The sequence below is a fragment of the Amblyomma maculatum genome, chromosome 4 (genome assembly GCF_055883805.1).
Source record: "Amblyomma maculatum isolate TAMU_Amacu chromosome 4, ASM5588380v1, whole genome shotgun sequence".
NCBI classification, from domain to species: Eukaryota; Metazoa; Arthropoda; class Arachnida; order Ixodida; family Ixodidae; genus Amblyomma; species Amblyomma maculatum.
Window position 1 is genome coordinate 83,238,579 of NC_139347.1, and position 138,033 is coordinate 83,376,611.

Genomic DNA, 138,033 nt, shown 5'->3' on the forward strand with positions numbered 1-138,033 from the left:
ACATAACAAAAGCTTTACCAAGTATTGCTGCGCATGCAATTTATGTGTGAATTCCGTATATGAATATCCCCGCATACTTTTGTTCTTTTCCTGTTATGTTTTTCAATGCAATTTATGTTGTTGATGTTTTTTTAAGTATCGTGATCGAGTGATGACTGCACATTTTATGCAAAATGACCCCTGTTGACTTGTTGAGCTCTGTATGAATTGAACGTGGCCTCGCCTACCCACTTTCAATTCGTACCTCGTCAGGTTGCTTTGGCCTTTAGTTTCTATCGCCACTGGAAATGACCCACAAGACAGTTATTTTGAATGGAATTGAATCAAGCTACTTGTCGGGCGCTATGTATACAGTAGCATACACGGTGGACCCGCACCTCCTTCCATTGGCGTGCGGCTCCTAGCAACGGCCTCCTTTATTACTTCAAGTAGATTGCACAAGAAACATGCACAATTGAACACTCTGGCGTAAATTATTCGAGACAGAGAAGAAACAAGAAATTTAAAGAGAAAGTACGTTGCGCCTTTTGCAGCCATATGCAACGAGGTGACAGCACAGACCGCGGAAATAGTTGACCCCCCTCCCAGGGCCTACACACAGCGACACTATACGGACAGCCGACAACACGTCCAGAGGTTGACAGAAGTCTACGAGTATGTATAGTTCGTACGGACGCATCAGTCCTTCAAAGTGGGGAAGGACAACAACTACGAGCCACATACATGCAGAGCTATCCACATATCAGAAGTGCGTAACGGACTACCCGGACTCACTTGTAATGGAGCTGTATGCCATCCGCGATGCTATGGAGGCTCTAAATGCCATACCGTCTATAAGCGAAACTCACGTTTACACCGACTCTCTAGCGGCTATTAAACGACAAAAAAACACTAAGAATTACTCGAGACCCACGCTCTGAATAAAAAAAAAACAATAAAACGCATTTAGGTTCCTTGAATACAAGAAGGCGCTAAGAACATTGATCATAAAAAAAAAAAAAAACAGACACCCTTACACACCGAGCCCCAAACACGAGGACCTCGCCAACAAGCCTCCCATTAGATTCCCACTCCGCTTTGCCAATCTCGTCATCTGCTGTAAGGTAAAGTGCACATGCTCTGATTCCCCCTGGCACTCAACCCCTTCCTCATAACCTAACGAGAATGGAGGAGGTGTCCCTTACAAGGATTAGTGTGGGGCGGCCCGGCCCATTGCCTAGTAGGTGATGTGTCGATGGAGCTCTCAAGAAGACGAAGTGCCGAGCCCATGCCCTAAGTGTCCAAGTCCGGACACCGAGGTGGACTTTCGCCACCTTTTATGAACATGTCCAGGAATGCAGTCATAAAGAAGATGACTACAAGAAGTTGGACTGCCGCCTACAAGGGAGCAAGACCTGCACTTGTAACCAACGGACAACATTGCATGGGAGCCGGAGCCTGCACCGGCTTCTTGAAGACTATGATCTACACTACTTACTTTAAGTGAAAGACAGCCCCATTCTATACCACGTGGCAAATCTTCGAATTAAAAAAAAGGGATTCAGGGCTCTTCATATTGACGCATGTCATAGAGTACGACGGAGACTGTCACTTGCAATAGGGGAAGACGACGAAGAAGGGAAGCTGTGCTCCGGCTCGTGCTCACCTCACTAGTCGCTGTACATCATCGGTTCCAGAATACCTTCTCAGTAACGTTTTGTTACAATATCATATCTTAGATGTGTTTTCTACTCAAACGAGACGGTTATTGTTAATCTTTCCCAGAGCATTATGTTCGGCATAGCCGGTAGAGTTAAGATTTTACATAGTAATTAATAAGTACCGATTTTGTCATATCTTCATTTAGAGTTCTTGCGTTATATGCTGGGTGAAGAGAATAAAAGATTGTATGATTTAGAATGCTGCCGTTGAACCGGATATACTGAAATCGAGAGGGATCGTGAAATAGCTATATAAAAATGCCCCAAGGTAACCTTATCTTATCTGTAACCTAAAAGAAAGAAAGAAAGAAAGAAAGAAGAAAGAAAGAAAGAAAGAAAGAAAGAAAGAAAGAAAGAAAGAAAGAAAGAAAGAAAGAAAGAAAGAAAGAAAGAAAGAAAGAAAGAAAGAAAGAAAGAAAGAAAGAAAGAAAGAAAGAAAGAAAGAAAGAAAGAAAGAAAGAAAGAAAGAACCCATTCCAGTAGCAGTTTTGAACTATTCGTTGCCTATGAATTTAAATGTGATAATTGCTCTTTAAAACTATGGTGCCATTAAATTCCGCAACGCCGTCGGTGCGAAGCGAGCCGTGTGCTGTCTCATGGCTAAGTCTAGTCAGTTAGGTTGGCTTCACTGCATGACAGCAATGCGGCATCTGGAAAAGCTGTACAAGAGAAAGAACCATCTCAAGAACACGCCACGCGCACATCTTAACATAGTTTCACAGCGCAGCCCTTCCAGCAGCTGCCCAAGACCACGCAGCTTGCCGGCTCCGCGCGCTAAGCAATCGAAGAGCTCTGCGAGGAGAGCGCCTTGGGCGCGGCGCGCAGTTCGATAAATCGAACGACTGGCGAATTGCGAGTTCGATATACTTCTCAGATTTCCTATACTTGTACACAGGAATTTCAAAGGGGCAATCATGTGTTCGATATAACAACAATTCTAAATACTCTGATTAAATATATCCACGCTCGACTGTATTTCATTTGTCAGAATCTGTTACAATATTGCAACGATCGTGGTGCTTTTTTGCATAATAGCCTACGCGGAAAAAAAGATTACGGTAGGCTTTTTATGCTAAAAAATATGCTTTTTTGCATTTTAGTCAGTGTGCACTGCATAGACAGAGATATAAGCTTTTACTGAGTACAGGAATGAAATGTTAGCCCTAGTTGGGCAGTCAGGAAGCCGTGAACCTGATCCATTTCCCTAGTACGGTCGACGATACTACGCTGGTCATCCAGGCTGGGGCCTGACAGCTGGGTCTCTCACCGTTCTTTTATTAGGTGTCTGATGGTTATGGTACCATGTGGTTCATTGCATCACCACACCATATGTTGCAGGATGTTTAGCACGCTACAGAATGTGAATTAATATTTGCAGATGGTGGGCTATATACTATGTAGTAAGGTGCCGTGGACGTGACTATTGGTTTGTAGTTTTCGGAGGGTGACTGCTTCTTCTCAGGTTAGTTTCGGGTGAAGTGGGAAATATTTCCTTCTGTCAAGGCTAGGAGGATGTCAGTATACTTTTTGAGCACATTCTGGGTTCTTCGAAATCTCTCATGGAAGTGGTGCCCGGTCAGCATATCCTCGGGCTGAAGCGTCGGCAGCCTCGTTTCTTTCCAGTTGGGTGTGTCCCAGAGTTCGTATGATGTAAGCGCCCAGGAGGTGGCGTGCTGTGGGGCGACGAAGAATTTCAGGTATACGCTGGAAATTCTTCCCTTTTGGTAATTCCGTTCCGCCGCGGTGGTGTAGTGGTTACGGCACTCGACTACTGTGCCCATGGATGAGGAATCAAATCCCGGTCTCGGCGGCTGCTTTTCGGTGCTGTGCTGTGATGTGCTGTATGCTGTGCTGTATGCTGTGCTGTGTGCTGGGCGATGTCAGTGCACGTTAAAGAATCTCAGGTGGTCAAAGTTTCCGGAGCCCTCCACTACGGTACCTCTCATAGCCTGGGTCGCTTCGGTACGTTAAACCCCATACACCAAACCAAACCTTTTGGTAATTCCTGCATGTATATTGCGAATCACTATGGATTACGCTATGTTCATTGCACGTCGAGAGGGCTAATGCAATTACAGCCTATTTACTGCGTCAGTGTCATTTGTTAGAATAGTCGCAGAGATCTTATTTGTAAATATTAAATTCATTGCGCTAACGGAGTAGGCTTGCCTTCCCTGAAATCTTTCTACATCAGTGTATCGTTTCCGGATTTGTTCCGTGCACTTTGCTAATGGCCCGAACGCTTACCTGGCACTGGTTTCGTGGTATGTGGGATGCATATGTCGTGGGATTGGGGCTACGGTTGTCCTTATGTGGGATGCCCTGTTTGGTACATTCTGGTTCTACGCCTTGTCTGTATCCTAGTTTCATGAGAATTACCCGTCCTGTTTCAGTTTTAAACGTTCCGATTGGTTACTTTGTGGGCCTCGGCAAGCTTTTGTCACGTGTTGTAAAGGCCAAGATGGAGGAGGCGGTGTTTAGAGGCGTGTTCGGCTATGCCAATTACAATTTTGATGGCTTTGCGGAATGAGAGCGTTGAGCTTTTCTAATTCTGCTTTCTTTAGATCCAAATACGTCGTTTGTTATGTGGCTAGTAATATGAGAGAACCTGGGTGATGCATGCGGTATCTTTTCTTACATACCTTGTCTTCTTTTGGTCATGTAGCGCACCAGGTGTCTGATTTGAGTAACAGTAGCCTGAAGGTTGGGGAGAGTGTTTTTTTTTTTTTTTTTCATGAGAACTGTGCAGCGTGAAATTAAAGTGAAAAGGTGCCAGCTGGCACTGCAGAGAATTATTTCGATTCTGTTGTGCCAGAGCCCGCGTTCCGCTGGCACCTTGTATGCGTGTCGAAGCCAGCGCCATGCACGCCTGACACTGCGCGAAGGAAGCCCTGTCTGTCGTGTTAGCCCAGGCAGGGGGGGCGCCGTTGCACCCGCGCCGGAACGCTGCCAGAGAAAGCAGTCCAGTGGCGCTAGTGTATCTGTGGCGCAAGTGTGGCGCTTCCTGCCACATTTAGCCCAAGTGACTGCTCCCATGCGTGTTCTTTTGCACAAGGATAGGGACTGGGTCTGGGACAGCAATCAGGAAAAAGCGTTCCAAGAACTCAAAGAGCTCATTTGTTCAGCGCAATGCATGGCTTTGTACGACGCTTCGCTACAAACCACTCTTTCAGCTGACGCATCGTCTTTCGGTCTGGGAGCAGTTTTGTTTCAAAAGCAAAAAGACGGGCAACGTAGACCAGTTGCATTCGCTTCTCGTTCGCTCACCAAAACCGAGCAACGGTACTCCCAGATCGAAAAGGAGGCGCTGGCGTTGACGTGGGCAGCGGAAAGGTTTGATGAGTATATACGTGGTCTGGAAGTTGTCAGAAGTGGCCGTCTACGACAGGATGTCAGATGGTCAAGAATCTTCCCACTGAGCCAGGCACCTTACATCCACGATGTCGAAGACGCCTTCAATGCGGCTGCATGGACTGCAGCAACCGCCACCGCTGGACTTTGACCGCACGTCAGAGTGGCCGGCGTGGATCGAACATTTCGACGACTTCCGATATGCAACGGGACTCAACGAATGCTCCGGGGAGGCTCAGGTACGAACGCTGTTGTACACAATGGGGAGGCAAGCTCGTGACATATTCAAGACGTTTTCACTATCTGACGAAGACGCCAAGAACTATGAAACCGTAAAGAAAAAGTTCGACGGGCACTTCGTAAAAGAGAGGAACATCGTGTACGAAAGCGCCTGTTTTCACAGACGCGTACAAATGCCAGGAGAGTCGGTAGACCAGTTCGTCACTGCGCTACACGGCTTGGCGGAACGTTGCGACTACGGTGAACTAAAAGAACGAATGATCCGAGACAGACTGGTTGTCGGGCTCCGCGACGCAAAGCTCTCGGAAGCTTTGCAAATGGATTCTCAGCTCACGCTGGCTTCGGCGCTGTCGAAGGCTCGCTTAAAGGAAAGCGTCCAACAGCAGCAAAGTACTCTACGAGGACAACACAGCCATCAGTCATCGGAAATTCGTGACCAGGACCCCAATGTGGACGCGGTGGTTCAACAGAGGCACAAGGGACGTCTGCATGGGCAACGAACGCCGGAGGTGCGGCAGCATGGGCAACGAACGCCGGAGGTGCGGTGTCCTTTCTGCAGTGGCGACGCCCACCCCAGGACAATGTGCCCAGCCAGAGCTGCCACGTGTCTCCACTGTGGCAAGAAGGGACATTTCGCAAAGGCCTGCTTGAAGAAAGCAACGGCTTCCGCTCAACGAAAGGTACGCGTCTCAGCGGTCAACCAGGAAACTGGAGAGACTTTCGTGGGATCAATAGATGCATGCAGAAAAGCGCGATTTGCTCAGGTGCGCATTAATTCTGTGCCCATATTTGCAAAGGTTGACTCAGATGCTGAAGTGTCAGTATTACCAGCAACGTTTCCGGGATTACCGTCCCGACTGGTAAAAACCGATGAAATCTTGCTAGGTGCAGGAGGCAGTAACCTTAACGTACTAGGCAAATTCGTAGCAGAGATCGCATGGAAAGAGAAAATTGTGTATCAAACATGCTACGTTGTCAGTCCGTTACGCGACGTCCTTCTAGGATTACCTGCACTTGAGGTCTTAGGTATCGTGAAATTTGCAGACGCGGTCGACTCGGGAAACCTGCAGTACGAGACGCGTTTTCCAGAAATGTTCCGCGGTCTAGGTACGATGCCAGGGCAGTACACCATCAGGCTACAAGCTGGCGCTATCCCGCATGCCATAAGCGCTCCACGCAGATTACCAATTCCCCTGAGGGAGTCCCTGAAGCGCGAAATAGATAAAATGGAGCGTTTAGGCATAATCAGGAAAGTGGATGGGCCCACCGAATGGTGCGCCGGAATAGTTCCGGTAGTGAAACCCTCAGGCGACCTGAGAGTTTGCGTAGACCTCACTAAATTGAACAAATGCGTAGTTCGAGAGCGATTTACGTTACCAACTGTGGATCAAGCTCTAGGGTCACTGTCGGGAGCGAAATGGTTTTCAAAGCTCGATGCCAACTCAGGCTTCCACCAGGTGCGACTTAGTAAAGACTCGGAAGAGCTAACCACGTTCTTAACACCCTTCGGTAGATACTGTTTCACGCGACTACCCTTTGGAATTACCTCCGCTCCGGAATACTTCCAAAAGAGAATGTCTGAGATACTAGGTGGCCTGCCGGGGGTCGTTAATTTCATGGACGATGTCCTAGTGTTTGGCGAAAGCAAAGCTCAACACGATGAGCGTTTAAGTAACGTGATCACACGCCTAGCAAGGGCAAATGTGACATTAAACAAAGAGAAATGCTTATTCGGGGTTAGGCAAGTGCGTTTTTTGGGTCACATTTTGAATGAGGAAGGTATTCATCCTGATCCAGCGAAGTTCAGTGCTATAAAAGATTTGAGAGCACCCAGAAACGTTACTGAGCTTAGAAGCATTTTGGGCATGGCGAATCATTTGGGCCGCTTCCTGCCACATTTAGCCCAAGTGACTGCTCCCATGCGTGTTCTTTTGCACAAGGATAGGGACTGGGTCTGGGACAGCAATCAGGAAAAAGCGTTCCAAGAACTCAAAGAGCTCATTTGTTCAGCGCAATGCATGGCTTTGTACGACGCTTCGCTACAAACCACTCTTTCAGCTGACGCATCGTCTTTCGGTCTGGGAGCAGTTTTGTTTCAAAAGCAAAAAGACGGGCAACGTAGACCAGTTGCATTCGCTTCTCGTTCGCTCACCAAAACCGAGCAACGGTACTCCCAGATCGAAAAGGAGGCGCTGGCGTTGACGTGGGCCGCGGAAAGGTTTGATGAGTATATACGTGGTCTGGAAGTTGTTTTTGAAACTGACCACAAGCCCTTGGTGTCGCTGTTGGGTCACATGGCAATCGACGCTATGCCCCCAAGAATTCAACGTTTTCGTCTGCGCCTGATGCGATACAGTTTTTCTGTATTATATGTACCAGGCAAATCGCTAACCACTGCTGATACTCTTTCACGTTCGCCGTTAGTTCGTACGAAAGTGGAAAGCTGTTTACCTGTCTCAGAGGTAACCGCTTACTCGAAAGCTTGTTTACTGAGTTTAGAAACAGGCGACGATTTCTTGAAAAGAGTAAAAGAAGGTCAAGCAAAAGACGAAGTGTGTCGAAGCTTGCGCACATTGTGCAAAAAAGGGTGGCCCAGGAAACAAAATGTTCCCTGTTATCTTCTGCCATACTGGCAGGAACGTGCATGCATTACTTTGGTGAACGGGTTTCTGCTCAAAGGTATGAGGCTTATCATTCCTCAGACCCTTCGCAAGGAAGCGCTAAGCAAACTGCATGACGGTCACCAAGGCATCTCGCAATGCCGCAGTGTGGCTAAAGGTTCTGTCTGGTGGCCGGGACTTAGCACTGAGATAGCGTCATTCGTGAAACAGTGCAGCGTTTGCGCGATGCATGCGCCAGAACAGATCGAACCGATGATTGCATCGCCAACGCTCTCTTTTCCTTGGGAGAGAGTAGGGGTCGATCTGTTTCAAATTCAGGGACGGCAATATCTTGTCGTAGTAGACTATCTTTCGCGATACCCAGAGATTGCCATTCTTCCGTCAACAAAGTCTGCTACCGTGATAAGCCGAATGAAAAGCATTTTTGCGAGACATGGCATTCCCGAGTGTGTGGTGACCGACAATGGTCCCCAATTTGTCAGTGCCGAGTTCGAGAAATTTGCAAAACTGTATGGCTTCCGTCATGTCACCTCGAGTCCGAGGCACCCCCAGGGAAACGGGGAAGTCGAACGTATGGTAAAGACGGTTAAGAATCTCATTCTAAAATCGGACGACCCTTACTTAGCCTTGCTGGCTTATAGGGCCACGCCTGGTGTTTTGAACGTCAGCCCAGCGGAGATACTGATGGGTAGAAGGCTTAGGACGAGAGTCCCAATGCTGCCTTCGCACCGCAATCCGGGACAATGCTGTATGCAAGAAGCGGCAGCCAAGGACCGTAAAGTCAGAAAGGAGCAAAGCCGCCACTTCGACCGACGTCACCGGTCTAAAAATCTCCCAAAGCTGGAAGCAGGTGATGTGGTGTGGGTGACTGATCTCCGTACCAAAGGTACAGTGCTCGGAGCAGCACCACAGCCGCGTTCATACCGTGTTCAAACGGAAAACGGGGTTGAAGTCCGTCGAAACAGGAGAATGCTTAACCGTCTCCCAAAAGACCGGGTAGATAGCGGGAACTACGAATTTCCGGATAGTCAGGAACAGCCCAGCAGGGCCGGATTGGTAACTGGAGTAGACAACCAATTTGACGAAGCTCCGGAAGCTTTGGTGCCTCTAACTCAGACGGAGACTGACGGTGGCAATTCTCAAGCTAGAATTGTAACTACAACCAGATTTGGAAGAGTTGTTCGCAAACCCATAAGGCTGGGCGTGGACGACTGATGCTGGAGTGACTGTGTTCTGTCGTGTTTTCTTGGGTGTGTTCCAATGTTATTTTGAAGTGTATGCATGTAAAGTTAATAGTGCTTGAAAAGGGGGATGTGCTGTTATCATCTGTTTTGGTTTGGCTTGGCTTGGCTGGCAGCTGCGACTGCGATAGTGGCGCTAGTGTATCTGTGGCGCAAGTGTGGCGCAAGTGTATAAAAGCGGAGTGCGAGAATAAACGGGGGTTCATTTCGTCGCTTGGGAGCTCGGTGTCTGGACTGCTTTCTCTGGCAGCGTTCCGGCGCGGGTGCAACGGCGCCCCCCCTGCCTGGGCTAACACGACACTGTCCAGCAAGAGCTTCTGGACAAATCGCGGCTAGCAAAATGGCTCATCCGGCTCGCCGATCCATAGCCCTTTTCCGGCTGCGAATTTCGGACACTGTTGAGCCCTGCTGTTCATTCGTCCAATTTAAATGGTGACCAGCGGTGCTTCCTGATTGGAGGGTTCGAAATGCTTAATACTGCTACGGATCCCGAAACTACAAGGACAGAGCCGCGCCGAAAAGGACAACAAACGGAGATAGCCCACGTAGGCAGACGTCTTCTTCCCTGGTCATCACCGCACTCCTTAGCGCGAACCCGTTATGCTTTTGGCCCCCGAACCGACTTTGTAACACCTTTGTATATATCGCATATAAATGTTTCCTTCACTCACCGTCGCACTGACCGCTTCATAGTTCAATTCTGTGCAGCAGTGGCGCGAGATGAGACGTCCAAGGACCACATGCACAATGATTCCTAACTTTTCTAGAAACTCGCTCACCGGCTCACTCATTCCCTCACTTACTCGTTGCCAGGGCCCAGCACAATGTAGAAGTTCAGTTTCTAGGTTTGTTTCTTTTATTTGTCCAGAACACATGGCTTGGACGTTGCCTCCGCTGGTCGATGTTCCTGATAACGCAGTGAGTCTAGCACCGTTCGATGGCAGAAAGAAAGATATGTGTCCTCCCTAAAGCGAACATTGCTCTTTATCGTCTCTAGATCTCCCAGGGAAAGTGTCTGCGGTCGGGTCGATACGTGAATTCGTATGCTATACCCTGGTGGCGTTCTTTCCGCCGCTCGTTTTAAACACTGCAAATAGACCTCCGAACACTTTCAATGCTATAGAGAGCGGAACTCGTGACACTGAAGGGAAATATCTCCCCCGCTAGATTGGCTTCCCACATGCTGCTTATTGACGCGCTGCACTCTTCACGAAAAGCCACGAACTGAACAGTGCGTGCCGTAGCACGTCATCAATAAGCAACGTGTACAGACTAGCTCCAGTTCTCGCTCTCTTTGCTTCCCACAGGCTAGCAGGTGCGGTAAAACACGCGTAATCCCAGAACACGCTTGTTCGTGTGCCTCAAAATTGCGGCTCTGGCTTTCATTGAATCGAAACATAACCGGCATATGTCCCCTTCATTACATTCAAGCCATCACTTTGGTCTGTTTTTCTAGGGCTCTCGTCGCTGTTCGCTTGTTTACGTTTCCCGTAGGGGCTGTATCTGGCGTCGTCAGATTCTAATGCACGAGGTATGAGTTAGCATATAGTTTTCATCATATTGCAGCCGCTATCCTAATATCTCTTCAAGTAGAGTACACAGTGCACTTTGAACAAACAGAAATGGTCCACTGAAGAGGCCATGAAGTCTAACTTTTGTTCATATATCGAAGTATGTCTTTACTATTTGCTAAGACAGTAGCGGCAGTAGTACAGGACGGATGAAGCCTGAATGCTAAAACATGACAATAGATATGAGTAGAAAAAAGACGTACTTATAGTACGCGAGGCACAAACATGGCAATGTGATTACTCAATCTTACTCGGCGGGGCAGCGAACATAAGCGCGCCCGCACAGCCACCGTAAGGTTAGCTACTAATCCATGGATGCGTGCACGCACATCTAGAGAGCGCTCATGTCAAGGGAAGGGTAGGGAAGGGCAGGGAAGGGGGATGGCAAAAGCGGTGTGCACCCCGACGACTACGCCGCCCACGGCAAGCCCGCTGTGCGTAGGCGGCCCGCATCTTCTTCTCCGTTCCTGGACACTTTGGCAATGCGCTCATCTTTTGATAGCATACGTCGTGTTTCGCATAGATTAGTCGTGAATAAATGCTCCCGTTAGCCTTCTGTGGCGCAAATTCACTCACTGAATTCACTGCTCATTTTCACACGTGGTCAGTTAGTTTAGGGCATGCGGCGAATGAGCCGCATATTTATGTAAGCGCGCTTTTAAAGCAACAAAGACGGAGTGAAAGCTGTCGCGGAGGACGCCGAGCCACGCTGCAAGTGGATCACTGCTTGCTTACCCTTTGGATAAGGTTGATAATACATTACATTGCTTACCCGCGTCTCTTTTTAAAATGCCTACCGCATCATTTTTAATGCAAAAATACCAACGAAATACAAAAAGAAGGACACATTTAGGACAGTCACTAACGCTGACTTGATTTAAGGCGAAAGCCTTTAATGGCTCATACTGTCGTGGACAAGCTGTGTCCCGCTTTTGCGGCAGCTGTCGCGTGGCGTTCCTGGCGCGCGTTCAAGTGTGGATTGCAGATGGCAGGAACGCTAGACAAGATGAGACATCTGGAGGAAAGGCACAGTATCTGTCACACTTTCTCCGACAAGTGTGCGCTTGGATGGTACGCCATCGCTCCTGTCGCGTGGCGTTCCTGGCGCGCGTTCAAGTGTGGGATTGCAGATGGTAAGAACGCTAGACAAGATGAGACTTCTGGAGGAAAGGCACAGTATCTGTCACACTTTCTCCGACAAGTGTGCGCTTGGATGGTACGCCATCGCTCCTGTCGCGTGGCGTTCCTGGCGCGCGTTCAAGTGTGGGATTGCAGATGGTAAGAACGCTAGACAAGATGAGACACCTGGAGGAAAGGCACGGTATCTGTCACACTTTCTCCGACAAGTGTGCGCTTGGATGGTACGCCATCGCTCCTGTCGCGTGGCGTTCCTGGTGCGCGTTCAAGTGTGGGATTGCAGATGGTAAGAACGCTAGACAAGATGAGACATCTGGAGGAAAGGCACAGTATCTGTCACACTTTCTCCGACAAGTGTGCGCTTGGATGGTACGCCATCGCTCCTGGCGCGTGGCGTTCCTGGCGCGCGTTCAAGTGTGGGATTGCAGATGGTAAGAACGCTAGACAAGATGAGACATCTGGAGGAAAGGCACAGTATCTGTCACACTTTCTCCGACAAGTGTGCACTTGGATGGTTCGCCATCGCTCCTGTCGCGTGGCGTTCCTGGCGCGCGTTCAAGTGTGGGATTGCAGATGGTAAGAATGCTAGACAAGATGAGACATCTGGAGGAAAGGCACAGTATCTGTCACACTTCCTCCGACAAGCGTGCGCTTGGATGGTACGCCATCGCTCCTGGCGCGTGGCGTTCCTGGCGCGCGTTCAAGTGTGGGATTGCAGATGGTAAGAACGCTAGACAAGATGAGACATCTGGAGGAAAGGCACAGTATTTGTCACAGTTTCTCCGACAAGTGTGCGCTTGGATGGTGCGCCATCGCTCCTGTCGCGTGGCGTTCCTGGCGCGCGTTCAAGTGTGGGATTGCAGATGGTAAGAACGCTAGACAAGATGAGACATCTGGAGGAAAGGCACAGTATCTGTCACACATTCTCCGACAAGTGTGCGCTTGGATGGTACGCCATTGCTCCTGTCGCGTGGCGTTCCTGGCGCGCGTTCAAGTGTGGGATTGCAGATGGTAAGAACGCTAGACAAGATGAGACATCTGGAGGAAAGGCACAGTATCTGTCACACTTTCTCCGACAAGTGTGCGCTTGGATGGTACGCCATCGCTCCTGTCGCGTGGCGTTCCTGGTGCGCATTCAAGTGTGGGATTGCAGATGGTAAGAACGCTAGACAAGATGAGACATCTGGAGGAAAGGCACAGTATCTGTCACACTTTCTCCGACAAGTGCGCGCTTGGATGGTACGCCATCGCTCCTGTCGCGTGGCGTTCCTGGCGCGCGTTCAAGTGTGGGATTGCAGATGGTAAGAACGCTAGACAAGATGAGACATCTGGAGGAAAGGCACAGTATCTGTCACACTTTCTCCGACAAGTGTGCGCTTGGATGGTACGCCATCGCTCCTGTCGCGTGGCGTTCCTGGTGCGCATTCAAGTGTGGGATTGCAGATGGTAAGAACGCTAGACAAGATGAGACATCTGGAGGAAGGGCACAGTGTCTGTCACACTTTCTCCGATATGTGTGCGCTTGGATGGTACGCCATCGCTCCTGTCGCGTAGCGTTCCTGGCGCGCGTTCAAGTGTGGGATTGCAGATGGTAAGAACGCTGGACAAAATGAGACTTCTCAGGCTACCGCCTTTCACTACTTTAGTCGCTAAGGTCCCTCGTAATTTTTTTGTGTTGACTCCTTCTCAATATGAATCACCAAGTAGCTCGGTAGCTTGCTCTCCTGAAATCATCTGTTAGTTGCAGCTAAATGCAATTTGTCCTTTGAAAATTATTGAAGAATTCGGACCTCGTAGATTATCAATGAATTCATCATTTGAAATTATCGATTCCATTTCCTACAAAATTGTAGACATGATAATAATCTTCCATCCTCTCCGAGCTGTTTAATTTACTCACATTTTGTTTTGTTTTGTTTGGTTTGGTTTGTTTGGTTTAACGTCCCAAAGCAACTCAGGCTATGAGTGGAGGACTCCGTAAATTTCGACCACTTGGGGTTCTTTAACGTGCACTGACATTGCACAGCAGACGGGAGCCTTGCTTTTCGCCTCCATCGAAAAGCTGCCACCGTGAGCTTGCGAACGTTCTGCAGCCTGACTTCATGGTACGCAAATGCCTGGGCCGAAGCTTTGGAGCCGCACTGTAAGCAGCCATCACAAAATGTCATGCTGCTTCGAGTTTTTTATGCTCTATATTCAGCGCCACAAGCTTCGTTTCATCTCTTACTGCTTGATGTTGTTGCTGCACTCTGTTCCCTATGGTTGTGCTTGAGATGAAGCAGAGCGGGCAGCATTGGACCGAACTTTCTCGGCTGATCATTAGGCATGCAGTTAAAACTCAATTTATTGAAGCTGAGGGAAACCACTAATTGCTTCGTTAAATTGAGAACTTCGTTAAATTGAGCGAGGTCTTCCTCGGTCACTTCATTCGATAAACTCGATTATATGGTGTTGTAGCCTCCATAAATCCACCGCAGAATCATTTTGGCAAAACATAATTGTTCCGAAAATCAAATTGCGGCCCGCGGTAACAAGCGACACCACTAGCAAACTATAAATTTATCTCCCCACAAAGAAGTAGACGAGTGTTGGTTGCGTACGCTTTTAAGCAATGAACGTACGGATTCATCTTAAGTTGAAGTGTGTCCAGCCCGTATTTCGTCCCCTCGGGTGTTCCAGCAAACTGATGCAGTAGACAAGACATCCACCACTTCACAGGTCATCTGGTTATTTCAATTCAAGATTATAAATCACTTTGTATGGCGCAGTTTGGTAAAAGCGGGACCAAGGTGCTCCGCCATGCTACCGTTGGCTCGCAATCAATGATTTTTTGGGCACTCTCTACAAGACAGACCAATAATGAACACTTTTCACCTTCAATTTTCAAAAAAAAAAAAAAAAAAAAAAGTTCGGTAAATCAGGACAGATCATGAAATTGGTTTTAGTCAAAGCATTGGACCATATGGGCGTGTGAGGGGGAATCGGGATCTCTTCGTTACATTGTGTTTCGTTAAATCGAGTTCTGACTGTGGCCAAGAAAGCGAAGCAACTTTACATACTCCATAAATGTGACTATCAAAAAAGAAGCTGGTCAACTGGGCCAATTTTTTGCGATCATTATTTCTCGTATGATCACATCGGCTGCTCTAAACGCTCTCGGGGCTGCACTTAATTATTTTATTCCCAGACTCCAATATGCAGGCGAGCCTGGCAGCGTCTTCTAGTTTGATGCCTTTTCGCGCGCGGGCCATGAGCGCATCTGCGTGGGCCTAGAAGATGCCACAGCTTCACACCTAAGTATTATCGCACTGTTTGCCCCGTCTTTATTCACACACAAATCTTCCTCTAAAAACACGTAAAATGGTCAATGAGCAGGCTTCACCACATGCGCAGGATGCTACAGGAAAAAAAAAATAGGAACCATTAGATCGATGAAACAGTTTACAAGAAATGCCGCATAGTTAACCAACGTCGTAAACAATTTTTCTTTTATCACCGATCACGACATGCGTATGGTTAAAATAATAAGTGTCGACGATGAACTCCGTTTGGAAGCGCAGGAGATTAATTTCCATGCAAGCTGCCGAGAGCGCTTAATGTGTTTCGCCCTCTTGCGAAATTACTACGGAGCTTGGCGGTGATCTGGGAAGTAGCGAGGCTGAAAGAGTTGATGGTGTCTCAACCCCTCTTCCTTTTCTCCGAAATAACACTTACAGTAAAGCACCTATTAATAGCTGCCCCTTATTGGTGTTCCAGAGCGCCAAGTGGAGGAATTAAGTTAGAAAGGAAAATCAAAGCCTCGATAGCGGCCAGTAAAGCAGATGCGTCTGACGTATACTGTATTCATTTTCTTAGCGGTTTTAAAAACAGGCGTTCGCACTGAAAGAAATTAGTTATCCGCACAATCGTATGCACTCAAAAGGAAGGAGGATGCCGCGAGACCTGTTGCGAATGAAGAGGTACATGCGCGTGCTTATAAAAAAAAATAGAGCAAGCTATATATATATGCATGTGCGTAGCAGCACTGCGAAAGGCAGAGGCACCCCGGTCCAATCAGGATCACGCGTACTACAATAGGCAATTGTGCTTCTACGCGCCTCTCGCCCCCCAAATTGGCGGCGGTGACAGTGGAAGCACAATACTCTATTATAGTGCGCTGGGGCGAGAGGCACTTAGGAGCACAATTGCAAGGGCTCCTCTGCCTTTCGCAGTGCTGCAGATGTCTTGTGAGACGAAGTATACTTGTAGTCTAGCGGATGTTCCTTGCGCATCTTCATTGTTTGTGTCTGTTTGTAAAAAGCTAAGAAAATGATTCCAGCAAGCCGTTACGAAGTAGCCCAACTTGAACATTTAACGTTTGATGTATGTAGCCTGTCGCTCCACGACACTATTGAATTTTAGTCGCGCCGGTCAAACTTCGCTAGAACTTTATTTATAGTGGCGAGGTGGGCTTATTTCTCAAGCGGTTCTGGTTGCGCCGGCCCACGCAGGATGTGTGTGAGTTATTTGTAGAAGCACCATTCCAGCGGCTCTTAACCTATTCATTCCGCAGCCAAAAGATAAACTCTGGCGAACTTCGCCTTTCTTTACACGGGAAGCTTTGTGGCGATCTTGTCATGCATTGTCCCGCAGTTCATCGCGTTGTTGATGGAGGAAAACGTCGATCTCATTCCCCCTTTGGAGGGGAAGGAATTGAGCTAGGGAACTGAGGCAGCAAAGGAGAGAGGGAGAGGCGGAGAAATTATCATCGAACAGTAGTATGTTTAAAGGCCTGGATGCCTGTGGCGAGCCTTTCCTTAAAAGCATTTTCTTTTCATACCATTGTTTATTTCCTCAGAGCATAAAGAAATTTGTAAAAAGGGGTATTAAATGAACGGAAACACATTGGCCGACCTAATAAAGTCCAAGAAGGAAAGCTTATGTAGCCCATGCGTCCAAGCAATATAAGATGACGGACTGTTCGGCAAGAAACCCACTGCTGTCAGTGTGATGGCCCTTTTCGGGGTGGAGAGCAGGAATCACATACCAAATAGGGCCAGTAATACATTTAATCAGAACTGGATGCCCCCGCTCACCTGACTGTCTTAAGGCTGTGTCTGGACGCCACTATGGTGATCCGGTGCTTGAGGTGGGAGATGATGGTCATAGCTGCAGACAGCGCTGATGATGACGGTTTACACAGCGAACTCAGTATACGCGCCGCCACGACTTTCAGGCAGTCGTCCCTTGGGAAACGAGGCTGGGTCGAGCTGCTCTAGCGCGTCTCTCGTCCCTCTCGAGTATCTGCCCCGCCGTCCTTCTGCGGCTTTCACACCGGGTGCAGGGCTCAGAGGGTACAGCTGGGCAGTGAGAGGGAGGAATGGCCGGGGGGCGAAATGAATAATTGTGCAAAGACTCGAAAAGGCATGCATTGGTGCCGCTTAGACATTAACTGGCCAGTGTGATCATCTCGTAGAAGGAATTATTCTGTTGTGAGGAGGGCTTGAAAACATATGCCCTAGTTTATGCCAGATGCTCCACGCCAGTTTTGTGTCTTGTTCATTTATGTGCTGCGCCTTTCTCGCTCCTCGGCCCAGAGAGAGAGAGTAAACTTTAATGGTTTTACGGAATAAAGTGGGTGGTTTCCTCAGTCCAGGATACCATTGGCCTGGGCTGTCTCCCGGGCCCTGGGCCCTGCGCTGCTCAGAGAGACCCGTGTGGGCCAGCTCTGCCTCCCACTCCGCTTGGCTGAGCACTCGAGCTTTATATTTCTCTAATTGCTCTTTGCAGTTCCATATCATGTGGAGGATGTCCAAGACTTCACCGCATGCAGTGCATGTGTTATTTTTGAATTTTTCGGGCCAGATTTTGTGGCACATTGCTATAGGTTTGGGAATGTCCTAGCCTGTGTGTTCCTCCAGGTTACTGCCTCCTGTCTGCTGAGGTCTTTGTGCGGTTCTGCATATTGTTTTCTTTCTAATTTGAAGTACTGTATTAGTTCCGCGTATGTGAGAGGGGTTGAAGGCTCTGGGGCAGCTGACGCAGGTGCTCGGAAAGTATGCCCTCAGGCTATCCTGTCGGCAGCCTCGGTGCCGTCGATTCCATTGTGTGCCGGTATCCACATGATTGTGTACTTCATGTTGCCCATCTTTTTTCCTGCTCCATTATTCGGTGTGCCTGTTTGCATACGCGCCCCAGGAGAAAGGCACGACAGGCCTTTTGGGAATCGCTCAGTATTATGTGTTTTCTACCTTTGCTGCTGGCGTGTTTAGCTGCAAGGGCGATTGCAACTTCCTCTGCATCTTCTATGTAGTTATTGATATTGATCGATGAGCTGGTCACCTCTCTTCCGGTATGGTCAACTGTGGTGGCTACCGCCACTTTTCTCCCCGGATATGGACTGGCGTCTACATAGAGTATGTCGTTATTCTTTCTGACGACGTTGTTTCGTATGTGGCGACTTCTCGCTTTTCGCCTCTCGCTGTTGCGTAGGAGGTCCATGTTTTGGGGAATTGGAAGGACCTGGTATTCAGCTCGGCATTCGGAAGTGAGTGTTTCTCTTAGGGGGTTAGTTTTCTCGTCGATGGGTCGTCCCATGATGTTCAGTAGGCGTCTACCAGTCCGACTTTGTTCTAGTCTGCGTTCTTGGCAGACTAGGATTGCTTCTTTGTGTTCTTCGTAGGTGGCCGAGATGTCCATTGCCATAACAGCCTCACTGGATGCATGACTTGGTAATCCGAGTGCTAGTTTATAAGATTTCCGAAACTGCGCATCAATTTTCTGTGATTCCGTTCTGGTGACGTTGTGGTACGGGAGGCTATAAGTCCAGCGGGGGACTATCATCGCCAGTCACACATCCACCTCACAATTTCCAAACGCCGAAAGGCACAAAATGCCTGTTGCTCAATGGAATGGCAAGTCTGATTACTACGCGCTTACTAGAAAAAAAAAAATAATGAGAAGGTGGGCACCTTTAGCAAGACCAGGTGCTTTAAAAAGGGAATTAGGAGTGAATGTATACAAGAGTGCTCACGCATTGCATAATGCGGTTGTTACCTTTTTTTTTTTCTATGAAAGCGGCAAAATCATTGTTAAAATGAGAAACGCAACCTCCCATGCTCCAAAAGACCGTTTTGCGCTTAATAATTTTCTGTTGGTATGGCATCAATGCGCGTTGGTAACGTAGCCGTGCAAGTTGACTTCTCATACTTTTCCTACTGAGCAATATCCTGTCTTAATTAAGCCGCTTGCTCACTGAATTTCCTCGCAACTTAGACATGCTAGTATTTGAGATTTTTTTTTTTTTCAGAAACATGTGCTTTTGATGTGATATTTTGCTCAATTATATGTCGTGGGGCACGACCGCTGCATCCAAGTAGTGTCAAAATGAAAAACAAATGCCACTACATTTGCACTGCGGTTGGGTGCAGAGCGAGCTTGACTACAAAGCAAACCATAAGGTTCGGTGCTTAAAACGCTGGTGTCTGTGTGTGTGCGCGGGGAGGGGGGGGGGGGGGGGGGGGGGGAGAAAGAGAGGTGCCGTGATGCATCCGCACCGAATACTGATCGATCCGATTCGAATGTGTGCTGAAATCTAGCTTCTACTTTGTATTACGCAAGCGATTCTGCTCAAGAAGCTGTAAGAGCGGCCAGGCCCTATTGCGCACTTTGTACTCGGGGGCAGCGGTAATTATTGTTGCGGCTATTATTTCTCGCTCGGCCACATTGATGCGCCGAGTATAGAAGCAGCGCCTAAAATGTAGGCCTGCCTACTGAGCCGTTAGTGAAGATAGCATCTTCGCCTCGAAATGGCGACCGGTCGCGCAGCGCGGTTCCGCTGCAGATCGAAACTGACGCACCTGGTAGCGGGCGCCTAGCACAGCCTTGGTGCAGCTGTCGCGATGATGACGTCCGAACCCTGGCCAAAATTATCCCGCGCAATAAGCAAGTCGCGGTGAATGTGGAGCTCCGAGGTGCCCTCTAGGCGTGCCTGCTCAATAACATGTCGCAGGACGACGTAAGCTTTACTCAAATGAATTTCGACTTAGGGCTGTCACCGCTTGGTAACGAGGCCTTCCTCTACGTGTGTATGCAAAAAAAAAAAAAAAAAAAAAAAAAAACTGCAAACAAGCCTAAATTCAATACATGCTGAGCGGGTCAACACTGCTCGAATTTTGTATTGTATCGTCGCAGAAAACTATGCTTATGATGGTATACTTCGGAAGCGTTCTAAGGAGTACATCTGTAACACACTGTCGAAAACGACCGGCTATTTGCGCTTTGTTGCTGACTGTGTGTTTTGACTGATGTTTCAGGTACGACATTCAAATGGAGATATAACGATAGTACGCGTGTATATCCGGGACTACTGTGATGCGGCATTGGCCTAGCTGTTACAGGAGGAAAATCTTGCAGTTAGGTCACATGTTTTTGCTTTTCTCCTCATCATTGAATGTGGACGCACCAAAATCGGCAAGCCTTTCGCCAAAGGAAAAGAAGTGTTGGCACAACGGGCTGACGGGGAAAGCATCTTTAGTTCCGCCCGTGGCAGAACACATGCTGCAGGAAAGGCCCTAACAATATAATTATTTACGAATGAACAGGACGATACATAAGACGCAGTAATTTCAGGCGCTTCACACGAGTCGAAAAAAGAAATATAATATTTCTTCTCAAGCTTTATAACGCAACCGATGGCTTGCTGACGCTGAAACATGAGCGCTTCAAATGCACCCCTTGCTTTATATTGTATATTTTTTCTAAGAACGCGCGCGCTTTTAAGGCGAACTCTTGCAATATGTAGGCTGGATTGCAGCTTATAGTTTCTATAGCAACCTGGCGTGCCAGATTTATTTTCAGCTATGTGCGGTAGCTTCTTCACAAGTCCCTGTGTTTCGTTGTGTTTCCCTTCCTAAGATATGCGTCAACTTCTCCGAGTCTGGGTTAACCCATTTAATTCCGTTGAAATTTGACTCCGATGAGAAGGGGCAGAATATGTTCAAAACCTTTAGCGCAGCGGAGACTTATTAGCGTAGATGCACACCAGTTTACCGTACGCGTCCTGCGTACGCATTGTATGGCATGGGTGGAGGAGGAGCCGTGTTTGCTTGAATGCGACAACTGGCACATCGCATCGTGCCCTCTTTCTAGCGCTCCTCATTCATTTAATCGGGGATAATGCGCTCATCGCATTAATGCTCCAGACAGGTGTGAATTGATAGAGCAAGTCGGCTTTCGTCGCCCATGTAAATTCAATAACACGGCATTAGGAAGGCCATTAGCGCGGGTCAGGTGTATAATTGCCGAGAACCGAAACAGGAAACCACCGCTTGAGCGTATTTTATATTTGTGCCCGCTCGAGAGCTCCTAGCATGCCTTCGCCTGGCGTAATTGTTGGGCTCACTGCCGAACTCGCCCCTAATCCGGTTTCTTGCAGTCACTTTTTGCGGTAAACTAACCTAACATGGCAGCTACCCTGCTGGTGCTGTGTGGAAGCGACCGTACAAATGAAGGTTTGCGTTCTCGCCTGGCCACACCGAGAAAAAAAAACACAAAAAAAAATTAGGTATTTTTAATTGCGGGAACTCTGTCTACACTATTCGCTATTCGAGCGCTTTTGTGAGCTGTGCGTCGTATTTTCTGTTGAAATTAGATAAAACGCCAACTTCCGCCTTATTTATTTATTTATTTATTTATTTATTTATTTATTTATTTATTTATTTATTTATTTATTTATTTATTTATTTATTTATTTATTTATTTATTTATTTATTTATTTATTTATTTATTTATTTATTTATTTATTTATTTATTTATTTATTTATTTATTTATTTATTTATTTAATTCACCGCAGAGAGTAGGAGTCAGGGCCGGCCAACTTGCGGAGTTCGTTTCAGGCAAGCACGCGGTGACATGCCGCTCTATCGTCGGCGGAGTAATACGCGGAGTCATCTTGTGAACATAGTTCTTTTGCATCGAGGTTGTTGTTCCGGTGGCACGCTCCCTGAACCGCTAGTGTATAGCGGTTTGATCAAAACGTCATTTGCATCACATCCAAAATCGTCATTAGTGGATATTTGAGTGCATTCACATATTAGACTATCTTCATGTCCACTGCACACAAAGAGAAGTTTATTGACTTCCAAACTGATAGAGCACGATACATTGACAATGTGAACCACAATATACATACACTTATATGTAAAGGATACCGAATAATGTGCCAATACAATACAGATGTTGTAAGTCACTTTACATTAACAGTCTTATCTTCGTATCAGAGTCTGCTTATCCTTTATACAATTTCAATAAATTGGTACAAAAAAGGGATATACAATAATAATGGGAGAACCACTCAAATCTCTCCATCCCAATGCACTAGAAGGGGAAAGGGAAAAAAAAAGGGGGGGGGGGATGTACATGCATACATGTTATGATCCAACGGGCGTTACATGTGGTCATCAATACAACAATGTCGGCATCGTTAGCCCATTTGGTCTCACAACAAAGAACCGTGTGTGCCAACGCTGCAGAAACCGCGCCTCCCCGTCTAGTTCGAGCCGCTCTGACAGGTATTCCCAGAGCAGGAGGCGCAGGCTCTGCAGCGCCGGGTACATGGCTCGTACTGGCTGCCTGCGTGCTTCCGCCAGGCAGCGGCGCTTCCACAAGACAAAAAGGGTACATGCCACAACTAGCCGCGCGAATGCACCCCGCGGTTGGTTTCTCCGCACCGAAAACATACGGTGTACTAGGTGCCACATAACCTTTGACACCCGACACTCAAAAGCGAAATGATCGCCAATCTCCGGTGCTCCGCACTGCGGGCACTGATTGTTGGGGACAACCCCCCATCGATAGAGGCGATCCCGGGTCGGGAGTACGCCCCACCGCTGTCGCCACTCGAAGTCTTTAACTTGGTCTGGCATTGTGCTTGCGGCCCATGTTCTCCATCTCCTAGAATCGGTTCGCTCCGCCTCTTCTGCGCTGAGGCGAGCACACGCCATGAGGGCGCTTATCTCGGTTGGCGGCACTTCCTCTATGTTTACCTCTGGCAGCTCTACATTAAGCGTTTCCTGGAACCTGGCGGCCGCTTGGTAGAAAGGGTGCGGCGTTTCTGCTCGCGGCCCCAAATGTCTTTGAGGGGTGAAGGCCCTCCTCGCAGTGCTTAGCCAGTACAAGAGCAGGGGCCGTCCTGGGTAATCTGCTTGGTCCAAAAGGCCGACGACAAGCTTGGTCAGCATAGTCCGCGCAACCGTTTGGACGCACGGTACACCGAGGCCTCCTCTACTACGGGGAAGTTGCACAAGATGTCGCGCCACTAGGGCTGTCTGTCCTCCCCAGAGGAAAGTGCCTACAAGGGAGGAGAGTCTCCCTGCCGTGCGCCTTGGCATCACTGCCACTCTTGCCACGTAGAACGCAAAGGCAAGCGCGCTGTTCTTAATTACCGCAATTTTGGCGGCCGTTGACAAGTCAAACCGCGCAGCGTTTGCGAAAACCCTGTTGGCTTTGTCGATACTCAGGGTCCAAGTAGCTGGGGATACTCCTCCTTCTTGAAAGAGTACTCCCAGTACCCTAACAGCTTCTACCAAGGGGATCGGTTCTGGTAGTGCCTCTTGGAAGCTGCCAAAGCGGAGAGCGTGACTTTTTCCTACATTCAGTTTTGCTCCCGAGAGCGATGCATATTCTCTAAAGACTGTCATGAACCTCTGCAGGCTTTGTCCATCACGCACAAACAGGGAGATATCATCGGCGTACGCCATTATCTTCACCTCGTCTTGTCCTATCCCCGGAAAGCCGCGGATGCGACGCTCGCTGACGACGCGCCGCAGCAGTGGGTCCAGTGACAGGACAAACAGTGCTGGAGACAATGGGCAACCCTGCCGCACTCCTCGGGTTACCGCAAAATTGGGGAGCAACTCCCCGTTCAATAACATGTCACACGACACATCTTCATACAGAAGCTTTATGATCCCTATGACTTCTTCTGGGATCCCATAGGACCTTAAAACTTGATATAAATATGGGTGTTCGACCCTGTCGAAGGCCTTAGCCTGATCCAGTGAAACAAACACTCCGCTCACTCTTTTCTCCTGTGCATATGCGAAAACGTCCCGGGTGAACGTGAGCGCTGCAAATACGGAGCGTCCCGGTACCGCCGACGATTGATAGGGGCAGATTAAATCTGCCAAAAAGGGCCGGAGGCGCTTGGCAAGCAGAGAAGTAACCAACTTGTAATCACTATTTAATAACGTTATTGGTCGCCATGCCTCTGGAGATGACGGCGATGCTCCTTCTTTGGGGATCAAAATTATGCGTCCTGCTGAGAAGGATGCAGGTTTCCGTCCATCCCTGATGACCATGTTGACCAAGGTAGTTATCAGGCCGCCAAGAACATCAAAGAATTGCCAGTAGAAGGCCGCCATAATGCCGTCCGGACCGGGCGCGGATGAGTGTGTCATGTCTCTTAAGGCTTCCAACACTTCTGTGCGTGACGCTGGGGCACTAAGTGCCGCACCCTCGGCTTCGGGCAGAGCTGGTAAGTCGTCACAGAAGGAGGCAATATCTGTCTCTCCATCAGCTTCGTTTCGGGAGGCCGACGTAAATCGCGCGGCAAAGTGTTCTCGAAAGACTTGCGCGATCACAGCCGGATCCTCCAAAATTGTGCCCTCGCCCATGTCCACACTCTCCACCCGTTCTGTCCGGCCATCGTGCCTGCGCGTGCTTCGACTGTGCATCAAATCCGCCGTGCACTCGGCTGTGGGCGGCGCATCCCTGCTTTGTGTATCCTGGTACCCATCTTGCAGGATGCGGTGATATCTTATCCTCAAGATATCCAGGTATTCTCGCATGGCGAACGATAACTCGTCGGCCCTTTGAATTATCTTCATCCTTCTTAGTACATCGTTCAGCGCAGCGGTACGCCGTGCACTTTTCTTCTTTCCTGCCCGGACGAGAATTGCCCGCCATTCGGTCTTGAGGTTGTCCCACCCCTCGGGTGACAGCTGGTTAATGTCAGCAATAGAGTTCGACACCTCCGCCCGAATGTCGCTGACACTCTTGCCATCCAGCATTAACGATGCGTCCATACGCCACAGATTCGGGCGCGTCGGGCGGCCTGCTGAACATTTCAATGTGGCCATGACAGGTACATGATCACTAAACTTTGCCATATCTTGCGGGAGATTTAGCACCTCGCAGGAGACCAGGAGGGGCATCAAACAGGGAGGGACGTAGACTCTATCTATACGGCTAGAGCTACGTGTGCTCGTGCGAGTGGCCATAAATTCATCTCCATGTAGCACCACCCACGCATCCGAGAGGTGGACCTGGCGCACGAGTTTCCGTAGCTCTTTTGCGTGGTAGCAGGATGAGCCCTGCCCTGGTCCTCTAAGGTCTCGCTCCGAATCTAGGACACAGTTAAAATCTCCCAACAAAACATGAGGGGTGGAATCCAGAAAGAAGGGCGCAATGGATTTGAAGAAGTCATTGGTGAGTGCCCTTGTAACTGGAGCATACACGTTCACGAAACGAGTCTTCCGCCCTTCTAAGAACAAATCCACCGCAATAACCCGCCCGTCAGGACCGTATGTGCAATGCGCTCCATTGCGAAACGCGGGAGATATGAAAATAACCCCTACACCACAGCACCGTGAGTCTGTTAGCGAAAAAAAAGCATCAACATGAAAGCGAGAACGAAAAGATAGTACATCGGATGGAGTGCGTAAATTGCACTCTTGCAAAAATAAGACATCAATTTGGTGTAGTCGCGCAAAATGAATAATTTCGCGCTGCTTGTCAGGGTTGCGAAACCCTCTAACGTTAAAGGTAACAAACTTAAAAGAAGCCATGACAAATAAATGGAATGAACTCAAATAACACAGCAAACTGAGAAACTATAGAACAAACAAACGATGCAGACAGACTCACAGCACGGTGCAGCACGGTGCACGGTCCCTTGATGGCGCCTTGGAATGGACGCCGGGACCACTGAAGGTCAAAGGGAAGGGATGTGGACCGTTACGGCCCTGTCGCTCTTCTGCTGGCGCCATGGTGCTTAGTTCTCTGGCGGCCTGGTGTCCATTTCATCTGCCTCGTTGCCGTCCACCTTCTTGGGCTTTTTCTTCGGCGCCGAACCGCACGGGCCCGATCCGCTGTCCGAAGAAAGAGTCCGCTTTACCAGGTCCTCGTCTGCACAGGACGTCTTCCGCATTGGCCGCAGCGAAGAGTCCCCACTATTTGGTCGCTGGGGCATTGCGGCTGCCAATGAACCAGGAACAGGCCATTCTTCACTCCTGGCTCTCCCTGGTTCCACCTGCAATTTAATAGGTGTATGCAGCGGAGAATCTTCTGTTAAGGACTCGGACAATTCCCTGGAGGTCTTAGATGGTGTCCGTTGTGCAGCGGTAAGATCCTGCTCAAACAAAGCCTCTTCCAAGGATGGAAGCTCCGGTAAGTGGGACCCTTCCTCGTCATCAGAATCCAGGTTGGCGGCGGCTCCTTGCTCATCCGCAGCAATGGTGATCGTCGAGGATCTATCGTCGTCAGGTTCGAAGTCTCGGGACTCGTGGCCACCGTCCGATGGTTCCTGCAGAGACACAGCAGCACCGCTTGGCCCTTCACGGTGAGCGGCAGCAGCCGCTGCTACAGCCGTAGCATAGGTACGTGGCAGGACACAATCCGATGTGGCATGTGCCCCACTACAGCGCTTGCAACCAGTATTACAAGTCTCTGTGCTGTGTCCGTATGCTGAGCAGCGTCCGCACTTGGTTGCTTGGCAGGCAGCACCCATGTGGCCTTCCCCTCCGCACCGCGAGCATACCCTCTTCATGCCGCGGTATTCGAGCATAACTCGATAGCCCGCGACAGAGAGAAAATTCGGTGGGGCTCGTACCATGTCCAGTTTAACGAGGCGGCACCCATTTCGTACATGGCTTTTCCCTTTGAAGCCGGGCTCCGTGATGGCTCGCACCTTTCCATACGGTGTCAATGCTGTAGTCAGGGCATCGTCGCTGACACATGGCGGCAGCCTAAAAACAGTAACAAAAACCACTGGAGCAGCAAGCTGCACCAGCGGCACATGATGACTGCCGACGAGCACAGTGCCCGCGGCAACAACTTTGGTGGCTTGTGCCATTGAAGAAACAGCAGCCAGGAACTTGGTTCCGCCGAGGTGCTGCAAGTACTGCAGCCCCCCGACACCGACGACACCCTCGAGGGCATCAATGATGTCGTCTGCCGGAGCGGGCTCCGGCAACTGGAAGGTGAAGCACTGGGCCTTTGAGGGCCGAGTGCTCGGAGGTGGATGGTCCATCACTGCAGGACCAGGGCGCCAGGCAGGAAACCCGGCCGAGGACTGCAGGCCGCGGGCAGCAGGACCTCAGGAGGGGGGGGTTCCGCCAGGTGGAGGGGCCCAGGACACCAGGCAGCAGGCCAGGCACCAGGGCACGACGCTGAGCAGCAGGACCCCGCCGAACCAGGAGGCAGCACACCAGGCCACCAGCCGCAGGAGCCCCGGACGCCAGGCAGCAGGCCAGGCACCAGGGCAGCAGGACCACTGATACCACGGGAACGGAGGGGGTTGGCACCCTAGCCGGGCAGCACGACCCCTCCAACCATGTTCAGAACACCGAAAGTAAAAGTGAGTGAACCGCTTAGATGGAGTCTTTCTCAGCTGTCGCAACGCTTCTGTCAGTATTTTACGTGAGCTTATTTTACGACTACGTTTTGCAAAACGCTCGTTAGTGCACCAATAAGAACAGACTGCACATGAATATAACCGGGATACCGCATGTGCATATGGTAAAGTGCTAACTCAACTAATATCATGTTCTCACGCTTTCGTATTGCCCTTTAACAGACAACTGCGCTGTACCTAAAAGCCCTGGGGATATTCTGTATCTCCTTTCCAAAATTCGTAACTTGAAAGAAGCTGGCGGTGCTGTAGAAACACTCGATTTTTATCATTTCCATCTCTTTCATGAAGCGCGGAAGCTAATGGATGCCTTTCGTGTTTGGTTATCAGGCGGAAATAATGCTTACAGGTCTCTGATGTCCGTAACACTTCTAACGGAAGTTGCCTTGCCTCAGCAATTACCAGAGCGCTGGAAGTTGCCCGAGGAACTCCCAAACAAACATGGATACCCCTAGCTAGCTATCTTTGCAGGTGTTCCTCTGAGGTTCGTGACAAACCGTGAAGAATCAGCGAGGAATACGCATGTCTTATATTGATTGATTGATTTATTGATTTATAGGAAGGGAAAGGCGCGGTAACTGTCTCACTTGTTTTCTGTGGACACCTCAACCGCGCCGTAAGGGAAGGAATGAATGTGGGAGTGAAAATGAAAAGAGAGGAAGAGGAGCCGTAGTGGAAGGCTACGGAGTAATTTCGACCACCTGGGGATCTTTAACGTGCGCTGACATCCGCGAGTACAACCAGTACTCCCCAGATGGGGCTGGGACAGGTGGGTCACCACCGCTTGCGGCGGGGGCCAGCCTGCCACAGAAGTTTTGTCTGTTGTAGGCCGTCATTGCACCAGCCATCGTTTCGGTGGTGGACGACGGCTGTTGTTGCGGCGCGCGTCTTTCTCTCCCTCTTCCTTTTCTTTCTTCTCTATTTTGTCTTCTGTCTGCACGAGGCAGCGGAGGTGGCTCAGCTGCAGAGCCAGTAGCAGGCCCATGCATTTTCTTTTCCTTCTTCCTACAGCCACAACAACGACGTCGCACAGCACACGGACGCCTCTTCGTTTGGCCTCCATCGAAACGCAGCCGCCGAGGTCGGGTTCGAACCCGGGTACTCCGGCACAGTAGTCGGGCGTCCTACCACTGCACCACCCCGGCGAGGGCCATGTTTTTATATATGTGAATGCCAGAGGTGGGCAACCTCATGAGGTCGACCTCAACCTCAAAATGACCTCGACCTCACGGAGTGAGGTGAGGTTGAGGTGAGGTCGGTGACAGCTCGAAATTGTTTGAGTGAGGTCACGAAATTGGACCTCAACCTCACGCGTGAGTTTGAGGTTGAGTGAGGTCGTCATTGTGTGAGGTCGAAATTGTGAGGTCCAGGCTTTTTGCTGTTGCCGCGGCTTTCTTCGGAGAGCGCCCCTTTTGACGCGGAGCTCGAGCGTACTGCCGCGGTGTGCCCGCCGACTCTCGGTGTTTGGTTACCCCCCAATCGGACGACCGGATGCGGCAGCCCCTGCCCAGCTTTCGGCATTCCACCGTAATGTCCGCAGCCCGAGACCGCTTCCCTCTGGTCTACTTGGAAGGAGATATTTTTTTTTTTACTTCACGAACTCCTCATGCCCCCCGCCAGCCACCCCCGTTTCCTCTGGCTTGTTTGTGCCGATGCTTGCGGCAGGCTCCAACACCCAGGAGCGCGCAAAGCACATAACTCACGTTGACCTGCGGTGCTTTTGTCGGAGGCCGCAAAGAAAGCAGCAAACTAAAAAGCGAAGCAAATTGTCTTTGCGCAGACGGCGCGGAGCAGAACTGTGTCTTGTGCATGCCCGTTTCCAGGCGCTATAACGGCTGCTGCCTTACATTCGATAAAGGACCCTGCTGTACATTACACGGAAACTTAACAGAAAATGGTGCAGCGAAATTGTTAGGGGACGTGATACTGACAGATAAAGAAAAAAAAAACATGAACCAGAAAAACCGGCACATACCATCTGGGCATTTTATCGAAGTCCTCCCTTTCGAATTGTACGTCATCGTTCTATATTTCGGTCCTGTAAATTTATATTCTTGTATTTTCCAGAACAACCTCTCTTGGTCTTGTGCTGCTTGTTTCTTATACAGATTCACAGGTGGCCCCGAACAACTGCAATGGGATGAAATGGACGGCACATCTTATAAGACTCAACTGGTATACAGGAAAACGCATGCGCATGTTAACCATTTGCCGAGATAGAACAGACAAAAAAATATATGGGGCTTGTATGCAGTCAAGCGCAATGAAAAAAAAAAATGATTTCGCTCCGCTAAGGCCCTTTATTTCTCTCTCAAATTCTATTGAAATCAAGCAATGCAGGAGGAAGGAGGAGAGTAAGGGATTCTTAACTTCATAATATCAGGTTTTTCTTGAAATCTCTTATTCAGGCGCAGAAAAAATAAAGAGAACAGCGTTCTCCTACATGTTTTTATGAGCTAGAAAGTATTGAGATGGTTTCCGGCTGGACATTTTGGTGTCTAGACGGACGAATTGGTGTGGCGAACGGAACGTGTCTGTTTTGTGCTCCCCTCTGCTCGAGACGGACAAATCAATCGGATGAAAATTTTTGTGGCCAGATGTCGGAATAATTTTTTCAGATAGTTGTTTTTTTCTTTAAAAATCAATTTTAATGTACGTGATGTGAAGCCAATTACATGCTAGCACTGAGGAATGCCGTATTAAGTCGATGTCTCAAACCTTCTATAAGCTCTGGGAAGCGCAGTTCTCTTCTGTTTTTAGTGTGCGATATTTGTTATTACTTTCGTCAACATGGTATTTATTTATATATATTTTCTTGTATGTCAATTAAGTTCGTACACTGCCGAAAAGAGAACAGGCTTCTTCCCTCACATTAGGCTCTTTTTCAGAGGCCCATAGCCCAACCCTCCTTTCCACTTACCCGCGCGGTCATTTAGTTTTTTTTCTTTTTCTTTTGCAAGTATTGGAAAGCGCGATCTAGTCTCTGAAAGCGGAGCTGGCACACATACGCCATTGCCGTTTGGTGTGTATTGGTGACAGTTGGGCATTCACCGCATGAGCAAAACCAGATGCCTACAGACCATGCATGGCAAAATTACTTTTGAAAAGGAATTAAATTACATTACTAATTACTTTGCTGAAAATCTAAGAAAAGTAATTAAATTACATTACTCATTACAGCTCCTAAAAAGTAATGAAATTACATTATGATTACTCTTACTGAGAAATTAAATTACTTTTAAATTACTTTCTAGTTTCCATCCATGCAAAAACTAATCAAAGCTAATAAACAAAACAAAAGCTTGTTCTTCGGACGCGAAGGACACACATTCTTTCGTCTTCCCGCCAAATTCTGTCCCAGAGAGCTATTCCTTCGCTCTCTCCTACAGCACGGGCCATTACAAAAAAAAAAAAAAAAACCACGTGGTCGAACAGCCGTGAAATGACCGGCGAACCCAGCGTCTTGCTGGCACGGAGCTGTCTCCGCCATTTGAAGGGCCCGAAGAAGCTAGGTTATTTATTGCTTCCGCAGTCCCAAGAATCGACGTCGGCACATATGTGGTCACTGCTCAGTAATGCTCAAGCCACGGTGCCTCACGTCATGGACCCTTCCGCCTATCTCCCCCAGCCCCAATCCTCCCTCGCACGGTGGTGTTGAGTGTAACCAGGCACCACTGTGCACTAGCCGATGCAGCATAGAGTGCCGCTGCGCCGCGCTCGCAACTAGTTTTCCGCTCCAGCCTTTTTGCACCATTTCTCCCTTCGGCATTCCCTTGACGCCTTGTATCCTGCTACTTGGAGAATGGTTGCCCCTGCTACACACGAGGTCTCAGACGCACTGTTATGCTTAATCTGTCCCCCTTTGCCGATCCGTTACGCTGGCTTCGCTTGCCGCACGTCGTTCTTGCTTTCGCGGCACTCTACTTCGTTGTCTATTGAAGGAGTAGTGGCGCACTTTAGTAAAAGTAATTTCGAAAGGAATTAATTATGCGAAATTATGCGAAATTACTGCCAAAACGTAATTCATTACATTACTAAATTACCAACCCGAGAAAGGAATTCATTACATTACAAATTACCGAGAAAAGTAATTCAATTACAGTAATTTCATTACTGTAATTCAATTACTGCCATGTCTGCTACAGACGGACGGCGAAGGGAGGAGCGCGTGCTTAGCGGGGGGCGCGGTCCCTCAGGGCTGCTTGCTCGCCTCCTTTCTGTTGTTCTTGCCTTTATTTTACGTTTATGTGCTGTAACTATACGACAGTAACGGGGAAACGGTTTCTCTAGATTCACCTACGGTGCATGCGGCGAAGCAGCTTCGGAGACACCGCCGTGCAATTTATTAGTTCATTCTTCAGAGGAAAACAAGTGAATACCACAAAGAAGCTCGTCTCAGAATTGTTGGCGAAATGGCATCCAGTATTCGGTTCGGACGTACAAGTATTTATATCGTGTGTGTGTGTGTGTGTGTGTGTGTGTGTGTGTGTGTGTGTGTGTGTGTGTGTGTGTGTGTGTGTGTGTGTGTGTGTGTGTGTGTGTGTGTGTGTGTGTGTGTGTGTGTGTGTGTGTGTGTGTGTGTGTGTGTGTGTGTGTGCGCGTGTGCGTGTGTGCGTGCGTGTGCGCGCGCGCGCGTGTGTGTGTGTGTGTGTGTGTGTGTGTGTGTGTGTGTGTGTGTGTGTGTGTGTGTGTGTGTGTGTGTGTGTGCGTGTGCGTGTGCGTGTGCGTGTGCGTGTGCGTGTGCGTGTGCGTGTGCGTGTGCGTGTGCGTGTGTGTGTGTGTGTGTGTGTGTGTGTGCGTGTGCTGTGTGTGTGTGTGTGTGTGTGTGTGTGTGTGTGTGTGTGTGTGTGTGTGTGTGTGTGTGTGTGTGTGTGTGTGTGTGTGTGTGTGTGTGTGTGTGTGTGTGTGTGTGTGTGTGTGTGTGTGTGTGTGTGTGTGTGTGTGTGTGTGTGTGTGTGTGTGTGTGTGTGTGTGTGTTTAGGCGGGTGGGAGTAGGACATTTTGCTCCGGCGAAATTTGACGGGCGAGCCGATGTTCGCGACAGCAAAGGGGTTCACGTTTACCCTTTTTCCTAGCAGTTCCGACCCTTGTAATTTTTTAATGTAAGCGTGGTGTTCGAAGAAGCAATTTCGCCAATTCTTGCAATACGCCACGGGATCACAGAATTATAAACTAACGCCCAGGATTGGCCGGTTGGGACCTCATAAGATAAACAGCATTCCTCTTCGAAATTTTCTGAAGGTTTATGCGGCGTTGGCCGAGTTTTATGATTAATTGGTGTTTTGCTGTCTTTTCCTCTTTTGTTTGTTTTGTTGGGGATTTAGTCTTCACAAGTCGTTTCATGAGTGGCTTTTACGGAAAATTTGTGCCCCTTTAATATGACATCCGTTAATATGGAGGACCCGAATTATGGACAGTTTTTCTAGGGGCGAAGATTTTTCAATGTATTTATGTCTCGTTAATACAGAAACTCGCTCTCTGAACAATGGAGATGGGATGAATGCACACAGCCTATTCGGCCCATGTATTTGTGTCTCGTTAATGTGGACATCGTTTGAAAAAAGCAGAAGAGTCCGAACGCAAGTTAAAGAAGGGTGCGCAAGCCGGGAACCTATGCGACAGCCGATACGGTCGGATGCCTGAACGAGTCCTGTGGAGTTGGAAAGAACCAAAGCGGGCGTGTCGTCGTTTTAGGAGGGAAGGGGGAGGGGGGCGGGGGGGGGGGGGGGGGCGCAAGAGCGGGAAGGAAGGGAGGAGGAGAAGAAAAGGAGGGTGGATGACAGGGATCGTACACAGCAAACCGAGGGTCAGCTAACTAAGAAAGACCCCTAAAGGAGGGAACCGGGAGATTTCTGGGTGCAGCGGCAGAGCCGCAACTAGAGGCCGCAGTCGGGAAAACAGCAACATGTGGTCGCAGAACAGAAGAGAGGCCGGTAAAAGCGTAAGAAAGAAATGATAAGAAGAAAGACAAGCGCCAAAATTGAGGGTGGGAACTGAAGTTTTTCTATCCCAGAACACAAAGTGTGTTCCATGAAGCCGTTAACGCTTTTCGGTCAGTGTTAAGACACTCACGAAGTAGAGCGACAAAAGAAACGCGACGACCACGCAACCAGGACCGGGCGTCCCGTCCTGGACGCCCTTCCTTCTCATGCTCCTGGTTTTCGTCACTGTTGCGCTGCCGAACTACCAAACTTTGCACACTAGGCGGTCCGCATGTCGGCTTCGCTTTGAGTCAACGATGCGTCCTTGACAAGGTCTGAGCTCTTCGTAGTCGGCTAGTCGTCGTTCTAAACTATACTTCAGCTTGCAGTGTTTGTTTCATAGGAACACATACAAACGGCACAGGAAAGGGCTGTTTGATAGCCCTCTGTATAGTAGCCTGCCAACTTGACTCCCTCGCTTCCTTACAAAAACAGTACAAGGCAAGAAAGAGAATCAGAAGAACGGAAAGTCAGGGAGGTTAACTAGGGAAAAATAGTGCGAAGAAGCAGGAGCCTGTAACTCTCAACTTTAGTCTGACTTTTGGCATGGTGGGAGTTAAACGCAAAAGAATGGAGCTGAACTTAGGCGCGAAGCGGGAAATCTGTGAATACAAGCGGCAAAAGCAATCTCAATCAATCCAAGCCGTGAAAGACTGGACCCAAGTTCAACTAGGCCTCAGCCTCGTCAGGTCGACGGTATGCCATCTATATATACTACCGGACTCCGATAAATGGCTCAACGTCGGCATCACAGCGTAAGCCACAGTCCGACAGCGCCCAGCACAGTTCGAAGAAATGGAGTCAGCCTTGTTAATGTGGTTCGGGAATGTGCTCGCGAATGGTGCTGTCGTGAGCGACGAAATGCTTCAAGAGAAGGCTCGCTGCCTCGGCAACATTATGGGTGCTTCTTCTCCTTCGTCTTGATAGGTTTTACCTGTGATGACTTACGGAATTTTTGTTCAGTAAAACAGGGAGATGTTTACTGAGAAATATTATTCTACGCTCTGTCTAGGCGTTACTGACTTCAGCTACGCAAGAGGATGGCTGACAAGGTTTAAGAACAGACATGACGTTTCGCGTCGACGGATTTTTGGAGAAGAGGGTAGCATCGACATCTCGGCGGTGTTTATATACCCAAATTAATTAAAACAGCAGCCAATAATTATAAATTTTTTCTCAATTATATACTTTTCGTTTTTATTCATGACTCGTTATTATAGATGACTCGCTTTATGGACAGTTTTGGTCGGAAACCAAAGTGTTCATACTAACGAGGCACGACTGTATTCCTATTTTTTCTTAATTTAATGTATTCTGTCGCAAAACAATGTACAGTGTATTAAAAAAAAGCTCGGCAATCATCAATTTTTTTTTCGAATTAAGAAAAAGAGCAAGGATGAAAGCTTGGGCCCGTTGGTGTCGGTTTTCTTGCCTCATAGCGCTAAACAGACAGGGAAACAGCCAGACATACGGGATGGGCGATAAAAAAAGTGCCCGTCCCGTGTGTCTCGCTGTGTCCTTGTCTGTTTAGCGCTATGTGGCAAGAAAAGAAAAAGAGCATATCGTCATTGTTGTCGTCGTCACTAGGGTCAACAGCATTTGTCTTTTCAGTTTATAGTAAGAACTGGCTTGTTTTATTTCTAATACGAATCTTATTCACGTGGGTCAGATGGGATAAACTCTTTGTATTGCATTATGGGCCTATGCGTAGTAACGTGGTACCCATGTAGGCCTTAGATTGAAACCGACCACAAAAGGGTAGGCGAGGAGGGGGAAAGGATTGCCACTTTAGTGCAGAGTTGGACATGTAGTGTCCAGAGTTTCTCTGCTTTTATCCAGGATATTAATTGTAGTATAAATTTAGGAGTAAAATACAGCCTTCAAACGACAAAATTCTGGCTAGCCTATATATACCCCAGGATTACCGAGAAATGTATATTTGCTTTAAGTTACGGTTTAATTTAATGATTATTTTTTTTTTTAGGTCGAGCGCCTGACCTTAACCTCAAATTTTGAGTTTGAGGTGAGGTTGAGTGAGGTCGCCAATGGTCACCTGAAAAGTGAGGTGAGGTCGTCTGGGGGACCTCAACCTCAATTGATGAGGTTGAGGTTGAGTGAGGTCGCCAAATATTTTTTGAGTTTGAGGTGAGGTCGAGGTTTTTGAGGTCAAATGCCCACCTCTGGTGAATGCATTGTGAACTGTGAACAGAGATGATGAATAACTGCCCCATACGTAACTGCAAGCCTGCGAAGCACGTTCACAACAGAGTTCACTTGCTCGTCGATAGATTTTACATGGGGAGCCCAAGAGGACCTGTCAAGACTTACACTCAGAAAACGGTACTGCTTCACAGACGTGAATGAGTGGCCGTTTGGACAGAGTTGAGAAATCTTGAGATTCTTACAAGTGAAAGGCAAAACGGCTCCTTTTGCGTGAGAGAGATTATCATCCCTCTCCTTTTTAAAAAGCAGTGAATGCCATCTATGCCTACTTGCAATGTAGATTAAACACAGCTGAAAAGAAAAGGACTTAGCACGCTTCCGTGTGACACTTTCTGTATGAGGTTATGTTCTGTGCTTCTTCCTTCACTCGTCGGCATGAATATTTTCCTGCCATCTAAAATGTTGGAAATCCAACGTAGCGATCTTCCACTCACACCAGGTCTAGTAAACTCGACAAGAATAGAGTTGCACAAGTGTTAATTATTAAAAGATGAATACAAAAATAGTACGATAGCCAAGAAAACGTGGTGTTCGTTCAGAAAGAATAGCTGATGACCTAAAATTTATGCTTTCAATCTCAGGAATTTTCAAGTTCTGTGTGACTAACAATATCAAACGAACGCTTTATGCCCAAAGATACTGGAATAGTAATACTGGCTTTGCTACATTCATGCTCTAAACATGTTACGAGTAGAGTGGAGAGTTGGGCCTTGGTACAAATTGCGTCTTTTCGCTGGTTTTAATCCTTACCAACATGTTACTAAAGTTCATGATTGCATTAAATGTAAACTAGGCTCAGCCAGGTAGCACCGAAACATTACAGCGATGTTACAGTTTTCTTTCAGTCTAACGTTATTAGGGCGAATTAAAGCCTTTAACAGCTCATACTGTCGGCCACGATTCTGCCACACATTTCTGTTACACTATAGCTAATGTGACGTCACATCCGGTTAGACGAAAATTTCGAAATTTTAATCAGCAGGAGTCTGGTCAATAAAACTGATGACGTAATCGATGTAACTCAATAATTTAGTACTTATGATACCAGAGCATTGATTGGAAATTAATTGGAAACCCATCCGCACCGGGAATCGAACCTCCATCCCTCGGATCTCCAGCCGAGAGCTTTAATCAACTGCGCCATGCCCGGGATTTTTTTTCTTCAGCATGGCGTTTATTACATGCCTTTAAATTCAGCAAAGAGCTATATACATTATTTACAAAGTAATCAGCCTGTAGGCGAAAAGTTCAATTGAAACATACAACACAACATTACACAACTAGAATACGACTTAGCACAACTTCACTAAAACGGTGGCAAGGAAAGACAACACATCAACAATGGCAGCCAGTTCGAATGATAGTCACTATCTTCGTAAGTGTCTCCAAGTTGGTGCACCATCTGGCCGAAATGAGTAGCAGGGGATACGAGAGGCTCAGCATTCCGATCCAACATACGCGTTTTCCACAGGCTGTGCAGTCCAAGGAGGAAAATCATGTCTAAGGGTTCGTGGTCATGTTCGGTGGTTATTAAGTAACGCACACTGCGGGAATTCAAAACAAAGTCTTTCTTCGGTATTCTTTGCAGAACGTCCCAAAATAATATTGCATCTTTGCGGGCAATAAAACAGTGCTCGATTGTTTCAGGTGTCTCATATAGCCGACAATTAACAGAAGAAACGAAAATATTTTTTTTTTTGTGAAGCCACACTTTAAGAGAAAAACTTCGGCATAAAGTTTAAAGAAAGACGTTTTAGTAGAAGGCGAGATCGGCATTTTGCGCACCCTTTTTAACACATAATGTCCCATACAATTAGAATACAGTTAATGATATAACGGAGGCGAGAACAACATCGATATCAATTCTTTGCATAAATTTTTTCGTGAAACAGAGAATAAGTACTCATAAAAAAGCGAATTGCCAGAAAACGCACTGAGTCGTAAACTTCTTTCATAAAACCAAATAATAAGGGCCGATCGGTAAAATTGGAGGAGACCACTAAGTTTGGAAGAAGGTTCACAAGGTTAGTTTGCAGGGATGCTCTGGTAATTGGATGGGAGCTATTACGGAAAAAGAAGAAACGAGCAACTAACTGTCTGACATAGAGATGTGTCAAAACTAGTCCTCGAGCAGAAACAGGCCTGAATAGATTATCGCGCCGCGTAGGCTCAAAACTGGAGGACCATATGAACGTCGCAAACGTTCGAAGAAAACTTTGGATGTAATTCCTCGCGCAATGGAGTACCTGTAAAACTTAATAGATTTTTGTAGCCAGAAACATGTTATAGGCCTGTGCTCGGCCTAAAATTGATAGGCGGTGCGGAACAAAAGTCTGAGCATAGCTTTGAAGTGCCGGAACCCGCTCTTTCTAGTAGCGCCCACTAAACTTGAATGCATGAAGGGGAACTCCAAGGTATTTAGGAGGAACGCGAGACCGTTCAATTCCAGCATAATAAATCGGCATTGCTCCCCATGAACCGAACCACAGACCCGAACTTTTAGACCTATTCATTTGAGCGCCAGATACAATACCAAACTGCTCAATGCTGGTTATTATTTTGTCAATGCTGGGTTTGTCAGTGCAGAAAAACGCCAAATCATCGGCGTACGCAAGCACTTTCACTTCGTTACTAAAGGCAACATAACCACGGATACTGTTGTTTCGCAGTACTCTCAAACAAAGTGGTTCTAGGTAGAGGGCAAAGAGTAGCGGTGACATAGGACAGCCTTGCTTCACGGATGGTCGAATCGGCACAAGCTATGAGAGGTGACCATTAACAATCAAGTGAGTGTAACAGTTGTCGTGACAAAGTTGCACCCATTTAAGTACAGTTGATCCAACATTTGCACGCTCGAGAAGAGAAAACAGAAACGAATGCCGGACACGATCAAATTCCTTCGCAAGTTCAATCTGGAGTAGAGCAAGCTGCTCATAAGAGCCAGAGTAAGATTCGAGAATTGTACGTGAAATATGTATGTTATTTTGTATGGAGCGTCCCCTCAAGCCACACGTCTAATGAGGGCCAATAAGAACCGTCATCGCATATTGTAAACGATTTGATAGTACTTTTGCAAACATTTTGTAGTTCGCATTTGCCAACGTGATTGGCCTGTAGCCATCCACGGAGACCAATTTGCTTTATCCATACTCTTTGGAATTAAGATTGTGTGATTCCTAGTAAAGGACTGAGGAAGGACCCCCACATCAAAACTTAAAGCGAAAATCTGCAGCAAGACAGGGCTCAACAAAGGTTTAAAAGTTTTGTAAAACTCGCATGATATGCCATCAGGGCCAGGTGTTTTAGAGAGGGATAATTGGTCAATTGCCTGTTCTATTTCTTGCAACGTTAAAGGACCATTGATAAGAGCGCAGTCATCATCTGATAAAGGCGTTATAAAAGTTGTGAAGTTAGCTAGTAGGTCCTAATTAGAAGTACCAGAAGCGTCACTGAACAGTGTCGTGTAATAGATCACAAACACAGAGATGATCTCGCGCGTTTTCGTTACTAGGGTGCCATTGGACATCATTCCCGGTATCAACTTGGCAGTAGCATAACGGTGCTCGTCAAGTAGAGCTTGTCGCGTAGGGGTTTCACAGTGCAAAGCACGATTTGTACGAGGTCGAACTCGGGCACACCTGTATCTTTCAACGTCCTGTTTTTGTAGGTCACACTTTACCCTAACACTTTCGTCTAAATATACTCCAGATGCCTCACATTCTAATTCATAGAGGTTATACAAACTCATATGCAATGTCCGCTCTTGAAATGTTCTGTAAAATGACCTAACAGACCAAATTTCAATAGCTATCGCTCACACCTCCTGTTTAAACAGCTCCTAAGCAGCAAATATTGTCATGGCACCTGTCAAACACACTTGCAGTTGTGCGCGTATCGGAAAGGCAAACTCCTGGTCATTTACAAGCGAAGAATTTATCTTTTAAAGCTCCCATTGCGGCCTAAATTTTGAACAGAAACGCACATCACAACTCTTCTTGTATACCGTGAGAATGATAGTAGCGATTACAATGACGCTGGAAATAGTGATGATGATAATAACAGTAGCAATGGTAATGACGAGGCATTCAGTTGATAATGGTAACGAGAGCAAACGTGATGCACCGCGTCTTGGAGCAACGCTCCGGCTTTCGCATTTCTCCAGTGTAGAATCTACAGTGCTCTCGGAATTTTTCATGTTGTTAATGTCCTTTCATGCAACGTTTTGCGAACGTTACATATAAACGTTACAGTATAAATAACCGTGGTATAAATCTAATAATTATTCAACATAAACATAAGATTATTGAAAGTAATAAATCAACCCTGCATGCGCTTGTAGGCCCACCATTCGTGATGGTACACAACTTGAATTATTTTCAAAGACGCACAGTACAGCACAACTCCTACTCACCTCACCTCTGTACAAATAGCGCAGAATCAAGCCTCTATATCCATCATCGAAGGGTGTCCCACGAGTGACAGCGGCGAAGGGATGATAAGCGAAGCTTCACAACAGAATAATAGGTCTATGCGTGCACTCCATGACGGGCATCACTTTAAATATTTAGATGTAAAGAAGTGTTGATAAAAAAAAAAGAACTTGTTTTATAGAACAAAAGGTTTTAGAGGAATTGTACTCAGCGTGTGAATAGTATTTACAGTGTTGTTTGATTGCTATGGTTTCAAAGATTACTCTAAAGTGTAGAAGATTATATTAAAGCAACATATCTTCGTAACAATATAATAATGTTTAGCATACAGCATAAACATTCAGACGTCAACATTAGTATAATGTTCCTTTTGAATGTTTAACTAACATTATTTTTCTGTGGCGAAACGTTAAGCAGCATCGAAGATACTCGAATAACCTTTTTTATAAAATTATTCTAATGCTCGGTGCTACCTAATATGACACAAAACGTGCACGTTTGTGCAGAGAAAATCCCCCAAAAAACCTTTCTTACCGTCATCTATGCGCAAAAAGGCATTCCTCAGGTTAAGCTCCTCACATAGCTTTTTGGTCCGTGACCTGACTTTCGTTAGCGAAACACGTTTCATTTGCTTGAACCCGAATTGGGTTGCTTCGGACACCTTTAAACGAAGTAAATCACGTCCAAATTCGTGTTCATGTCCAAGATTCTGGTGTGCGGTCATGTTTGCTCTCGGACTACGCATCAGGAGACGTAACTTGCAAGGGTGGAAGTGCGCTAGTTTGATTTCCAGTATCAGGAGACGCTCCAAACTATTGTTTGTGGTTACAACCCGTGCGAGGTGTAGGCTTACCGCAACCGCACTCACAAGAAGAGTTCCTTGTTCTTTCTGGCAGTGCTCTTCTGCCCTGGTGGTGGGATGCAGTTGTTAATGTCTAATTTAAACACCAGCTCAGCAAAGTAGCTGTAATGAAATATGGGTATGAAAAATTATTCCCGTTTTTTTTTTTTTTTTTCGTCTCAGACGTCGTAAAAGCCTGGTCAGGCAAGTGCGGACGAGTGGCGAATAGATATAAAATAAAGAGAAGCAGCAGTTACTAACTAAGAGTTGTGGTATGCGTTGTGGCTCTTCCTCTCCTGAACAATAAACAAAATCAGTTTTTCGTGTTTTGCTATACCAAACAAAATAGAGGCGTCGAAATTATTGATCCTGTAACTCGATTTGACGGTTATTATTTTATATAGGCAACCAGAAAAGCTTTAACGGCGGACTACTTTCTGTCACAGACGAATTGCGTGTGGCGGTTACTGCAGACTTAAGTTATGCCTAAGTTATGCCACTCGCCTGTGATAACATGAAGTAAATGTTCCCTGGTTACATTTCTTTCGCTTCTTTCAGCTTACCTTAAATGAGTAATGAGGGTTCCCTGTTTCTAACGAGAGTCCTTAAGGTGGCGGCCTTGAAATAAATTTTGTCAGTGTGCACACCTAAATCCGAATCTTATTGTGGAGTTCTTAGCATTGGTGTGAAGACACTTGCGTCCCAGTCGCTGTTTTCCTAACATCGATCAAAGTCAACTTTTTTTTAAACATGCAAGAACTAATCAGCTATTTTTGTCATTCATCTGTATAGTCATTTTAGTCTTTTTCATTTCCATATTGTTTTCCTTTGCGTGCGTGTGCGTGTGTGTGTGCGTGCGTGCGTGCGTGTGTGTGTGTGTGTGTGTGTGTGTGTGTGTGTGTGTGTGTGTGTGTGTGTGTGTGTGTGTGTGTGTGTGTGTGTGTGTGTGTGTGTGTGTGTGTGTGTGTGTGTGTGTGTGTGTGTGTGTGTGTGTGTGTGTGTGTGTGTGTGTGTGTGTGTGTGTGTGTGTGTGTGTGTGTGTGTGTGTGTGTGTGTGTGTGTGTGTGTGTGTGTGTGTGTGTGTGTGTGTGTGTGTGTGTGTGTGTGTGTGTGTGTGTGTGTGTGTGTGTGTGTGTGTGTGTGTGTGTGTGTGTGCGCGCGCGCGCCCTGCTTAACAGTCCCAGTCATTGACTAGTACCATGAACAGCTTATCTGTATGCTACTGGATGTTAATTAGAACTCGTTCCCACCGGCGCTTTACCAAGTCGCTTATACATCTTTAATGTTCTCGCAAAACATCCCAGCAAACGGGCTACCGATTCGCATAAAGAAGCTGACAACAAACATTTTCTATGGGTGGTAACATGTGCAACCCCTGCCATTTGATAAAAGCTTAGCAGAGTGACGTAGGGGAAAAAAAAGACACGTGAAGGCTCGTCAGAATACGATGAAATATGTTCCCTGGGGCAACCTGAGCAATGTAGAGACTCTACATGTTGCGCCACCGCTCGGCTTTAAAGCAACCTAGGAACACTACAGCAACCGCTCACTGAGCGCCATCTACTAACGTTACCTGAAAAACGTTTTCGTCGTGCGCGCTATTCAAAAAACGGAGCGACCTCCAATATTATTTTATGTTCTTACACTTCATCTCAAGGAGTTTTTGCGGCCGCTTTTGTTATTCTTTCTTAGCGCTTCATTAGCTGTCGCTTGAACATATCCTGGTGATATATCACCTTCTTTACAACGCTTATATTTAGATATTTTCGCTTTTCATGGGCATTGATTGTCATTACTAGAGACGGGATGTAGGCAAACATCGATTTTTTTTTTTTTTCATATCTTAGACACACCATTTTTTATAATATTAGCCCAAATGCCGTTCTTTGCAGTTAGCGTCAACGCATGCCTGTTTCAGACGAGCACAAGGATGCCTATTTTGTCTTAAGCGGAACTGCAAATGTAATGCTATTTTGCTTTCGCACTCCGCTTGCTTTCGAACGCATCTTAGTTTTGAGTCAAACTCTCTTGCGCCAACATTATGTAACTTCTTCAGTTGGCTGTTGTGAGCACTGTACTAACACCAGCTGTGCAGACATATGACATCCAAACACGTCAATCAAACACTGTGAAACATTTTCCCTGAATCCGTTTCCTGCCATTCCACCGCACAAACTTGCAGCGTTTCTCTCACGAAACGGTGTTGGGCTGGATTGCGCCGGCTTTAGGAAAGTAGATGGAATGGGTTGCATGGCTCAAGTTGCCTCCTCTCAGGACACCCTCCAAGGATATGCCTCACGTGCCCTTGAACCAACTTCACGTTTTTCTTGACCACTCAAAAGAAAAAAAAAAAAGAATCTTTAATGTCTACCAACTTCGCACATATCCAAATAACCCAGAAGTGAATTGCTGATCTTCCTCGCAGGCAAGATGCTACGGAATTTTCTGAAAAGTTGCAATCGCTCTTGGGCTAGTCCTCAAACATATCTCAGAGAAACCGGCCAGCGAATATTCTTGAATACTGAAGAGTGTAAAGCGAACGAACCTTTCGAGGTACAAGCATACTCCTGGAACATTCGTTAATTTCGAGCGTTTCTTTTCAAGCTTGTTCTGAGCGACAAGAGACTTACAGTCGACCCCATCAATCAGGAGACAGTGACTGTGCGCTACTTTCACGTGGAGTTTTAAATAGCCTGTGTTTATCGTGGGCCCTCCGTCGACGTACGGAGGCATTTTGCATATCTAGCTTAATTTTTCCTGGCATATACAACCTCAAGCAGTACTGTAGTGCTAGTTTTTCGCTCCCGGAATTTCTGATTTGTGGACACTTCTGAGCGGCAAAGACGATGAAAAAAATAGTACGACTTCAGACGTCAGCTCCAAAGCATTGTCTACATAAGTGCTACATATTTATTACTGCTGAAGCATCGTGTACGAGTTAAATAGTTAATTACTGTATTGATGCATATGTTTCAAGCTCGTATGCTTGGTTATTACTTTCGAATTAACGATAATTATAATTATTTCTAAATAAACTGCCTCCTATTCTTACATTCATTATTTGCTTGTAGTTTTGTGACGTGACGGGAGGAAGATTTTCTGGCGCTCAACAAAGAGCTGTTCGTCTCTTGTTAAGTACCTCAATAATCTGCAGCTTTATATGCGTCAAAGGTGTTTATAAAAGGCGCTAATGCCATTTTCACTAAAGAAATTTTCGTGACATAATTCGAGCGCTTCATTTTCTCCGTTGAGACACGTGAATTTTTTTTTATGTCATTTTTTGCGGAATAACCTTAAAAAGAAAAGGATGCCCCATATGTTTAAGTCTTCTTTACGGTCCCGAACAATACTTTTTATTTTGAGGCAGATACTGTGCGCATACATTCAGCTCTAAAGCTTCGCAAGCCCCCAAAAGTTGTATTTCACTTTTCATCTTCAAGTTCAGTGGCTCGAAAACTCTAGCTTTCCGAGCTCAGTTTTAAAATCGGAAGTCGAGTCCTTGTTCAAGAAGCTTCGAAAGACTGACAAAAATAACTACCCGTCCGATAAGCTGGCTAGTCAGAAAAGGTATGTAGTTATACCACACCTACATAAGAGTTCTCATATTTAGAGAAAAAAGGTTCCAGGAAAATTCTGTGTTGGGGCGGTCATGTCTCTACACCTGTAAGCTTTTTTTAAAATCAAAATCCCCAAAATCACAGTGGTTTGGGCTAGTTGATTGCTGTCCATGGTGAAAAAAAAATTCGCAGCTCCATGGTGAAAAAAAATTCGCAGCTCAAAAGGGACGTAGACACAGGCGTAAAGAACAAACGAAGCAGGACAGGTGCTTCACTTCCAATTGAATTTTATTTGAAGACGCTTGACGCATTATCTCTCGCAAAAGCTTGCCTTTTGCATGGCCAAGAAACTGGGCTTTCCCAAGCATGAGTTTGCATCTGCACTTCTGGCAGCAAACGGCAGCTAAAGGCAAGATGCCCACTTATTCCGTCTTTAACTAGTTTGGGGTGTTTCAGAGGTCTTTAACTAAACCGTAACTCGTTTGGCCCGATGGCTAGTTTCCCTGCAGACAGCATTTCAGCTGTTTGCGATGGCCTGCTACAGACAAAGAGATGCAAGAAAGAAGGGAGTCAAGAGAAGAAAGAAAAGCACTCAAGCAATTCATTATCTCCACAAGGTTTCCCACAAACTTAAGAAAAAAGGCAGTCGTTACAAGGTTAACGTAGTTTTTCCTGCTTTATGCAAGTTATCAAAAGTTTGTCCTATAATGACAAGGAAGAAGAAGGCGATGTGTAAAATTATTCATGTAACCAAACTCACTAGCTGCGTTACCAAAGTCATCTACACCGTTCATTTAACAGTGTACATCGGCCAGACTGGTCACTTTTGCAATGAAAGAGCTCTAAAACACTCCAAACTTGTTAAGGACGGAACAAGGGGTATCTTGCCCTCCACTGCCGGAAATACAAATGCAAACCCATGATTGGGAAAACATACTGGCCATGGCAGAAGACAAGCCTTAGCGCGAAATAATAGACGCTTTTCACATCAAAAAGCCTGGTGACAATTGCGTCGGGACGTCGTCATTATCTTTGCTTGAGAATGAAATGGCCTTTCTGGACAATTGCGATTAGACCTCGCGCATGAGATTGATTTGTTTGTAAGCGTTAAGCCTTTTCAATTAAAACTCAGTTGCAAGTGTAGCATCTGTCCTGTCTTCTTCGTTCCTTACGCTACGTCTACATCTCTTTTGTGCTGCGAATTTTATCCCCGTAGAATCCGAAATCTGCAATTTGTGATACGAATCATTCCGAAAAGAATGTTTCATGCACAGCTGGCGTCGTTATTAAGGTCTCACTCAGTTGTGATCAGTGTTATATTGCATGGCCACACTGGTAGATAGATGCCTAAATGTCAACTTTCGTGAGCATGCGCGTTCTTTTAGTGGGCCTGGAAGGTCACACCTGTGCTTTCACAGGCGCACTTGCGAGAATTACAATCTTAACATCAGTCACGCAGATATTATAGGACGAAGGGAGATTGTAGAGATCGTCGAGGCAGTCGCAGTGTTGCGGTTGCAGCCGGATGGATATGCCAGTGCGCCTTCGGCGTTATTTAAAAAAAAAAAATAATAGTAACCTTTGTTTACTTCTGCGTGGCTCTATAGTCGGGTACAACGCAGATGTGCAGTAACCGCCACACAAAATTCATCCGTAACAGAAAATAGTTCGCCCCACTGTGGTGGTGCAGGGGTTAAGGCGCTCAACTGCTGTACTCAAGGATACTCAATCGAATCCCGGCCGTGGCGCCCGCTATATAAATAAATATACATTTTTCGGAGGCGAAAAGCAAGGCGCCCACGTGCTGTGCGATGTCAGTGCACGTTAAAGAACCCCAGGTGGTCGAAACTTCCGGAGCCCTCCACTATGGCACCTTTCGTAGCCTAAGTCACTTTGTGGACTCTAGATCCCAACAACAAAACCTAACCAACCTGAAAATAGGCCAATGTTTAAGATTTTTTTTTTTGTTACCTAAATGAAAGGTTAACCGTTATACCAAACTATAAACTCGAGACTTCCCATACATCTGGCTTCTCCGTTGCAGTCAAATATCAAAAACTGGGTTTGTTCAGTGTTCAGCGGTACAAAAAGAAATATATCCGCAGCTGCTAGCTGCGAGCCATAGTGGGCGGCATGTGTACGGCTCGCAGCTAGCAGCTGCGGATATATTTCTTTTTTCTTTAAGTTGTGTCCTGCAATACGCTATTCCAGTCTGCCTTTTATACTATCGCAATCCCAAGCGTTACCTCTATTCTCTTTTACTGTGGCAGTTGCGTGCTATGTTCACCTATTGGGAAATACCTACTGCTGATAAGCATTTCTCAATAACTCCGACTATAAATGCACATTCCGCTGAAGGCTTGAAACGATTTTCCTGGCCGCTCATGTGGAAGAAACGAAAGCTGGGAATCGTAAAAGTCAATTCTTGCGAAATTAAAGTGTGGAAACATGGATACATGTTTATGTAGGAAACATGAAAAAATAGAATGTCCATGGTGTTGACCACTGAGGCATAACAGTTAACAAAAGGCCCGTGCGTCATTACACACGATTAAGATGACGTGTCCCTTCACTATCCGGTTTGGCGAGGTCGACTGTCGATATATATACCAGTCGAAACTGACGACGCGCATAGTAATACGTAAGCCATTCTATTAATATTCAACAGTGGCAATCAGAAAGTAAAAAGGCTACATATTGCGCTAGAAGAACGAAAGTAGATGGAGAAAATAGAGAAAGCTCCAGCTGGGATGTTACTAATTGTTTTAAGGCTTGTCTACTATCATGTGTCCTTTAGCGGCCTTTTACAACTATCAGCCTCAATGCACCTTAAGAGGACGGTCATATAACTAACTCCTGGTTGGCTAACGACTTGTACTCACTTGCAGAGGACAAATAGCAGCATTTTTGCACGCGACAGTACCTGTTCACCCGCTGACACAGGTAGCGAATGGCAAATAGCAGCATTTTTGCACGCGACAGTACCTGTTCACCCGCTGACACAGGTAGCGAATCGATGGGTTCCATTGTCACGCTGATATTTCTCTTCCTTATTTCTTCTTTCTTTCTTGCCTCCTTGCTGTTGATAGGTAGCACTGTTGACACCTCAGCCATCGATGCACCCTGCCTCTTTGACGTCAGCGGTAGCGACTCGAAGGGTAAATGGGAAAGCTAATAAATACGGCTCCTGGTTTTCTTCTTACGAGTTGCGCTGTTTAAAACGCTGCGATGCACAAAGGTATCAGATCGTGTCTGTAAATGGCACAAAACAAGGAATAGCATGCCACCACGAATATGCGCGGTTTCATCTTAAGTAATTAGTAATGTCTGCTGATGACATCCGAGTGCTCTCCCCTTTATTATCTAGTGGTCTGGCGTCGCCCGAAGGCAAAGCACCGACATTGGCCATTCTCTGAAATAACGACTGGCAACCTTTTGGTCCCCCCCCCCCCCAGTTGCTGGCGTTGCACGCAGTAAGTCTAGCCTCAGTCTGTCCGCACGCAATTATCCGGCAGTTATGCACAAATTGGCGGGGGTTATCTCTGGTAAACCGATAATTGTGAGAAAGCACGGGAAGCTGCAGTTTCGGCTGTACCTGTGGCGCCAGCTGGGAGCCGCCGCGTCAAATGGCGGAGGTTTAACCGTGGCCTTCGAGATCAGATCCTCTGCAACGGCGCTCTTGATCTCAAAGTCCACTAGTTGAACCTTATTTGTGGCCCCATCTGGGTGCCGCCCCATCAAATGGCGGATTTTTGCCCTATTTAAACATGGTTATAACAGCCAAAAACACGCGCCGCGGTGGCTTAATCTCGACTTAACCACTTAGCACTCTGGTTTCAATCCGCTCCTATGTTTTTTCTTGCAGTAAAACTACCAAAGGTCACGGTCAGTCATAGGCTCCATCCCTCTGAGTCTCCCTAACGGCTCCTCCTCGGGGAGACTCCCGCGTTGGAGCCGCTATTCCGGGTTGTTTGAATTACCCGCGCTATGCCACGCGGCTATGACCTCCTGAAACAGCTTATTCAATCAGAGCGACGGCACAAATGAGATCGGAGAAGATTTTTGGTCAATATTTGTGAGGACACGAGTGGTACCGCACTAATAAAGATCACTCTGCGAAAAGGGACCATTTGATTTCAGTCCCACTTCAGTTTTATTCTCGAAACACTTGCGAAACATTTAATTTCAAGCTCACTTACTGCATGAAACGCCAAGTAAGAACTCGTTATGCATATCTGTGCTCATATTTCAAACATTTTCTTCATTAAATTTTACTTACCATATACGCTGCAGTATCTAAGGAAGGTAAAGTTGTAGGCGAGTTGGTGAGATATGACGACTAAAAACCGGAACCGACACGTCCGCCTGCGGAGGCAGGCAACGTGTCCCGTTTCTGTCGCGCTTTTAGTCGTTATTATGCGGTAATTATAGCTGCTTGCTTGTGATCCACCTACTGGCAAATCATAAGCAAGCCACCAACATGTCATAGGCGTCCCACTGCAAAGGCCTGATGCTGTTTGTTCGATACAGACCAACCCTCAGCCAGATACACTGTCCCTAATAATGAACAGTGCAGGAAAGGCTAGCTTGAAAATCAAGTTGAAGCTAAAACAAAATGAAGATAATTGTTCACAATGAAAGAGCCAGCGTGTCTACAGTTTGTGGGCCTGCTAATGTTCGCGTTTTAAAACATTGCGATAACGTATATACTCTATATTTCGAAGCTGGAAAATGTGGCGTAACGCTGTAAGTCCGCATTCCGCAACGCATGACTCTCTACTGAAAGTCTGCGGACGTCCGAAAGGAATGGATTAGTAATTACCAGTCATGAAGTAATTTACCAGTTACGAACTTTAATGAGGGTACTAGGAAGGATTTCATTAGTACTGAACAAGAATAATAAGCATTTGCTTTCCGCTAGTAATACGGCTAATACAGCGTCCAGTCTGTCGAACTTGTGCATTTTAAAAAGTCGCTATACTTCGCATTGGAACACCGAACAAACAAACTGTGCTGCCTGTAGTCTTTCCGTTTCTTCGTGTAGGAATTCTTTTAAAACCTTCGCTAGCTAATAAATTATTTTCAGCGCTTTTTTATCTTTCTCTTCCAAGAACTTGGCCGGCGTGTGTGACGTGTGGATAGCGAATACCTTCCTTGCTGACTTTTGTTTTCATACCCGTTTCTATTATTGCGGTTGCATTAGACTCCTCGTTACACCAAAACTACGCTGTCGGCAAAGACTTTTTGTTTTATTGATTGAGACTTTTCATGACACCATACGGCCACGTAACGACAATGTGCCAATCGTAGAACGTCATCCAGATGTCAGATTTAAAATTGAACCCATTGGTGCATTCAAAACATTTTGGCTCTATCTTCCTTCTCGCCATCCCAAAACCCCGCTGCCGTCAGGGTCAAAATCTATTCATTTGTCGAGGAAATGATGACATCATAATGATGCTCAAGTTATCATGAAGGACCAGTCGCGGAGAACCATTGGCAGGACAAGTCTTAAAATGTAGGGGACACTTTTAAACTCCCCCTTGAACATGTGATGCGATGGCAGCCTGCAGCCATCTAGAGCGCTTCCGCGCTGAGGTGGACGAGCACACGACAGACACGTTAACTCCGCCTGTGCCTAAGCCATGCCTAAGAAACTGACGAAAACTCGCACAGGAAATAAAACTGGAAACTGGAATGACATCGCATTCTTTCCTAAGAATTTTTAAATGACCTGAATATATTTCTGAGTTTCCGAGCTGTTACGTCCACCTTTTTATTTTTTAAATCTGCGTAAGTTCAACCAGCAAAGCTGCAACGTCGTTTTGGGGGCAGTCTGTTTGTCCATAACCAAATTCGCCTGCACGCTCTTCTCCGAACATTCACATTGCACTCATTAAGCTTGGTGAGAAAACTTAACAAATCTAAACCATAACAACTTTATTGCTGTCAGTGTTAACGAAAATAATGACATCTGCAAGAACCAATTGTTCATCAACAAAAGGTCCTGAGAATTCCGGCGATGCATGCGTGGCGCATCGAACTCGCTTCGAGTGAAGACTTGCGAACTACTGGTGGTATCTTCTCGGCCTGAAGTAAGACCACGACCAACATGTGACGGTGGGTCTGATGTTCTGTACATCGCGAACTGCTGTCGGTCCCCGCTCTCCAGCAGGTCACGTGATGCTAGCGGCTGGGTGGGGAACGAAGGAGAGAGAGAGAGAGAGCGGGTCACACCTAGCAGTCGCACTCAGCTTGTTGCATCCGGTACCTTCGATGACGCGCAGGACGTAATCAGCATGGCAAGGATTCGCTGGGTCGTCAGTTCACGTGAAGGAAGGCTTGCCTTGTTTCGAACTATTGAGCTTGAAGTGATGAATCTCATTCGTTGTCAGCGCACGTTTTCGAGTGCTGGACGGCGGTGGTTATCTCAAGCACGGCACAAGAAAAAAAAAGTTCTCACAGGCTTAATAGGGCCAAATTTTAGAAGGCTCCTTACCTCGATGAAAACTCCTTAAGAGCGGCGAGCACTTCTTCGGCCAATTTTAAATACGCTCTAATAAGCAGCGCTTGGGGGGGCGTATAAAGAATTTATCGGAGGAGGACGCGTCGTTCTTAAGGCATGCTCACTGAGGCACGAAGCCTTCTAAAATTTGGCCCTTATTGTTTGATGCGGTGACTAAGTGTACACTCTGGCATGGGCGTATGTGTTCTTCACATGTTTTCCAACTGCCGGCCATAAACAGCCGCACCACCTGTGTGAGGCGTGCTAGGCTCTCTCACTAGTGACTTCCTTGTCTCTGGCCGTCCCATCGGGTGCGATGGTGCAATGAGTTGAAGCCTGGTGTTCGTCACTACCGCAGTGCTTGTCACACTGCTGCGCTGAGCACATAGGGCAGCCTACGAGTGCGGAACTTTCTTCAACCCGTTCACCGGTGCTGCGCTGATGCCGGCCGTTTTGGATTTCCCCTGCAAAGCGAGGATATGGTGTGAGTTTGACACCTTACACGAAATGGCACTCGCTACAGTTACGAGCCGTATGTCTCTCTTTTAGTGTTACTGTCTTGGTGATTTTGTTTCTTTAGTACTGAAAAGCACACACACACAAACATTGATAACTATCTTGGTCGTGTTAGGATAGAGAGCACGACATTTATGGGTCGAAATCGATTTAGAATATTCGATTTTAGTTTTTTTGAGCTCAGTTTTGTTATTAAACTGCAACAATATTTTAAACGGCTCACATTCTAACTGTGCACTCATTTGGCCATATCTGGCCAGTAGAACTCAAATAATACGGTATGATTAAATAAATAAATAAGTTTACTCGAGTCTCTTAAGAACACTGCAGGCTGGATGGTTTGAGCGTGAATGTCGTTGACGGAGCTGGTTCGTCTGATTTGCCAGTTACATAGGCTGAATGTTTTCTTTTGAACAGCGAAGTAAACGTACTTCAAGAAAAGTATTTACGGCACAGCTGTATGCAAGATTGTTTACAAAAGACCTTCGTGCGGACGTCGAGAAGACATGGCGCCTCAAGCCACGGGTCGCAGGATCGAACGCCCGTGGGAAAGCTTCCAGTTCGAGCAGCGGTCCAGGAAGGCACCACTTCGCCGTCCGTCCATGCGTTGCCTAGCTCGCGACGCTTTCTTATCGATCGAGCTTATCCGCATTAGAATCACAGTTTAATCCACCCACCCTTGCTTTTCGTCGTACCTCTTCGAAAAAGTTTTCCGTTCATTGCCTCCTGAAAACCAGAACATCAAAAAGAGCTTATTGCATCGTCCGCTCCAGCCATCGCAACGTAACCTATCCCGTACAAACCCATATTACTGCCTTTCAGGTGTCTCTTTTCTTGCGCGCAACTCGAGACTGGAATGGTCAGTCCGCCCAAGTTGCCGCAGTCGTCGATTCTCAAGGCATCATATGAACTTCGAAAAACGTTAAATTCTGATTACTGCTTTTGTATATTTCACCTAGGCCAGCACTAAGAATGTAATGATTAATTCCAGTACCTTGAAACAGGACTAACAAAATAAGTTATCAGAATGGTGAGCATCACGTGCTCAGATATTAGTGAATACTGTTCGACGTTTTGCACAGTTGCCGTTTTCGTAAGACACCCATGGCTAACTGATGAATGAATGTTCAATTTGATGTTCCCTCCCCAAACGTCTCTATCCATATAGCTGGCAAAACAACGCAGAAGCAGAAAAGATGGGGTAAACAATATTTTTTTAACATTTTCGGAGGAAATGGTGGAAATCAGCAAGAGCATCCAACACTTGCATGTTGGTAAACTGTGAACGTGAAGCTTGTAGGAGCCGCAGCACCGATACTGCCGGAGGCGCTTTAATCAACGTAGCGGGGCTTCAGTGACGTAACCCTCACCTGCATGTAGTAGATGAACACCATGATGGCGCAGATACAGGAACCGATGCCGCCAACTATGAGGCCCGAAGCTATCGTCGCGTTGCCGACCTTCTGCGGGAACTCGACCTTCTGCTTGAACTCTTCTGCCATGGACGGAGCCAGCTCCGCCCTCTGCGAAGGCACCGAAAGAAAGGGGTTAAACTATTTCCTTCCTTTCCTTAATTTCCGTATTATGCAAAATGGGCAAAGCCCTACATCCAAGCGTTGCATTTGTACTGCCGCGTCGTCTGAAGGGACAGCGTAAAAACAAAAAAAAAAAAAAAAGGGGGGGGGGGGGGGGGGGGGGTGTGCATCTAGTGCGCAGCTGCCGGTACGTTTCAGAAATTAGGAAGATACTGATCTGCAATATTTTGCCTACACGGCACTTTCTTGCGTTCACCTATGCTTTAAGTTATAACAGACGCTTAGGCGAATACTTTGTGCCTAAAAATAGAGAAAAATGAACCCACTGCAACACATTGTTTGTCCCTAAAGGTATTTTCTTTTGATTTCGAGCCCTGTGCAGTTGGAAATTTTGGAAAGCGTTCGCTCAAGCACCTGCAATATTAATTTCAAACGAGGGGAAAAAAATGATACAAAAGAGCTGTGCATCTAAGCGATCACCAGACTTACTTCTTCAATCCAGACGACTGGAAATACCGTGTCTTGCACGTTCTTCAGTATCCTATGAATGCACAAGTCGGAAATTTATTAGTCCAGTCAAAGTTTCAACAAAAAAAAAAAACAACAACATAAGATCAGTGTGTAAACAATGTTTCGACTACGCTTTCGCAGAATTTCATCCGCTAATTGTCACCTCTTGATGACTTTTAACTGCAGTTAAAAGCCATCTATCATAGTTACTTATCCAAAATATCCACCAAATAAAAACCAAGGAACACAGATAACCCTTACTGAAATACAGGAGAACAAAAAATTGCTGAGGTGCAATACAGTCTGCTTACATTGCGAGTTCCATACCTAGTTCCGTAATGAATTCGGCGTTTCGTTGTTCAGTCAAAGTCGAAGGAAATCAAACTTTTAGCGTCAAGGAACTAAATTATGGGTGTGGCCCACCCAAATTTGGAAGCCGCCAGTGCGTTGGCCATACTTAAATTAGGCTAGAAACCAATTTTGGTCAAGTTAGGACGAAGTCAGATTTTCAGGGGTCCAGGGAGGCCGAATTTCGGATTTTACCCGCCTAAGTTCGGATGTCACCACTTAGCGGGCCATACTCGAATTAAGTTACGCACAGATTTTGGTGAAATTCTGACGAGGTCGAATGTCGGGGATCCATGGGGCCAAATTTCGAGAGTCGCCCATCCCAATTTGAAGGTGCCACTGGATTGGTCATACTCGAATTAGTTTCGTCATCAATTTTGGTCACAGTCTGATGAGGAGGAAATTTGGGGTCCAGGGAGCCAATTTTCTGGCTGACCGATTTCAATCTAGATGTCACCTGAGTTGACCATACTAAAATTAGATTCGACATTAATTCTGACCAAATTCTGACACGGTGAAAGTTTGGGGTTGCAGAGGGTGCAGAGTGCCAAATTTTAGGGGTGAACCATCCCAGTTTGGAAATGCACCACTGAATTGGTCATGCTCGAATTAGGTTAGACATCGAAATTGGTCAAATTCTGACGAGGTCTAATTTTGGTGTTCCGGGGGGCCGAACTTCAGGGGTGGCCCACCCAAATTTGGAGGTCGCCATCAAGTTGACCATACTCTAATTAGAGTGAGTGGCCCACCCAAATTTTGAGGTCACCATTAAGTTTATTATACTTTAATTAGATTGGAAACCAAATTTGGCAGTGTTATATCAGTTACCCATGTAATAGATTATTGACAGTTCGTGCAGACACGATCTGATGACATGTCCGGTCCACGCACTCTTCCGATAGACTCTGCTCCCGTCACTCATTAGCCAAGAAGGGATTTCGCTTTAATATGTCTAGAACAATATGAATTGTGGAGGAAACATCGCGAAAGATAACACATCACACCAACAAAAACCAGAGAGTAAAAGACACGGCTGGAACGAAAACTGAAAAGTATAATTGGTAGCAAAAATAAGGTTATGTGGTGACACGTGCACTAGGTAAGTTCAAGAAACTTCAGTAGTACTTGCGAGCGGGCTAGTTGGCTATACGACTCCGACGACCTCTGGCGCTGCATCGTTATACACAAACACAACACACACACAAGAGAATTAAACCAAGACGTTCACACCGATGATGCGCTCGCTACCAACTGCCTGTTATTTGTGATACGACGAAGACGAATGCATCACAAAAAAACGTAGGGTTGCAATAAGAAGAAGAAGTAAACAAAAGATCCAGAAAAAAAAATGCGAATTCAGAAGTAAAAAAATAAATGAAAATAAAACGAAAATAATGACAAATTGCCTAACTTCTAGTCACATTGTCCGAACGAAGCAGTATCACCTCCTTGCTGTTGACCGCTACCGACGGAACACTCACGCATTCCCCTTCTTCCCCAGAAATCATCTTAAATGCTTTCTTAATCTTTTCTGAATCTTTTGTTTACTTCTTCTTATTGTAACACTACGTTTTTTGTGATGCATTCTTCTTTTCCTGAATCTTTTGTGTACTTCTTCTTATTGTAACCCTACGTGTTTTGTGATGCATTCTTCTTCGTCATATCACAAATAACAGGCAGTTGGTAGCCAGCGCATCATCGGTCTGAGCGTCTTGGTTTAATTATATTGTGTGTGTGTTGTGTTTGTATATAACCATGCAGTGCCAGAGGTAGTCGGAGTCAAGAAACATGGTTCGGTTCGATACTGTGCCAACGTCTGATTGTAAGGCAAACTGATGGAGGGTAGCAATTAGGCTGAACTATGAACTGTGTAAATAGCTATGCAATGAACTATGTAATGTAAGGCGTTCCTTTCGGTTACTGTGCTTGATAAGGTAAAAAAAAAAAACTGTTCCACGCTGGACGGGAGGAATCGAACTACTTGGCTCTGCATTCCCTTACTGAGTATAAGCAGGAATGTGGCATAAATCATAAGCATCAGGGGCTTATGACCGCAGACCACAGAAATCAATCTGGGACTTTGTCTAGAATGTCTTTTTATGCTCAATGACATTTCAGCGCGAATAAAAACGCGAAAGATGCATCTACTTTTAAACTAAAGTCGTACATCAGACGATACAAGCGAGACAAGCCACACCATCAGACAAGCTGACACAGCACGCAGCAAGGTCCGATGCACGGAGGAAAGAAAAAGCTAGGAAAGAGCGTGGTGGTGGCAGTAAGCATTTATTAACCATGTTGTACAAGGAGGTTTTTGGCTCCTGACGCCACATGCGCAGCTCCCGCAGGCCAACCTCCTCTGACGCCTCTGCTTTCTCTCTCTCTTGGAGCCCTTGTGGCTATTGAATAGCGGTGTTTTTAGCGACGGTGGATGCTCCAGCAGAGAGTGATCTGCCGAAAATCGGCGTCTGTTCTAACATTAGTTCCTTAGTGTGCAAATGCTACTTTATGATCAGTGTTAGAGGCACCTGAAGAAAACTGCAGGTAAGCTACGTATTTGAGCTAACGTTAATTGCATGCCTGGGAAACTGGCTGTGATGCATTTTCAGTTCTGCATTTGCTAAATTAAACAAACGATTTTCACTTAAAACAATATATGCGCAGGATGCTCGACGGAACGAAAGCACCTGGCAGTGTTATTCTTCCGCGCAGTCCTCGCATCCCGGCACGCAGCATTTATGGCGCAGTTGGAAGGTGACAGATTGGTGACAGATAGCTCGCGACAGGTCGCTCAATACCAAGGAGATCGCGCAGCAACATCAGCCCCCCTCGAAACAAAAAAATTCCGGCTACGCCAGTGACATGCCTGACACCCTGCGGCATGCTTGTGCCGCTGGAAGAAGATTCGAAGCGCATTGAATAGTAAAATACTCATCACCAGTGATAAAGACGATGGTTAGGGCGATTTTATGCCAGTTTAATGAGCACCGTAGAGACAGCTATACCATTAAGCTACTTCGTGTCTTTATTTACCTCCTACAACAAAGATCTCAAGCATCCGGCGCCGAATGCTGCTTTCAAAGTTATGGTATGCGACTCACCGGCCCTCAAATATCAGTGCTCGAAAGCGCGTGCCAGCTGCATTAGTCAGCTTAACCATTAGACATGCAATACAACTAATATCAAACAAAGATTTATGGTTGCTAGATGGTACTTGGACGTTTACTGCCTTCAAGACCGAACAAAGAGTGAGGCGCCGGACATCGTCCCGCCGCGGTGGCGCAGTAGTTAGGGCACTCGACTGCTGTGCCCAAGGATGTGGGATCGAATCCCGGCCGCGGCGAACACCTTTCGATGGAAGCGAAAAGCAAGGCGCCTGTGTATTGTGCGATGTCAGCGCACATTCATTAATATCCTGGACAATTCTTCCAACGCTCTGGCACCAAATTGAAAGTAAACAAGCTTGCTCTGGATTCAAGGGTGACAGACTATATCACCTTGACGCCACCATCGAATGATCTTCACACGAAACCTAGAACTCGATGTTGCTTGTTGCCAAATCTCAAGTGAGCAGCATGCTTAGAACTGAAGGTTAGTTCCAGCAATTCAAATATAAAACCTTATCTTCGCGGTGTCTATTTTTAAAACGCATTCCACAATGAATATGAATATTATGACACCCCCATCTTCTTTCTGTTCTTTTCCGATTCCTGGCTCGCGGCAGAAAAAGATTTCTCAGCGTGACCCACAAATCAATACATCAATTTCAGACCCCTGCGCTAGCTTTGCTCCAAAAAATATAAAAAAGGCTATAAGACTATTTCTAAGAGCCACCATTATCAGCATAAATCAAACAATGTTCACTTGAGGGCAAAGGCCTCCTCCAGTGATAACCAGGTTGCGCAGAACTGCGCCAGGCGGGAGGCTAAGGCATCGAGGCACCCTACCAGGCAGCGCTATGCTCTCACAGAAAATCTAATCTCATCTCCCACCTGCCTTTCAGCCGCTCCCGATTTAACAAAAGAAAAGCGTATATCTTTTCTGTCTCTCTAAATTTATTTCGTTGCCATCAAATGTCAATCTTGATTTGTTTGCCGTATGTAATATTGGGCTCACGTTCATTCTTTCCTGTTCATATCCTACAGGATATCATTAACTCGAGTTTGTTCTCTAGTTTGCGATGATATTTTCCCCTTGTCAAAGCCACATCTGTCGTCTTCGTAAGTGTGCACAACTCTGGGCCAGCTAAGAGTGAAAACATTTTAATCACGCAGTCCCGCATGCGGAGCACAGTGACACATTTGAAATCATTCGCTTGTCGATCCCCGTCGAGCAGTGTTGCGGGTCACCGATCCCGGCCATTTCCGGCACGGGCGGATGCGTTTTAGAGGTCGCGTGCGGTGACGCCCCCGCAAGCACGTTTCGGTTGCGGCGACGTTTTAAGCTTTTTTTTATCCTCTCCGCAATGCAATAAGCTCTGCGACCTCCCGGCAGTCCCGGACGCTGAATCCCCAGCATCCTGCTTGTACTCTCGCGCATGTATACATGTGCGAATGCGCGACCCGTAAAACAGTTCTAAATGTACCGCAGGGCTCTTAAGGCATACACTGCAGGTGTCACTTACGCCAGTCGGTCGTTCCTTCTGAGATCCACGTTGATTTGAAGCCTTTTGGACGCTCGCATCACGAGTCCCGTCAACTGTGAAACAAAAACATGTAACACCGATTTCATTTCAGAGCAAAATAGGTGGCAGAAGCACACTGTTAGTGGAATCATCCTGTGCCAGCTGTCAGCTTATGACGCGATACTCTAGCACTGCACACAGTCCACGTGGAAGCCCGCGGGATGCGTCAGATGGTTGAAGACATCCGCTTGATTCTCTGGATATTAAGAGCTATAAATTACCGACTTAAGCAATGCCCCCCTTGGGGGCCTTTAAGGGTTAATAAATGATGAATGAAGATTGCATCCCTGCTGGGTATATTGATGGCTGCTGCGTATATTACGATAGTATTCATTATTTTGAAGACTTTTTTCACGCTTTAAACACTGGCCATCCACCTGCTTCGTAAGCCCTGTCCTTGCAGTGTAATCAACCTGGTACACGCGCCATGAAAAAAAAAAATCAAAGGATACGATGCGATCCACAATTTTTTGCCTCTTTGGTGTTGAAGAAAAACAGAAATCGTTCACAGAAACATGTGCTGAGTACTCGCGGTACGTCACACGTTTAAACGACGTTCTTTAATTTTTATTTTTTGCTTACAGTGAAAGGCTGCAGACTGAGAGGAAAACAGCGCGCTGCTAAACGTGGCTCTGCAATAAAGCACTGTAGGAACCATAATTTACCGCGGCAGCCATCCGGCAAGGTGGACGATATTTATTTATCTCCAAAGCGTTGGCGGCCGTCTTAATTCATTTTTTCTACCCTGTCCTTTCAGCGCTAAAAGAGCTCACAGTTAGGTGAACCGTGAAAGCGATTCTCATACTGCGCCTTGCCGTCAGAACGTGCACCGCACGAAAGCGCAGTGCGCCGTCTCTACGAAGAACCACTCGGAAAGGGACAGAGAAGCTCTGGTAACTCGAGGACCCGCCCACAAAAAAGTGCGCCTGATATACAAGACAAGAAGTTCGCAAACACATTTTTGTGTGCTTTTTTGCGGTGTGTGAATGTTTGCAGAAATGTGTTTCCCCCTCTAGGCACCACGTCCCAGACGCGGCCACACCTGCTCTTCGGAAAAGACCTGCAACAACCCTTCGCGAGGCATCTTTGACAGCTACGTGCGTGAAATACAAAACGCATACGCCTGGCAAAACTGTACACAAAAGGGTGCTGTCGGTCTGCATGCCAGGCCAGAAACAGCACTCGCCTCACTGAGTTCGCCACTTTCACTTCTTGTTTTTGTTATTTCTTTATAGCTTCAGGCCTTCAGTACTACCAATAAACTCATCGGACATCCGTGCTCGTGAAGGACGGAGCTCGCGACTTGGGTTGTAACCTAAGCACGTTTAAAAGCCTGCGGCTCTGTATACAAGCTGAAAAGCGTAAAAAGATGGCGCCCACGGTAAAATATGGCGAGTGTCAGCAGGGAAGCTCTAAAGATATGATGGCTGGGAGCTTCTGCATACCTTTACTAACTCTGAAAGCTGCTTCGTCTCACAAGATGTTTGCAGCACTGCGAAAGGTAGAGGCCCGCTCCAACCAGGATCACGTGCACTTCAATAAGCAGTTGTGCTCCTACGCGCCTCTCGCCCCCGAAACTTTGGCGGGGGTGACAGTAAGAGCACAATTCTCTATTATAGTGCGCAGGGGCGAGAGGCACTTAGGAGCACAATTGCAAGGGCTCCTCTGCATTTCGCAGTGCTGCAGATATCTTGTGAGACAAAACGGTGTCAAGCTGGTGACGTTCAAGCTCCTGTGGCGTTTCTCACCAGTCTTCACGTAATAAATCACAGAAAACGGCGGTAACAAGGCGGGTAGTCTCGCTATTGTGGCATGACTCCATCATGGCCAGCATGCGTTTAAATGGGCGAGGTCTCCTTGCGGAAAAGCAATCGCTGGGCCGCTGATATTTCTCAGTGAGAATGGCGTCGATAATGCCTTCGCGCGTCGCATTCTGCTATCGTCATCCGCACAGGGGCACAGCTGCGCCTACACGGCAATAGCTGCGTGCTCCTCGGGAACACTTGCGTATGCACAGCTAGCTCCCCGGGGAAGCGGTTCCCATTGGCTGAACACGGATTGCGCAATGCTAAAACTGTATTCGAAAAGTTATCCAGTGGGTAGAATCCTTACTCCGTGGTAGAATGGACCATTTGCGGAAAAGCTCCTGCGCATGCGCGACAAAGGAGCAACTAGCGCCCTCTGTAGGCGATTTGGTTTTGGTTGGAAAACATGACACGCCAGCGCTGCCTGGCCGTGCATTCTTGCGCTGTTGAGCGGTGGATGATTTGAGTTTCTTGTCTCTTGTGTGTTCTTGTGTGTGCCCGTGGCTCGGGAAAACTTCTGCATTTAAAAAAAAAATCGGACACGTGAAAAAAAAGGCCGTCTGGATATTTCATGACTGGTCCCCGAGCGCGCGTCGTCTGCTAACGAAGTAGTGTGCTCGATGTCCTCTAACGCTGCTGCTTTGCGGAGGCGCTTTTGTTCTCCTCCGTTTTCTTTTTTTTTTTTCATTTTTTTTTGTCGGTGCCATAATCTATTCTTATGAGTTTTGTTTCCTTCTAAAGCCGCACCATTTACGGAAAAGGGGCCATCTCTGCCTTGAGACAAGGTAGTGTAGAGCTTCCCTTTGACACGTAAATTGCTGGAGTGAGTTCTATACCTTCACCAAGAACTATCGACTTGCAGAGTACGCCCGTGCAAGAAGAAGCATCCTAGTGCCCTCACAGAAACACTCAACAGCAGCCGTGCTACATGCTGGCAAGTTTCGCTGAGCCTTCAATAAGGAGTAGAGAAACGCAGCATTGTTCACTATTGCATGCTGTCTAAAGACAGTCATTTGACTGGAACGCCTTCTATCTAAGCTAAGCATGCGCCATGCAACAGCGACACTTGTGCGTATACATAACGAAGACCACGACGACATACAAGGCGCTAAAGACGAAGCCGTTGATGGGGTCGGTTGGGCCCACCCGGCCCTTTCCGAAGTAGCTGGGCGTTCTTGCTGTATTTGGCGCTTGCTGCCAAATCAACACATATCGGTTTTATAAGAGTTCTTTCATCGACAGAATCGGTGGGAAATGAATTTTATATACTTGTATGAACATCCACCGTAAATCCAACAATACAATAGCAAGGTGCGCTATACCTGAACAGCAGGAGCACGGCAGAGTGCAGTCTACGCAGGAAGCGGTCTGTCAGTAAGCGAAGCACTCGCGTATGAGCGCGAGCGTGGCTGAGATAATACGAGTCGTTTAACAATCAGTAAAGCCTGGACTACATCAGAAGCTGCAGGGACGAAGTCAGCAGGAACTCTTGCCCTACATCAGAAAACCCATACAAACATTTGCGCGTGTTACAAAATAGTGCATCCCATGTCACTGTAACACTCGTCTGCGCATTAGCGCTCATGCAATACACGTTCATTTTGTGTACCAGCATTCTGCACAAGTGAGATACACAGGTTTCTAACCAAAATATCTCACACCGCAACGCAATCGCAGTGAGTTCAAACGGTGTGGCCCGAATCAATAGCGAACCATGGCATTGTCGCATAAACACTGCGGTCTTCATGGATGCTGCTCACTCTCATCAAAACTTATTAGTGGTACGAAGATTCAAGTTCCTGACATGGCCTTCCTCCTTTAAGCATCGGCCGGGATGCGCCTGCAGGCGAACAGTTGAGGACGGAAACTGCACGTATTGCTCATACGTGGCCATTATTCTGGCTACAACCCGAAAAGTCGGCGCTCTACATTGTTCTCCTTCTATGTCATCCTCTTTCTTCAGCATATGCACGTTTTCAGCAAAAGAGCAACACTAAAACAACGATTGAAACGCACGTAAAGCGCCGAACGCTGCCTTGCGCATGCCAGTTCGAGAAGCCCTTTCCAACCAAAAGTGCCGGCGAAGCTTTCCATTTTGGACGACAGGTGGCACTCGCTTTTCCGCAAATGGTCGATTATGTAATCGCGCCTCTGCCGGGCCGACGCGGCGGCGGCACGAAGCGCGCGCCGCATGTATAGGAAGCGCGCCGTGACGCCGTTCACGAGGCAGAGAAGCTACGATGCAAAACCGAAGCTGCGGGATTTGAATTTTTTTTAATTAGTTCACAGGAAGGGAAAGGCGCAGTATCTATCACACTTGCTATGTGGACACCTGAACCGCGCCGTAAGGGAAGGGATGAAGGTGAGAGAGAAAGTGGAAAGAGAGAAATGGGAGCCGTAGTGGAGGGCTACGGAGTAATTTCTACCACCTAGGGATCTTTAACGTGCGCTGACATCGCACAGCACACGGACGCCACTTCGTTTCGCCTCCATCGAAACGCAGCCGCCATGGTAGGGTTCGAACCCGGGAACTCCGGACAGTAGTCGGGCGTTTTACCACTGCACCACCCCGGCGGAGCTGAATTTTTACCACGAACGGTAAAAAGCAGTTGTCATAAATGCCCCTTTAAGTTGGCTTTCCTGCGTAGGAAGCACGCAACGTCACACAAGGCCTACAATTTTATTTTTGATAGGGAAACGATCAAACCGAACCCCGGAACTGGCGTCTACTGATAACTGTTCGCGATAGCATTCCGTTAACCTACTTCGGCCGAGCAAGGACGTGAAAGCCCATATTGCAATGGTGGCTTTCACAAACGGCTACGGTGCATAACACGCGGTGTCCAGAGTGAATCCCTGTGTGGTGCAGGCCTGTATATAAAACAAAGGGAGAAAAAAACAGCTCGGAGACATCTTGACTTTCCCCGCGTTCGGCCAAAATGGTTGAGCTGGGCGGAGAAGAAAGATCACGACCAAAAGCGATAAACAAAAGAAAAGCACCAAAGGAAAACAGTTATAAAAGTTAAGTGCGTAATAGACGAAAAAAAAGGAAAGGGAGAAAATTGCAAGTACAACAGTACACAGTTATGAGCGCGAAAAGAGAGCATCCTGAATGAAGGAGTAACCGAGAATTCCGGGCATATTATGGACGCTGTAACGTTTAATGCAATATGGTGATTAGAAGTGGAACCACGAGTCTATGACGTCATGGACTGAAATGACGACATAGTTTCGAAATCCCAAAATCCAAGATGGCGGTCCTCGGAGCGTCGTCATAGCCAAGATGGTGGCCTTTACACTGGGTTTTGTTTCCTTACTCTCCCCCCCCCTTCCCTCCCCCCTCCCCTTACATATTCCATGATTCGGCGATAAAACCGTCCCGTTACGTATTTCCTTCCCATCACGTTTGAGCGCGAAATGAGTTTGTGCAATGCTCCGTGCTCTTCCTCACCGGGTGGATGTCGAGGAAGGTCTCGTGCATCTCCTTGTTCGGTCGCAGGCCGTGCACGGCGCGCACGAAGTCCTTGTCTCCCTGGTAGAAGTGCGGCGAGGAGAGCACGATGGGCGCCCCCTTGCGGCAGGCGGCCACGTGCGTGATGCCGCTCTTGGGGCAAACAGGCGAGGTGAGGCAGAAGCAGCGGTTCTCCTCGCGCAGGTCCGCAGACTCGAACAGCGTGGACGGGATAGTGAAGCGCCACGCGCGGATCCCGTGCACCTCGGTGTCCTTCTCGTAGCGAAAGTGCATGGACCTGCGTCGTCATGGTTTTGGGTCGGTTACGGTCGTTATCATATTTATCGCTCAAATGTACTGGAAGGGCTAAGATGAAATAGGCGAAACAGCGATTAAGCAAGAAGTTACGGTCAAGTGCCACACAAACCAAAGAGAGCAGCTTTAACCAATAAAACTCTGCTCTTACACGGCCGGTGCGACACACCATACATTTTATCTCTTCACTCTTCGTTATCTCAAATCATTCAAGAACTCGTACACTCGCGGCACGCTGTTTTCAATGAACATGTGTTGAAAAGGAATGTTCTGTCGTGAACTACACGAAATAAGAGAGAAACATAAACGAGGAACATAGAGGGCGACACAGTAAACTTGTGTGTCCTGCGTTCTAGTTTTCGTCTATGGTCCCATTCACGCTGTTCGCACAAAAATACAGCTCTTCACAATAAGATATACCGTACTCGCTTATTTGCTTTCTCCTTTGCATCTCTTCCCTGTCTGTGCATACCTGTGTGTAAACATGTGAGTGGAAAAGCAGATGTTTGGTTTGGTTTGTGGGCTTTAACGTCCCAAAGCGACTCAAGCTATGGGAGACACCGTAGTGGAAGACTCCGAAAATTTCGGCCACCTGGAGTTCTGTAACGTGCACTGACGTCGTACAGCACACGGACGCCTTGCTTTTTCGCCTCCATCGAAAAGCGGTCGCTGCGGCCAGGATTCGATCCCGCATCCTTGGGCACAGCATCGAGAGTCCTAACCACTGCACCACCGTGGTTGATATATTGCGATTCTTTCAAGGTCCCATAAAAAAAAAAAAAACTAAATAAGACAAAGATTAAGGCAGCTGACGCTCGCTTCTGAGCTCGCATTTCGAACGTGTGAGCAAGAAACGACGAAGTGCTCCTGGCTGCCGCTACAAGGTCTGCATGACTTGTGATGGAAATGGCCTCGACAGCTGGGCGTCTTGAGCAAACGTTGCGGTAGGTGGTGATGAAGTACTGCCCGCCTTGAAGGCTTCGCGGTCCGCCGCCCGCGAGACCTACTGTTGTTTACTTTCGTTCTTCCCTCCATTTTCTCGTGGAAGTCATTCCATTCTTCACGACGCGTCATTTCCGGCCAACGCCGAACTAACTCGTTCCTACTTTGTTTATTAACCATGGGATAATTTCAGAATGTCCACCCCTCCTTCGTCCCGATTTCCAACCTGGCCAATGTGATCGAGTCACGCGAAGGTCATTCATACAGCGCCATTTATCAATTTGCCACAGGAGCGCGAAACGACGAAGGTTGACGACACGTAGTCGGCTACGAGCCGCCGCTGGTGCGCTCGCTGCACCGGGCAAGTTGCATGTGCACGTGTCGGGGCCTGGTTTGTGGCCCTTTCGCACTGCAGCGTGCTAGGATGTATAGCTGTGCCAAGAACATTCTATCTTAATTTATCCTTCGTGTAAAGAGCATATCCGCTGCAGAGCACTTTCGGACAGTAAAACCCCAGGGACAGTAAACCTCCAGGACTGTAAAACTTTGCCTGCCGATCGCTAGCGACGGTTCCAAAACCGAGAAAGCTTGGCTCTATCTCGATAGTGCCTGTGTTTGTCCGTACAGCAGGTTACGGCTTATCCTGATGGGATGAAAAGCGAGCCACACTGTTGTGGAAGTCACTGGCTCAACGATTATTGAAGTCTGAAAGGGTATATCTACGCTACTTGCGGCTCTGCCGGCGATTGACCCATTTCTGTGCTGCTAATAGCGCCTTCGGCGCGCCTCAGTTAAACCCGCCTTACTTAACTTGCTTGCTCTTCAGGCTGTCATTACTAAAATGAACTGCGCCAAATGTGTAGCGTTGCCAATTACTTTTGTCTTGGTGAGCTGAGAGTAAAACATGCCCACGTTACTCAATTCATTAATCCATCCATTTAGCGCGACATTTTTCATAAGAATGTGATACTGTGCTTCTCATTTAGCGATACGAAAGGTCCTTTTTATTCTGCGTCCAACGAAAACATGCTTACTCAGGTCGGAAGTCTAAAAGAGAGACACGGAAGTATTTACTAACATAACAAATCCGGCTTTGTGAAGACACCTCCGACTTGTTTGACCGGACAAGAGCGCTTCACCCCGGAGGTGAACATCGATGTCAGCTTAATGAATCCTATTGAAGTCAGCTAATGGCTCACTTAATAAATAAAGATGTAACTGCGCTTCGCATAATTAAAATGGCGAATGAAATTGACTTCTGAAAAACCGCGGCAGTGCAAAGCGAGTTACTCGAGAACAATAGGCGTACCTTTCTTCTCATATGCGAGTGTAATAACAAAGACGAAGATCAGTGCAGCTTTTACACAAGACGTTGCGGTGTTCCAAACGTCCACATTATTTTATTTTTTTTTTTTTACGTTTTTGAAGCGGAAGCTTCACTACGAACACCAGCTCGAGCCTTCAGCGTCAGTGTCCGTGCCTGAAAGAGCACCAACTCGGGCCTCTCCTTTCATGTGGGAGGGTGACATTAGAATCAGCCTGCCATGACATTTGGATTCACGTTACCCCTATGCCACGGGCAAGAGCTGCCAATTCGGGTCGCTCCTTTCTTATGGAAGAGTGATATCAGAATCAGCCTGCCAGAACCCTTTGCATTCACGTTACCCCTATAGGATACGCAGACACGTTCATGCGGCTTGGTTAAAGCGGGACTTTATATGTGGGCTGGTAGCTTACGCCCACGCGTCATACTCTTAAAGTCCGAGCTTAAGTGTCCTCAATAACGCATCGCCCTACGCTGATAGGGCGTGATAGGGGAATAATATAGCAGTCAAAAGAAGCTTCCGCTTCCAGCCAGGTTTAACCAGAGCTAAACCACGGCTAATTTTTTCCATGTCATTAAAGCTAAGGTGTGTTGTCGAACTCTTTATTCCAGTGCAGCAACGAGCCATCATATATGTTTTAGGAACACGTTCGTTGTTTCACTTACCGGCACAGATCAGTTGAGAACACGTAAAGCGTGCTGTCTTTGGACAGGAACGGCGCAAATTGGCCTCCGTCTAGTGAAAAACCGCATGAGAAAAAAAGAAGTCATTTTTCTTTCTATGTTAACTTAGTTTAACTAGAAACTATCGCGGGGTTAAAAAAATCAGGCCATAAAAAAAGGAGTTCCTAACTTCGTTTTTAAGAGCCAAATTTTCCGTAGTGGTTCAACAACTACTCTGAAAAAAAGAAAAAAAAAAGCCTGGGGATTTAGGCGCTATCTGCATGCGTCATGCGTGCGCATATTCCTCTAATGGCTGCCATCCGTAAAAGCTGAGCTCTAATAATTGATGGATCCGTGTAAACAATTGGCCTCATTCACACTTGTTAGTGGCTGACTACACCCTCCACTGGCTGAAAGGTTCTGACTTTTGGCAGTGCTTAAACATGACGTCCTTAAATTTACAGCGGAACTCCTACCGCAGCAAAAAGGAAAGGGAAAAAAAAAAAAGGTAGAGACTTAAAATTCACGGTAGCGGCTCCTCACCTGTTCCGTTGATCATGTTGCACGTCGGGCCAGCCCAGTAGGTGAGATTCCTGCACAGTGTGTGCTTTGTTAATGGAAATCTCGAGTTTTGCCATTTCAGGAGCGGCAATTTCTTGCGAAATTTTCTACCAAGGTCACTAATTGTATCACGCTACGTCAGTATTGGATAGTTAGAATTTCACTTTTGTTTGGCTCAAGCACATTAAATCGAGGAAATGTAGAGGACACAAAGAGCAAATAAGCGGTATTATAAGCTTTCAGGTGGCAAGCTTATGTCGGTTTCACTCTCAAGACGTTGTGCTGCTCAAGCCAAAAGCTTTTGCAATACACGCTACTTGGTGTTGACACCAAAGAGGGCTCTTCACGAAACCCAATGCACAGTTGCTCGCATTTTGCATCAAAATGTAGAAAGGAAACATTTCTCTCAACATGAACGCAGTATGATTGTTGCCCTTGATCTAAGGAATGTCTAGTTTGCTTTTTAATCAAAGGCAATAACTGCCTGCAAGCCCCAGAGCATCACAAATTTTCCGATACATACCTGACGAACAAAAAGCTTATGCTTACAGGCTTTTTTGTTTGTTTGTTTTTGTTTTTGTTTAAGTTCACAGCTAAGCAATTTTCTTTGCTTTATTGAGCATCAGTTTTTAGTTTACTGCAAGAGCACGACGATTTCCACTAATGGCGTAACAACGTACAGGTGTGAACAGCAGTAAACGGACGTTCATGTTCATGGCGTTCCTGTCTGTCCCACCGGAAATCAAAAAAACGTTCTGAGACTTCGCGCATAACGGCGAAAGCAACCCGCTGGCACTTGCTGCACATAGTAATTCCACGCGGGTAATGCGCAAGCAGGCATGAGAACGGCGCAGTATTCTCCATCTGCTCCTGTTTAAGTCAGTAAGACCATAAAAATACTTCAGCATACCACTAGATGTTTCCTAAGACCCCTGGCCACGTTACACTTCTAAACAGCCCCTGATCAAGTGAAAACTAACACAAGGCGCGCACAAGTAAAACGCGGGTCGCGGCCGTACCCGAGATTGTTCCATCGTTCCAGCTTGGCGAACTTCGCCGGGTCGTCTTCTCCAGTGTACACCGAGTACAGGCCGTCGTGGCTGTTGTTCCTCTGGTGGGGAGAGAAGAAGACACGAGAGACGCGGTTACTACTTGGGCACGTTTAGTTTTGCGTGAAGTAGGCTGAATAAGCGACGAAAACAAGACAACAGTGCAAACGCAAGTATAAACGGTTATCAACGAGCAAAGCGTCAAAATTTATAAGCTCTCCTGACTACATCAGTACGAGAACGTTTCTTCTTGTTCTTTCGTTGCTGGAAAAGCTGGAGGTAACGGACATTTTTCAACAACCGCTACGTGGACGCTGGCCGAATGAAAATAATTTATTTCAAGTTCCGTCCAATTTATGGCTCCATAAATATCATTAGGAAGTTAACCAGCTGGGACACCAGTCAGAATGGCACTGCATGGCAACCGCAAAATGAATGAGGAGTGAGTACTGTTGAGGAGTGAGTACTGTTGAGGAGTGAGTACTGTTCAACGAATGAGGAGTGAGTACTGTTCACAGCAAACTATCCTGGAACTCAATCGTAGAGCGCAGTCATCCGCTTGCATAGAGAGGAGCGCTACAAAGAACATGCTCTGGCAGTGTCTGCTGCTTCCACAAAGGCATCGCCAAAGCTTCAATCCGTGTCTGCGCACTTCGAATACTCGCTTTTCTCTCCCGTCTACTTCTCGTTTTTCCTTGCGGTTTCAACATTTTATGGCGGCTTAGTGCAACAATAGCGAATATGCAGGCAAGAGGAGGAAGTATTGCTTCAAATGACAGTGCCGCTGCCACCCGCTGGTACGCGGGGACGCAGCTATATGGCCATGGAAACAGTGGCAATCGCATAATAGCGGAACTGGCTGCCTTAAAGAGCGGTGCCACGTGACTTGCACTTGCGAGAACGCTGTGTGAGGGCAGCCAGTCGCTATTCGCATGCACGTTTCGTAATAGGCGTAAGTCAATCCTGATCGCTGCCGGCAATACACGCTCGCTACAGGTAAAAAAAAAAATAAAAAAAAATAAAAACAGGATCGTTGCGGAATAAAAGGGCACGGCACGGGACCATGCTTCGAGTCAAGAGAATGCTAATGCGTGTGCGGCCGCTATCCGTCCTAACTGAAGCGGGTGCAACCTTATCGGCAGCAGCAATATGCGCTTATATAAATTTGAGAGCGGATCCTATAACGCCCTCGTTGAAAAACAATTTCCTTCCTACGCCGTCCCGATGCGCCTCGCTAGCGAAATAGCTGTGCTATATGTTCGGAAATAAAATGCCTGCAAAATATTTCTCGTTCGTTATTTCGAGGAAAAGAAACCTACGTTATTGATCGTTTCTTTTCGTCAATATTTTTCGTCCCAAAAAGAGGAAGCTCTCTAGGTTCGGCCAAACTAACGGAAAAGAAGGCAGCAACGTGACACGTATCCTCCCTATCACCTGTTTGCCGTCTTACTCAAGGGACACAGCGGACAAAACAGTGTTTGGCTCTCACAGATAAATTATCCGCTCCTAACGACAACCACTTTCACCTGAAGAGGGAGCTTTTTTAGTCTAGAATGAATATATATATATATATATATATATATATATATATATATATATATATATATATATATATATATATATATATATATATATATATATATATATATATATATATATATATATATATATATATTGTTACGGTAAAATAAGAAAGGGGGTGTTTATTTACAGTGCTGTTGCAGCGGGAAAAGGTGAAGCCTACTAGACCCCAGAAACCAACGCTTCTTCCTCTTCTTCTGACACCATCACAATTCTTCTTCGTCATCAGCAGCGTGACAATATATAGATTACGAAACTATAACACGGATGTCGCCATCTTGCTGCCGGACGCAAAGAGCCATCATTCGCCTAACGTTCGTAAGCAATTTGGTAGAGCACTGCTAACAGGAAAAAAAAGAAAGGCATCGAAATACAAGCCCAGCAAAGACTGAAGGTCAGCTGTGCGTTCTTGCCCCTTTCTACGTGTTGAGCACTGCACAGTTAAACTAATCCACGTTAATAAACGTTTCGTTCAAGGCCACAACCCTGTTGTGGAAGCCCTCATAGTGAACATTTTATTTTCCCCTTCGCAAGTTTTCTTGCTGCAGCGTTCATAGTTCCTGTAGTGCGCGATATCCAACACTGTGTGCTATTTCAAGGTGAACAAACACGAGACAAAATGTTCGTCATCCCGCAGCGCGCTCATTATATGTGTGCGGTTCCGCTACACTCGCGGCGCGAAAAAGTGCTGTTCGCGCCCGATCTCAACGTTAATAGAAATCTCAGTTCTATTAACGTTGCCCGATCTAGAATGGTCAGATATTTTTGCCCGACGGTAGACATCAGCATGCAGAGCATGTTCTCGTAGCCCCGCCCTCTACAAAAGATTTCGGGGAGCACTTAAGTCACATTACGTGCAGCAAGTAGAAATCATTTTGGCCGCCTTCGCTCCTTGGAACGCCCCTGATTCCTAGAGAGGGAGGGAGAGAGAATTTCCTGAGGACAGAGAGGAAGTGGGAGGGTATAAAGAGAGTGAGAGAGATAGATAGAGGAGAAGGGCCGAAGGAAGGAGAGGTAGAAGGAGATAAGAAAGAGAAAAAGAAAGAAGAGCAGGAGAGTCTTTCTTTCTCTCTCTTTTATTACTGACTATTATTACCTATCACTACCTATAACTATGGGTCACTATATACCGATATTCCGCGAAATCTCGCGCACAGTTCCTGCGGGCGCCACTCATGAGCCGTTAAAGGCTTTCGCCTTAATGCATACCGGCCACCTTCATTATTTTCCGAACAAATTTTTGAAAGCATTGTTGGAAGAAACGTTTCATAAGTCATGACTCGTCACGTTTCTGATCATCATCGGCCTGACTATATCCACTGCAGGGCGAAGGCCTCTCCCATATTCCTCTAATTAATCCGGCCCTGTGCTATACCTGCATCCACTTGACCCCTGCGAACTTGACCTCATCCGTCCACCAAACTTTCTGCCGCCCCCTGCTACGCTTTCCTTCCCTTGGAATCCAGTTTGTTACCCTCAGCGACCATCGGTTATCCTCTCTTCGCACTACATGTCCCGCCCATGTCCATTTCTTCTTCTTAATTTCCACTAGAATGCCGGTAACTCTGACCCACTCTGCACGTTTCCTATCTCTTAATGTTACCCGTGCTATTTTTCGTTCTATGACCCTCTGCGTTGTCCTCAACTTAAGTAGAACCCTCTTTCTTCTTCGCTGCTGATGAAGCATAATCAATTCTAGAATCTAAGTTAGCACATGTCCTTGCAGCGGCAGAGCCATCGCTTGAAAAAGCTACCGACGCCGAGCGCAGCGCGACGGCGCAGCGCTCGTAAATGCAGGTTTCTGCTTCCTGCAGTCATTCAGGAGCTCACTCGTTTTATTGCCAATAAAGCATCGATATTCTCGCGTCGGTTGCGATGCGGAAGCTTTTAAGAGATTTCAATACGAGTAGATATGCACCGACAATCTGAGTTGACATGACTTGCCGCCGGGTTTCTTCTCCCGCTGCTGCGGTAATGTGCATGAACAATGTTGAGAAACGGCGCTCCACTGAAATGTTTCGTAAGACTAAAGGAAAGAAAAACCTTACGGCAAATATAAGAACAAACCCTTGTGACAAGATCCAAAAGCGTAGTGGCCGGTGAAGCAGCGCATTGACCTGGTTGCTACTCAAATATAGAAGATAAGATACAGCAGTCTTTCCTTTTTTCTATACGCTTAATTTTAGTTTGTGTGTTATTCCATAGAATGATCTAGCCATTCCTTTTACGTCCGGAAGCCAGGGCCAGTAACAGTGTCGTTGCGACCGTAGAATGCTTCAATGCGCAAGCCGTGGGAGCGTATATACACTATGCGACGGCTACACACTGCGCTTCGCCCGATGGCAGCGCGCCTCAACGGCATTCGCTGTTTGGAGGACGGTGCGAAGATTTCGCAGCAGCGCGCCGCGCTTTATGTTTATTAGCTAGAACTTCGCCACTGTAGTTCGCCCCTTGGAGGCTGGCCTTTGCAAAATTTCTTTTTTCTGGGAGGCTCGCTCTAGTTCCCTGAACTGAAGTGGCGATTAATATATATTTGTCATAGGTGCGCACACCTTGCCATGAGTCCGCGCAGTTCACGTTACTCACATCTGTGAATGAAAATAAGCGTGAGCAACTGGATCTGAGTGTGAGTGGGAATGAATATGAATGGGAATGCCTCCATGCCCATGGTGAATGGCTGTAAGTGGTCATTATACAGTGAGCAACGAGCCAACGTCTTCGTTAGTATTAACAGCTTGTTAGTAAAAACACATCCCATCTTCACCAGTCCAGCCCAGAACTAAAATCCCTAAAGATCTGTAAAGCAGGTCAGTACGCCGAATCTTAAAATGCGCTTATTTTTTTAAGGGGATTTTGAACCAGCAAATTAATTTTATTCCAAAACGGTGTCGCATGGTCGCTTTTGAAGAAAAATGTCCGGGGCGGGAGATGTGGTGAGATGAGAAGCTGTGTTGTTTTCCTGATTGCCAGTCTTAGAGCGCAAACTGCGGAAGTTGCCCACAGCATATATACAGTTAAAAAAATATAATGCATGGATAGTCTTGATTATTAATTCGGTCGGTCTCATATGAATTCCGTAGCCAGTAGGCACAGTTTTCAAGATTTTTCGAAATTTCTAACGTCGGCAAAGAATCCGAAGAGTTTGCGCATCCACAACAAGAACGGGAAGTTATCCAGGCAAGCTTGTGAGCACGTGCGTACATGCAGTCTTAATAATGCCAGCAGGTATCATTAGGGGGCTACCGAAGACGACGATGTTTTAGAAAGGAGAGGACCCACGCGCTATCAGACCCGCAACGGTGCTGAGCGTTGGCTTTGCTCTTCTGCACCGTGACAGTATTGTCTGGCAGATCCTCGCGTGCACAGCCTACGTTCGTGAACTAGGTTGTATACGCATCCAGATGCCCCTCACAAACTCTTGCGTCTTCTTTTTTTTTTTTTTTCTATTAACCCCATCATTTCATATCACAGCGTTTAGCGAGCATATCTTGCAAGACAGCCTTTTACGATGGTCTGAGGCAATACGAACAATGCCAATCTTCCAAACGCCCGACTGGAGATGTACAGCGCTTAAGCGCGGCACTTAATCCCCCGTCGGCACTATACAACACGTACCATCAATTACGCGTTGCCGCTGACTTGTACTCCGCGTCAACAGGCGCCTGATAGAGTTCTCGCCGCGAACTTGGTGAGCCGTGTCTCGGAAACGCGTCACCACAAAAGGCAAATGTCGGGTGGCGCATCTTTTGAGCACCAAACCTTCGGGGCGCGCGCTTCAAGGGCGATTCGGCGGCGATCGTCACAGCCGACCGCTGTTCAGGGACAAGTGAGCGCGGAATCGGCCACGGCGTAATAGGCTCCAACCTCCGACGAGTGACGCGACCGCGCCAGGAGACAACCGCTGAGACGTTCGAGGATGGCGGTTGCGCCAGCGGATTAGCCAAGGTGCCGAATCCGCGCACTCGCCAGATTCGACCTCCCCTGTCACGAGACTCTCGCATATGTAAGCGCCGAAAGCCAATGGAGCTCAGCGCGAGTGAGAAATCGTCGGCCGTGGAACTTCCATTGCTTTTCTCTCGCCCTTACGGCCTACCCGTATATAAGGACTAGACTGAGGTGGCCTTATTCAATGTCAGTGCAACCTTCGCAGTTGCCTTCAAATGCCAGTGCGACTGACCCGTTCGCCACGCGAAGGGGTGTTCTTTCTGGAGCTTATCAGGGTCGCAGAGTAGCCGCCACTTTCTCTTTGTCGACGTGACTAATGTTTATTCCGCGTACCAGCCGAGGAAACATTGGATAAGGATGATGTTCAATTCAACCTTTAGCACTAAGCCACGCGTGAGCAGCAGTTCTATTGGAAACGGCGCAGCTGTGTCGGCCGTATGCAACGAAGGAAAGCTCGAAAAAAAAAATACATAGGAAAGATTTGTAAGCAACACGTGTGCTTTAAAACAGCACCACTTTTTTCAGCTCCTCAGGGTGATGCCACCTATAGCTGTAGTGCTGTATACCAGTCGCAACAGGCAGGAAGAGGTTTAAACTTTAAAACTGTAAAATTGTTCTCTTTTTTGTGTGAAACGCGCGACCTTTGTGTATAGCACTCATTTCACAATCTCTGAAAAGCTGCTGTGTACTATTTGTATCCACGGCCTGTAACCGCATAAAAATCAACAGGTCACGCATTCCTTTAATATAAACCCTCTGCCAAAATCCGCAAGTCAGCTTTCCTGTATATAAAAAAAAAAAAAACAAAAAAAAACTTTACTGAAGCGGCGCGGTCCGCCGTAGGGACAGAAGTTGGGTGCAGCGCAGAAGACTAATTTCAAGCCCAAGGTCGAGCATGATCCAGGTGAGCCGCATACCTTTACGTGGAGAGACAAATGGTGCCTGGGAAGCAGTGGATTAGCAGAGAGACTCACTTAAAATTGGGACAACATATAAGGTAGACGCGTGCAGATTGGGCGCAGCATTATTATCACAATAGGGCTGTCCAGCGCTGTACCCAATTTCTGCCCCAGAACAGGTTTCGTCACCATGCTAAAGTGGTTTCCGCTGTGCAGAGACGCTCCAGCGTCGCACGCTTCAGTGTCGTAACGAAATCTAGAAAGCGAATCATTGAAGCAATGTCCCCTCCACGGAGACGTAAAAGGACAAATTAAAGGATGATGATAAAGCCTAGTACAAGACCGCTTCGGTGAAAGGATCTTTGTACCAGGTTGCCCTCGATGAGTTCTTTTATGCTTTTTCTTTAAGCCGAGGCTTCACACACCTGGCATAATTTGTCTAGGTTTTCTGGAAGGTAAATATGGGCGGATGTGGATGGGGCTTTCTGAAGATGGACTCGGATGGAGGTGGAGTGGGAATGTGACTGCAGTGGGTGATGCTTATGGAGCGTAGAGGTTTCATTTCCAAAGCTTCGCGCGCACAACTGCGAAATTTGTGCCAATTGCCACTGTATGCTGTCCCAGTTACATGACACTAACGCTTCTAGACAATACACATGGAGCACGTAGACATCATGTTTTCAAAACCTGAAACTTTTACACTGTCGAGATATGCAGTCTGAGCTGTTGTGGCGCGGAGACGAGGAGAACGTCAGCGTGGGAGAAAGAGTGTAAGGTTGAAACATGTCGCCCTTGTCAAATTGGCGTAAGGTAACAATGAGTCGCACATTCAGAATCAACCGCATTCAAAAGGTGCTAGAGGCATGTTTTGGGCCATCACCCGCCCTTCTGTGTGCCCTCACGCTCGCTGATTGGCTCACCTCGAAGAACAGTCCGAAGGTGTTGTTCTTGAGCGGGTTTTCCAGCTTGGGCAGGAAGGCCTTGGCCAGGCGGATCAGGTCCCGCATGAGCCCCACCTGGTATCCGTCGAACAGCATCTCCCGCACGCTGCGCCGCGTCGCCAACGTCTCGTTGTGCTTACGCATCATCGAGTCCAGGATAGGCATGACCAGAGGGGCGGCCACCTCGGGAACCTTCTTGCGGGTCAACGCGGAGATCGCCTGCAGCCCAGACGCGCGCAACATAATGTCAGGCACGATGGTTTAATAACCACACAGTTATAGCCACGATCCCCTTTTTAATCGCCGCATCCCTTTCCCCCATGTAGGGTAGCTAACCGGAAGCCTTTCTGGTTAACATCCCTGCCTTCCTTCCTCCTCCTTATCTATTTATCGATCAGACACTCAGGCACTTTGTAATAAAGATCGAACGGGGCGTATACCGCCATGAAAGAAGCTACAACGTATTCGAAACGAACCAGATCACTACGGAACATTAATGGAGCTTTTTGTTTGATTATGAAAATAATTCAGTAATAACTGAAATGTGAAGCAATATAAAATGGATATATGCACTCTGAATGTGGAGTTCCCTGGTTTAATCATTAGCCATTGTCTTCTTTTTTTTTTTTTTCACTTTATCTCAAATTTTCTGGCATAATATCCTGCAAAGAAAAATTACTCCGCCTACATCTGGCCACCTTCCGGTAAGTTGCACACATGACGATATTTGCTGGCTCAGGATATGGAAGTTTCAATAAGTTTTTATCATTTGATTTTTCTCAGCGACAATGGATTAATTCTCAGCGTTATGGGTGGCTAAAGGCGTAGATACGTTGCTTTGACATTCCTTTCCTTTAGCTCTGCTTTTGTTTCCACTTGATGTTCCTTGGTTTTCAATATAAGGCCGCTTAGGAAGCAGTTCACGAACTGAAACCAAACTCCACTTGAGTATAACTTTACGAGCGGCGTGTAAGTGAATTTTATATGTCGCTTGATAATATCCTCCAACAGGAATGCTAAGTAACCCCTGTCCTTCTGAAAACTGGTTCATTTCCTCATGTGCACTCCATGTTGTTGGCTGCCTAAGCAAAAAAGCACTGTTTTCAAATATCTCAATATTTAACATTTTTTTCACAATAAACTTATTCGCTCTGTCCGCATGTGTTTCTTTTTCATGTTGTTGGCTGTCTAAGCAAAAAAAAAAAAAAAAACATTGTTTTCAAATATCTCTATATTTCACACTTTTTTCACAATAAACTTATTCGCTCTGTCCGCATGTGTTTCTTTTCCATGTTGTTGGCTGCCTAAGCAAAAAATAAAAAAACACTGTTTTCAAATATCTCAATATTTCACACTTTTTTCACAATAAACGTATTCACTCTGTCCGCATGTGTTTCTTTTTTACCTCCAAGTAGTTCTGTTATTTTGCTTGTGCTTGTTTCCGCAAGGCATGCGCTCTTGAAGGAAAGTGTGCGAGATGTAATAGATATAGCTTCTGTGTATTTAATCGCAAGAAGTCACAGGAGGTCGTGTTGAAAAGCATGGCTCTGCACATATAGTGCCATACTTTGCGAAGAAAGCATGCCGTGTCATCTGTGACGTCACGCACCACGACGGGCACGTTGATGACGTTGATCATGTCGTCCTCGGTGCCAGCCGACATGGACGGCTCGAAGACGAAGCTCTTGCGGTCGAAATACTGCACCGTGTACCGCTCATTGTCGAAGCCCTGGATCTCCTTTTTCCGGTATTCCCTGCGAGAAACAATGGCACCGCAACACGAGATGAGCCGGATGCATGCATCGGAAATGTCGCGCTATGCGAGCCACCCAAGCACGTGAAGCGATCATCGAGGCGCGATCATTTTTCTAGTGACTTTTCTTTGTTTTCTTTCCGTCACCGCCTTTTCCTGATTTTTTGTTTGTTTTGTTTTTTGGTCATACTTCTCGCGTTGATATCGACTTTCATTTCCTCCTTACGCAGCTGCCCCTCGTGATCGCGTAACGGGAAACGCGTTATTGTGAGAAATACAGAAAGAACTATTCAGTGGCTTCGAACCCAGTGCGGGGCCCCGGATGCTACCATGTCAGTGTGCACGACGGCCATGAGCGCCTATTCACGCGTTTTATCAGAAGGAAACACCGCACCGAGTCATCTCCGTTAGTAGCAGGGCATCTAATGTCCGCCTACTAAGACACACGACGTGACTTATAGAGCATGAGCGTCCAGCTTTCTCGTCATGCCAGCGTTCGCGCAATTCTTAACGGTTACTTCGTGCATACCGCGACGAAAACACGTTCTCGTTTCGCAGTCCTTGTAAGGGTTCTACTACAGCGCTGCTGTTTTCCGTAGTACCCACCAGGTTGACTCAGTGGGAATGGCGCTTCTGTTACAGAGGACTATAGGTTGCAGCTTTTCATCTTGGCCGCGGCTGTGGGATTACGATGGAGGCGAAATACAAAGACACCCTTGATTTACAATGCGAGAACGCTTGCGATAGAAAGTAAGCAGAAAGCATACACTTCGATGTGCCTTGGGAGCAGATTTGGCACGAAACGAATTAGTGATCACACTTGCTTTCCTCATTAAAATCTTAATTGGTGTTCTTCTGTCTCCTAGCCGACTCGAACTGTTTTCCGGAAGCAGGTGTAATAAGCTACGCATGAAGTAGCTTGGTAAGAAGAGTGACTCTCGTGCGACGTTCGCAGGCTACAAGTGGTTTGCGTGTGCCGATGATAAGAACGCTTCCTTTGACGCATCAGAGTAGGCTACCGTCGCAAGGTCCCGCAGCCTTGTGATATGCGGGCCAGTAAAAGCAGCCAAGGAGAGAGGGAAAACACAATGCAGCTCTCTTATCGCCAGCATTTCCGCACAATATCTGCTCTCACCTGGTGGCACAGCCTCTGTGATTCTTTCACTGCCTCCTTATCGGTGGAGGACACCATCGGTTGTATATCTCGAGAATCGTTCCCAGCGCGACAAAAACAATCAAGGTCCAATGGCCATACGCAAAGCGGATTCACATACGTCATGCGTACTTAAAGATAAGTCGGTGCTTCATGCACTATTCTACCGAAAGAGTGCGTGCTTTAAGTGGAGTGGTGGCATATAAGTGTGGCTGAATGCTATGATCCATTTCCTACCTGCATTCCAAGAAGTTACTGCACTGATTTTGCTTTTCTCCGCATGTGTATTACCGCGCATACCTTGCAGTCAAGGTTTTGCATCAACTATTTCCTTTTACAAGCAGAGAGAGGCACGTGTCGCAGATTTACTGTCTGGGGTGGCGCAGTGTGTACCAAAAATGTGTCCAGCCTTATCCTATGTACAGTCTCATCCACTTCTAGCTGTAACATGGTCACTGCATTCAAAGCGCCATTACGTCCGAACTGTCCGCCCACTAAAACTAACTGGCAGTCCATGTGAAGCAGCACTTCCGGATCCCTCTGTGCTTGTATTGTTTTGCATCGATATGAGCCTGGGTTGGACGTAATGTTGCTTTGAAAGCAGCGACCATGTTATAGTTAGAAGTGAATGACCCTGTACTTCAAGTGGACGTGTCTCTGTACTTCCTCTGACGCACCAGACACTCGGAGACCGTTTATGCACTGCCTGACAATAGATATGCTTCTTGTTAGAGTGGCAAGACGAAATGCATATGGTATGCGGGGTTTAATGTCCCAAATCGTTGCGTGGACTGTAAAACGTCGTAACAGGTGGCTCGGTATTGATTTTGGCCTCCCCGGGGTTCATTATAGCGAGCAGTGACGTCGCAGAGCGCACGGGTATTTTCGCTGTTCACCTTCATCGAGATGCAGCCGCTGCACTTCCGGGGCGCGAGTTTAGAGCGACTTAGGAACGATACTTGTTTTCATCTACGTGATTTCTTGCTCGCCCGAGGGTAACATTATTTATCTTTCGTTATCGGAACCCCCCAAAACGCAAAACCGCTCGAAAAATGCTGACGAAGCAAGGGAACCACTTTTTTTTTTAATAATTTCCTCTCCCTTGCACTGCTTCTCTCAAAATGCGAATGTACTGTAATTACACCTGCAAAGCAGGTTACTTTTTTTTTTTTCTCTCTCTCTCTCGTTGCCGGCTTCAACATTCGGAAAACATTCATGCGAGCCAATACGACACTTCATCCGGTGTCCTATTGGCTCGCATAACGTTTTCAGAATATGGAAGCCAAAAAAGGAAAAGAAAATCATGTTGCTCTGCAGCTAGCCTATGCACTCACAATTCTACAGTACAGTACAGTCTAACACCCATCTGCCTATAACAATGTTTAGACTACCATTGAAGCAAACAAGAGCTGTCACCAGCAACCTGTTTAATTCACCGCCTGGTCGTAATACGTATGACCAAAGACTACTAGAGTATAATGGTGCCCATATATGGAATGAAGTGCCAAATGATATAAAAGAAAAACACTAATTTTTCAGCATCTTTAAAACATATTTAACCAGTATGCCTCTATTGAAGCGCAGGAATTACCTCGTTTGTATAGAAGTGCTTCAAACATCTACATCATGACTAGTATTGTACCACATAGTATGGTGAATCAACTTGTTTTTATTTAATTAGCTTGGTTTAGTATCGTATAATTAAAGTGTTGGTGTCACGATCCCGCGTGAATTCTCGATTTCATCCTTTATATCAAAACACGCCTCTGGGCAGAGGTAATGTGTGCTCCTCAGTAATGCCCGTCGTAATAGGGCAGTAATATCCCATTAACATCCGCCCAAGCAGCGTCATACGGCTGCAAGAGAAAGCTGAATAGCATTCGCAAACATTGTACTTGCATTGGGAGATCAAACCCGGAACCAGGACCGAAATTTACTCTATCTAGGAGGGTTGTCCTAAGCACACCGGCGCGATAACCCTTCGACGCGTGTTCCTCTTCCGCTTCTGTAATTATTTAAGCAGCCACGCTCGCTTCCCTGTCCTCTGTAATCACACAGACTTGAATGCGGAACTTACATCAAGGTCGCAGTCAACGGCCCGGGATGTTATTTCGAAAGTTTGCGACAGATAGCCAAAGGCGTACGCACACGCCTCTTGTCAATGTCAGCGTATTGGTCAATAATGTGTTTTCATTCAAGGTCGCTTGCAACCGCAGGTATACGGCAACAGGCTCGTAACTGCCGCGGGGAGTGACAAAGTGATCCCAGAGCGGGAAGAAAACGTTGCACGATGGGTCACACATGGTACTCCCCGCACAGTTGCTTGCTGCTTCGGTGCAAACGAGGACGATGCTTGCGGAACGACATTATGTTCGCCCCACTGCGTCCGAACTTATGGTGCAAGACGGCATTAATTCACCGGCCTCTGTTTGAGGATGTGGCCAGTAATGCTCAATGCGCCGATATGTGCGCAAAAGCTCGCTTTCTCTCCGTCGCTTCCACGGGTAATAATAAAAAAAAAGGACTGGTTGGTTTTCTTTTTGCTAAAATGAAGCAACGCACTCGATTGTCTTGTAAGCGTTTCTCTTCTTTCGTTCCTGGCACCTACTTTTGTAACCTTCTGTATCTTTCCTTATTTTTCACTACCCCTATCTATTTCTCTGTCAACGATCTTTCTATAGTTCGCAAGAGCGCGAATGCAATGCTCGGAAAACTTGGAAAGGTTTGTGAAAGTAGATCAGTAGTGCACCTCGCACACTTCCGCGAGGACTTCGCTTAGCTATGAATTTATGGTCACTCGATATACACCGAGCTTGTACCGCACGAGCCAGACACACGCGCGCATGGTTCTTAGTATACTTGATGACTGCCCATATAGCACACTTGCCTGCATAGTGCCCTTAATTATTCATTACGAGTCATGCCATTGGTTCGTGCAAAAGTTTGCGCGCTCATCAGTCATGCCACTCGTTTCGAGGCTCCGTCCGCAAGGCAGCCTTCGGAGCTCGTGCGTGACCAGAAAACACGGCGGTGAGAGACGTCCGCGCGAGGAATTCTGCGCGTCGCCTTCCGGCGAACGGAAGGAAAGGCTATCCTTCATCCCTACAGTGATATCGAACTTCGATACGCCATGGGTTGCGTTTCGTGCGCCATGGCCGCTCAACAGCTGATGGAGGGCAATGGTAAGAGTACGCTTTGCAGGCCCCCGATGAGTGCAGGACGCAAGGCTGTAAATCACTATGCTGCCTGCAGTTGTCGTTTTACGGCGGTAACTATGCGGGCGTTCGCTTCAGCAGCGTTGTGCATAGAAACGAGCCCATATAACAATGCCGTGATGCACCTAAAAAAAAAAATTAAACTATATTGAGCCGAGGCTTGCTACGTTAAATTTGATCAAGTTGTAACTTTACGATTCATTTTGGCGACACAGAAAACAAAGTACAAAAACCACAGACCAAGCTTATTTCAACGCGATTATCGGGAAATCGTGTTCTATCATTAAGTGCGGATTAGTCTTAAACGCTTTCTTGAGCCGATGAAACTCTTTCCACCTCCAGTACTGGAGCTAGTAAGCGTATCGGAGTATTGAGCATTCCAAACCTCATCGAGATTTTTTTTTTTTTTTACTTCTTTGCACTTGTGCTCGGTTTTGTTTCACAGCAAAAAGAAAAATATACTATATATCCTCTTCTTTTAAAATTCCAACGTGAGGGCTCACCTGTACACGTACGGCCCCGTCTGTTTGACGTCCGCCAGTTCGCCAGCCGCGAATTCTTCAGGATTCGTGATGTTGAACATGTGGAACGACATGTAGATCGGAACCTTGACGTCGCTCCATTTCTTTAACGTCTCGGAGCCTTCTTTTAGCTGGAGTTGCTGCAAACAGTCAGGAAAAAAAAAATAAAAATAGTAAAATATACGCAAACGTGCTGTGTTCTCTGCATTTCAAAATAGAGAACCCTAATAAAAACAAAAACAAAAAAAAAATCTGAAGAACAGTACCAGTCCGCCCAGTTACCAGAAAGTTTGTAAGAATGAGTGTTGTCTGATTTGTAGGGAGTAACCGCATTTTTCTCGATATGGCGTTCGTTCTGGGTCCTATAACCGCGTTGTATGCATGCGGACGAGGCAACCGGTGGCATGAACTAATCAGCGCACGTACAAAGTAGAAATGTGCACAGATATTTCCAGCTTGATAGTCGCCTTATAAGCTTGCTAGACAAGGTACGCGTTGCATTCTAGCTATTGAGCAATACCGACAGGCCTGTGTCGTAAATGTTAAAGATGGACACTGCAATCACGTCGAACACATTCTCACTCATTATTAATGAGGGCAGTATGCCTCGAGATGGCCGGATTCGAGAAGCATATATAGTGGATATGCAGTTCGAATCCGGCGAGTCCGGAGACATCATTCCCTTTTTAATGGATGCGAACATGTCCGACTTGATCGCAGCTTTCTTTTTTTAACCTTTAATTATAGACGTGGCCTTCAGCGTGTTGCTCAATGGGCTGCTGCGCGTACCTGGTGCAGCCACTGTTACCAAGCGTGTGTCGAGTGCCCAAAGCTGTCTAGCAAGCACGTAGGAATGCGCGCATAAAAGCACTTAAGCACTTCAGAGCTCCGTCGCTCGGTCCGCGGACTGAAGCGTTCAGGCCCGTAATGCACCTGACTTTTCGCAGCGACAACACTATAGCAATAATGTTTTCTATCTGATAGATCAGATGAGCCAAGCGTCCAGCGTACAATATGCATTATGTCGTGCTATGAAAAAAATATAAAAGACTCCGACGTAACGCTAGCCCAGCAGTCATATGCATTGCGAAACACGGTAGTCGGTCTTAACGCACGATTATGTAATACAATTCCTGTCAATCTATTAGCGAACTACTTCATCAGTGACATGTAAATAAGAGAGACCGTGACGCGAAAATAATACAAAAATAGCGCACTTATTTTGTTTTTCTTTGTTCCTCAAGACGGTACAAGGTCGCCAAGCTGCGTGCCCAATCCTCGCGCGAAAGCTAATTGAATACTTCTACTTTTTTTTTTCCTCGGCGTGCACACGTGTCAGGACATTAATTACATTCTCTTCATTTCCGGAAGACATGTAACTTCGTGTCCTCTTACAGCCCCCAAAGTTCATAGTTGCTTTTTCACTCAGATGGAAACTGGCTTCGATATTATGAGAAACTTCTTCCGCGCCCTTTGCACGTCACCTTCCCTGTACAAGCTCACGTCCGCGACATCCGTAGCCAAAACACTTTCGCGCCGCGCAAGCCAAACAAAGCCGCACGCGCGAGCAGACATCGACCTTCAAGATTGAGGAAACGGTTCTGTTGCCAATAAAGGTCATCAATGTGTTTGTAATTTCGCACTCACTACAATCATTGGGTTTTTTTATTCACCGCTCCTCCCCCCTCAACACCCCCCCCCCCTCCTTCCTTCCTTCCCCGTTCATACCGTGGGCCCCGATCTGACGCGCACTATTTCCGAGTGGACGTCGTCAAGGCCGAGACCCAGGAAATACGCGCCTCGAGGTGAACGACGAGTGCGTGAATTCATCGCGTTTCTCCTCCTCCTGTCGCACCTTCGAAAGCGGGACAGCGTTCCTCCATCTCGGCTAGATTAGTCCGGTAGCTCGCGAGCTCGATCATGGACTCCGCTCATTCGCACTTCCTGTATCTTTCTTCGTTCGTTCGATTGGCGTAATTTTCATCGATGTCCCCCACAAGGAAGCTGGGTGTTATGACGCTCCTCGCGCGGGCGCATAACGCTATATGACGCAAATGTGGTGCCACTGCTGACGCGTGTAGTAATAACTTTAGCATAGCCTAGATGTACTACAGCGTAAACGTGCACGTCGTACACATAGCCGGGTACCTGCGCAGGAGTCGAGTGAGGACGCTTATCTGCCTCCGTGCATGCCGATCAGGCACCCAGAGAGCTGGCATTGGACATGCGCACCAGGCTCTCGGCTGGTCAGGTGCATATGTAATAACGTTCGTTTCCGCTTTGCTAACTATAGCCCGCTGCGAGATGTCCCTGCGGAAAGGACGTTGCTTCTTCAGCAAAAATTTGCCCGCCATTGGTTGTGTATTCACACGTGTCTGCGGGTCTTTGTCATATTGGACGATGTCCACGCTATCTCTAATACATCACTGACTGCTAGCAAGAGGTGTACTGATTCCACAAGACTGGAGAGAAGGAACGCGGATAGACAAAAAGCCAACCTTCGTAGCATGGGATGTCAGCATCGTCTCCCAAAAGATTGGTTCATGCGTGCTTTGCGCTCGTGTCTGAGCGATGCTTTTCTAGCGAAACGCTACCGAGAAGCTCAAGAGGCTAATACGAAGGGTAGAAGGTTGCAGGAGTATTTCGGTATCTTGACTTCTTCGTTGCGTAGCGATAATTGTATGCGCAATAAACTACATATATGATGTCATGTCTGCATTTTCTGAGCGGCACAGACCTTGTCCCATGAAGTTGGTGTCAGCGACTTCATAATAATGCAGGGCCTAGATATCTATTTTACTTGCTTTCAACGTCTGCTTGCCTAAAGGCCAAGAGGAAACAAACCCATCCTGCCCTTTAGGTCAGCGACCTCAAGGTCAGTAAATCGAGCCTCTTTTCGGTCATGCCCCAGTAATGCTGTCAAACTCGTACGAGAAGTGTCTTGAAACGTACAGCCTCTGTCAAAAATATACGGCCCAAGGGGTTCGCTTCTAAGCACTCTAACTAAGCCCTTGGAAGCAATACTGGAATGTATAGGTAAGCATAGAGAAAAATGGGGACTATATTTGTCGTTTACTAGATCTCGAAGGTGCAGATGCGTACTGAGCCCTATTACGGGGCTTTTTGACATAGACTGTACATCAATAATCAGGCGTACCGGCTCAAGAGTGGGAGGTTACCCTTCAACGCTTTTGATTTCAGTGGCTGAAGGCATGATCACAGTTCTAAAAAGTCACGTGACAACGCTGACGAAAATGAATCAATCAGTTCGTCAAAAAATAACTAGTATTAGTATTTCTTGCGTGCATGTTATCGCCCATATCCAACAAGTATGGATGGGAGCTAGATGTTTCTTAATTGCTTCTCAGCGCCGAAATTGACTTCAAATGAGAAAAACTGTCAGGTGTATGTCCTGTTTGTGAGCGCCGTTGGCAGCTGCATACTGAAAGATAAGAACTTTTCCGTTGTTTTCACGCTGCATACTGAAAGATAAGAACTTTTCCGTTGTTTTCACCGGCGTTGACCTTTCACCATTCGCATTCATCGAGAGGCAGAAGATCGGTACCAAATCTGGCCCCGCTTTCATGTCAACGCCCTTTCTTTTCTTTCCATCCATTCCTTTCTTTTTCTTTCTCTCCGTGACCTACGTTCCCGCTCACCGGGTCAAGCAGGAATGGAGGCACACGACGATCCGCACACTCGGAAGCGTATAAGATCGCAATTAATCGATATTCAACTTCCTCCTAGATAAAGGACTTGTTCAACGTATCTCTCGCTTTTCTCTCTCGCGGAATTTCGTAACTGTTTGACTGTGCTACTAAGCACGCAAGAGACAGTTCGAAAGTAAATAAAAAGACAGCAGAAAGGGATGCCCAGGAATTCACTTGCGGCAGACCTTTCAAGAAGATCGGCGCCCTATCTTGATCAGGTCGCTCTGTCACAAAGTTGCTTGCTACCTCCTCTGTGCTTCTTCCATCGCCCCTCGTCCGCCCCATCTGCGCATCGTAAAAAGGGCACCTCTCTCCCCAATGCCAAGCTTGTCCCGGCGCGCATTTTAGCTGCGTCGCTGCTAGGGCTGCTGTTTGTTGTTTGTATATGCTTCCGCGTGTATGTTTATGCGTTCAGACACGGAAAAAAAAAAGTGCAATGTCGCGGGTACACAAGATGGGGTCAGGTAACGGCGAGAGCAGCAGAAAACTGCAGATGCAGCCTATGGTTTGCCGCACCTCCATCGGCGACCGTGTAGTGACAAGCCATGCGCACAGTAATTTTGAGAGAAGCCCTGTGAGCGCGACCTCTAACCCTTACTTTACAGCGGCCATTTTTAGCCTTTCTGCAACACTGGACCCCCCCCCCCCCCCTCCCCCTTACCACACCCCACTTCGTTTTTCGAGAAACAACGTACAGCGCGTCGCAAATTGATGCAGCAGATTTTTTTTTTTTTTCTTTTTTTTGGTTGAGCAGCGTGCAACGTAGAAGGAAGAGGGCCCGAATGGGGAAGGAACGGGTGTGGTCGAAACAAGCCAGGGGACGTTTCGCCACTTTTGACGTTCGCGGCTAAAATAACGGAGCAGGAAATGGCCGCCCCAAGTAGAGCACTGCCACGATCCAGCCGCGGCCGCAGCGTTGTTTGTACCAGCATGTGTGAGGGGGTTCGGAACGGAAAGAGCGTGCCCTAAGCTTGCGACCCCCCGCCGCGCACGTAGAGGCCTTCGTTGTCGTTGCAGGGTCGGGCGGCCAAGGGGACGGCTGTGAGTGCGGTGTGTACATACGTCACGGGGAGGGAGCGAAGGAAAAACACACCGTCGGTTCAACACTGCCCCTGCTGCGCGCTGGCCGTGATGCGCTGGAAGAAACTCCAGAGGAAGGAAACAGCGTCACATTAGGCAACGTCTTGTGTCACAGCACAGTGCTCGATAGTGTGCTTAAACTGGAAAAAAAGAAGTTAACCCCACTGGAATCTTTGCAACAGAATGCGCCTAATGTTAAATGCACTACCTTTCAGTACGAGGTCACCATTCGCCTAAACCAAGCCGTATCGTTATGTAATTTAGGCAAGTTCTACAGGCTTTAAAATACGCGAATGCAATAAATAAAAAAACAGACAAGTTTCTTTTATGTCTCACGCTGAAACTCTGAGGCTATACTGTGGCTGTATTGCAGTCAACTAGCCAGGATTCAATCCCCCCACCGCCAAACCGGTTATTTCGTAAAGCTTTCAAACGTGCAAGAGCCCTCAGGCGGTTGTTAACTGTTAATGCTTTGAACTAGATGCCAAGATACGCAGCGCACACCGCCCAGTCGCAGAAAGCAGACGCCAGTGGAGGAGCTTGACACTTGGAAGCTGCTGTGTTTATGCGTGTGGACGTGCGAGCATACGTGCGTGCTCGCGGGCTTGTTGGGAACGTTTTGATAAAGATCAGTGCATTCCAGTATCGTTATCACTAACGGTATCACCCGCTATACTACGCGCGAGATCACACGGATTCGTCAGCACGCACTATATCTCACATAGACCAGATAGCCGTAAACAAAGTTCACAAGTTTACGCCCAGGCTGTGGCGGTTTCGTACGGGGCTGCTCGGTCAACGACCTCCTTGTATAGCAGCCCAGTTGGGAGCTTTTATGGGCGTTTATTAGTTATACGATATCATTAAATGGTTTCGATCCTACAAACGTCCATAAAGCCCTGTCAATGTGACTGATAGTAGTAGTAGTAAAACACATTATTCCAAAGCACGGATATGGCACTGCACTGGATACGACCTCCATCACTGGAAGATGGAGCCGTGTGAGGTTCCGTTTACTTGTTTCATTCTCGTACTTGAAAGGCGCATCATTAAAAGGGAATTGGTAAGCGATAACGAAACAAAGTTCCCAGTGCACACGGAGGACTGGGTTCCTTCTCGACCTTGACTCGCGAAGTGCCCTGCGCACGCATGCACCGGTCCACGACCGCGAGCACGTCGGCGCGCTGACCTCGCCTTTTCCCAACGGCCCCGGCGATCAGGAGCCGCAAAAGCGTGCGATATACATATAGATAGGCCAGCCAGCGTACAATGTTCGTCGTTGGCAGTCCGGCAAAGAGCACGAGGCTATTCTGTTTACGTAAACGGCGGCTCGGTGTTTGCTTCAGTCCGCCTGTGTGCATGGGTCGCTTGTAAACGCCCCGTTGCAGGAACGATGTGCTGCGCTGGCTTCCTCAAACATTACGATGTAGAAGAGAGCTCATCTTTTTTATCTATGGTTTTTCTTTTTGTCTGCGCGTTCAATCATCGCTTCTCGAAAATCGGCTGTTATTCGTTTCCATCAGTGCTGCCTGCAACCCTGCAGCTCATGGTGGCTAATATTCTTCTTGTGGCTGTTTTCGTCACAGCTAAGCTTGCAAGCTCATACAGCAGTAAAATATGCAAGACTGCTACATGCCGAAGTTATGGAACCGATTATGTTGCAATTTTGTTTTGTTTTTGTATATTTATCAGTTTACTATACCCCACACGCCTGCTGTAAGGTATAGTGAACTGGAGCCCACCCATTAAAGCCGGGCGACGTGCGTAGCCTCCGAATTCACATTCTCTCTCCCGTTCCCTTCCTTCACGGTGCGTTCGAGAGTCGGTGTTGTTCTGAGATTTCAACTTGGGGCAAGAAATCTTGTATTTACCGCATTGTCCTCTCAACAGAACCTCATCATTCTCCTTGTTGACACTGAATATACGTGCCTCACTCTTGTCTACGCGCGCTAAGACCGTGGGAGACTCGCAAGCTCTTTCGCGCGCCAAACACCGTCGTGCTAGAACTTGCAGCATCGCCTTCTACGTGGTCTGCCAAAAACACCCAGAGGTAGAGCGAAGCGTTATGATTGATATCAGTTACTGATTACAGCTACGACTCCTACCACAATATTGAAATGCAGGAAGTCAAGGTCATTGCAATTAATTACACAAACACCTTTTGAATTACGTCACAGGAAAGACAAGGCAAAGGACTGGCTACACCGCGGGGAAATTTGAATCGGTTATTTCGGTGGCGTCCGAGACACGCTTGACGCCAAGATGCGAGACCTGCGGCGTACACCATCCGGAGAAGGCGTCGTTCTGTCAAAGCAGAGCCGTGTGAAGCGTCGGCCGCCTCGAGGGGCCGTGACAGTTCAATGCCGCAAAACAAGGTACGACCGAAGGCGGCTCCGAGACGCAGCTGCTGCCCAGGAAAGGCATTCGGCAATGAACAACAATCCCGGTGACGGCAAGGACCCCGTTGACGCACCGGGGCACGGCTTGACGTCTGTCCCTGGCAGAGGTTATGCACGGCGCGCCCCGGGTGGGACTAAAACCTGCCCTCGGACGCGAGGTTGCACTGACGGCCACGAAAGGAAGAAAATCGAGTGGTAAAGAGGGTCCCACGAGGAGCCTAACCAGAACTAGACTGCCTGCAGGCCTTGGCGTAGAAAGCAAGGCAGTCACTCTCTGGAGACTTATAACTGTCTGCAAAGATAATCGCGCTACCCAGAGAAATTCAACATGCCATAGCCGTACAAGAGTGGACGTATACTGGTTTACCGGACCTCTCAGCGTACTGGCAGGGGAGGAGCAAGGTTTGTCCACAGTGAACGGATATGCTGGCGCTGGTAAGCTTATAGTAAGATTTAGGACAAGGAGAATAGAATATATAGTCTAACGTTAGACGGGAAACCGTGCGGTCAGTGTTAAACATTATTAAGATAAGAACATTGAGTAAAAATGAAAATTAAAATGACGTTCCGGGTCCAATACAGGGCCCGTGATTACAATCTTAGCAGTGGGGCGCAAAATACGCAAGCGCATAGTGGTGCGATGAAAGGAGGTATAGGGTGAGGCTAGGTGTTATCAGGGTGTCCTTGCAGCGAACCTGTCAGTGGCGCATGCGCACAATGCTACACTGAAAGGGCGGCAGGTGCGGCTATGTGTGATTAGCGTACGCCTACAACGAACCAGTCTTCGGATTCTATGGCCGAGGATCCGATGTACACCCTTCCAATTTTTTAACGGTATCACGCGAGCGTCGACCGTTCGTTTGATAAGCGCCCTATAACGAAACGAACCGGCAAACTCGTCGAGAGTTGCCGCATGCGCACGAAGACCAGGCCACGGTGGCCGTCGTCTGCTATAGCTATTCCTGGAGTTGCGAGCAGCCCCCGACCTTTTTCTTCGCTAACCGCACTATACGTGACATTCCAGCCGCCAGCACAGCGAAGAGGGTAAGAGAGATTGCGGATAACAGCAGTTTAAGAATTCACCAAACAAATCTCACTATCTGCGTTTCACGCTTATCAAAATCGTGGGCCACAGCCATATGCGCAAACAACTGCATACAAAACAAGAGAAAACGAAGGATCGATCGCAAAGTTCGTTCGAGAAACACTGAGTATACGCTGGTTGCAGCTGGACGGCACGTGGCTTCTCCTGAATATCAGGGGCGTGTTCCAGCAGTATTACGATCAAAGGAAAATGCCAGGGGCTGCGCGCAGCTCCTGGAACAGCCTAGCAGGCGACGGCCACTGTGGCCTGGTCTTGGTGCAGCATGCGGCAATTCTCGACGAGTTTACCGGTTCGTTCCGCCATAGGGCGCTGATAAAGCGAACGGTCGACGCTCACGTGATACCGTTAAAAAATTTGGATGAGTGTACAACTCGAACACAGTGGTACGGTTTCCTTCAATGATTTGTATGATGTCCGATGCTGTATACATTTGGGGTCAGCATTTCCAAGAAGTTCGCTAGGGCATGGTTGCCCTTGCCCTTGATCCCATATTACTGGTTACGCTCCTTCTACCAAACCGCTCGCGTCTCGCCTGCGGTCGATTCGCTGTCGGAGTCCCTACATGCTACCGGTAATTATAGGAGTGTGTTAATTAGGAAACAGCTGTACAACGTGAACAAACACTGCGCCGGGGTGGCGCAGTGGTTACGGCGCTCGACTACTGTTCCCAAGGGTGCGGGATCGAATACTGGCATCGGCGACCGCTTTTCCATGGAGGCGAAAAGCATGGCGCCCATGTGCTGTGCGATGTCAGTGCACGTTAAATAACCCCAGGTAGTCGAAATTTCCGGAGACTTCCACTACGGCGTCTCTCATAGCCTGAGTCGCATTGGGACGTTAAACCCCACAAACCAAACCAGCAACCTCTCATCGTCCGAGTCACCCTTCTTCAATCGTAAGATTCCATCGATATAATAATAATAATAATAATAATAATAATAATAATAATAATAATAATAATAATAATAATAATAATAATAATAATAATAATAATAATTGGTTCACAGAAAGGGAAAGGCGCAGTATCTGTCACTTTTTCTGTGGACGCCTGAACCGCGCCGTAAGGGAAGGGAGGAAGGTGGGAGAGAAAGTGGACAGAGAGAAAGAGCAGCCATAGTGGAGGGCTACGGAGCAATTTCGACCACCTGTAGATCTTTAACGTGCGCTGACATCGCACAGCACACGGACGCCACTTCGTTTCGCCTCCATCGAAACGCAGCCGCCAAGGTCCATCGATATCGCTTTCGCAACTTTCGGGCCAAGTGCGACGCGTTCTCGACCTTTCATCTCGATTTGAACGCGGCGTACGGCGGGTACACCGGCCCCCGGGTCGGCAGGATGGATGCCGCCTCGCCAGCAGAAGCGGCGTCGCGCCATAACATTCGACGTCAACAACACGCTGCGCACCGCGTGTGTCACACGACGAGGTCCGAACTTGGCTCTTGGTTGTTTATTTGTTCTGTGCCGTTTTATTCCGCTAAGATGACGAATCCAGGCGCCGTCACATCCTCGGCGGCGGCCCTTTCAACTGCGGCTCTTTTATAAGTGGGCATACGCGGATGTTTACACGGACGACGAGACGATGCTTGAACCAGGAACCATATTTGCTGCTTAAAGCGGCGACAGACGACAAGGAAACCGCAGCGAAAGTCATATCGGGCCGCGATAGGGCGATGAGTCGATTTGCCGGCTCTCGTTGACAACGGTGCGAGCGGGAGCAACTCTTCAAGGCCTTACGAAATCTGCCGGGAGGGTGTCTGCTTTCCTGGCATCGTCTTGGCTGCCGGCTAAGTCACAAGCGGTGATTACGGCTGGGCTAATGAGCAAACCAGTCAGTCTTCTCGCAACCAATGCCAGTGTGTATTATGTCAGTACTGTACAATTATGCGGCCTGACAGGACACAACTAAATAACCAGACGAACGCACCTTTCTTAATTTTTTTTTTCTGATACTTATATCGTTGTAGTGACCGACAAGGCAAAATTCATTCATGGGAGTGAATGCTGATTTGCATACATGTCCCTTGTCTTCCGCATGTCTACGTTTCCTCGGCTTCATTTCTTTTTCTTTTGCCGCATGCTTCTATTCAACATTATTCGCCTCAGCGTCCCTATAGAATGTTAAAAAAAAAAAAAGAAATTCTCCTGCGTACGACTGCTGAAAAGTTGTTCAGCTAGTGAGATAATAAAACCAGTCACGACGTTTAAAACGAGTCAAGTTATCTAGCTATTTCAACTAGACCTTTCCGCATGGCACGATGTCTACTAGCATTCTTGTTGTCGTTTTTTTTTTGTGTGTGTGTGTTTTTTTACTCTGGTATACATGAAGGTTAAAATCTTATTTTAGTTCGGCCGCCTTAGTTCGGCCTTAGAAGCGCATTGTAAAACGGTCACTAATCCCCATGTTCGGAGACCTGTAGAGTATGTGCGTCAGAGAACGCTATCAACGTCACAGACATCAGAGCCCATTAAGTTGTACAAAAAAGCACGTAAGCCCGACCTCTAGGGGCAGGAATACGGCATACGTTCGACTAAGGACCGCTATTCTGTATGAGACCTCCACTTGTCAGATTTCAAAAAAGAAAAAAAAAAAGGAAAGAAAATATTCGCAATGCGCAACTGCGCTTCCTGTGTGCGCACATTTCCCTCCACGCTATGCTACCCCGGAAGTTACGAGATGTTGGCATCAATGTTGCTATCATTGCTATGAATTTATAGCATGCACCGCTGTACAGCTGCGCAAAATTTAAACCGGAAGTGAGGAAGTGTATTCGAAGTAGATGGAAAAGCTCACCAACGAAGTGTCACCGACAGCAAAGTCAAAAAGAGCAATGCTTCAAGATAATCTGCTCGTGCAATTTGAATTCGTGGCTTCAACGGTGCCCCGGAAAAAAAAAAAATTAACTTACAAAGTTACAGGAATTAAGAATGTGGTTGTAACTGAAGATTACTATATTTACGAAAGTGGTAAGGATCCGTGTTCGAGCCGCGGCAATGGCGATAAAGAACCTTAACGATATCTATAACCGGGCGCCAGCTATATAGCATTAATTACACTAGGTGGTCAAGAAAAGTAGTCCCCCCTTCCCCGGAATACAGATGCGAAATCGAACTGAAAATTGCCGCCTTTGAGTAAGGGCCGCGCACCGTGAAAATTGCAATAAAAATAAGCGCGAATTTTATTCGAAAATATGTGGTATATGTAGAAATAGCTATCAGCCTCGACTGATAAGACTTTCAGGGTTATCAGGGGCCGGCACTTTCTCTGAACTCTTGCGGGGCCCCTCACCTGAGAACGATATCGGAGACTCACACGAGTACTCTCCGTGTGATTTTCCAAACAAGAAGCAGTCTGCGCTACGTGAAATGAACAGCCTGTTCGTTTGGGACATTAAATATGCTATCGGCTTTGGATTCTGAGGCGAAAAAATTTGCGACTTTGCCACACAGAGCACCATGCTACTGTTACAGTCAATCAGCAAGTAACAAATGTCCCTAAAGGCTTTCTTGATTTGCAAGTGAGCGATGACAAACGCAACTGCTCTCCATTAGCAATTTAGCGAATTCAAAATGACTGCATCCGCGCACAAAATAATCAATTGATGTTGTGTTAAAACTGCTCTGGAATTGGCGACTGGTCATTAATGCCGCAGCACTGCCTTCGAGTACGCACCCATGTTGAGAGGTTATTTACTCATTACCGTACATGTGAACGAACCCAGACGGCGTCGAAAAAAAAAAAAAAAAAAAAGCTGCACAGGTTTCTCGGGATCTTTACAACTGAGAAATTCGTTCTAGTCAGCGGTGAACCTTACCACAGTGAAAGCGAAGAGGTCTGGAGGATTTGCAGCTCGATGTCGGGTGACCTTTTACAAAAGCGGAAAAGTTTTGACAATCGTTTCTTTGTATATTTTTTTTTCTGTCAGTGTCGTCTCTTTCATTCCTAGCCGGAGAGAAGTTCGCTCACCGCTTATTTTTCTGGGTTCAGCGTCTCGGGTCGTGAAACCCACGAGTCACCCAGTGCAGCTGCCTCCTGCAGGAGCGAAGGGAAGCTTTGTGCGAGTCACAAAATATTTTCTGTTGCCTACAGAGGAGAGTTTAATTTTAGTGTCACTTCTTTACTTTGAAATGAGACATTGTTTAACACCGTGAGCAACACTGAATGTGTTGTCCATGTTGTTCGATCTGTTGGACTATGTCTCATTTGAACGCAGATCGACTCATCCAATATTCCGTCCACCGTCGAAAGCAGCCCGAAGAAGCGAAGGGCCTTGTAACGAAAGAGCGCCGTAACGCACAAATACCCACCGCATGTGAGCCGCACCCACCTCTGAACAGTGGAAAAAAAAAAAAAAATGAAATTGTTTGTTGTTCGAATATTTTGTTCGGTTTAGTGAAGGGAGAACCGCTGCGACGTTCCTAACTATCACTGCCTGTACTTGTGGAAAAACCACGGTTGTGAGACTGAGCCAATTCGCCTAGCTGAAAAAAAAAAAAAAAAAAAAAAAAAAAACGTGCAGGAATGAAATTGAGTCTTGATCAAAAATATGTGCCGTGTACTATTATGTTTCTCGAAATTCGGGTGGTGAAAGCACGGCATTTCATTTTTTTTTCTTCTAAATTTTATAGTTAGGTACAGCACATGTTTTTTAACAAACCTTTTCTCAAGTTTAGTTATTTTCAGGTTAATGTGACCAGTTAAATGAACGAATTGGATTGTGTGCGCTCATCCAGTAATTATAATACCGAAGTGACTGAAACCCGTTAAATACCTACCAACAAAACTGTCCACCACTTTTGAAAATGACATATCTGGACCAGTATAGTACGGCATGCCTATTCAGAACGCATTAACGGCGATAAATTTCGATGGAGGCTCGGGATAGTATGCCGGCTTGCTTTCAGCGACGATGGTTCCTCGTCAGGCCAGATTCACACACGTACAGGTCGCGCAGAGGTGTGCGCCGTGCCTCAAACTGCCTAGCTCTCCTTTAATTGTTATTATTGTTATTTGCAGCGCATTTCTCGCGTTAGTGACAAAGTTTTCTTAGTAAGCACCAGTTTCCGCAGTCAGGGTGCTGGTTGCCCTGCGTGTTACTAATACGAAAGCATTACATATGACTGCTTTCAAGAAAAACGCGCGGCTGCTGCGTCCATGCGAAAAAAAAAAAAAAAAAAAAAGAAACAAAAAAAAGTGCGACCGAAAACCTGCGCTTGGTAAAACATGAATTTTACGTCATCACCCCGAATGACCAATCAGAAGTCAGCATCAAATTTGAAACCGCCCTTGGCCCGGGGAAGAAATTTGGGAGTCCTACGGTACTCTTTGGTGGTCTGAATGTTTGAAGGTTTTCCGCGAAATATCGGATCAGCCAGAGTCGAACTGGACCACCACCAAAAAAGGGTCAACCGTTACTTCTGGCTTTACTCCAGGCATCTCCAGAGAGAAAATTGAGGTCCACCCAACTTGTTCCCAGTCAACCTGCGATTGCGAACGAACAAACTCTTCGCCACCATGCACCAGTTGTTCAAAGAAATGAGCTACACTTAAGAATACCTTATTCCTACGCCAAGATGCATTCTCCGCCTGCATTTCCCGGAACCCCGTATTGTGAATTGATGGGTTTTACGCACCAAACAGCATCGTGAGCCAAAAACGAGAGAAAGTACCCGGATTAATTTTCCCGACCTGGTGTCCTTCAAAACACGGATTTTTTTTTTTTTTTTTTTTTTTAATTTTCCCTCCAACGAAATCATTCCGGCACAGACGGGTTAGAATCCATGAAAAACTGAACTCTGCAACCGAACTCAAAAGACAATGAGCCACCGCAGTGACCTGCTCAGATCACCAAAGACCATTTTGGTGTGCTCAGACCTACACAAACCTGTACAGATGAAAAACTAAATGCTTTCAAGTCCCAACACGACGTTAATTCCCGTAATTACAGTTATAGTACACCGATATGAACACTCGCAGGATAACCCCATTGCGCCTTTGCAGTGTCGTCTCGGGCACTTCGCCGAACTTGCAAACGTGAAGCGCATAGGCCCTTAATAGAAGACTTTGTTTACTCCGTTTCGTCCGGGCTGCACGTGCGGCTTTGCAAGGTGCATCTATTTAGAACGCGTTGACTAAGCGTGAACGAGCTGCTGCTTTTCCCTCCGACGACTCACGCCGATTCGAAGAATGCAGTTGCGTTCACTCGAGCGCCAGAAAGAGCGCCTTGCACGTGCTTGCAGTTCTCCGCTTTCTGCGACTTAGATGCTAAATGGCAGTGACGCACCCCCCCCCCCCCCCCCCCCCCCCCCCCCTCTTCCTCTTTTTCACGGCTGAGCGCACCCGTATTACGAACTGTTGCGCCCTAATGTGTCCCCGGTTGGGGCATTACATGGAATGAAGGAAAGAAAGCGCAGCCAAGAAAGAGTGCACTTTCGTCAATTGATAACATATATAATGCATAGAATTTCAGGTCCTTTGAGGCGTGGCCTGTTTTACCCGATCAGTGCGATTCTGCATTTAGCCGGTCTAGATGTTAACCATGATATCGTAGTAACCAGTTCCGCTGGTTTATGTAAAGAGACAGCTTTTTTTATGTTGTTAACGCTCCTACATGGCACAGCAAACTATGAAGCCGTTACGCTGTTCCTCAACGCAGGTACTTCCGTTTTACCTTTTCTGGACGTTGTCACTATTTCATTCAATGAGGAATCATCCGTGATCTCCATAGTTCGTAGTCATGCAAAATGGATAGTTGTTTACGCGTTTGCATTGCCCCCAGCGATATCAAGTCGCGATTTCCCCGTACGTTTTGGGCTAATTTTTCCTCGACGTATTGTCCCAGATTATAGGGGAATACACAACAAAAAGTTTCCACCACCGCCTCTCTCGACGTTGATTACATCAACGGAAAAATAAGTATTCGTTCTCATCTGCGAGTGAAGCATCGTGTGGGTGTGACGGAATCAGTGAGCGAGCTATAGCAGTTTGTTAGCCGCAAGCCATGCAAGTATAGCATGCCGTTATGCAGTTTCGCTGATTATTTTTTTTTTTTTCGCTTTTACAGATCCCTTGAACTGCAAATTTTCTTTTTTTTTTTCTGTTTCCTTTTACACGATAATGCTCATTTTGTCTGCTTTGAAGCACGCGAAGAAAGGCTTAGTGTATACTGAGAATGATGTTCTAGAAGGGCAACACTATAATACCGAGGCTTTTACTGCAGAGAAAAGGCTTCGACGTGTGCAACAGAGGCATGCCATCAAAAATATTTTCCAAAGCCCATTAAGACACTTATACACTGGGCGCGTTCGTCTGCAGGGTGAACCATTTCACACAACCCTTTTCCCAAAGGTTCCGAATCATGCAAGCAATCGGCGCAGTCAAACCCAGGGAACTATGCCAGGAGAGATAGCGTGCTTGCTGCCCAAGTTATTGTGAAAACATCGCGCTCGCTTTTCTCAAGGCTGCATCTCGCGCAGACACCGTACGTAGTTATACAGTCGTTGCACTGTTCGTTACGATTGCTACCATGACGAGAGACCGCACATATGGGTGAAGGGGGTGGGGTGTCGTGTTGCGACCTGGAAACCAGCAAACAGTTAGCTCTATTGCGATAGCCATCAGTTCCCACTGCTGCTCTGGTGTGTTAAGTAACGCTGTTATCAGCGAAGAGTAATCCTGGTCGAGCAAGATGGTGGCGCAACAGCAGGACATGTTGACGGAAGCCAAGACAAAAAAAAAAAAAAAAAAAAAAAAAAAAAAAGTCAGGGTCGTGGCATATATGCACGGAGCGGACAATGGGGAAGTGCTACACCACCGTACGTGTCATTCGCCTTCCGTTTGTGCAGTGTTTTTGTTCAAATTTCGCTGCTCAAATGCAAATTTGTCCAAACAATAAGTATGTTAGAAAAGTTTTCATGCTCAAGCACTGAAAATGACTTCGGCTCCTTTGCAGTGGTTCAGTGGAACGTTGAGGCGCTCGAATATTATTGCGAAATCAATACTACTCGCACTTCCAAGCCTTCGCGTGACCTGGCCGCAGTTACGTCACACCCCACGTGACACACGGGCTGGCAGGAGCTGCCAACTTGGGTCTCTCGTTTCGCATGGGACGGTTATGTCAGAATCAGCCTGCTAGGACCCTGGCATTCACGTTACCCCTATAGGCCACTAATACCCGTGTTACACGGACAATTTCAACTGCCGTTCAGTTAAATCACAGTTCAGCGTTCCAACTGACGTTGAACTGAACGGCAGTCGACTGTAGTTACACGGAACATATCGCGAACCTCAGTTGACCCCCAGAATCACGTGATCCTCCACATGCAAGCAATTCTTACTAAAAAAAGTGCTTTATTTTTCATATATAAATTACTTTGTACAACATTTGCGCACTTTATATTATTAAATTGCACATTTTGCACGAGTTTTCTTTTTCGAGTATGGAACAAATGAACTCGACACAAAGAAAAGTCAATCCATTTGAGGTGCGTCTGGCTTCGCTGCTTAATCGTCGTTTTTTGCTGCCGCTTCGCGCGCTTGTGTTTTGACACTCGTTTGAGTATTTAAAGTTGCAGGCTGGGACTTGCGTTAGCTAAGGCAGCAACCTTTCATGTGATTTTAGAACGCACAGCGGTTGGAAATGCCGCCGACTCGGTCGATGCGGTGCGTCCGCTGACAGCCACCTTGTCAGTTGACTGGTTCAACTGGGACCGCCGACCTCAGTTGAACTGAACCGCAGTTGAGATTTCAACTGCAGTTGGCGCTGCCGTGTAACATCGCTAACTGCCGTTCAGTTAAACTGACCGCCAACTGAACTGCCGTTGAAAACGCCCGTGTAACAGGGGTATAAGGCACGTTCACACGGCTTGGTTAAAGCGGGGCTTTATATGTGGGCTGAGGAAGAAAAGGAGAAGAAGAAGAACGCTCGGTCACCCGCAGCTAATGCTTTCGCTCAATATTTGGTTCAGCAGCGTTAAATCCTTGTAATTTTTGGGCACGTGGACCCGAGTACGGTCTCGGCCGCGAAAGACGCGTTTCGCTGTCTTGGGTTTAACATCCAAATGCTACTCAGCCTAAGGCTGACGTCATAGTGGAGGGCTCCGGATAATTTCGACGTCCTAGGATTCGCTGGCGACGAAACGCAATGTACCATGCGATGTCAGTAGGGAATCCTAGGACGTCGAAATTATCCGGAGCCCTCCACTATGACGTCAGCCTTAGGCTGAGTAGCATTTGGATGTTAAACCCAAGAAACCAAACCAAACGACTTGTATTTGGCCAGCACTGAATATCACAACGCAATTGGGACATGTCAGCAATCTGCGTAGCACAGTTAAGTTAGTACGTGGGTCATTTTACATGATGCCACATTCTCGCGGAGCCCACTTTGGCAGCAGTTCACCAATGGACACAAAGAAAACTTTCCTAGAGCTGGTGCATTTCCAAGAAGACTATTTTTCGAATCCGCAACCTAGCGGAGACTTTAGTCGGATGCAACTCAAGAAAAACGCGGCGGATGCCCTTCCAAAGCGTGTCTTCAACAAGGGGCGTTGACCGGTCCACAGAACGCCTCACATTGCGTTGTCCCGCAAAAGGGATTATCCACGAGAATCAGTCGACGCCACTGACTACAGAGGGGTTCCTTGGAGTGGCAAAAGCCGCTTTGTTCTTGAGTTGTACCAGGTTATAAGCTTACCCTTGCCCAAGTGGCCCTCATAGAACATTACTCTGACAAAAGCTGATATGGCCTTAAGTTCACCGCTTTAAATTTAAATTCTTGTCTATCAGCATCAAATCGTGAGAAGCGAGATCAGTTTTAGAAAGGCCTGTGCATTTCCTTCGGAGAAATGCTAAATAAAATTAGGTCCTTTGCAGATGAAGGCGAAGGAAATGTTGCACCTAGTGAACACTTATTTGTATCCTCACCCCGCCGGGGTGGCGCAGTGGTTACGGCGCTCGACTACTGTTCCCAAGGACGCGGGATCGAATCCCGGCCTCGGCGGCCGCTTTTCGGTGGAGGCGAAAAGCAAAAGCGCCCGTGTGCTGTGCGATGTCAGTGCACGTTAAAGAACCCCAGGTGGTCGAAATTTCCGGAGTCCTCCACTACGGCGTCTCTCATAGCCTGAGTTGCTTTGGGACGTTAAACCCCACAAACCAACCAACCATTTGTATCCTGGTTACGTTTGTTTCGTTTACGTACACACGCGAACGCGAAATGAGTATTTTAAGGACGTTTATCGCGCGTGTGGCGGTATTACTCTGCGGACTGCATGCTACCCAACACGTTTGTAAAGAGCCGTAGCCATGTTGTGCTATCCTAGATTTTCACCAAGGATGAAAGAATGCATCCCTGAGATGAGTTCTACTGTATATATGCTCTGATATATATACCAACTGTATATATACCGACTCGTCTAGCTCTCTATTCTCAACCATTACGGATATACGAATGCTTGCTGACTTGTCCATCATTGCCCAATCTTTATACACAACCTCTCGAACGACTACTATGATTAAGAGCGGGAATAGACTTGGTTAGTATTTCACCGCATACCAGATCCCGCCTTTTAACCGCACATGACGATTACATGCAACTCATATTTCACGGAGAAGCTGAAAGGCGCAATTAATATGAAAGAAGTCCCAAGCATCAGCTAGGAAGCGTTTCGGCTGCTTCCGTACAGTACTGCGCAGTTATTAAGCTACACAGTGCGCGTCGAAACATACCCGGCATTCGCGAAGCTTCAGGAGAGTATAGTTTCTGTAGTGTGGTAGACCTAAGAAGAGTACAATACAGCTGAAACTAAGGGCTCTTTTCTAGCACTGTACCTCACCACGGCTTCTCCCGCTGCTTTGTGCAGAAAGCGGCCGAATTCTGTGCGATCTGTGCCGAATTCGCCACTTCGCCAATCACTTCATGCACAGGGCGTGTAGAAGCCTTTGTAGTACAAGGTCAAACCAGATCGCGAAAGAATCAGCTCTTGGCTGGTTTCCTTACCCTGTCCTGTCTACCGTGCACGTGGACACACGTGCAGGAAAAAAAAAGATAAGGAGAGGGAAATAAATATGCAGGCGAAGCCACTTCTGGTGATTCGAAAGCGAGCGGCGTGAACACCTCTCGGCACAGCGTGCGCGCACGCGTTGTGGATGCTTTTTCGTCGCGATTATTGCACGCCTTGCGGGCCCGCATGCAAGAGCGAAGAGAACCTGTCACGCGGACTGCGTTCCTCTCTCTGCTCAGCTGCGCGGCACCTCTGATGATCGAGACCCGAGAAGTTGGGCAACGCGCGGCCGGCCGAACGAAGAGCGGGGCTCCCGGGTGTCGTAAGTGGAGCGGTAGATCGCGGGCCGCGGCCTCCCAATAACGAAGTGCCATGCATACCGCGTGTATGCATCTGAGCACCTCCCTCACAGCCCTATCTTGCGCGGTCCCGGCCGCCTGGAGACTCTGCTCGAAGAAAAAGCTGGTGTATGGTGCAAGGCCTCATTGGACCGGTATTGTTGTCGTTAATCAAGATCGCTGCGATGAGGTCGACGATAGTGAGCGTGGCTGAATGCGAAGCGAAGACTGGATGCAAAGGAAGAAAGCAGAAAACGTCTGTCTCACGGCAATTCAGACAATCTTGAGGCCACCGTAAAGTGGCGGTATATTCGGCTGAAATCCGGAAATGGCAACGGCCCTGGATACTGCAGTTTGCCGTCACGTAATGAAGAGCAACCACTGCCGACTAAGCGTCTCGCAGCTGCGAACAACCAACCACATGTACCACGTACGAAAGCGGCGTTTGCAGATCTGCACTTTAGACTTGAGAAAGATGAAGAACGAAAATCGTTGTTCCGAAAAAAGTCAGCAGAGATCTAAAGGGATTAGCAGGATATTCGGTGCCATGTTGCTGGTCGCTTTATCCAAGATGTCAGCGCTTAATATCCAGGTAATGCGAAAAAAGTACAAAACTGATATCGCCAGACCGCGTACATGTCGAAACTACTCTTTCCTCATCGAAAAAAGAAAAAAAAAAAAAGAAAGAAAAAAAAAAAGAAAAAAAAAAAACAAATGGTAAATCTATAAAACATGAGAAGTTCAAAGTTACGGCAAGTACTTCTGCGATGCTGAGCACACAACGACATGGTGGTTGGTTTGGCGCCGGTCACTTCATCTGCACCCTTTAAGGATCATTCACATGAATAATACATACAGAGTGCGCATTTGTCCGCTTGCGGAAATCTGTAAGTCAGTTTCTCCGGAAGGCGCAATCTTTGTTAACCTGACACTGGGCTTATACGCGGAAACAGAAAAGAGGCAGGTGCTAATTTAAACTTCGCACACTTCTTTCGCTACCTTCAAGAGCGCACAGAGAGGTGCGCTGAAGAGCCTCCCATATCTTGGATCAATCATATACAATTCAGTGGCACAAAGGAAAATGACCCTCAAACTATACCCTTCAGCCAATTACGTCGACCGATGGTGATGACGTCACGGCTAATCCCATTTCGCGGGCGAATCTGCCATTGTCTTGGGATTTCACGATAAGGTATTAAACCGCGACGTCATTAGAACTGCTCAGCGCCATTGGCTGAAGGGCCTCCCTCCGCTGCATATTATCGAGCCGTATCCGACTTCGACATTGCCAGCATTGTACCAATGTACCCTTGCCGCAGCTCTCTCCGAGCCACCTTGAAGCCAACCGGTGACCGGCCTGCGCAATTTACACAGATTAAAGGGGAACTTATCTCTTTTTTGCTTACACGAAGGATGCGAGCGTCGTCGGGGAACGTCCCTATTGATTGAAAAAAAAAAAAACAAAAACAAAAAAAAAAAACAATAATCCTTGCGAAGAGCAAAACTTGAGATATTTTCGCAAATGATCAGTTGAAGCGAGCGCGATCCATTCTGGTACATTTCAATCAAGCATGTTAGCATATCATATGCGGTAAAGAAGCCTTTATTACGAATCTCCACAACGCGGCAGTCTGGTCGCGAAATATTCCTTAGCTGTTGCATCTCAATTGGAAGAAGCCGCACTGCCTGTTTGTTGCTCTCTTCTGGAGCAGACAGGCCGTATCGCGCTCCACGCGATCTTCTGCTCATCCATTTCTGGAACCGCGATAAACTTGTTTTGCTGACCTGTCCAAGCCTTGGCAACACGGAAGGAGACCAGCAAGCTGCAGCTGGCGTCCAAACTGTCAACCTTGCACCGTGACCTACACCAATATTCCTGACTACAGTAGACACGTTGCGTAAAAGCAACGTCACAGAGGTACAGCCTTTATCAAAAATTTGCAGCCCAGAAGGTTTGCTTTTAAGCCGTATAATATGACTTCAGTAATAATCATGGAAGTCCTAGCTATTGGAGAGGGTAGGACGAAACATCTTCTTGCCTTCAGCAAGTATGGAAACCTGGGAATGCATTACGAGCCACATAGTATCGCCCAAAAGTAAACCCCCTGGGCTGTAAACTTTTGATAAAGGCTGTACATGTAAGCTAATTAATTACTATAGCATTTTCAAAAAAAAAAAAATCGGCAGATGCACTTATGACCGCTTACGTGAGAATGAGAAAGAACTACTCAATTTGGTCATGAAATCTTTCGACATGCATTAAAGTCAATTCTGTAGATGAATTTCTGCGTTCGTATAATAATTGCGCACTATAGCACGACAATATTCGGGCCTTTTCGCTGCAAGGCGACGTCTTCTGAAAGCCGACGCATTTGCGATGCCGGCCCCGTGGGGCCTCGGTTGTGAACCTAGACGCTTTTCTCTCCATGCCACGCATTTTCACGCACAACCACAGATATGACTCCCTGCGATGAACTTCTTGTGTCTCAAATGTCGTGCCCACTTCAGCAGCGCATGCGAATTTGGTTATTACACGTGGCCTCGTGACGTCACAGAAACCGCCGACCAATCAGCGTCCGCTCACATCTCAGAACAACTACCACGTGCCAATAGCAGGCTCGTGGTTTCTTTACTAGGCAGAGAGGTATTTTCGCTCGATGGGGCCAGTGATGCTTTCGCAATAGAAAAGCACGAGAAAAAAAAAAAAAACGGACGCAGAGACAACACATATACCACAGGCTCTGACTCGTAACTGAGCATTTATCCACAACGTCACGAGGAAAAAAAGGTAACGCAAAGGAGCAAAACAGATGAAATCAATCAAGCGCGTTTAGATACGATATAACTTTATTTCAAGTAGAACAACTGATGGGTCAAATTGTCCTATATGAGTGCGCCCATAGCAATTCGCTATGAACACTTGGACAAAACACCCCGACAGCAGCATGGTTAAGTATGGAATGGTTGTAGGCATGCGCCTCCTGCAGATCTCAGCAGTTATCGCAACAGAGTCCCTACCACAAACGGACTGTCGCCCGGATCATCAGGCAATATAGTGAAATGAAGAGCACGCAATGCATGGTATACATAATCACAGGATTCGAGGCTTTGCGACGTCTTCTTTCCATAACAAAGACTCACTGAGCGGCGGTGGTAGTGGTTTATTATTAAATAATCAAAAAGAAGGAGGAGAGTGCTGTCGGCCGCGGCAACATGCTATCTAAAATCTGAAGCACCCGAGCTGCGGCCAGCGGGAAAGAAAATGAGATGGGGAGAGGATAGCGAGGTGAAATACAGAGGGGAGCGATAGAAAGAAAGGGCAGTTAGCAAAGCCGCAACCACAACAACTTCGTTGAACTATTGATGTCTGCGTAGTTCACGCAACAAATCGAACGTCAACAAAAGCGCTTGGACTCCACCGTTATAAGGGAAAGAAATGACGGTGATGGGGACAAACTCAAGGGATGTCATGACTGATAGCTCACATTATGCACACCCTGCAGCTCCTTCGAAGGTATGCATAATAGCCATTGCTTGTACCAGATTTTAGCTCGGCCTTGGTGATTCCATGTAAACCCGCAGAGGGATACTGTTCGGCGAGCTGTAACACTTCTTTAGCGCTTGCCCTGCGTCGGTCTTACTTGTGTTTTGTTTGGCGCTATTACTTTATTCCTCAAATAGTATGCACAATTTAGCCTAAATTAACGTTATTTCGCACCCGATTATATGGGCTGTTACGACCAAGCATCCGCAATTGCGCGCTCTATTGTTCGCCTGTGGGCATGGATAAGTTTTGTGAATATGTGGTGATGGTCCAATGGCTCTAAGTGAGCCTGTTTCCAGGAATCCTGTTTTGTAAGCATGTTTTGCTTTGTGGACAACCTGCAAATGCCAAATTGACCTTGTCAAGAGAACGTCTGGAAAAACACAAAGAAACGTCCCCCTGAGGGAAATAGCAGGAAGTGCTTTCTTTCTTTTGTTCACCCTTCCAGTCGAGAAGTGCTATCCTCCAGTGATGAATGCCTCCTATCCAAAGGAGACCACAGAGTGACATGTCAGCTGACGTGCAGGACAAGAAAGGAGCATGACTCATACGGCCATTAAGTGATTTCCCGGGAATGCAGGAAAGATTTGCAATTGTCGAAAAGGGACCATGTTGGGAGCCCTATGCGGCGCCACGTGCACTCGGGTTTCTGAGAAGTAAAACCCCTTGTCAGAACCAGCCTGTGGTTTCTTTGCTGAAGAATAGAAATGTACCTCCTCTCCTCGCCGTTCCCAAGCTTTTCCCGCCAACAAGTGATCACGCCCAACGAATGAATGCCGGACCAGTCAGTGCTTCAGACCATCAGTGCAGTGATGTGTTCGATTGGATGCCGATACCTGAGGGGCGTGCCCTGGATTTGGTTGGTCAGCATCTTCAGAGAGGGGCTGGACATAGGGGGTTTTTAAGGACGCTGCAGAGCACGAAATGTCGCTCTGGGCCCTGGGTAAACGGCTCATCCAGTCGCTTCTCGCTATGAACTCTTAACGCTTGTCATTTTGCTGATGTACCCTTCTTCTTCATGTAAATATTCTTGTAAATACGTTTTCTCAAAGTGCCAGTAAACCTGCTTGTACATATTTTACCAACTTCGAAGATTCAGTCCTTCTTCAACCCGGAGTCTCTGCACGCTACCAAGTGAAGGCCGGGTCGCCATAGCCCCAGCGTCACGACAGCGCCCAGCTACGGAGTTCATTTAATGGACAGCACCGCCGCAGTGGTTCAATGGTTGGGGTGTTCAAGCACTGAGCAGGGGACACTATTTGGATCCCGGCCTCGGCGGCCGCTTTTCGATGGGGGCAAAACGCAAGTCGTTCACGTGCAGTGGAATGTCCGTGCACGTTAAACTACAGGTTATCAAAATTATCTGTAGCCCTCCACTACACCATTCATCATATCCTGAGTTGCTTTAGGACGTTACACCCTTATATACCATTTATGTGCCTAGACAAACTTCAGCTGACATAAGTCAGCGGGGGGAGTGTTAAAAACGTAAAAAAGACTCAAAGTACAAGTTCATCGGTAACATGCAAACGTAATTAAAGGACTTCTTCAAATTAGTAGCCCTATAGTGGTAACAGGAAGAGAGGCACAAGGCAGGGCAGCACCTGTGAGGATGTCAGGTCCTGTCTTTGTTCACTGTAACCACGGGCACCTGAACACACGGGAGGCAACGCATGCAGGCGTTCCGTGCCGGAAAAATCTTTTCCGCACAAACTGTTGACACGGGGAGGCTGAGTCCACTTCGCTCCAGAGCAAGAAAAAAAAAATGGTGCCGTCATCCTCAGCCACGCAAAAAACGAGGAAAGAAAGGCGAAAATGACAAACTAAAACTGTATTCCGCGCCTGTCACAACCATCAATCCCCGGAAACCCCATTAAGGAATTCCGGCCCAGCATTATGCATGGCTTCGAGTGAGCGAGGACTGTATGTACACAGGTGTCAAAAATTCTTTTATTGCGCCCGGTCATCTTGCGTCCGAGTGCAATGAGGACGTTAGGAATCGGCAAACCTTCGCCTCGATGAAGTCGATGCGATGCAAGCAGTTTTCACATAGTCATTGCTTTGATACTGCCATATATATACTGCCGCACAAGTATAGCTGGGCGACATCGTGGTCATAATCATTCAAAGACCCAAGGGCCATTACATAACATCGGAGGATATGAAACGACATGTATTTACGAATAAAAGTATTACGTAACTAGAATTAAGCGCGATCCCAGGGCGACCTTTAAAAGCGTTTACCTTTTCTCTCCACAAGAACATTATGCGGGTAAGAGAAAAATCGTCTTCAAGCATCTCATGTCATCAGGGAAGGTCAACGAGGGCGAAAACCAAAAGAAATCTTCTTTGAAATACGCAAAATAATAGAAAGAAATGGCCGCACCTTTCATAAAAGTATAAAAGCAGCTTACGGTATAGTAACAAAATTCGTCCCTGGCTATGATAAGCCGCTTACCATTGCGCACCTTCTAGATAAGCAATTTCATTTTTGTTTGTGTGGTACCGATGGCAACTAGCAGGTTCAAGGTGACTTATCAATACTTGCGGGAGGGGAACTTCTTAAAACCAACACTTGTCGCTTCGTTCTATAAGTTGCATCCCAGTACAGAAAAATGAGTTCGGCAATGCAACTGCAACAACGGGCATATATAATGCTTTCGAACCGAACCATATGAACTTAAGCGGTTTTATGCGATCTGTCGAAAGAAAAGTTTTCAGCTCACTATCTTAAAGAGTCTAGCGCCAACTAATCCAGAAGGTCTACTTCCAAAAGAAGTAAACGAGACCAAAGCTTTGGTGTCTTCTGTCGGCTTACTGTAATCTGTTATACTCATTGGGCCTGGATCACTAAAATCATCGTCTTCCCTCCTCAACTACAATGCGTGCACCAATCCGCTGTGCAAATTTTTTATTTCAAGACCGCTAATGCTTATCACTCATCGTCATCTCTCTCCCTCGCCAAGTTATGCCTACTGTGAAGCAATAATTAGTGGCCAATCAAGCATAATGAGCGGTACTATACGTCAGGCGGGAAACTGTTTTGACCTACTTTTCCCCACTTCCCAATCCTATGTGCCCTTACTGGTCTATTAATACCACCCAGTAAAAGGTTGCTGCGATACAGTCTAGCTTCTTGGCACTATACCGTGGCTTCTAGCGGGGCGAACTAGCCGTTCAATGACAGCCAACAGCGAGTCAACCTTCGTATTACGTAGCCAAAACTTGACGGTACAAACGCGAGCGCGCACGGTCGATGCGATCAGGTTTTTGACCACGTTTGCGCCTTATCAGATCGCTTGAGACGAAGCTATATCCAAATCGCAAGAACATTTCGCCCTTGGCGACGACAAGATCAAAAGCAACACGATACGGACTGAGCTGATTGCGATCGACTTACTTCCCGGGCGCTAAGACCCTGACCTGGCTTCCGATCACGCCATCGTGCAGTTTGTGTGGCCAACTATTGCTCAAACGCCGAGCAAGGTGTTGTATAACACTGGCAGCCAAAAAGTTTTTTTTTTTTTTTTCATTTTCTGACTTTGTGTTCTTGAGAAGCAAGTTTTGTATATCCCGCTCAAGGTACGCCGCCTGGTGGCCAGAGTAACGCCAACAAATGTGACGCCGCACCCCGTCGCGGTGGCGCGCAGAGGTTAGAGCGCTCGACTGATTTGCCCAATGATGCGGAATCGAATGGTGACAGCGGAAGCCGCTTTTCGATGGAGGCGAAAAGCAAGGCGCCCATGTGCTGTGCGATGTCAGTGCACGTTAAAGAACCCCAGGTGGTCGAAATTTCCGGAGCCCTCCACTACGGCGTTACTCATAGCCTGAATCACTGCGGACGTCAGACTTCCGTCCGACGTCCGCTGTTTAAAAACACCTTCACTCAATCTGTTGGGTTGGGTTGTGCTGTGGGGTTTAACGTCCCAAAGCAACTCAGGCTATGAGAGACGCCGTAGTGGAGGACTCCGGAAATTTCGACCACCTGGGGTTCTTTAACGTGCACTGACATCGCACAGCACACGGGCGCCTTGCTTTTCGCCTCCATCGAAAAGCGGCCGCCGAGGCCGGGATTCGATCTGTATGCGGCCGACGAACACATTCACACATTCCTCGATTTTTATGCCACTAATATCTGGCTTCTCTTTTGACGGCTCTTGCGACATTCTTCGGATACGCACCCAAAACGACATAGACTGCCATAAAGCCGTTTTGCTGTCCTACAATGAATTCCTTCCACAAGAAGTGGGAAAACACTTGGAGGGCTAGGCCTAAAAAGTTCGCCGTAATGCATAGACAGCGCCTCACTACGCTCCGATCTAAGGCTCAACAAAGTAGCCTTACTCCGATCACTTACAATATATCACTTACCATTTCATGCATTCTTTTCGAGCGTGTGCAAGTTTTGAAACGTGTTTTCCAACGGTGCACTAATATATATCCGCTTTCTCTGAGCAATTATAGATAAAACTGGTTCACAAAACTCCAGTCTACTGAAATCATTAGCGTCGCTAACTTGAATTCTCCCTTGTTTACTGCCCTTGTTTTTATTCAGATACTTTAAGGTTACGAAAAGAATAGTATTGTAACGGTACTTTTGGATTTAATAGGAGTTCGTAAATGGTAAGTATGAACACAGTTCCTTTCTCAAATGTGTACGTAACAAAGACATGGGCCTACACTATGCGTCCATTAGCTGAATTCGCGAAGCACATCGTCTCCTCGCAAAAATCCTACGAAAGAAAAGCAACAATAACAACAAGAAACATGGAATTTCATAGCCCGGGTGCATGAACAAGCCTGCACGGCCTTGACATCTGATGCTACCGTTTCCACCTCGACAGATCCTCACGGCCAAGACCACTTGCATTCCGCAGCCGAGAACCGCTACGAGAACGCCGTTCGAATAAATAGCGCACTGAAGGCCACGAAAAGCAGGTTAGAGCTTCCCGTACCGAAAGGAGATCTCCGGGAGATATCTCCACCCAGATCTCCCAAATATATCGCGCGCTATCGCTTTCCGGGACTGGCGGCGAAACTGGCTCGGGTGAGACTGCGGAAGTTTCGCGGATGTAAAAAGATCCGCCCGGCGCTGCGCGATACGCCATGTGTGTACACTCTGCGCCTCCACAAGGGTACAGCGCTAAAGACGTCACGCAACTCATGTTATATGGAATCAGACGCTGCAGTTCGCAATAGTGGATCTCTCTATGATACATTTTCAACTTAAAGCTACCTCAAGTTTACTGCTATCCGCCTCATCGTTGGAGCTTATACAGATCGCGATGCGCTGCAGTGATATGCTTCAGCAAGGACGCAGCTGCACATGAACCTCGCTTCTTGAGGACATCTGCGCATGCGCTGAAGTCTCCTTTAAACAATGCGCATACGCGTATCGAGCTTTGTGGAACCAAATCGCGGTATTCTAAAGCTATCTGCTATTTACCTCCTGTCCCTTCGTGCTAAGATGCTGATGGAAAGTGATAATTAATTTCGACTAATTAGCCTAAAGTCCCCGCTTGAGAAACGCAGATTTTTTTTTTTATGATTGAAGTTACTAGAATGGCTGGTTGGTTAGCTTTGTCAATAGGTTTATGAGGCTTAGCGTCCCATAGTGACTCATGCCATGAGAGACCCCTTATAGTGGAGGGCTCCGGAAATTTCGACCACCAGGTTTTTTTTTAACTTGCGCTAACATCGCACAGCACACGGGCGCCTTGCTTTTCGCCTCCATCGAAAAGCGGCCACCGCGTCCGGGATTCGATCCCGAATCGTTTGGCACAGCAGTCGAGCGCAATCTCGATTGACCACCGCCCTAGCTATCGCACGATTGGCCGACAGTAAGCGAGCCACGGGCGTGCGGATGGCGCCAGCTATAGTTTCCACAACACTGCACGGTTTTAATCAGGCTACGAGTGCATAGTGGTTCCGCGTTAGGGCAACCCTCAGTGAGTGACCGCGTAACCAAGCTTCCTTATTCCCTGGACACGATACGAAAGGAGACACAGTCCTGAGAAAAAAATGAGCCGTTTCTCGACTCTATTATTGTTGCTTACAACTTAAGTAAGAGGTCACACACGTTCCTCCGTGACAGAAAGCAGTACGCTGCTAAATGTTTTCTTGTTACCTGAATAACAAGCTAACCATTGTATCAAACAATAAACTCGAGAATTTCAACTTGCTTGTTTGATGCTGTAAACCGTCCAAAATGTATCTAATTTACTGTCCAGCAGAGCGATAAACACGCCGCGTGCCGTGGTCCATATACTTAGCAACTGCTGTTTTTCGTAAAAGTTGTATCCTATTTGTGTATTTGTTTGTCCTGTAGCCAGAGCATTGGTAAGAAGGGTAAGTTAAAGAAAAATGTAATAGGAACGCAATAATAGAATGAATGAAGCAGTGCAGTGCAACATAAAATAAAAAGAATAAGAAAATCAAGAAATTCAAAGGCCAGTGTATAATACAGAAAAAGTACCGCTGGTAACGTAATATTTTTTTTCTTTCGGGATAGCGCACAGAAACTGAACGAGCGCAAGCCAGCTTTTGTGCAGCTACTATACAAGTTCGATGAACTTCTGACCCCCTATGTATAGTTTCCTTCGTTACCAGGGCGCGTATATTCTTCTATTCAGTCAGGGCGTGATTCCTTCATCCTGCAAATCCGTCCGCAATGGCCTCGGCCAAACCAGGAGGTGTTGCCTAACCGCGGTAGATGCCTTGCGATAACTCGTCATTCAGCCGCTGGCGGTGGTAAATCAGCTCAACGCCTCTCATCCTTCGCTTAACTTGCTCTTAGCGTTTTTGTATTCCACTCGAGCCTCTGGCGTATGGACAGGACTGACCTGCCAAGTTCCGTTCATCTGTGGCCACGCCTCCGAATGCTTTCTAAAAACCGTAAGTACAGATCATTTCCTGAACGAGAGGTCACGTAGGTTAGATTCCCGACACGTCGAACGGTGAATCGGTTATCTATCTATATTTGCCGCCTGAGGACTGCTTACGAGCTTTCGTTTTCTATTTCATTGGGATGAGGGCGGAGCGGACAGATTACGCGAGAGACGTTTGGCTGCGTAGTAGTTTGGCTTGTCAACACCGCCCGCTGGTATTACGTGTTTAGCAACGTTTATCTGGCAACCGTGTACCACAACAGTGGAGCCGAAACGCTATACCGTTTTCGCTCTGTGGGTCAGACCGTATATACAGCGCTTTCGCCTCCCTACAACTATCCCGTTCGCTATACGGAGGCGAAGAGCGGAAAGCTTTCGTTTAGCGGGATGACTATTTATACGCCGACCGGACCGTCCCACATCCCACAGCACAAACAAAGAAGAGCGAAAAGAGAAACAAGCGAAACGGAGGAACCCCTATCTCCATGCGGCGCCAACGGCCCCCCGCTTTCCTCGTGTTCGACGCCGCTCGTGCAACTTCCCTGCGACGCGGTCGACGTATCAAGCGCCCGCAGAGTGCCCAGTTGCCCCATTGCAGGAACACGGAGGCGAGGGAGCAACTTCTCGAAGAAGCCCGTTTCTTATGTCTTTCGTCTTCTCCCTTATGGGTGCAGTTCAAGAGACCATGAAGCCATAATGACGCAGTCGGTGCACCCTGCCGTGAAAATGGCCGCAAAGTTTTTCGCTGCATTGCATTCTGTGTGATGCTGTTTCCGCTTAGGACTGTTGCTTTAACGAGAGAGCATAGAGTAGTTGCCACAGCAGTAAAATTTCTGAATTCATGGTATGATCATAAGACCACTCTCATGGGCACCACCATGTTATAGAAACAGAGCTATTAATACAGCTACTGGTCCGGTTACGAACACCATGCTGGCTCGTGCAGCCGGCCAGGAGCAGCCTCAAGCTGCGCTATGTAATCGCGATATTTTAAACGGTTTTTTTAATAAGGGTTGCATGTGTTCAGACGAGTAATAATGTCACGGATACTGGAAACCTGCACCTCGCCTGGCTGTCGCTGTCATGCTTGTGTACACGGCGAATTTGCGTCTCTCAAGCAAAAATTGCCGAGCGTATATACAGCACGTGAGGAGGACGAGATAAATGATCAAAACAAGGCTTTGAGAGGGCAAAGATCGAGGAGCGGACGAGAGGAGGTGCATAATAAAAGGCCTAAACTTTTTCAGACATTTAATGCCTCTCATTTTGTTTATTTCGGGCTAACTCTAGGACACATATTTGGACAGCCTCTGGACTAGTTCTCATGCCGGACACTTTAGTCAATTTTCTCTGTCACGGCAGCACAGAAAAAAAAAAAAAGTAAAAGCGACCTCACATTACCATCTTTATTTTCCCTCTTTCTGTCTTTTTTTTTTTTTTCTCATCCAGACCAAGACAATGTAAAGCAGCCTCCGCGAATGCCTGGCTGTGCACCGGAAAGAAAAGGAGCTACGAGACGAACTGTAGAAGGGATGAGTGAATGGCCTCTCGTCGGCTGATCTGTCCGTTGAAGTGTTTTATTGCGTGCAACAGCGAAGGTACTTATCGCGTTTTACGGGCTTCCGTAAAGCAACGAGAACTCAACACTGCATTGTATGAGCCCCGTTTTAACGCTCAGTGAAACCTCGTGCTTGCACCTCGCTGTTTTTTTCTGTCATGCGAAGCCCTTCATGACTCGCTCACAATTGCTGCCGTCTGCGATTATGACCTTCCGCTTTAATTACCATGTTGTCAAACAAGCTGACCGCACTGGTTAGAGCTCCATATTTCGGTTCCTTTAATGGCAAGTAGACAATTGTCCACTAAAAAAGAACTCCAACCTTTGGCTGTTGAGCCGTTTCCTGTCAACTTGGTCATTATACTCACGAAGGCCTTTAGAAACGGCAGTGAAAACATGTAACCTGGTATATTGTTATCGCAGGAGAGACAAAAAAAAAAAAAAAGCGGTTTGCACGCTGGAATGTATGCGTGATATAATAATTATAATGTCGTGAGGTTTATGTAACAGGTAATAGAGAGTCGACAACTTTAAGAATGGCTCGAAATAATGCAATTAAAAGAGCACATTTCATGTCGCTTTCGAAGAACAATCTGGCAGGGGAAAGGGAATTGATATTGGCTGCAGTGCTAGTGTCGGCCCTCTGTCATGTTAAACCTTCGCTCTGTGTTTCCCTCTTTCTTTAGCATTAAGAATTATGCCTTGCGCATTACGCTATTCTGAGCAGTGTTCAGTACAATATCTCCGACATTCAGGAGTGCACGGAACATCTAGATCATTAATTATTGTATGACATTAGAGCGCCCATACAAAATGTCACAAGGAAGATTTCTCCCACAGACCACTTGAGATGAGACGTCGCACATATTTAAAGGAAGGCCCACCTCCTGATCCAACTAGCTGAATAACATTTTCACAGCCTGCGACTACCAGATGAAGGCGGGAGTTACAAAGCTGTACGACTTACTACGACAGCCAGTGTTTAACTGGAAGAAAAGTCTTTGGAAAGGAATCCTATGTGAGCCATCTTCCAAGCAGCACGTGTAATGAGAGTGCCCGTAAATATACTTAATGGGGACATATATATAATTTTTTCGCCAAGCGCCACCATTATTCAGCGCGGTGAAAAGGGACACTTGCCATCTGTTAGTCTTCTGATTCCCCCCATTAAATTAAGAGGCAGCTGTGGGCGCCTTTGTGCTGAGAGCACTGTTCGTCTCCGTTCATAAAAGGTTGCCCATCGCACAGTGAGTCCGCAGTAAATAGTCTCACGTACATACAGACTTATGAACAGAAGAAAAGGCACTTGGAAGCAGCATAGGGATACTGAATAGCGTTATTGTTTGTTTGTTTGTTTTTTTTTTTTGTTTTTTTGTTTCACCATGCTGATTGTTCTCGTGTTGCTGTTCACCGTCATACGAATATACTCTGTACAAGGTTCCGTTGATGTGATCATGGTCGCAAGTTGGTAGCATTGGTTTCAAAAAAACAAAAAAAATTAACTTGTTTAGCGAAATTTGAATACACTACAACGAGAAAGCATTCCGACTTATGTGCTTGAATATTTAAATTAGGCCAACCACCGAAGGGTGCTTATTGGACTTGAACATATGAGTATGCTGTCGGTCACGACTAGAGATCGACCAACATCATCGCGATCTTTGTCCCAACACTCGCTGCCTCTGAGGTCGCGTCCTAAAACGGTGGTATTCATTCAACGTACGTCAAGGACAGCGTCTCCTCTTTTGTTGGGACCGCAGAGTTACAGTGCTCTGCAGAGTGAACGGATGCAGCCATGACAAAAGTTGGGAGGCGCCACCAATGACATGAAAAACACGGGCTTCTTCGCCAAATATTCTACTTTACATTTGCACGTAGCTAGTCAGACACAAAGAAATCTAACCCAGACATTGCGCTCACAAGTCAGGTTCGCCTGCTCAGAGGCCGTTGCATTTGGCTGTGCTACACTTGGTGCTAACAATTAGCCGACTAAGTTCTGACGAGTTTAATCAGCCGGCGATCGTTCTTTTCCCGAACGCAGAGCGATCTCACATGCGAGTTTAAGTTACGTAAGTCTGACCCCGGTTATCCAATTATGAGAAGACAAGTTTTCGAAACACAGAATCGTTTTTTCTAGCTTCACCCGGTCGCTCTGTGACCCTCTACGGTAGAAAAAAAAATAAATAAAAAAAAGAAAACTTTTTTTTTTTCCGGGCTGTTTTGCATACAGCATTTTTGCGACACTCGTGCGAGTATGTCGTTCCGACATCGCTCGCATACAACGGGCGCGCGCGAATGCGGTCGGTGGTTCCTCGCGTGCATCCGTCTCTCCCGCGACTCCTTCCAGCGCGCAATGACAGAGGTCACCGGCCGGAGAGTTTAAAAGATGCGACATGTCGTAACACCCATCGAGGTGCAGCTGTGTGGCCCTCCACCGGTGTCTCCTTTGACTCTAATGCACCGCGCGCATGCCCGAACGCCGGCGGCACGCGCGTGTCCGCATTCGACTCTAGCAGTGTCAAGGGCGTCCGTAGCTGGGGCGGAGAAAATCCCAGTGCCTCCCCTCTTTCTCGTTGCCGGCGGGCATTGTGGTCGGAAGCAGGCTGGGCGCGACGTAGTACGCTCTTTTGAAAGCACGCTGCTACCGTTCCCAATCGGCGGCTGGCGCGCCGCTGGAGCACGTGCTTGCGACCGCAACGCAGCCTTTTAGTTCGCAGCGCGAGCGTGTTTTCACGCTTCGCTGCTTTGTTTTCAGCATGTGGAGAGAGCGGGGCCGTCGTTTACCACATGATGGGTGGCACTTTGTGGCACGTGGCATTTTTCGTTGTAAGTTTTACCACAAAGCTGCTGAATGAATTCGCCGAGTAAATAATAACGGAATAAATCGCAAAGACAAAGAGTGGGAGGAGGGAAGTGCACGTTTCATCACTGCGCAGAAAAACGGGGAAGTAGATCGCATGTTTTCGAACGAGCGCCGTTATTTTGGGCGTTGGTAATGTGCTCTAGGAAATTCACGCTTTAAATGAGCAAATATATTTTGTGCGAATAGTATGTGGTTTCTAGGAGCGCCTGACTATATTTCAAACTAATATCCGGGCTGCGTGACTTAACTCAGGATATCTTTTGTAGTGTGGGCACTTTACTATGGTCGAAGTCAAAGCGTCATCGCAACATTCTAATTTCTATATTCAGAACATTAACGCATTGCTTGTTGGTCCTTGGGAAACAACTTAAGCAGGAATAGCACCCACAACTGCTGGAATGACAAAATTTGTTTTTTAGAAGCCGCAGAAGCTAAATTATGTTTACCACATAACACTGCGAGAAGGCAGTAATAACTGCTACTTTCGTCCGTTCCTCCATACATGTACCCGTTTTATATGCTATCTGAGCCAATTAGTGTGGGGCGCTCTACATGACTGTGCGCCTACGCCCATATTTCCGATGGCGGCACAAGAGATACGAGCACAAACATGTAGTGCTTGTGAAACAGGGTGCAGCAGCCCCCTCGCTGGTGTGGAGAAGTGTATCCTTTGGTAAACGGACCAAGGGGAAAATCTGAACTATAAATAAAGGATAGATGCGTTTTAGAGTAACTAATTACTGCCTGAAATATGAACAGGCTGATCGCTTGTTTTTTCAGCTAACATTAGAGCGTCCTGCCTCCCTGTAATACTTTGCGTACAGTATACACTCTGTCAAAAGCTTAAAGGCCAAGGAACTTGCTTAAGAAACGACATTTGGGCAAGTTGATAAGCTTTTCACACTGCATGTCTTCCATGGTATATGCATTGTAAGAGTTTCGAATTTCCCCAGCGTAAGAGAAATTATCACCCTCACACTCAGAAAGTTAGGACTTCCATTGGCACTGCAAGAGCCTCACTACACGGTTTGAAAGCAGACCGTTTAATTGGGATCTTGACATTAAAAAAAAAAAAAGAAAAAAAGAAAGAAAGCCATACATCACTGAAGGCTGTTTCGGATATTGTCAGCTTTTGAGCATTGCGGTTACAATGCGATTTCTTATTTGTTTATTTATTAAAGTGCAGCTTTCCTGTATGTGAGAAGCTGGAGTTGGCGGTCTTATAAATATAGCCACATCGATATGATCAAAGGAAAGCGAAGTTTTGCACCATGAGGGCTGATCTTTAGCACAGTCCGCAACATCCCAAAGAAAAGAAAAAAATATCGAGAGTTCCCCGAGGAAGAGAAATCAAGTGTGAAACAGTAAAAATTTATCAGACACGAAAACAATACCAAATTCGCCACTTTAAATTTTCCTTTTTTTTTTTCTTAAGAGAAATAATGTATGGCGAGTACGTTTTATTTATCGGCGAGGAGGGGGGGGGGGGGGGGGGCTACCGAGATTTATATTGTGAGCCAGCGACGGTCGTCAAAACGGCACAGAAAACCGCTATCGACTTTGTCGACCTTCATATTTCCTTTGCCACCAGTAAGCTTTCCGGTGAACCGCTAGGCTCCGGAGTCATATTTCACAGACCTTCACCGCTTACTATAAAAGAAACGCACTCGAATTATATGTTACTGCTGAACCTGTCAACTTCCGTTTGAGTTTTTAGCGATATCAGTCGAAGCTCTCACCCCGTCATCAGTCAGCACATCGGCGGATCGTAAACTCATCTTTTCATGGCGTCAGAAGCAGGGCTCGAATAAAGGTCTGTTCTCTCGCCAGTGAAATGGGCTCAATCTGTAACGCTGTTCAAACAGTCCTTCGGAAGATTTAATCGTGGACGGAACGCTCAATTGGGCGCAATCATTGCTACCGCGGCAGAAAGGCAGGGGAAGAGGACACGGCTATTCCAAACAAACCGACGGGAGAAATCTTGATGGCAAGGGCTCGCGGAGCAAAGGAAGCTGCACAGGCTTTTTTGTATGGCTCGACACCATTCGGAACTTCGTTCGACATTAGACAATTATTGCCACGCCCGCACTGCTCGGCGCAGAAAATGTGCTGGCGGCGATGAGCGTAGACGAGTAAATGAAGAAAAATATATATATAAACGGCAGAGCTACGGTACTTCATCTAATTCATTTTCAATTTGTTCGCATTTTTTTTTTCTACAGAAAGTGACAGATGGAGCGATGGGTTCGCACCATAAACTGAATCCTCGGATGAAGGGCGACACAGCGAAGCGCAGCGGGGCCTTTGCTCGAACACATGGGTGACGTGGAAAGAAGACGCAAGCGTTTTGCCCAACATGCGGGTTCTCAAGGCCGCATTTTAAACACCATAAACAACAAAGCACAAAGTTAGTTTATGCTGTTGTGGAACGTCAACGCGAAAAAGCTGTCCTGAGCGATGAGCTGCAAAAAAAGCAAGCAGTCGCATTGTACACATTCCATGATCACCGCTGTTTTGTGATTGGAACGTAGAGAGTGGGTAATGTCGCGTGCAAAGAAAGTAAATCATATTAAAAAGAAAAAAAAAAGGGGGGGGGGGGGGGGGGGGTCTCTTGGAGAACTTAGCCAGCGTATGCGCGTTCTGTGATTGAAGTTTTTTATTTTAATTATTTATGGGGTCAGACGCTTTAAATCGATGAGCGAGAACAGCATATAAAGTTATAAACGGCTGCAATGCTTCCTCTGGAACATGCCGGTGATTCCGTGCGCGCTAGAAAAACTCTCGCTCAGGTAGGGAACCCATCATTCGTCTCTCACACGCCACCTAATTTGAAGCCCGTTGGCGTTAAACAGAGTCCGATTATTAGTTCCCGGCAACGTGGCATGGAGAATAATGCATTCGCGTTTTGCTTCTGACAGCTGGCATTGCCGACACCAACTAGAGGTCAGGGGCTTGACATTTGCCCTGCGACTGGGCGCGGCAGGAAAAGTACGGCGGCTTCTCATCTGTGTCCTTTCCCACTTGTCGCACAACGACCGTGACAAACTTGTATCCGTGGCAAATGAGTGACAGCCACAGTAGTTAACCAGTTCGGCTGAGCGCTCGTCCTGTCCTCACTTCGTCTTTTGTTGTTATTTTTTTCTTGACTTTTTATTTGCGCTTTGCTTTATGTGGCGGCTGAGCGACAGAAATAATTAATTTTCCGGTCATGCGTCAACTGACTTGATAGGAACGTAATGAACGCGCCTGTCACGCATTATTAAACAAGAGCGGATGAATAATGCGAAGAAGCCGCAACCTGTTGGCATCGAATATTGTGGGTTTGTGTAAATACATACTTCTTCGGCAGCGCTTTTTTAATCATTGCTGGAGTAATGATGAACGGTAAAATTGAGAACTTACAGTAAGAGACGCTGAAGTATATGATCTTCTTTGCACTTGTATTTTTTAACGACCGCGTACAACTACATACGACCGACTCGCTGTGACAAGAACCTTTGATACCCTTTATTACTGAAAATTTATCCTGGCAAAGCTTACAGATAATTTTATAAGTAATGAATGGTCGTAAGGAAGTAAGTAATGATCACAAGCGTCACGGAAAACTATTTAATTCTCTCGGCAAGCAGTTGTGGTTCGTGTAATTTTCAAGGCAAAGTAAGGAACGTGAATGCGGTCATTAACAGCATTGCACCGAAAATCGGTCGCCTGCAATTAGCCTCCGGCTCGTATGACACAGGCAGAGCGTTAATTAGTGCACTGTTCACAGTCGCTACGTCATGCCCGATCACACGTACGCGCTGCGATCGGTACGGAAGCCTGCAGGTACCCTCCGAGACACCACGTGGAGACTCACCTCAGCGATCTTTCCGCGCATGATGGTCGGAAAGTATATGTGTCCCAGCACCCCGACGAGAAGGACGACGCCGCAGATGGCCGTGAAGACGGCCAGGCAAACCTTGCTTTTGGTCGATGTCATGACTGGCAACCAGGTAACAAAAAAGACGGAATGGGAACGCACCAGCTGTCTTGGTCTAACAGTCTCACAGCTAGACTGGCCGGCTCGGCGCCGTCCTCACAGCACACACACACACCAAACACGTGGCCCACGTCGGGCGCTTCTCAGTACTCGGCTTTTGGTCGTGCCTCGGTCCGGACCGAGACGGGGAAGCACTGCCCGCGCCGCCAACTTCCGCACGGGCCTCCACGAGCAGGAAGAACAAACGACCACGCGGCGGAGAAGACGCCCGGGGGGTGCCGGACTGGTGCGCTGACGGCCGCGGTCTGTCACGGCGTTCCCTCACCTGCTTCGGAGAAGCACAAGCTACGACTGCGGCTGCGGCTGATATGTCAAACAGCGCGCGCGGCTTCCGCACAAGATGGCTTAAGTACGGCCTCCTCCTCGCCTGACACCCCCTCCCTCGTTCCTTCTCTCCGCCTCTCTTCGCAGGAGGCCTCCCCCACGCATTTCTCCCTCGCAGCCTCCACAGCAGCAATGGCACAGCAGCCTGTTATGCTGGCTACCTCCTCTCTCACCCCTTCCTTTCTTCCGTCTTGATTGTGTATTCCGACTGCTGCTGCTGTTGTGGGCACTGTGCACGCTAGTCTCGCCGGAAGATTGAACGAAAGAGATCGAAACGATGGGGATGTTTTACGCCTTCAAATGGCAGCCGCCGGCTGTTTTCGCATGTTTGATGCGGTATCGCTATGAACTTTTTTTTTTTTCTACTCAGAGAATTTTCTCAATTTGCGATCTTCCTGTATGACGGTAAATTTTAGCACCCGCATTTACATGCACTTCAAAAACATGCGACGTTGAGAGAGTTGGTAAAAGCTAAGCATGGTTTCGAAAGCAGTGCTTTTGTAGACATTTTTTTTGTTTTTGTTTTTTGTTTTTTGTTTTTTTTTTTTTTTTTTTTTTTTTACCACAGCAGCTTGCCTTTTACATTCGCCTTTTGCGCTGGCTTTGCGGAAAGGTTTAAAAATCATGCATTCACTCTGGCCGATGTATGAACGTCCTCGGGAACCTCTCTTTTGTGGTCATGAGAACAAAGTAGACTTTATTCCAGAAAACTTTGAACGGCTATCGCTATTCCTATTTTTCAAAGGAGAAGAACACCCGGTAGTTCAAAATCTCTCCTCCTCGCCCTCTCTCTCCTTTTCTCTCTCTCTCTCTCATGCACTTTTTTTTTTTTTCTCACCTTCTGTTCTCAACTCAAGTTTATCAAACGAGTTGAGCTCATGAGCTCTACTCCTCTGCGCACTACCAGTTTGCACGATCGTGGGTCTGATCGCCTCTCAACGTTCTAATTTTCCAACTATTTCTCCCCCTGCACAATCATTTTCAAGTTGAGCTAACTGGCATTCTGCTCGTTCGTATGAAACAGCGTAAAAACTGCTGCTGCTGTGGTCCAGCGACAAACGGATTCAACACAAGCCCTGGAGTATCGCATCACCTTCAGTTCAAGCGTACCAGGCCTTGTGGCACCGCTTTGCGCAAATGTAGCAGAGGTTGCTCCGTGGCCTCTGCCCTAACGCGCACGTGTTTTGCGCAGGCACACATGTGGCTCGCTTCGACTACAATTACAACAGCAACAAAGGATGAAGCCAAAAAGCGATGCCAACGTGGTGCAGGCCTTACTCGTCTGCGTTCTTGCTCTCTCTCTCTCTCTCTCTCTCTCTCTCTCTCTCTCTCTCTCTCTCTCTCTCTCTCTCTCTCTCTCTCTCTCTCTCTCTCTTTTCCGAGTAGTGAACTCGCCTGGAGCCACACAATGTCATATCCCTGGTTTTACCTCTTCTCTCCTGCGTGATTTTTTGGCCGATATACCGCGCTGCTGACAAACGCCTGAGCGGACTCTGGTTGCGTCATTACCTTGCTTAAGGATACAAATTAAAGCAAGACTTGAGTCAAAAAACGGATTTACTTTCGTCCTCGTGGAACAGACTAGGCAGTTCGGTAAAAGCCGTTGCCTTGCTGACTGTTTTCCTATCCTGTTATTTTGTTCGATCGCCTATACAGGTTGTTTTGCTCGCTGAGTCAGACCTGCGTGTGCTTGCTGTTCGTATGCAAAATGCACATACCGATCATTTTCTTTTTTTTTCTCTCTCTATAGTCTATTCAGCGCAGAGGCGCGGGTGGAGTACATGTACCTCATTCCAGTATCAAATTACGCACACACCGTCGACTGCACCGAGCTGACATAGTTCCAGTTTTCCGAAGCCTATAGCAACAGGAGACGTCGGAGAGCGCACTTTAGAAGAGACGGTAGTGAGCTGAGCAGCAGCACACAAACACTGAAGAATCGGTACTGTTAAAATTAGAATAATTGCATACGAATGAAACTAGGTCGCTTATGAGGATACTAGTGTTAATTGAGAGTCTTATTATGAGCCGCCTGGACTCCAGAAGCTTACGAACGCGCCTCGTTTTACACGATAATAATTAACTTTGGATTTGTCGCTTTTATCGTTTCGAACAACAAGATTTTCCGTGAGTGAAGTATTCGATAGCATGCCTCACTCGTTGAATGTAAGAGGATATCCGAAGATATAGACGTTCCCAATCTTTATTTGCGCAATGTTTAGATTGGATGAGTGATAAGAGTTACCAGATGGCATGTATAGGTGTGTACACCAACCTCGCTGCAGGTCGAGTCGTTCCAAAATAAGATAATCTCCTCGTGGCTCGTGACCGTACCTCGCAACTATGTGTCCTTCGCGCTTTGTTCTCTCTGAAATTGGGTTTGGAAGCACTTAGCCGCAAGATAGAACGTGCACCGACATGAGCATGCCTCATCTGACTGCGCAACTTCCACCGCATGTGTGCAGCAGGCATTCGACGGACGAATATACAACTACTCTGATATCTTATCTTTAAGCACGGTGCCATGCATAATTGGGGCATGGGCGTTTGCAGGGGGGTGCAAAAGAAGCACTCCCCTTCCCCTCCTGCCAAGCCCCCTCCTCCACTCGTTTCAATCCCCTGCCGCAAAACATCCAGCGTCCAGGTTCCTGTATATTATTTTTAATAAAAGTTCTCTCTGTCTCTCTGTAGAGTGTCCCAGCTTATTTATTTATTTATCTATCTATCTATCTATCTATCTATCTATCTATCTATCTATCTATCTATCTATCTATCTATCTATCTATCTATCTATCTATCTATCTATCTATCTATCTATCTATCTATCTATCTATCTATCTATCTATCTATCTATCTATCTATCTATCTATCTATCTATCTATCTATCTATCTATCTATCTATCTATCTATATCTATCTATCTATATCTATCTATCTATCTATCTATCTATCTATCTATCTATCTATCTATCTATCTATCTATCTATCTATCTATCTATCTATCTATCTATCTATCTATCTATCTATCTATCTATCTATCTATCTATCTATCTATCTATCTATCTATCTATCTATCTATCTATCTATCTATCTATCTATCTATCTATCTATCTATCTATCTATCTATCTATCTATCTATCTATCTATCTATCTATCTATCTATCTATCTATCTATCTATCTATCTATCTATCTATCTATCTATCTATCTATCTATCTATCTATCTATCTATCTATCTATCTATCTATCTATCTATCTATCTATCTATCTATCTATCTATCTATCTATCTATCTATCTATCTATCTATCTATCTATCTATCTATCTATCTATCTATCTATCTATCTATCTATCTATCTATCTATCTATCTATCTATCTATCTATCTATCTGTTTATTTATTTATTTATTTATTTATTTATTTATTTATTTATTTATTTATTTATTTATTTATTTATTGTACACCTCAAATGCCTCTATATAGGGGTATTACATGAGGGAAAACATAATACACAAAATTAAATTGAAATTAAAAGACATATTGCTTTGACGTACAGCATATTTCGATGGCGTTTTTAAAATTGACGGTGCTGGCTGGAGTGGAGTGCGGCGGCCATTCCAGTCGATTGCAGGCTGGGCAAAGAAAGAGTGTAGATGCGCAGTGGTACGTGGTGAGGAGGATAAACGGCTTTGGGATGAAGGGAGACATGGGGAGTTTATTTTAAATCTTCTAAAGATAAGTGATGAAATTTGTGGAAGAGAGTGAGACAAGATTTTGCCTCGCAGCTCGTGGTCAGGAAGGTTAGCTCTTTATTTCATGGTAGTCACACTAGAACGACATGAGAAATATAAGTGAATGAATATAACAGCGCGGTTTTGGACAGATTCAACTGTTTTAGTCCGATAAGAAATGTGACGGTCCCAAATTGCGCATGCATATTTCAGCTTAGGGAGAACCAAAGTTATGTAGGCGAGATATTTCATAGACGAAGAGGCTAACGGCAAACTGCGTCGTGAGACCGGACGCGATTAGCTTCGTTAATAATAGCTGTGATATGGGCGGACCAGGAGAGACCATGCGAGATGTTAATTTCTAGGTACTTAAATGATTCCTGGAGCTCCAGCTGACACGGCCAATTTCACTACTAAAGTGTGCCGCGAGATTGGTTTGCGCATGAGCGCTGGTAATTTGTGATTGTAGCTCATGACGTCGAACATGAGTCAAGGCCGCAGACACTTCAGCAAAAACTCGTCTAACTTTAATTTTTTTAAGTTAGACAAATTAACATTTAAGAAGAAGAAGAACGAAGTTACGAGTTTTTTAGAGTGAATGTTCGCGCACTGAGGATGAAGCAGACGTGATCGCATACGCAAATCTCCGCAGACAGTGGTCCAAACAGAGCTCGACATCATCGCGGCCTGGGACAAATCGTATGGAACTGCGTCACGCCACCACTTCACTTTTTCTTCCTCGAACACGCATTGGCCACGCAGCGAGTCCTAAACTGACCTAAACACGGCTCAGCTTACAACAACACGCGCTATCGCCCCTGGCGGTTGGCCCCCAAGCACGCGATAAATTCCGCTCGTCTGAGCTGCCGGTTTCGAGTTCCGCACGCTTGCGGGGCTCCAGCTTCGCCTGTCTCACCGTTATTCTACAAACGCTGGCGGTCCCATAGTTGCCTCTAAGCACGCTCTAGTTGTCTCTTACCAGTGTGTTTAAGCCACGTCGAAAGAAATGGCGTCGCGTTTTTCGCGTTGTTGTTACCCCGCCTTTGCCAGGCTGTTTGGTGCACCTATCCTTTGCAATAGTTGTTTTTGTTGGCATCTGTCAGCGTGGCACGATGTTGTTATCACTATTGTTTGTTTGTTCTTTGGCTCATGGCCAATACTCACGAGGGGCCCACGGTTCAGTGGGACCCACGGTTCAGTGAAGGGGGGCTAGAAGTAGGTAATAAGCTATATGCAAGCTATTGAGGTTGCTTAGTGTAATAAATCAATGATTAACCAAAGAGATAAAAAAAAGTCTGAGTGAATATCGTAAAATTGAATAAAAACTAAAATACTGAGCGCAGTTTTTAAGTTCGAACATTTTGAATGCAATTAGCAAAGTGATATCTGCTGGAAGCTGTTTTTTAGTTGTAAAGGTGTTCGCAAGTTTGAGGCAACGCAAAACTTATGGCACTCGCACCGAAGGAGAGAAGATGTGGGACCGTCAAAGTAAATTCCAACTGTTCAATGAGGGTTTCTGGATGCGTCCTCTCTAGCAAGAACCTCCGCTAAGCGAGTAGAAAATGCTGCATCGTTTCGACCTCATCGCAAGCATCTCAGAGGTTTATGGCACTGAACACGCATATATATAGAATTAAAGATTTAGGCTTGGGATCCTGCATGGCATAAGAGTGCAGCGCTACCTCACGCTGCAGTGATTCACACGCACGAACCTTCTATGGGTACATGAGATGTTGGCATATACTCACAGATTTGGCCAAGGTGTTTTAATGCGTCATTCTTCTTTCTCCTTCGCTCTCATTGTCCCCCTCCCACTTGAGTAGGTTTTTGACTCTTTGCTTTCCTGAATTTTTCGCTTTTCCTATAACATATAAATTTGGCACACTTTTTTGTTCGTTTTTAATCGAAACGCCATTTTCCTTCCATTTCATTCAGTAAAATCTATGATTTCAGTATGCGATCAAAAATGGCGTAGAGTTTTTCTTGGCCGTTTGTAGTGCGAGCAGCTCAGGCATATTAATTCAGACAAATACCACAGTACTAAGAACCGTCATTGCAGAATAAAGCCGTAACGTAAGGTAAAAAAAAAAAAAAAAGTAAAAATGCCGAACTTAAATCCTCCTGTCCTGATGCAAAAATATAAGTTTAGTTCTTAAAAGGACATGACTAAAGGTTGTCACGGCCTGATTGGTTTCGCTCTGTGTTCACCGAGAGGATCGTTGATGTAGTCCGCGTGCTGCCGACACCTCTTCGTATATTTTTTGTATGGTTTTGCCTCGAAGGCTGTTTGTTACGGTTGCAATGGTCGTCAGCGTTCGCACACATAGCGGGGAAATATATATTTTACCAAGCAACAGCCCTAAGTCGGTTATAACTTATAGGTCTGACCATGCAGACGGCGTGTTAACCGACAGCGTTTGGCTAGAAGGTGAAGCTTCAAGCCTGAAATGGCGTGACGTATAGTTAGCGGATTTGTTCCACTCATAACTGCGTTTCTAAACTCCAATGATACCCTTGCCTCATCGCGTTTTTAGTTCCAGTACGTTAAGTTCCGCCTCTCACCTACTGTAACTGACACTGAATAGCCAGCTATTAGGCACAGAAGAACAGATATCAGTCTTTGTTGTTACTGTTGTTCAAACAGAAAAGCCTAACCTTTAGGCTTCACCTGTTTTACACCACTCTCTTTAAATCTGTTAACGATATGCCCAAGGCGTACGGATGGGATTTTCTGGCATGTAGAGCACGTGGTGACCAAGCCGATGGTTATGTGGTGTACACGTCCAGGCGATGTCAGGGGCGTCGCAGCTGATTCGAACCGGCCGGAATGAAACTCAGGTACTCGGGTTCAAGTGTCGAGAGCACTATTTTTTATTTATTCATAATGTTGGCCAGGAAGCCGTGACAGCGGAGTTGCAAAAAATATTTACAAAAAAGCAGTACTGCTATCCTTAAAGCAGGTAACACAACGTGAATATTCGAGAAATGGCACAACTACAAAGCAAAAAACAAAAAAGGGAAAATCATCAAGATGTTATATTTCTGCAGCTGCAAATTAAAACAGATACATTACAATTAGAAATAAATGTACGCATTGAAATTAAACACACCATAAATGAATTGTTAGCTGCGTATTTCGAGCCACTGAAAAAAAAAAGATCATTCAGAGTGGATTCAAATTTATTTATAGTATGTGCTTAGTATTTCATGGGGCAGTGAGTTCCACTCCGCTATTTTTCTCGGAAAAACTACTGAGCCACAGTGCAGGACGTTTTCGCTCGTTATAATCAGGTTTACTTCCGGTGGCTTCCAGATGACGCCACAAGTAGTGCTAAACCTGTACCCTCCGTGATCAAGTGTGCTGTTGCACCAGTGCCGATCGCGGAGGCTGTAGTTAAACCTCCTCCATTTGTCGCGGCGGCTTTCAGATGGCGCCACATGTACAGCTTAAACTGCAACGGCCAGAATCATGTAGTTTGTTCAACACCGCCTTCACGCTTAGGATTTTAGCCGAAATTGTATGCATTCTCGAACCTGTATATTTGTTACATTACTTTACTTCTCCGCGAGAACAGAATGATGGAAAACGGCATGGCCGTCGACTTACACGACAGAAAGCTCCCATCTCGCAGAGGCCTCTCACGTTACCCACGTTTGCAGGACAGATGCCGCAATATTCGATACTGGGCCAAGAAAGAGTCTGGGAATGTTTTGTTCTCTCTCTTTTGGTGCCGAGTAACCCTGCATGCGACTTTGAACGAAGTAACCTATGTGGGTTCTATTGGTTACGCATGTTTTTTCTCGGCGATCGTCTTGCAGTCAAACCAATATTTTGGATCTCTGGCCGCGCGCCTCCCAATTAACAACGAAATTAGCTCACGTCCATAGAGAGGCAAACGTTCCCTATCCCAATATTTCCGCGCTGATTTTCATTTAATGGCAAATACCGCAAAGGCGAAAAAATCGCAGAAGTGTCTTGCCCCCTAGCCCCGCCCCAATAAAAAGAAGACGTTGTGAAACACGCGTGGCCGCCCACCCATTCAGCGGTTCGCCCAGAGGCGGCGCGAGCTCATTTGAGCAGGCGTTGTACGCTCAGGGAGCACATAATTGCCGGCGGCACTTCGCTCTTCCCTGCGGCCGCGTCGCAACAAGTGGCGCGAGGTCGCCCAAGGCTGATCTTGTCTCGGCGATGCGGCGAGCGAGCTTCCGCTTTCAGGCCACCGCCTCGTGCGGCGGACGCCCGCGTTCATCGCACTCTCTCCCCTCACCCCCTTACTCCGCCGTCGATCAAGCTACAGCAGTCGGCAGCGGTGATCAAAAAGGGAGGAGGGGATCGCGTGAGGACAGCCGACAAATCGTGATGACAAGCGGGACAAAGGCTTCGACGCCAGAAATTCATTAAGCAAGCTTAAATGCGGGCATTGTAAGTACCACTGCCAACTGTCTCTCAGGAGCCCAAATCAATATATATATATATATATATATATATATATATATATATATAGTGTGTGTGTGTGTGTGTGTGTGTGTGTGTGTGTGTGTGTGTGTGTGTGTGTGTGTGTGTGTGTGTGTGTGTGTGTGTGTGTGTGTGCGTGCGTGCGTGCGTGCGTGCGTGTGTGCGTGCGTGCGTGCGTGTGTGCGTGTGTGTGTGTGTGTGTGTGTGTGTGTGTGTGTGTGTGTGTGTGTGTGTGTGTGTGTGTGTGTGTGTGTGTGTGTGTGTGTGTGTGTGTGTGTGTGTGTGTGTGTGTGTGTGTGTGTGTGTGTGTGTGTGTGTGTGCGTGCGTGCGTGCGTGCGTGCGCGCACTCCACCCTAAACCAAACTCCTCGAGGCCCCTGTGCTCATCTTCGTGCTTAGAACTAGAAGGTTCACCCTCACATTTAGCCGATGTCTGAAGCCTCCGGTTTTATGCAGCAGTAACACTCGTGTGATACGTCTGAGTTAGCAGTTTTTTTGGGACGTCACGAGACCACGTATAAGATAATCTAAATGGCGAGAGATGTCAATTTCGGCATCTCTTTTGGCATGATCCCGCTGGAACCCATTGGATCCCTAATGAGACACGCAGCCCTTACGCCGCACAGGCACGTTCGTATACGGCTTGTCTAAGTGGAACTGGATATCTACGTTGAGTGGTGTTCCACATAATGTGGTAGATTAGGAGTGTATGCTAACGAGCATGCGCGACCCTAAACCGTCGTGAAAATTCGAAATACTGCAGTGCAGTGTGCACCTGATTCGTATTTGGCCTAACCACGTAAAATCACCCGTCCTTTCTTCTCGCTTCAATTCTGGCTTACAGGTGCGTATGCAAACCTAGGAAGAGCAACAGCCAAAATATGTTACAGAACACCTGACTGAGGCCTGCCCTGCTATATGGTTACAAGAAGTTCAAAGCATTTTTTACAGCTAATGATGATAAAAGACGCAAGATAGACGGATTGTATACTATTTACGAAAATGGGAGAGAGTAGTGTTTTTTCTTTATACTACGGTAGAATGCAAAGTTGAAAAAAAAAAAATTAGGTGCGGTTATTTTTTTTTTTGTTGTTGTTTTCGAGCCCGAGTAGCCAACACTATTAGTCTCAGCTTCTAGTGCCGCCACACTCTTGCTCAGCCATACTTCGAATTCGTGCACTGATACCACGAATACTCGCGTCCAACCAAATGGTCGGCCTGCTTCTGCGTTTCCTTCGACAGCTATGAAAGAGAAGGTTGCATAGCTCGCCGCGGGCGGTTCCTGCGCGCGCCTTGAAGAGATCGTAGCCTTCGTTGTTTTTCCCTTTGTATCGGCTCAGCACGTGGCAAGCGACTTCTGCACGCTGACGTCAGCGTCGATATGAAGGGGGAATTGCTTACGTCATGAACACACGTTGCACCGGGTACACTGACGGTGACCGCTCGACTAAGAACCATGTCGTGCGTTATACTTTAACTGAAGCGGAAGAAGCCCATTAGTTATCACGAGCGTAGCCGTTAACAGCCCAGCGTCATTCTTGCTTCCCGATTGGGAGGTTTGCTTTTTCGGCTTCCTGGTCTCAAAAACGACCTTGGAATAATAATAATAACAATAATCAAAGTAGCGTGTCCCTTCTCAACACGTAGCGTAAATGTACCGATATAGTGCTATAAAGACCGGTGATGTTGTCTCAGGGCCGCGTGCCAGTTTGCTGGCGTCTGAGATGTAGATACAAGCGAGCGCGTAGGAAAGTCAATGCTGGTCGGGCTTATTAGGCGCATTATCTTGGCGGAATGGAGTCGTCGTCTATTCCAGCCTTTACGTTACTGCTAGCTCCTTCGGCAGTATCGCAGTTCCTAACATTGAGGGCAAATTTTCATCCAATCAGCACGATTAAATGGAGAGGGGTACCACTCTCCTGGAGCAAGAAATTTAAGTTAGAAGAACTGCTGTAAGCATTCTTATTCTTTTTCCTCTTGGCACATACAATCCGAAAAGTGGGACAATGAATAAATAAATAAAATTATATATATATATATATATATATATATATATATATATATATATATATATATATATATATATATATATATATATAGAGCGAAGGGTACGCTTCATTTAAAGAAACATTTTATTAGACTCGACGTTTCGATCGGAGACCGATAAGATCGGTCTCCGATCGAAACGTCGAGTCTAATAAAATGTTTCTTTAAATGAAGCGTACCCTTCGCTCTATTATTTTTTAAGCGGCCAAGTACGTTAAATGTTCTCGCATCCTATATATATATATATATATATATATATATATATATAGTAGAAAGAAAGAAAAAGTAGAAAAACAACGTGCCGATGGTGGGAACCGAACCCACGACCTCCGAATATCGCGTGCGGTGCTCTTCCAACTGAGCTACATCGGGCGCTGTCCCCCCTGCCACTTTCTTGGGTATTAATTTTGTCTGTATACGAACCTTGAGAGTGTTCACCAGCGCCACCCTCAACCAAAGCGGTGGACGTGGAACGTCCACGGCGCTCGACTACTGTTCCCAGGGATGCGGGATCGAATCCCGGCCTCGGCGGCCGCTTTTCGATGGAGTCGAAAATCAAGGCGTCCGTGTACTGTGCGATGTCAGTGCACGTTAAAGAACCCCAGGTGGTCGAAATTTCCGGAGTCCTCCACTACGGCGTCTCTCATAGCCTGAGTCGCTTTGGGACGTTAAACCCCACAAACCAAACCAAACCTTTCCTCTTCCACATCCTTGCCTCATATACATACAGTTCAGGCCTTGTCCTAGAAACAGTTTAAAACATGTTTATCCTCTACGCCGTATAGCTTTACACGTCAATTAAGAAACGCAGTCTGGTATAGTGTACATGCGCAAGTGTGTCGACGGGTACAAACTAAGATCATTCAGTACGTTTTACGCCACATAGCTGCAAAGTTGCAGGACTGCGATAGCAATATAAGCATAACATTTTGCCGTTGTTCTTGTGTCTGCTTTTTTTTTTTTTTTTTCTGTCTTTTCTACCCGTTCCTTAACAGTAGATGGTCGAAATTTCTGGAGCCCTCCTCTACGGCGTCTCTCATAGCCAATGTCGGTTTGGGAAGCTAAATGGTCTCAACCATAGCATGATCGTAAATCCTGTCCTTCCTTCACGGTATACTGCCCACCGTTACCGTGTTTTTATTGTAGTTACTTCTCTGGGGCTCTTCATTTTCACTTTTCTTTTAACCTGGTGGGCAAAAATCAAGCTGAATTTTGCAAGTTCACTATAAAACGAAGGGGTGTGCAAGGTCCTTGAGGGTTTCAACTCCTTCGCCCTTCCATCTGAAATGGGAAGCCCGAGCCAGCCGAATCGATCATGTCACGTGGTCGCGTGACGTCTCGTGACGCCAGGCAACCCCTATGACCGATCAGTGCCCGTTTATGTGAGCTGCCAGCTACCACCTGTCAGAGCCAAGCCATGTCCGTGATATCACGTTCACAGCGCTGACATATGAGTCACTGGATAATGAGGCCTTTAGTACGATGTCGCGTTATCATCGGGATCGTCAAGGATAGCCTTCGTTATTTAGGTCTTCTTTCGCGACGGTTCATGGGCTGGATTTTATTACCACTCTTAAATGACAGGCGTCAAAAGAATTCTTTCGCTAAACAAAGTATTTATTTTTATATGTGCTAGAATTATTTCAAGAAGTAACTTGCCATGTTTAAGGCCCACAGCATTCCCCCGTCTGTGAAATGAATATTTCGGTCTTTTCATTGTCATTGGAAAAGAATCCTGTAGGCCAGCTGCCATGAAACGCACTACAGAATTGTTTTGTTGGTTTACGTGGGGCGTCGTAGTGGAGGGAACAGATAATTTCCATCACTTGGGCTCCTTCAAGGTCTCCTGCCAGGGTCACCAAGGCCAACTGGTTCCTCAGCTGGTCAAAGGCTAACCAAGACCGCCACGTTGGGGGAAGAGGGTGTGGAAAGTAAGATGATTGAATCGCGACAGGGCAGGACAACATGCAGTATTCTAAGTGTGCATAGTATTCAGAACAATTCGGGCATGCCGGGTAATGTCTGATTCGGTATAGAAACAATCGGGCAGGAGTAAGGAGTGTATTTAGTTGTATGCGTCTAAGAATGCGTGTTTGATTGGTATATAGTGAGGGATTTATCAAGAGTTTTCCCAATGTTTTCATAGTGAACAGTAATTTCGTTCTTGTAGTGAAGCGTCCCACGAGGGTGGATAAGGCCAGGGAATCCCAGGCGCCCGGTGCTTGCTGAAATTCAAGAGCCACTTGGAAAATACTCAGAACAACGAACAGCTACAGAAAAGAAAAATTGGTCCTCTGTGGTTTGCGCGTCGTATACCACCGTTCAGAACATTCTGGATAGCTGTCAAAATGGAAATGGTTAAGCAGTTATGCGACCAAACCGCAGAGCCAATTCATGGCCATCATATATAGGAAACCGCATAACTGTGCTTTTAGAATGATGAAAGAGCGCTGTAACTTGTTTGGGGCGCAGTGACTATCTCACTCCACGGTGCACCTCAAACGCGCTGTGAGGCGTAGGAAGAAGGTGGGAATGAAAGAAGGAGAAAAAGAGGTGCCGTGCCATAGAGGAGATGTGAGGGGAAAAAAATGTCCACCTGGGTAAATTGAGCATACAATGGCCTCACACGACCGCCTTTTGCGTTTGGTTTGGTTTGGTAAAACTTTATTTCCCACAGTAGGGGTCCTGGAAGACACTCGGCTAGGCGCCAGGTGTAGAGGGCAGCTCCCACGTCGGCACAGAGAGCCCGAAGCTCTCCGCCGCCACGCGGGCCTCCTGGACAGCCCGAAGCTGATCATGCAGTGAAGCACTTTTTAACACTTTGTCCCAACGTTCGTTGTTCTTGGCGTAGGCGTCGCTCGCTGCACAACCACACAGCATATGGTTTAAGTCTACACGGTCACTGCACCGTTCACACACATGTTGTGCGTCGTAGTCTGGGTCGATGTGCTTCATGCGCCAGGGGTTGGGATATGAGTTCGTTTGGAGCAAGCGTAACATGACTGATTGGCTGCGGGTTAATTTCTTATCCGAGAGGGGAAGTGCTCGTCTGCCTAGATAAAAGTGCTTAGTGAGCTCGTTGTACGTGAATAATTGATCTCTGTACTCGATATGTGGAGTAGCAGGGGAAACCGGAGGGACGCGGTCGATGAGTCCTCGCGCCGCCTCGTGTGCGATCTCATTGAGATTCCGCAGGCCGCCCCCTAAGCTGCCCATGTGTGCCGGGAACCATACGATGGAGTGATCGGTGATGTTACTTCCGTAAGATCCGTAGCGTCGTCTTGTCTATCCCGCCCTTGGCGAAAGCTCGAGTGGCTGCTCTAGAGTCGCTGTATACGTCGAAACGCGGCTGTTTTCGAACCCGAGTAATCCGGCTCAATAACCGACTGCTCTAAACACTGAGCCACCACAGCAGGTCTCACATATCGTTATCGTGCAGCGTGATTGGCCCTACAAGATTGATGCTGTCCATATGAAGCTGCGATCCTGATATTCAGTTACGGCTGATGTGAAAGGGCGGCAGCATAAGCTAAATGTTTTCTGAAGTTCTGAACTAAGAAACCTGCCAATCACACTTATCAGGCTATTGAGTAAGTATTTTCAATCGATGAATCACCTCACGGTTAACACCCTGACCGCTCTGCGACCAAGGGATCGGATGAAAGAGGGATGGACGGAGGAAGAGAGAATAAGGCAGCGTAGTGGAGAGCTCCAGAATAATTTCGACCTTGGGATTTTTTAACCTGCACTGACTTGGCGCGGGTTGAATTTATCAACATGGAACTAAGCAGCATTTACGGCCATGCAAGAAAGAAAGCAAGCAAGCAAGAAAGAAAGAAAGAAAGAGAGAAAGAAAGAAAGAAAGAAAGAAAGAAAGAAAGAAAGAAAGAAAGAAGAAAGAAAGAAAGAAAGAAAGAAAGAAGAAAGAAAGAAAGAAAGAAAGAAAGAAAGAAAGAAAGAAAGAAAGAAAGAAAGGCAGGCCTGACTTCGAATACGGCTTTCTGGCGTCGACATTTCATGAACTAGGCAATCCGGAAGCGAAAGCGGGAAGTGCGAAATTTTACATAAATACGGAGAATATTACAGTGTACGACATACTGAATCAATGACCATAGAATTAAACAATGCCGCGTTGGTCACGGTAATGTGCACGAACATAAGAGAGTGCGACAAACCGCGCTCGGTAATATCGGTGGTTTTAGGGTGGGTTCTGCTGGAAACGAGAAAAGCGCTCTCGGGTACATACTTAAAGCCACATGTCGTAGCTGCTGCTTGCGTACGTGCCAATTGGAGCTATCCGGGACACACACACACACACACACACACACACACACACACACACACACACACACACACACACACACACACACACACACACACACACACACACACACACACACACACACACACACACACACACACACACACACACACACACACACACACACACACACACACACAAAAAAAAAAAAAAAAAAAAAAAAACTACACAGTTCTTCTGTCAAGGTCATCGAGGAGCCGAGCAAAATGAAAGAAAGCAAATGAGAAAAATACATAGTTTGAGTAACGCAGGGGGATGGGTCATGACTTGGAAGGCAATGACCTCCGTCAAGGTGGGAGTGGGGGAGGGCCAAAGACTCGATTCCCATTCCCCACGGAGCCTGCAGGAGGAGGACAAGTAGGCACACCGCTTTCCTATTGTTGCCTCTCTCCTCCTTGTGAAGGCCCCGAAGCACTAAAAGGATAGTAAAAGGACATAAAGGAAAACGGCTCCCAGAACAGATAACTGCAGCTTTTCTTTGGAGAATGGGGCAGGTAATTGGAAAAGCAGTTTGTGGAACGAGGGGACAGGTAGTTTTAAAAGATGGAGGAAGTTGGGGGAGGGGAGAGCGGGTTAGCGGATAGAGAAGGACATGACCGAACGGCGAGGTGCAAGAGAGTGGTCTGAGGCCGCGGTGCTCGGAGTCACGTACACCGTTATCGGAGCGCAGTGTGGTATGCTGGAGACTGCAGCCGTGTTGGTGGCAAAGGGGGGAAGGGCGAGGGGAAGTGGTGCGACGAGCGTTTTTAGTTTTCACAATTCCGCGCATTCTTTTGTGTATGCTTAGGGGTGGTTAGAACCGAGAGTAAGCGTCTCGTTATGCGACAAGCAGAGAGGGAACGGAGCGGCAGATAGGGTAGTCTGGACTGAAGGTGGATGGCGTTGGTAGGTGAGGAGGGGGCACCGGTGACAGCCAAAATCGTGTTGCCCATGCAGAGGGCTCCAACGCGCGCTCTCTATTGTGCAAGTCGTAGTTTTGTGGTAGCTTTTAAATGCGCCACTATTGGTGCGCACACCTGCATGAAACCCTTAGAGTGAGTGGGGGCAGCTGTTCCGGTCTCAAAGGTGATGCCCTCAGCTTGCGTGGCAAGCTCAGCCTGAAGCCAACTACCTGTAGTGACAGAAGGGGGTGGTCGTTTGGTACCCAGCTTTTGCCGGTTCAAGCCAGTGTGAGGGTCGGAGTCAGAATTAACAAGCAAAACAAACTTTATACAACAAGATACGATACAGAGGAATTCACACTAACACTTAAAATACACAGACAAGAGGTTCACAGAAAGGCAATGCAAATCATGCAATAACACGTACAGACGCTTTACAACATTACACAATGCACGAGAGAGTGAGAACAAATAAACGCCAAATTGTTCATCGGGAACTGTCGCAGACCGACGTCTGGAGAATCACGATATGGCAGTCCTGCATACGAGCGCCGCTCCCTCGCAGATCTCTCAGGTTTGCCGAACAGCGGGTTGATCCCGGGAGCTCACTCGCAGCAACCGTAGCATATACGACATGCTGCGTCCTGTCAGTCAGACGCGTGGTGATCTGAAGAAAGCTAGGATAGTAGGATAGCTAGGAAAGTAGGATAGTAAAGATTCAGATGTTCTCGAACATTTGGCACAGGGAAGGAGAGACGAGCTCAACATGTGGTGGCCGAATTCGGAAGTCCATGAAAGTTCGCATGCATGTATTAAGGAATCCAAATGAGCATCACAGCCTAACAACAAACGCACAGGCTGTGGAAATATATTGCACAGAGAGAGAAAATTATATTAGTAGGGAGTCATGTAACGGCATTTGGCAGGGAGTCATGTAACGCTAACTCCTGATAACACCCCCCCCCCCCCCCCC

The 138,033-nt window shown here is 46.9% G+C and overlaps 1 protein-coding gene across 3 annotated transcripts; it reads right to left on the reverse strand.

Annotated features, from left to right (window-relative positions):
• Positions 1-49,734: 49,734 nt before the first annotated feature.
• On the reverse strand, positions 49,735-121,636 carry LOC146191535 (lysosome membrane protein 2-like). 3 transcript variants are annotated; one of them, XM_084602056.1, is made up of 13 exons: positions 121,122-121,636; positions 82,763-82,920; positions 77,748-77,892; positions 76,118-76,357; positions 68,743-68,834; positions 67,706-67,755; positions 67,166-67,235; positions 63,919-64,216; positions 58,603-58,676; positions 53,610-53,661; positions 52,956-53,108; positions 52,281-52,311; positions 49,735-51,533 (listed from the first exon to the last, which is right to left on the reverse strand). In XM_084602056.1, the coding sequence occupies exons 1-13, from the start codon at positions 121,242-121,244 to the stop codon at positions 51,334-51,336; spliced, it is 1,686 nt and encodes a 561-aa protein (XP_084458182.1). In that variant the 5' UTR covers positions 121,245-121,636; the 3' UTR covers positions 49,735-51,333. The 3 variants fall into 3 exon arrangements, with proteins under 3 accessions (XP_084458182.1, XP_084458180.1, XP_084458183.1); XM_084602054.1 differs by having other exon boundaries at positions 49,736-51,533; positions 52,263-52,311; XM_084602057.1 differs by lacking the exon at positions 52,281-52,311 and having other exon boundaries at positions 51,328-51,533; positions 121,122-121,635.
• Between the last annotated feature and the right edge of the window lie 16,397 nt (positions 121,637-138,033).

Coding starts and splice junctions, on each gene's coding strand:
- LOC146191535 (XM_084602054.1), bottom strand. CDS start 121,244: ATGACATCGACCAAAAGCAAGGTTTGCCTGGCCGTCTTCACGGCCATC. Junction 77,893..82,762: donor ACGGGGCCGTACGTGTACAG/GTGAGCCCTCAC, acceptor TGTTTCTCGCAG/GGAATACCGGAAAAAGGAGA. Junction 64,217..67,165: donor TTCTCAACTGATCTGTGCCG/GTAAGTGAAACA, acceptor ATGACGACGCAG/GTCCATGCACTTTCGCTACG.